The sequence below is a fragment of the Ornithodoros turicata genome, chromosome 2 (assembly GCF_037126465.1).
Source record: "Ornithodoros turicata isolate Travis chromosome 2, ASM3712646v1, whole genome shotgun sequence".
Lineage (NCBI taxonomy): Eukaryota > Metazoa > Arthropoda > Arachnida > Ixodida > Argasidae > Ornithodoros > Ornithodoros turicata.
In genome coordinates, this window is record NC_088202.1 from 32,321,685 (window position 1) to 32,465,863 (window position 144,179).

At 45.9% G+C, this 144,179-nt stretch overlaps 7 protein-coding genes, 2 long non-coding RNA genes and 3 pseudogenes across 10 annotated transcripts; 3 read left to right on the forward strand and 9 right to left on the reverse strand.

The window, feature by feature from the left end:
* Positions 1-16,549: 16,549 nt before the first annotated feature.
* Positions 16,550-17,560, reverse strand: LOC135384503 (uncharacterized). Its single transcript, XM_064613705.1, has one exon. The coding sequence runs from the start codon at positions 17,558-17,560 to the stop codon at positions 16,550-16,552; it is 1,011 nt and encodes a 336-aa protein (XP_064469775.1).
* An 18,935-nt stretch (positions 17,561-36,495) lies between these two features.
* Positions 36,496-46,041, reverse strand: LOC135383316 (uncharacterized). The gene is made up of 2 exons (XR_010419805.1): positions 46,012-46,041; positions 36,496-36,858 (listed from the first exon to the last, which is right to left on the reverse strand). It is a non-coding gene; the product is annotated as an uncharacterized LOC135383316 (long non-coding RNA).
* A 4,083-nt stretch (positions 46,042-50,124) lies between these two features.
* Positions 50,125-55,853, forward strand: LOC135383317 (neprilysin-1-like). The gene is made up of 2 exons (XM_064612830.1): positions 50,125-50,272; positions 52,869-55,853. The coding sequence occupies exons 1-2, from the start codon at positions 50,243-50,245 to the stop codon at positions 55,848-55,850; spliced, it is 3,012 nt and encodes a 1,003-aa protein (XP_064468900.1). The 5' UTR covers positions 50,125-50,242; the 3' UTR covers positions 55,851-55,853.
* Positions 55,854-59,501: 3,648 nt separating this feature from the next.
* Positions 59,502-60,810, reverse strand: LOC135384504 (zinc finger BED domain-containing protein 4-like; annotated as a pseudogene).
* Positions 60,811-62,272: 1,462 nt separating this feature from the next.
* On the reverse strand, positions 62,273-64,907 carry LOC135384505 (uncharacterized protein K02A2.6-like). Its single transcript, XM_064613706.1, has 3 exons — positions 63,891-64,907; positions 62,914-63,705; positions 62,273-62,476 (listed from the first exon to the last, which is right to left on the reverse strand). Exons 1-3 carry the CDS (start codon positions 64,905-64,907, stop codon positions 62,273-62,275), a joined length of 2,013 nt encoding a protein of 670 aa, XP_064469776.1.
* A 7,399-nt stretch (positions 64,908-72,306) lies between these two features.
* On the reverse strand, positions 72,307-78,535 carry LOC135383319 (uncharacterized). Of its 2 annotated transcripts, XR_010419807.1 has the most exons (5): positions 78,145-78,535; positions 73,386-73,439; positions 73,100-73,308; positions 72,525-72,741; positions 72,307-72,391 (listed from the first exon to the last, which is right to left on the reverse strand). It is a non-coding gene; the product is annotated as an uncharacterized LOC135383319 (long non-coding RNA). The 2 variants fall into 2 exon arrangements; XR_010419806.1 differs by having other exon boundaries at positions 73,100-73,439.
* Positions 78,536-79,399: 864 nt separating this feature from the next.
* LOC135384506 (uncharacterized protein K02A2.6-like) lies at positions 79,400-82,128 on the forward strand. Its single transcript, XM_064613707.1, has 4 exons — positions 79,400-80,362; positions 80,548-81,339; positions 81,507-81,628; positions 81,780-82,128. The coding sequence occupies exons 1-4, from the start codon at positions 79,400-79,402 to the stop codon at positions 82,126-82,128; spliced, it is 2,226 nt and encodes a 741-aa protein (XP_064469777.1).
* A 1,407-nt stretch (positions 82,129-83,535) lies between these two features.
* LOC135384507 (zinc finger BED domain-containing protein 4-like) lies at positions 83,536-84,844 on the forward strand (annotated as a pseudogene).
* An 8,415-nt stretch (positions 84,845-93,259) lies between these two features.
* On the reverse strand, positions 93,260-96,804 carry LOC135384508 (uncharacterized). Its single transcript, XM_064613708.1, has 6 exons — positions 96,480-96,804; positions 96,052-96,420; positions 95,552-95,775; positions 95,123-95,282; positions 93,976-94,072; positions 93,260-93,550 (listed from the first exon to the last, which is right to left on the reverse strand). Exons 1-6 carry the CDS (start codon positions 96,586-96,588, stop codon positions 93,514-93,516), a joined length of 996 nt encoding a protein of 331 aa, XP_064469778.1. The 5' UTR covers positions 96,589-96,804; the 3' UTR covers positions 93,260-93,513.
* A 9,780-nt stretch (positions 96,805-106,584) lies between these two features.
* LOC135384509 (neprilysin-1-like) lies at positions 106,585-107,115 on the reverse strand. The gene has a single exon (XM_064613709.1). The coding sequence runs from the start codon at positions 107,113-107,115 to the stop codon at positions 106,585-106,587; it is 531 nt and encodes a 176-aa protein (XP_064469779.1).
* Positions 107,116-114,240: 7,125 nt separating this feature from the next.
* On the reverse strand, positions 114,241-115,540 carry LOC135384510 (zinc finger BED domain-containing protein 4-like; annotated as a pseudogene).
* A 13,183-nt stretch (positions 115,541-128,723) lies between these two features.
* On the reverse strand, positions 128,724-130,375 carry LOC135384511 (uncharacterized protein K02A2.6-like). Its single transcript, XM_064613710.1, has 2 exons — positions 129,394-130,375; positions 128,724-129,166 (listed from the first exon to the last, which is right to left on the reverse strand). The coding sequence occupies exons 1-2, from the start codon at positions 130,373-130,375 to the stop codon at positions 128,724-128,726; spliced, it is 1,425 nt and encodes a 474-aa protein (XP_064469780.1).
* Positions 130,376-144,179: the final 13,804 nt, after the last annotated feature.

Sequence of the window (144,179 nt, forward strand, 5' to 3'; positions counted from 1 at the left end):
CACTGAATATTTTTGTTTAAGTTTAATTTGTAGATGCTTTCGCGTGGAGGTCCACGCTTCCTCAGGTCCTAACTGAGGAAGCGTGGACCTCCATGCGAAAGCTTGTACAAATTAAACTTAAACAATAATCTTCAGTGTCGGTTTCTGTATTTTGTTTATGTGATCTACAGGACTTGACTCCCCTCTTCGTATACACTTCAAATACATGTTATGTGTAACCTAGGAATGCTGGTATGTGGATGGAGTGGCTAGTTTGCCACAGTACCACAAATAGGAACACAAATGGCTGATAAATCTGCTACAGAATGTGGGCCAAGACGACGAGCTCTTGGAATCAACACAGTTTTTAGTACCATGCAGAGGAAGATAGAGTGGGCTACCCTCAAATTTTGTACTACTTTTTCTGAATTACTTGTAATTATGCTGCAGCTACATAGGTAGCAGTTCAAGTGCTACTCACAATTGCCAAAACTTCATGCTAGCGCTCAATTCTTTTTACAAACTTTGGTTTGTGATGTGATGAATGTTTCGGTGACTTCCATAGGCCCGGTTTCACCAACTCTGGTTAACTGGACCAATATCAAGGGTTGCCAATTCTTCAACTTAACAGTCTTTTTTACTTAACTTTTTTTCCACTGGTGATGTGGGGAATATTTCAGTAATAACTCATTTAGTGAAGCAGATAGTTTAATGAATGTTCATCTTAGTTGAGATGCTGAAAAGGTTGGTGAAACTGGGTCATTATGTAGCCTTTGTGTTCTGGTGCTGTGCAATCGTTTTTCGAGGGATTCGAACTACAAAAAAGGTTAATAATAAAAAAAATTCCTACGTACATTCATGTCTCGGACAGCACGTAAGAAACTCAACATAATATAAATGTCATCATGACATTGGTAGACAGACTGATACCGAAACAAATCGGAAGGGGAGGGCTGGGATCCACGAATGGGCACTTGTTCGCTGCCTCCACTTGAAAGAAAAGTAGGACAAAAAGTCACGTGCTCTCTCAGAGACCACCGTAGTCCCCTGAAGACCGTGCCTTTTAGACACGAACGCGTCCGCCCTAGCTTTGAGCGTAGCTCAACTGTACCAAATTGGTGGCTCTGTTGAACAGTGCGATGTCATTTGTTTTTATGATGAACAGTATGATGTCATTTGTACCGTTTCTAAGGCACTTTGTACAAGGTTTTTGTATGCCAGCAGCGTACTGTCTCCGAATGGTAGTTTTCGTGTCCACTTCAATAAGACAATTTTTTAAGAGGCTTAGAGGATGCGTAACTACTGCGTGATTTCCACTAAATATCACAAGAGAGGTGCGCACCTAAATACCTGAAACCCTCAACTCAATTAATTGTAGGATCAAAATTACATGGGAATATATTGAGGTTTGTCTTGCTCACAAAATATATCATTGAACACTCTGTAAAGTTCATCGGTAGTTGCCATGGCCTACATCAATCATAGACACTGCAAACCACTCATTGAGCATAGTCAGTCCGCGGTACGCAAAGTGAAAAGAGTCATTGCCCATTGTGAACATGGCCATGCAACACTGCTTGCGGCTTCGCATTTCTCACTAGTTTCTTTTATGAGATGACTAATGCTTTGCCAATTCAGCACGAACATACTTTGTAACAACCACTTGGAACTTTGGAACAACTTTGCAAAGCATATGTACTCGTACGCACTTCCTTTAATCGCTTCAGGAGTATTTCTCCCGTAACATATCTTAGCAGATGCAGCATGCCATGTAGGTAACACAATTTTGGCACAGTATTTGCTTGATATGTCCAACAAGCAGAGATATCAAATCTTTGTGCCAAAATGGCGTGCCACGTGTCCGTGTAAAGACTAGTCGCTTAGATGGAATAGGTACAGCATCTTGATGTTGAATGCAAGAAGTTAATGTTTGACAACATATATGTCATGGGGGGGGGGAATATGTTTATTAAGAAAAAAGAAAGGAAAGGTTAGCCAGGTATGTCATGGGTTAAATAGAGCAGTATATCATACACATCAGAAGAATGCCAACACTTCAGTGCTTTACCTTTACCTGTTATTCCAATGTTTACTCTCCCTTCTATTGGAATTATGTATTTCAGAATCATTTTTGTATTACTGAATTTTAATTTGGCAATCCTTTCACATGTCTTGTGATAGACAGGTTAGCAGTGTAAGCAGTGTTTATGTGCCTCTCACAACCTGCATCTTTATGCAAAAATACTCCAAAAGCCGGGAGACAACATAACTAGACAATGAAGTAGAGAACTCCAACTTAACATAACAAAATAACAAGGTTTACTCAGACGTTTCATTCGTCATGTGACGGACATCATCGTGCCAAACTGAATGAGCGATTGCACAACCGGTCATTATTTAAAGGTGGTGTCCGCGAAGAATCCGGAATTGTGAAGTAAATGTGGTATCAACTTAGAGATGCCTTCCTAGAAGAAAACACCTGAAAAGTTTCGCAGAATTCGTTCGTGTTTAAAAAAAAACACATCAAAAACATCGACTCCGAAACCAAATGCCGGCTTCCGGTTGAAACGGCTCTTTCCCGCTTCGCCGTCACCTGTCTTCCTGTGACGTAATTGGACTTCCCGGCGAGATTGCCAATCGCTCAGCTGACGGCGGCGGCTCCATAGCACCCAAACCGCCATGCAAACCACGAACGCAGGCATGTCTATCGAAGCTACTGCTTGGCAGGAGACTGTGAGTCGAAAACCGCATGAATATTTGTGACCGACAGCCTTCCTTTACCGAAGCGCTGCCATTTTGCAACACGGAAAGCTATGGTGTCAGATCGAGCAGCACTCTTGAGAACGGCGAGAGCAGAACGCATCGGACAGGTAGGACATCCCTCCACCTTGTTTTTCCCCCTGCAATTTGTCTCAGTTTAGACTCTAAAAATGTTCACAATTATGTAGGTAATTGGGTGCTTGCTGACAGTACTGCCGAGACGGACCAGTGGCTATGCTGCCGCTACGACGGGGCACTGTGTGACACAGAAGACGTCGAGTACGTAATGGAGCTTTTGTTCCATCGTAGTACATTCATTCTTTACAAATATATATTCTTATTTTCGTAATGATATATCTTGCGTGATTTGGAGCAGGAGCGCGTGCAACCCACACAGATACAGTACAGTACAGTGCGTGTACATACAGTATGGGGATGTTGGTTCTAGGCAACTTTTGAATTCTGAGACAATGCTTGTTGCAAAAAACGTGGTAAATGATGTCGTGTATGTCATTCACAACTATCAAAAATATGTCAGTTCACCACGTACGTTCTAGTGTTTGCTGTTGCGCGGCTGGATACAATCCCGTTGTCCGCGGTGCCGGTGGTTGCTGTTTTGAAGCAAAAAACATGCTATAGCAGATCATTCATAGAGATATATCCAAGCATAATGCGATAAAAATTTATTCTAGAACTTCATTACATTTGGCAGAATGGTCTCTGAACATGTACACAAGTAAACATACAAAGTCACTGACATTTCAGGATCCAAAACCAGGCCTCGTAACAAATATTTGCAGAAACCTTCATATAATCTATAAACATCAAAACAATGGATGCAGAAGGCTCCACATAAGCTTACAGTACTAATGCTTTTTACACGTTTTGAGGTTGAATTGTTAATCTGTAATTGCTCATAATATATAAATGGAATTTGACAGTGATTTGATACTCTTCTCAAACAGTTCCGTTCAGCTGCCAGCGGATTTTGAACTCTGTCTTCTCCAATGACTTCGATCTGCAACTCCTGCACAAACCAACATCGAAGCAGGAAGCTCTGTAATTATGATGGCCACAATGTTCAAACGAATACAACATGGGGAGCACACATGATAGGTAACTAACCTAATTTTTTTTTACCTTTGCAAGGTATCCCAGAGTCTCGGGAAAGGGCAAAGAAGCGTTCGTTCATTTCCTACTCCCTTATTGTGTCCATGTCATTGTTCACCAGCTATTGTCTCCTGTCAGTTTATCTATATTGCGCAACACATAATCATATGAATGCCGCATGCTGTTTCAAGTCAGAAGTATTAAATGGAATACTCATCTTCTGCATCAAGAACCAGCTCCAACAATCCCCCACGTAGCTTCTGGCATATATCATACATCCAGACATCCATGATTAAAACACTAACAGCATCATGATGCCTGTCATTGTTTACAAGGTGTCGTCCCTTCAGTTGACTTAAATTGGGCAATGCATAATCATATCAATGCCGCATGCTGTTTCAAGTCAGAAGTATTGAATGGAATACTCATCTTCTGCATCAAGAACCAGCTCCAACAATCCCCCACGTAGCTCCTGGCATACATCATACATGTAGACATCCATGATTAAAACACTAACAGCATCATGATGCCTGTCATTGTTTACAAGGTGTCGTCCCTTCAGTTTACCTATATTGGGAAATGCATAATCATATCAATGCGGTATGACATATCAATTTTCACATACTTCATGGAATACTAATATTTTGCATCAAGAACCGCGTCCGACAATCGCTTGTGCGGTTCATGACATACACGTAGACATCTGTAACTGAGGCAGTACCACTGTCATGATCACTCATGAAACTCCCCATACAATTTCATCAGTGCCATATCATATTTCCATTTACAAGGTGTCTTACATGTGGGCATTCGTGATTGAAGCAGTAACAGCGTCATCTCTGTCTTTGTTCGTGAGGTGGCATTCTCTTCAAGTTCACCTGTTGGACCCCATACAATTTCATCAGTGCCATATCATATTTCCATTTACAAGGTGTCTTACATGTGGGCATTCGTGATTGAAGCAGTAACAGCATCATCTCTGTCTTTGTTCGTGAGGTGGCATTCTCTCCAAGTTCACCTGTTGGGCCCCATACAATTTCATCAGTGCCATATCATATTTCCATTTACAAGGTGTCTTACATGTGGGCATTCGTGATTGAAGCAGTAACAGCATCATCTCTGTCTTTGTTCGTGAGGTGGCATTCTCTCCAAGTTCACCTGTTGGGCAGCGTATTATTTCATCAGTGCCATATCATATTTCCATTTACAAGGTGTCTTACATGTGGGCATTCGTGATTGAAGCAGTAACAGCATCATCTCTGTCGTTGTTCGTGATGTGGCATTTTCTCCAAGTTCACCTGTTTGGCAGCATATTATTTTATCAGTGGCATATCATATTTCCATTTACCTATGTCCATTTGCCTTACACGTACGTAGGTATCTATTCAGTCCTGAAAGCGTCTCCAATAATTTCGCCTTGCTTCTAGGATGTCCGGCTTCTCTCCGTAAGAACTGCACAGTGGCTGTCGTTGCACGTATGGGTTTGCTTTCTCGGCATCTTCGTATGTTGGCCATCTGTCATGGCACTTAAAAAGCTCCACAAAGAGCTTGTCTACATAGCCTGAAAAATATGAAAGTTCGTTTTTTAAGCTTTTGGTTCTAGAGAGCACAGAAGGTGGAAAACCCTGGGTGTACTTACCGTACGATGCAGTTTCTTTCAATGGGACTACCACCCACTGCTTCTTTGGTTTTGACCCTTTGAGTATATACTTGTCGGTTCCATCGTCATTCTTCAGCACAACCCTTGCACTGTTAAAATTGTAGTGCAGTGCAGCAATCTGGGTCCTGTTGGGCATGTCATTCAGTACTCTCATTCATTATTGCTTGAAACATGTAGCAACGGAAACACTGAATGGCAAACACTGCAAGTAGCATTCATGGTGAAGATAAATGGTATGATATCAAACTTCCAGCACCTTGCTTGCATTCCATCGAATGTAAAGCTGTGAGACTTCGGAGCAAAATGTATGAGAATGCTGTGGAAGGCTTCGAGTCCGTAGGTCTGCTCACGTGGGGACAGTTTCGGGATGTCGGCCAAGAGATGCTTCGACATGAGTATACTGTGGAGCTTGCTGAATGTTTAAGTGCCTGGTACATAATTTGGAGTAGCTGTGACAAAAGCGAAGAATGTGGACACACTTTAGCTGCACTACAATTACCTTCATGAAGCCACAGTCTATCCCCGAGGTCACTGTGAAAGCATACTGGGTGCAGTGCATTGGGGTGTGTATGGACGTTAACCACATCCCTCATGATCGAGATCCATTTAGCCAACAGCTCCTCAGCATTGTCTGAACTGGTCTTCGCACACCAGTATAAGTGCCTTATGATGCTTTCTCACCACATGCCTAATACTTTGTGTGCCTTGGTCTGTGCTGCAGCAGCAATTTTCTTCTTAATCCCTTAAGGTTAAGATTTGAAATTATTGTATGTACGTCACTTTTTACATCCTTGAACTTGCCTTTTGCAACGTGCCAGACATCAAATCGATGCTTGATGGCCTTTGTCTTCATTAATGCCTTTACCCCAGTATGCCTGTCGGTGATGAGCATTTCAGGTTTCAGTTGTTGTTCTTCAAGGTAGGCCAAAGCTCGCTCAAGTCCACTTTTCTCCATTTGGTTGCTAGAACTGACTTCTGGTGACTGTAATGTAGGAGGTACTGGTAAACTGGATGTTCTTGTTTCATCGATAAAGTAAAAATATGCCGCCTTGAATTACCATTAGTAGCTCAATGTGGAGAATCTTATTGACCGAAGTCTCGAGGAGTGTGTATGTCCCCATCAAAGCACAATGTCCCGGTGAATCGCATCTGGCATCACCTGCTAGGTTTAGTGGCTTCTCCTTCAGGCTGCACACAAGGGTTTCTTGTTCAGATTTCCATGCCTAAAAAGAGTGGATATCACGCGTGATGTTATTTTCATATATTTGCTCTCTGGGGTAAGTATCATTTGACAGTTGTGAAGAACATAAAGAGTTAATGACACTTTGAATGGCAGTTCTTCTGAACAACAAATGGTCTGTGATGTCCACAGTTCAATAACATGTTTTCTATAATTTATAAAATGATAATCTGTATAGACATGAATTTCCCTACCTCACGAACAGCAGGAAAGAGGTAGCAGTGTTGCATATTGAAATACTGTGTCTTCTTCACGCTTGCAAGCTTCAGAAACTGCCACATTCTCAACACTTTTGTAGGGCTGCACCCAGAGAACAGTATAGCAGCGCACATCAAGATGTTCCCTATGGGTTTTCCTCCATGTGAGCGCTGGCTGTACCACACCATAGTGTGATCGTTCTGGCACGTTACAGCTACACGTAGGCATGAGCCCTTGCAGTTGAGCTCTGCCATTGTCTTCTCTGTCAAACATTCTGGGCAAGTTTTCAGTAGCTCCAGGAGGCAGGACTCTGACACCATATACATGCTTTCTCTACCTTTGGACCTGCAATTACAGATATTCTTAACTATTGTGTAATACATGATCTTAGCCAGTTAGGGACGCAAACATACCTCTCATCTTCAGTAGACTTTTCATTCTGAACATCACCACAAGACTGAGCACTTGCATCCTGGCTGCTTTCACCCATCTGCCTGAAATTGTGAGTGTGTGAATGAATGTAGAGCTAATGCAGCAAAAGCAGGAGTGTACTTGTATACTTACTCAACCCCAACTGGCTCGTATTGTTCACTGAAAGACTTTTCAAATAATGAGGTGTCTGCAGTCCTGTAATACAGACATGAAATGCAATAAGCTTCTGAGCATTGGCAACCCTAATTGAAAAGCAGGAGCTCAACATACGCATTCAGGTCACTTCGGTTAGGCTCATATGTAGTGTCATGTAGATCTCGTATCCTGAAATGAATTATGACCATAAGCTCCTCTAACTTTGGACATAGAAATGTTGTATTTGTAAATAATATTCCTGCTAAAAAGCCTACTCTGCTGTGCTGTCTTCGTTCCATTCGTAGGATTCATTGGCTGGTATAGGCGTTGAGCTTCGGAGTACAGGGTCAGCTGGGATGTCGCATGTCTGCACTTCCTTGTGATGTGTGCATGACTTAGTCTGTATGCCTAAAGCATACACAAACAAATTACACAAAATAGTTTCATTATATATATGAATATATATAATTATATATATGAATTTTGTGTTCTGTTGGTCACAAGCGACATGCCAGGGCAAAACAATTCTGAGGAGTATTCCATGACACATAGCCAACACGTAATTTGTTTGTCTTGAGTTAATGGTGATAAGTACCAGTCAAATGCACAAAAGGAAGACATGTCAGTATCATCTCGTGCAAAGACTACACCGTGGCTCATATACCTTTGTTCCTTTTCTTGAGATACGTCTGCGTCCCTTTGTCACATGTGTATTTGTGACATGGGGCAGGCAAGGATGCAGCTGTTCGAAGAGTACACTGAACAGGACAGTGTACTGGAGGAGTCAAGAAGGCAACGTGTGACGTCTCGGCTTCTGTCATGCTCTGCTGTTGACAGATCGGTTGTGTGGGCAATGTCATCGAACTGGCTGGCAGCTCAAAGGGTTGCTGACTGTCCACTGTACATGGAGTGTCTGGCGGTTTCTGCACCTGCAAGGGTCCTACCGGGCACACAAAAGAAAAAAAGGAAAAGAAAACAAGCATTGGTGTATGTCAAGGCTATGAACTATATTATTTTTGGCAGACATAGGCAGGGTATACAGCATAATAAACATGGTATATACATTGAAATGCCACCCCACACACACACACACACAAAAGGAAAGGAAAATGTCTTGCACCTCAACACTTGTCAATAATAAACTACATACTACTAACAATAATAGTACAACAATATACACTAGGTAATAATAATTAGCACATCAACTTTACACAACAGAATAACTGGTTTACTTAGACACTTCATGCTCCATGCTGTTGTATAAAGCCGGTGTGCTATATTTTTCATAATGACAAATTCTGGCTTTTGGAACATCTTTGCAACTAGTCAAAGAACAAAATAGCAGTAGGGAAGTTAACCTGCATGTACTTCCATCAGCCTTGCAGAAAGCGAGATAAAATTTTGTCTAATTATTTATTCTTAGTGAACATAACCATTTTTGTACTGTAAACAATACTGCAGCAACCACACCAGTTGCAATGTCTGTCACTCTACTATAATGCCATATTCCTCATGTCACTGACAATATTTTCAAATTGTTAATGCTATATTGTACAGTCACACAGGAAGAACTATGCTACTCCTATCAGCATTGAAGCTTCACAAAGCGTAACCTTACCTGTTTGAACATCGTCTTCCGGCATTTCCACGTCGCCGCTAGACAAGTTATTGTCTGCGAGTGCCTCCTCGACGAGCTGCAATAACGGCAGTTGTCGTAACTCGAGAACAAAGCATAAAATATGTCGATCTTACCTCTTTGCGTCTCCGTTTTGTGAGCCTGACACCTTTGTGTTCTGGACAAAGCTCACTACTACGAACAGGAACGGCGTCATTCTTCAGTGTTCTCCGAAGTTTTCCTAGTCCGAACTCCAACTTCAAACGATCAGCTAATTCAAAGCTATCGCTTGAGAAATGCGCAGAGCATATTCTGCCCGTCTTCGCACGCTTCCAGTCGTGCGGTTTCCCTAGAGCATCTAACCATGCTTTGCGTAATTCCGCCTTTTTTGGGAAACGAAAAAATGAAAGAGTAGGATCTTTCACCGATGTCCTCTTACAGTCATCAGCAGCACAAGTCGTACCACTCATGCTTGGGATGAACGATGATTGCAGATTGCGGTATGGATAACACTCGATAGTCGCAGGATCGCACAAACGTGTCAAACCGAAACAAGACAAGCGCCGGTATGGCGCGCAATGCAGCGCGCCAGAGATACGAGGTCCAGTGACGTCAACTCGCACACTGTTGCCCGAATTCCACCGGGAGCGCGCAGCCAGCTACAGAATATGATTAAATTCGTTTTCTAATCACTCCGACTGTTTCAATACGAAATATTCCGGTTACGTGCATTTCAGGCACCAACAATTGCGATCGTACCTTCAGTTCAACTGCTGTTTTTGTCCGGACACCACCTTTAAGGAGATGGGAGTATTGTTCGGGGAGGGGCCATGGTTTTTGTTAAAAACCGTGGAGTCACTGCGTATCTGCCAAGACTCTAGAAGCTTCCTGTGTCCCCATCTTTGTTCTCTGTTGTTATGTTAAGTTGGAGTTCTCTACTTTTTTGTCTGCATTTTTATGTCTGAGGGTGTTTTGGTGACAAGAGGGCAAGGGTGCCGGCAACATGGCACATGTTCACAAAAATGCAGAACCAGAGAGACACACACACAGAAAAAAGTATAGCATAACACAGTCCCAATCATTTTGCCGTGTCCTTTTTGATGTGTCGTCTGTTCTAAAGTTGTTGTTTTTTTCGTGTGTAGTTTCTCGATTTTAAGCCCAGGAGCAGTAGCTGTAGAGGATGCTGAGAACATGTGAAGCATACATTTTCTCATTCTCCCATTATGCTGTAAGCAGTGTGAAATACAACCCAAAAGGAATTTAATGAGAGACAACTTGTCACCAAGATCAGTGTGGGAACATTGCAGAGGAAAAATAATTCTAAACCATAATGGATTCCTATCCTATTTAATGGTACAGTATCAGATGAAAGTAATTCAAATAATATTAAAGAAGTAACCGTGCAAATTATCAGTCAAACAGTGAAGCTGGCTGCAGTACACTACAATGTGTCACATGTAACAATATCAGTGTTTCCAAAACTGACACATAAACCTTAGGGAGGCCGCAATAGTCAAAGCGGGGGTTACATCACTTGGCGAAAAGAAAAAGCAGATGAAGTGAACGCAATATGCGACAAAACCAAGGAAACTATCACGCTACAACTGCAATATATTGAAGTTGTTTTTAAAAAATAGAAGTTAGTTCAGCGCACAGATATCAGCTGTCGAACACACAGCCATCCCGAAAACTATGCCCATCTTCGTTTATGCACCCACGAATCCACAGGAAGACCGCCGAGGCTTTCGCACTTTGGATTAAGTACCTGTACCTTGAACTGTGAACAGTTTGGTGTACACTCCAGAAAACGAGAACAGCTGATTGCCGATTTCATGGGCGCGGCCATGCGAGCCGACAAGGACAGTTCAACAGAGGAGCAATTTGAACGCGAATGTGGTGCTAGTGGTAGGCGCAACAATTTGCACTTCAAACGACGTAAAGTGACCAAAAAGTGAGCAGCGAGGATGCTTGCTTGCTTATTTGTCATTATTTGGGCCTGTAATCCACATCATGGTTCAGAAAGGCTGCTAAAAATGCCGATGACCGGCACAAGAAAAACGAGTTTGCAATGTTTTTTGACCCGTTGGGGTTCAAGCGAATATACCTTTTTTGTGCTTCCTTCCTCTTTTTTTCTTTCTTGTTTTTTCTTTTTCTTTCTTGTTTTTTACTGTTGTCGGTTCGTTCCGGAGCCCTAGCTTGGAAAGCTGTTCCTGTTTAGTTTCGGTATAAATCGGAATGTGGGGGCACGGGAAACAGTCACCGCTCCTCGAGTTTTCCCTCCGAGGACCTCTTTGAAAATGCCGTACTTTTCAATCTCTAACTTTATGTCCAGCAGTGCTCTCCTTCAGGTTAGGTTAGGTTGGGTTAGGTTAGCTTAGGTTAGGGCTTGCTCCCTCTTGCCGACTTCCGAGTTAGTGCGAGCTCCGTAATAGAAAATCTGAAACGGTGCACTAAAAACAAATGTCACCTCTGTGGATAATAATTTGAAGCATATAGATGAAGGTTCATCTCATATCTAAACCGATTGCCAGCAATTCTGCTTTTTCTGTTTCTCGAAAGGAAGAAAAACAGCTGCATAAAAAAAAATACATCTTAGTGAATTATGCAAATTAGAATGCCAAAATACCTTGCAGATAAGGTTTTCCTCCACTCGCGTACGCGTAAGTGCGAAACTAATGTACACGTAGTCCTAGTTGTTTTATTTAAAAAAAAATCCCGATTAAAAACGGCTACGACCACGAAGTATGCGTTTGTGGCACCCCGCTTATTTTGTGTGTGTGTGTGTGTGTGTTTCAGCTTGGACAAACTTTTATAACAAAAGTCACGAGAGCACGTCATTTTCAGAGTTGTCATGTCCAGTAATTTCTTCTCCAACCGTATCTCTTTGGCAGTGAGCCACAACGTATTCAGTCTTCAAGCTTTCTTTCACCCGGAAGAACAGCTTACAGCTCTGCAGGCATCAGAATATCTGCACACAATAGGGGGCTACAATCTAGCCCTATAGGTGCCAACGTTTTAAATGGTACTGCGAACACAGTCATAGTACCCTATATCACGGCACAAAGCAATTATGTCAAAGTTATGCTTGTGGAGGCAAAGCCACGCTTGCCAAAGCCAAAGAGGCAAAGTGATGCTTATGGAGGGTGTGATAGAAATCCACCGATTCACCACATCCGATCTGTCATGTCGTGCCAAGAATGTGACGTAACGGTTCAAGAAGAGGATACACCCATAACCAAAACCAAGATTAGACTTTACTCCAAAAAAACCCAAAGGAATCACAAAAGCACAAGCGTGCACAACGTTACAACGTTCGAAGAAAAAAATATAAATGGTCAAAATCCGGTGATGAAATCTTTCTCGTCGTCGTATCCTTTCCTTTTGTCGTCGTCGTCGTTTTTAGTGAAATTTCCGCAACATACTCCCCCCCCCCCCCCCCCGAAAGCAGCTGCGGAGCTAGCTACTTTCCAAGACTGTTTCGAGAGGGTACAACAGTTGCACTGGTCTCCTTGTCGTCTTTCCAGTTGGGAGTAGCACAGAACATGCTCTGACGTGTCCATCTCGTCCGCGGTGGTTCTCCGTTACACGAACAGTTTTCCACATAAGTCGCGGAGTCTTTTCGTCGTGCATGAGCACAATGTCACCCTCCTTAAAGGGGCCGTAAACAGGTACAAAAGGTGCACATTTCTTTGTGTTATATTATTGGAACTTAGTCAGTGAAAACTCATTGGAATTACTAACGCTTAAAAACAAAAGGCGCTTGCATACAGATGAAATATTCACTGCACTCTTTCGCATTTTAGCTCCGCCCCGCGCTCTAACTTTACGTCATTTTGACGTAGCGCTTTCCTCACCAATTACGATTGAGTGTTCCACGTATGATTTTATTTCAAATGCGAAATTGGACTAGATGAACGTGAATCCTCTTCTATTCAAAATCTAAACAGTTACAGCCTCAAACTGAGAAAGAAATGCGTTTAATTTAGGTATCATACGTGCACTACGTTTTCTGGGTAGTAGCACGCAGCATACCACCTGCGCAAATGAATATCTGGGACTACAGTTCCGGAATCTTAGGTAGGTGCGCTGTGGAACATCTTCGTCATCTTCGAATGGCTCCGATAACTGGGCTGCCGTACTTTGGTTTGATCCACGCGGCATCGCGTCACCAGCTCGCGTGGTACACTGGATAGCGTGCTAGCCATGTCACGTCGTGACTGGGAGGAACCCGAGTTCGAATCGCGCATGTGATAGCAGCCCAGCTGTTGACGTTTGCGCCAGCCGGAGATGTTGAAGATGTCATGACGTTGAATTTCGGAACAACGGAGCGCAAAACGTCGTTTCACACAAACAAACTGAGCGCTTCGACTCACAGCTGATAACGAAGTATGTTTATTGGCTGGTAATTTGAAACGTCATGAGCGCAGCTGGGCCACCCGATTGGACGGCAAAACGCTACGTAGCCATATGACGTATGCGCTGTGGAGAGAGGCTCGCTGGTTACTCATCTTTGAAAGCAGTTATACGGGTCAATGAGCTGGTACGAGCCGAACGAAATGCATATTTGGGTATTATGAGCTGCGTTCTTTTATGGGGTATCATTATTTCAGAAATGTTTGGTGGCCTGTTTACGGCCCCTTTAATTTGATTGCTTCCGACTGGAGAAGCTATGTGTGCTGACCTTAGCTGCAGCAAGTAGTCGGCCCGCCACAGCTTCCAGAAGTGGTCGGCTAACAGTTGACAGTGGATCCATGTTCTGGTAAGCGCTTCTGAAGTAGAAACTACCTTCGGGTTAGTAGGAGGCTCGGGGAAAGAAAGTAGGCGTTTTCCGATGAGCAGGTGGGCTGGCGTAAGTGCCCGTGTCTCCGACGGGTTCGCTGCCAAGTAGGTAAGCGGTCGGGAGTTTATGGCTGCTTTGGCATCTTGAAGAACGGTCTGTAGCTGTTCGAAGTTGAGGCTTTGCTTGCCGAGTACCTTCCTGAGAGAGTCTTTGACACTTCGCACGAGCCTCTCCCACCAGCCCCCCCACCATGCCGCTTTCTCTGGGATGAACTTCCACCGAATCTGTCTTGAGGATAGATACCCTTGTGTTCTGTCGTGTCGCAGGACAGACCAGAGTGCTTTGAACTCCTTTTCGGCGCGTTTAAACGTGAGCGCGTTATCGGAGTAAATAGTGGATGGGATCCCGCTACGAGCGATAAAACGGCGCATAGCTAGCAGGAAGGAGTCTACGGTGAGGTCCGAGAGTAGTTCCAAGTGCAATGCCCTTGACGTCGCACAAGTGAATAATGCGACGTACGATTTGTCGGAGTTTTTCTTGCTCGAGACGTACAGTGGCCCGGCGAAGTCGATGCCCACTGTTTCGAAGGGGTGGCCTTGATGTACTCGGTCCGGTGGCAGCGGTGCCGTCGGAGACGTCGCTGCCTGCGCTCGAAAACGTCGACACGTACCGCACCTTGCGAGTACACTTTTCGTTAGTTGTCGAGCTTGCGTAACCCACCACCTTTCGCGAACGTCGTTCATAGTGGCCTGGACACCGCCGTGCTGGGTCCGCCGATGTGCGCCGTTAACGATCAGGTAAGACAGCCTATGACGTTTGTCTAAAATTATTGGGTGCTTTACAGTCTCTGTTTCTGGTGAAAATTCCAGGCGTCCCTTTAATCTCATGATCCCATACTTGTCCAAGTAGGGTTGCAACTTGCCAATCTTGGAAGCCTTCGGAATGGCGCAGCCACGTTTCAGTTCCTGCACCTCGTGAGGGAAGCTCTCTTGTTGAGCAACCTTTATCCAGTACTCATCGGCTTCATTGATTTCCTCGGCGGTAATCCACGGTGCGGACGATTGGGCTGCCTTCTTGCATCTGTCAATAAACCGCCTAGCCCAAGCGGTAACTCGTAGTAGTTTCACGTGGCTGCTAAAATCCTAGATATCCATTAGGGGCTCTACTTTTTCGAGAGTCACGTGCATCACCTGCGAAGAGTTACTGCAGGCTTCCATGTTCGATTCTTCCGATCGGGACGGAGCATCAAATTTTGGCCACTGAGACTCTCTGTCCTTGAGCCAGTTGGGACCTTCCCACCAGTGCGAGCTCCTTAACAATGCGTGAATTGTCATGCCCCGCGTCAAACAGTCCGCGTGGTTTTGTTTTCCTGGGCAGTACCGCCATTGATCCGCTGTCGACGCTGCCTGAATCTCCGTTACGCGGTTGCACACAAAAACCTTCCATCTTGCAGCTCGTCCTTTTATCTAAGTGAGTGCAATGCTGGAGTCCGCAAAGAAATATGTCGGAACAGACGGCATACGTAGCGCGTGTTTGACAAATTTTGCGGTTCTGGCAGCAATGAGAGCTCCCATGAGCTCCAGCCTGGGAAGCGATAATTTCTTGAGAGGGGCCAGGCGAACCTTAGAGAGAATCAACGTACATTGTACGTTACCGTCGTAGTCTTCACATCTGAGGTATGCACATGTCCCATACGCTAGTGGACTCGCATCGATAAAAAGATGAAGTTGTGTTGACGTAATCGTCTCTACACCTCTCTTCAGGTTCCGTGGAACAGATACATTAAGTAGATCCGCCAGTTCTGCTTCCCAGGAGTCCCAGTCACCTTTGACGCAGTCCGGTATTGGCTGGTCCCACCCCACACCTTGCTGCCAAAGTTGTTGGAATACCATTTTGGCCTTGATAGCGAACGGTGCGGCCATCCGAGTGGATCGAAGATATTCGCGACTGTCTGAAGCACCGAGCGTTTGCTGTCGCCTACTTGACTGAGTGCTTCGAGGACGCCCTGCGCGGATGAGGTTTTTGGCATCCGCATCCGACCCGCATCCGCGCACACGTTATCCGCATCCGATCCGCATACGCACCATACACAACAGTTTACATCCGCATCCGATCCGCTGAGCAAAACGCACCATCCGCATCCGATCCGCAAAAATCCGCACGTTTCGAAAGACGCGTAAAGACCGCCGGGAGCATGTTGGTATAATTTCGGATGCCTCCATGCTGTCACGGAAGGACTCAGTCATGACGACAAGCAAAGGTAAACCTTTCAACAAACGCGATATGGAGAGACTTCTGGAACGCGTGGAACGCTACCTCGTCGGCGCTCGCGCGGTTCGAGACGCCTGAATGCCTCCTCTCCCGTCTTGGCGCCGTGCATGGTCAAAGGTGAACCAGAGCATGCGCTCGCTGTCGGCTGTCGGCGCGCAATACAAATAAATTGCGGGTGGAAAAATGACTGCACGCGGTATATCCGCATCCGATCCGCTACCGATCCGCTGCCTTCGTAGCCGCATCCTATCCGCATCCGACCTCGAGCCATCCGCATCCGATCCGCACACCGCAGAAAGTGCTAAATTTTCATCCGAATCCGCAAGTATATTGCGGATATCCGCTTCCATCCGCGGATGGTGCAGGGCTCTAGTTCGGTCCATTGAAATTCAGTGTATCCAGTCTGGTGTCCCAAGTTAGTCCGAGTACTCTAGCTGTCTCGTCACCTTCGGTATCTCGAATCAGTTCATGTTGAGAAACTCCCGACTTCGTGCTATCGACGTGATCTTGAATTTCACTACAGTTTGATGCCCATTTCTTTAACGGCATGCAAGCGTCACGCATTATGGCAGTTGCGGTCTTTATGATGCATTTTGCCTCTTCTGCTGTATCGGTGCCGGTGAGCAGGTCATCAACGTAGAACGAGTCTGCCATCATTTGCGCAACTTCTTGTTCAGGTCCGGAGACATTCCTGAGGTGATGAAGCATCGTAGCTCCTAGCAGAAAGGAACTTGCCGACGTTCCAAAGGGCACCCGTGTCATCCTCCATTCGCAAATAGGAGGTAGACAATCGCTTGAGGTGGGTGGCTGCTCAAACCAAAGGAACCTTAGAGCGTCTCTGTCTTCACCTCTAACGGCGACTTGCAGAAAGGCCTTTTCAATATCGGCAACTAAGGCCACGTTGTTCAGGCGGAAGCGCAGTAGCGTCGATAGAAGGTCACAGTTTATCTTCGGTCCGGTTTCGAGACAGTCATTTAACGAACAGCACCCTGCTGCATGGGAAGACGCATCAAAAACAACTCTCACTCTTGTTGGTGTTGATCCCTCCCGAACTACGGCACGGTGAGGCATGTAGTACAACCGGTCACCCGTTTTTTTCCCTCTTACTTGTTCAGCAATACCGTCGCTCATGTATTTCTGAATAGCACGGTCGTATTCTTCAAGTTTCCTCTCTTTGTGCAGTCGTTTTACTAAGCTCCTCAGTCGACGTTCAGCAATGTCACGGTTGTCAGGTAAGTCGGACGCAGACGTTTTCCATGGGAGCGCAACAGTATACCTGCCGTTTTGTTTCGATACCGTGCTGAAGAACTGTTGGAGCACTCTGTCGTCATCTTGAACGGTGGTTTCATCTTTTATGCCGATGCCGTCAAGTTGCCACATTTGGCGTAGCGATCTGGAGTTTTCGCAATCACAGGCAGCATCGGTTCTTTGCACGCAAGTCAAGACTCGACGTAACGCAATCCACATCTTGTGAGTTTGTGGGGCCTTGAAAAGTCCACCCTAGTGTAGTCTCGATTCCCATGAAGTTCTCGTTGTTGTAGCACCGCTCGATTCTGCCGGTGACGAAGTTCCATAGCTGGTCCGCACCCAGAAGTAAATTAATCCCTCTTAAATTCGTTGTGTTCTGAAACATGAGGTCGTCGGCTATGACGCCGCCGCTTTCCTGAATTCTGGTTACCAGATCAATATTCAAAGGTGTGGCGATGATGTCCCTGCAGATAACGGGTACGATGACTGCCTTTAGCAGACACTCTGAAGGCGAGAACTGACTGCGTAGACTGAGTTCCACGACGTTACATTGTTTTCGTTCTGAACTTGCAGGAGTGTCGCCGAAAGTATTGAGCGTGAGCGTAACAGTGTCGATCACCTTGAGTTTTAGGTGATCAGCCAATTGCTTGCTTATGAAGGTTTGTTGACTGCCTCCGTCCACGACTCCTCTAACGTAGATGCACTTTCCTCTTCCGACGGCCCAGCATGTGAAAGTCTGTAGGACCACTGTGCCGTTCCTGCAAGCTCCTCCGGGTACTAGGACATTTGTGACATCCTCAGTTATGGTCCGTTCTTTCTTATCGGGCTTCCACGAAGGATCGCACATGGATGTTACGTGACGACCGCCGCACATTTAATGTAATGTCCCGCAGGATGCAAGTTTTACAGCGATTTCATATTTCAGCACAATATTTATAAGCTCTAAAAATAGGTGCAAGGGTACCATACAATGAAGTAGCTGGTACCGTAAATTTTAGACCTCTTCTTGGCGTGGGTGCTTGGCATAAAGAGTGACCTGCTAATAAACGTACTTTGGGATTTCTGAATGTGAAGATCAAAAGAGAGAAAGGAAGGCAAACAAGTACAACAGAGGGTGCCATTCATTTCTCGCACTTCTGATTTCAGTTACTTATTGCGCTTGGTTTTCTTCAGTTCCAACATTTGATAACCAGAATTTGCACTGTATATCCACGTGAATAAAAAAGATGCAAAAATGTCTGTGAGAAAATTTCACGGTATTTAAGAAAATGGCATTCTTAGGTTCCAGGGTATTCAAAGACCAGTGAAAACAAAGTGCTTGAAGTATTACGTCTAGATACATCTTTTGCAGCTTTTTCATGGCAAATTGTTGTCTAGGAAGGTGGGCGAATCAATGTGGATGTTCCTGAAATTAGAATTTTATTTCGTTACACTTTGAGATTACCGTATGCTGGTTACAAAAAATTAGGACCTCTGCTGACTCAAGTTATTCATCCGAGAGAAAATAGTTTTTTCTTGCAAACAAACAAACAATTTCTTCACATTCATATGCAGCTTATTTGCAGAAATGCGTTTCGAGAGTCCGTCCAGTACCTGTTCCCTGCGTTTATCAGAACGTAGGCTCACAAGGAAAACCACAGGCAGGTTCCGATTTCACGATTCTACGGTTCCGAGGCTGGAACACACACAAACACATACAGACGGATAAACACAACACATCCACACGGTATCGGAATCAGGCTTTTTCGTCGATCGTCACTTTTCAACTCTACGACTTCACAACCCAGGGCAGCTGCAGGAGAATGGCGATGTTCGCGACAATGGGACCAACACCGGGAACTCATTTGGTGACACGTCACGAATTCAGAGTTCGACATACTCAAATTTGACAGGCAAGCAGCAGAACAAATCATTAACTGCAGTGTCAACAGAATCCTGATAGCCGGCGGAGAATACAGTAAACGATTCGTCCAGACTCGGTACTCTCGTTCCCAGCCCACCGCAAAAAGCCTCACCCTGCGGGGAACTATTTTGAGACGCGGGAGCCAAAAGCCTTCGCTGCTCTGAGGCTGTCGTGCCTGTCGACCAATCAGAGACGATTTATTTTGAAAGTTTGAATCTGAAGCGTTTGTATCGCAAAAGTTCATTTTTACAGCTTTATCTTTACACCGTGGATTTTTTCGTGATTTATTTCGAGTAGTTTATTCTCGAAGTTTATTTTGCGAAGTGTAAACCAGAGTGATCCCCTGATATTCACGGGGCTGGTGTCATTTTTCCCGATATCGGTTGTTTATTGGCGTAGGAATGTGATCGAGGACTTATTTTGACGGGGAAAACATCCCCTTTGCGATAGCTCTGGTCCCGTCTTAGCGCGACTTTCTGCTTTCTTGATATAGCACGGGGAGAGCCGTTACAGACAGCGTCCTTGGAGTGCGCAGCACGTCCCGCGTCCCCTGCTCATTCAAATTTCGTGTTAGACGCGTTCGGACGTATGTTTGCAGGCCTCTCGCTTGGTAATCGTCTTTCGTCGTAGTTTTGGTGCCTTGGTGCGGCGACTGTTTATTGTGCCCTCCTAGTGATATCTCTTTCTGTGTGTACCTTGGAAGATATCCCCGGAAGCCGTTGGACTTCGTGAATTCAAGGTTAGTTGTGTGCCTGTAGTGCTATGTTTAGTTCACCTTTTGCTTGGTAGTGTTCCTAGCATGTGGGTTCCTATAACTTTATCTGCGCAGTGTGGTTATTACTATATTGATTCATATTTTCTTATCCTCAATCTGTTACCTCAGTGTGCTCGTTACTCTGCTGGTTAACTTGTATCGTCACTTAGCGTCAGGGGGAAGATACCACATGTGATGCTCCAGTCACACTGTTACTAATGTGGAAACTATTAATTTCAGACGATTTTGCCGGATTAATTTCGGTGAACAACACAGATGTGCCAACACGCACGAGACGTGGGAAAATCAACAGATACGTCGTGGAGATGTTGAAAGAGATCAAGTAAGTTAAGCTGAAGTGCGTTGCAGACCTCCTTACTGACTTGTATTTGTTTCGAAACAGGTAGAGCATACACTTCACCCATGCGACTACATTATATCCATGAAACGTTGTATGACGTCCGACACTATACCTTTCGCAAAAAAAAAATTCGGACAAGACTGCAGAAGAGATTGTATGAAGTATCTATAATCTTTGCATGCTCAGTCTTTCAATTCTCATACTTCTAGCCACCAACTATTTTTCTGTACGCCATTGGCACGTACAGTGTGCGCCCCTGCTGGACAAAGAGTGGCGACTCTGGTTTAGTAGTGTAGCACAGACTGCATAGTGACCCACTGCTCCAGCACGATTTGTGCTGGTCCACTGTTTCAGCAGGATTTCTACTGGTTCATTGCTCCAGCAGGATTTCTGCTGGTCCACTGCTCCAGCAGCATTTCTGCTGGTCCAGGTCCCAAATTACGTGTCTACTTGTCCTTCGGCGTCTGGCCTGATGGAATTTTTGATAGGGTATGCATATACGTGGCACTTGCATTGTTATTCGCTCTCTTTTCTTTCACTGTTTGTTCTTCGTCAGGCTGTGAATAAAGTATGCACTCTCATTCTTGTTGCAGGTACACTTTTCCAAAGCTGTGGGCAGAGCCGGCATCCACTCTTGGCGCATGCACAAACAAGCAGAGGAATTTGCGTACCTCCCGCAGTGTCCAAGCAAATGGCAATTTTGTGCCTCCCACTTCAGGCCAGCTGCCCCTGTGGAGGCCGGCTCTGGCTGTAGCTGAACTATTGCATCCGTTGCATCTGGCAGATCTCCGAAGTTTGTAAGCATGCATTCGTGCTTGTCATTCAGCTGTGGTCACATATTTTCACACATGAACACTGCAAACACCCTTTCTGAAAGGGTGTAGAGCAAGCTCAAGGTGTAGCATTACACCTAAAAGGGAGTCAGTTAGGATACCATCTTATTACACCAATATTGGTGTAAAAATACACCAATACACAAAGGGTGTATTTTCTTCGAGGGTGTTGCTATACACCTTAAAGGGAGTCAGTTAAAATACCATGGAATTACACCCAAAAGGGAGTTTTTCAGTTTACAGTGTTGCCCCCACTACCAACCTTCCCGAACCGCGCTCTCCGAGTCTCTTCGTCAGCTGGACTCTCGCCCCTTCTCCTTATCGAAATTGCTTGGTCCCTGGCCCAATCCAGCACAACAACGATCTGCGCCCAAAGCTCTTTTGACATTTCTGGACACCATCGGACTTCGATCGTTATTGTGAAGGGGCCCGTTATTTTATTCCCCACATCCCCACCAGCAATGGGGTAGAGTATCGCCTCTGGCGATGAACCTCCCCACTCTCCAAAGTCAAAATAGAGTAGTAGTAGTCCTTCTGACGTACATTTTTTTCTTTTTTTTTTGTCATCCTCTACCACCACACATTTCATTTTCTACCGCCCCTTTTCTTTGTTGCTGTCCTGGACTTCCACCTACGGACAATGGGTTTAAAATCGAAAAACAAACAAACAAACAAAAAAGACACCAGGGCTCCGAAGTTGACAAAGCGCACCTAGAAAGGAACTGACGCTGTCTCCCTAAGTAAGAACAGATGCTATATAGTGATTGTTTTGAGAGTTTCTGCGAATCCGAGAGTCTTGCTTGCCCATAAGTCAAATAAAAGGGTAACTTGTCTAGGATTAATTCAATTACATACACAAACAACGGTGAAGTGAGGAGTACCTTAGAGTATTAATTCACCATCAACATGATATCTGTGTGTCTTACTTATTTTGGTTTGAGACACTCCCTAGGTCCATAGAAAATGAAGCATACGCAGTGCCACACAATCGCGGGTTTCCCTCTCGTACTCGCAATAAACGGTCCATCTATAGACATTGTGTATTTCTATATACTTCCTACAGACACATGTATATACACAACTTATCGAGAAGTGGCGTATATACATGTGTCTGTAGAAAGTGTATAGAATGTTCATACAACTCGTGTATAGAATGTAGAAAGCAGCACTGGTTAGAAAAGTCATAGCTTGTCAATGGGACGTCTATGCAGCTTCTTTAGATTAAGTGGATAGAAGGTAGCCGTGAATAGATACTAGATACAGTCTATAAAATGAAATTAGGAATTCTATAGACAGGAAAAGCCAACTTTTGTAAGGCGTCTAATCAAATGCTTGCACCAAGGCTGTAACCAGCACGTCCTCCACAAATGAAATTCAGATTGCGTGATATCCGTACCCCGTTGAAGATACCCTCTTCGAGACAATACTCACTACAAAATGACAAAGTAATTATCTACCTACTCTTGAAAAAAGAAATAAAGAAATGAATATCTGTACAGCATCGACTGGAACCATAGGGCGCAAAATATTAAAAAACAAAATGCCACAAAAGTTTAAAAGCTACGACAGATCACGATCACATGCAGATCAGCCCTTAAATCTATAATTGAACACAAAAATACATAAAGCACCTTCTTCTCTATGTAAACCAAATTCCTTGACAACAATACTTTTGATGCCAAACCGCCCTCTTCCATTTGTTTTATTATGATATGTCGACATCTTGACAGCCATTCTCGAGAACATTTTTCGCGGAACTGACGTTGCAGTGATTCCCCGCACCCGCCGCTGTAACGCTTTGCACCGAAATGTCCGTGCGCCGAAATGTCCGTGCACCGAAACGTCCGTGCACCGAAACGTCCGTGCACCGAAACATCCGTGCACCGAAATGTCCGCACCGAAATGTCCGCACCGAAATGTCCCGCACCGAAATGCCGAAGTGCGACTCTTTCTCATCACATGACGGAATGGCACATAACATATTCTTCTCTCATTTCTGTTTTAGTCGAAGATCGCGCGTGCGATTAAGTGCACACTTGATATTTTTTTAAAAAAGTAATCCCTGATTGAGGGCTTCGTGCGCGATGCCTATGCAAGCGCAGGGCCTAAGGAGGTCGCCTTACTCGCGTACCCCTATCGCCGGCCCTGCGGACGCGCCGCCTCCTGCGCTTGCAGCTCAGATCTGTTCACATCAAATGTCGGCATCCCCGCTCGACGGCTATTGTTCGTGGAGCTGAACGTAAAAAGGCCGAGCGCTCGGCGTTCTTGCGTCGAGAAAACGTTGTATGCGGGTCGCTCTTCAGTCCCCTGGCCTAGATGGTCTGTGACCGATGCGACTTTACTGCACCCACCTGCGAAGAACGTTCGGCGTGATGGGTAGATTCGTACTCATCTCTACAACACATTAGCCTCGTTTTGCATGAATTTAAGAGGAGGATGTCGAATTGACTTGTCGAACTCGTCTCACCTACGTAAATGCAGTCGGGTTTGATTGACCCAGCGTCGCGTCGCGTCGAGTCAAGCCAACACGAAAGCAGGGAGAACATTGATGCGAATCGCCCGGGCTATAGGCTCGACTCGCTGGGCTCCGGTGCCATCGCCTCTGGTTGAACAGAGTTCATGTAAGCAGCGTTGGGTTAGGTTCGACTCAGCCAGCTAGTCAACTCGACTTACTCCTGTCGGGTTCATATAAACGAGGCTATGGTGTAATCATTTCGGGCCTGACGAGAACAACGCCAGCTCTCCCAGCATCGCGGCATTTCCTTTGAAGATGACCTGCACCTCGTCAGAGCCGCAGATTTGATAAAGCTCCAAAACATTTTATAATGTCGTTCTCGAAGGCCAAGGTTATTCACAAAATGTTTTAAACATCCCTCAGCACGTGCACATGTTTATTTTTAAACCCACGCTCGGCAGAGGAAATACCACTGATCTCGATTGTAAAAGGCTGGATCGCGGATGGGGAGCGCGAGCGTGAAGAAACCGGCCGCCATCTTACTGTACCCACAACAGTCGCCGCAGCGATCATGGCAACTTCTTGCAATTACGGTCGTACCAACCGTACTGGCAAGGTTACAGGGCCTAAATTTATACAGGTGAGTCACTCTTCATCGAGGAATAAATAGGCGTCCATTCTGTATATTTAGTTGACCATTATGAAGTGTTTTTTTGCCCAAAACGAGCACTGGATGCAGGTTGCTTGATCGCTCTTCCGACGTTCAATCGAGCACACTTGCATTTTACCCGGCGGCAAATACAGTTTGAGTGCATAATATGCTTGAAAGAACATGTTACACTACACAGGTAGTGTTGTCATCAATATATGTGCGAACACTCGAGCGCTTTTTTGCATGCATTGCTAGCATGGTACACGGTGTTCTCTGCGGAAGCAAGTGCCACATTCATTTCTTTGAATTACCTTCGCGCACAAGTTCGGTATTACGTCATAATGAGACCACGATTGTCACCTTTTTTCATGTATTGGTATTGTTTTGTGCCTTGGTTTGATTTTTGACAAAGAAACTACGTAACGGTGGTGTGGCGCGACTTCAATAACGCCTTTGTGTCTGAGCTGTATCGTCAGCTTGTTACGATAGTAATAATTTGTAGCGTGTCGTGCTATTTGTAGCAGTTTTTAAGGCAAAAGTGGTCTCTCAATACAGGTTTCGTCATGAGGGCTACCCAGTGAATAATCTGTGCAGTGTGATACGGCTGAGTGTACAGGTAAGCATCACGTTCCTCAACCACTGGTTTCTACTTTACAGGAAGGAACAACCTCAGTGCACGCACTGTGGTTAGCCTCTCTCAGTTTTGCATATTTTCTTACATGTTCACACCAGAAACACACCTTAGACTTTAGGCTCCTTCACCCAGCAATATAATAATTAGAGATTATAATTATTTTTAGAAGAGTTCCCCATATTCTTTTTAGAATAGTTTTTCATCTTTTTAATTTTTAGAAGATACAGGGATTGTAAACCATGTTTTAAGCTGATGTTTTAACATTTGACCAATGCATTTATTAAACAACATATTCATTTTTAACTGGTTGCACCCAAACCAATGTTTTGATGTATACCGTATTTTCACGCGTATAAGCCGCACCGCAGATAAGCCGCAGGACGCGTTTTTAGGAATGTTTTGAAAATTTTCCGGCAGATAAGCCGCACTCGCAGATAAGCCGCGGGCAATACGAGACGACTCCTATGTGCGACAAAGGAGACCTTAGAGCAATGCCATAAACCCTGTGGTCCATACTCCGGGATCGGCATAGTGGACAACAAAGGAGGTCAGTTCTAGAGTTCTACCAAGATCGGATTGTGCCCTTGTTGGGCGCTTTTCATGTATTGATGGGTCAGTGGTCTTCCAGAAGGCATGAATCACTGTCACCACTTTCGTTAAAGCTGCATGGGGCAATCTACTCGAATGTGGACCCATCCCTGTTAGGCACCGTTCGTGCATCAGCAGGGCAGTGCTATTCCAGAGACACTGTCGACTCTTTCGTTAAAATCAGTGTATGGGGCAAATACCTGACAAAAAAAAGTCATCAGATAAGCCGCACAGCGCCCATGAGAAAAAAAAATCGCGCATAAGCCGCGGCTAATACGCGTGAAATTACGGTATTTCCTTTGTTGTCGATGCACCATAAAAATTGGAATAATCATCATCAATGCAGGTTACTTCACAGCTGCCTCGACATACTCAAGAAATGGGTGCAGAACCTGCGTAATGCCCACAAACTTTGACTACCACAGCACCTCCAGAAAGTAAAGGCATATGTGTCACATGGGATTTTTAAAGGCATTCACAGTATATAATACCTTGTATGAACTGTTGTAGATCTAAGCAGCCTCTACAGTACACTCTCAGAAATTAAAACTTGTCATGGAACTGTGATAATTGTTTCAGTTAATAGGCATGCACATATACGCTATAAGAAGAAAATTATTTATTGAGAATGCACTTCTCTGGCTACTCATGTTGTTTACATCTACTGTTGATCACATTCATTTATCACATACAGTGAAACCTTCCTATGTTGGACACCACGGTGCAGCAGAAGCGTGTCCTACTTATAGAGGTGTCCGAGTTACAGAATATGAGGGAAACAAAAAATGGAAAAGATCACAGCTGTGTTGCCGGAAATGTCCCCCTTCTTCAATTTATGGTCCTGAGTGGTACCTGGTGGCAGTGGTACCTACTACCCACTCTTCACTGATAATTATTACTGATTTTAGTAGATTCAATTCTGTTCAGATTCCACTCAATGGCATTACCTCTGGAGCTTTTTGAGCAGCGATGACTTGTCTCTGAAGCGTCAGCCCACTTTTCGTTGCTTTGGTGCAGTGTGCGTTCAAAGGCTCTAGACAAACCGAAGACAAATGCTCACACAAAAAATTACGATGTACGCTGACAGCACTTGTTTTTGGACTCGGAAAAACTAAAGCAACGAAGGGTTTTGTCCGACTTAGCAGGGAAAACCCTGTCCAACTTACGAGATAGGGAGGTGTCCGATATAGAGAATTTCGTCCCCGTGTAGTTTCAATGGGAGCAATGAAATCTTGTCCGACATGGGGAGTTGTCCGACTTTGGAGGTTTTACTGTATTATATTCTTATATATTATTATTATATTATCACATATAGACATATTATCACATATCACAAGAGATAATTTAAAATTTAGCATATATGAGAAAATATCAGGAGGGGAGTTGCTATTCATTGCTCATTCCAACCTAAAATTGAGAGAGCGTACCTGACCATTGTCATTCCTAAAATATATATTGCCATTGTAGCAAGGTCACAAAACAATAAATGTAGTCTTTTGCGACCTCCCTGCACGTTCGTTGTATCCTGAAACGCATAAGTGCAAGAAATAAATCTTGAACTTGAATAAACTTGATGTTGTATAAACTTGACATACAATGTTGAATAATCTAACGAATGATATAAAATATTAAATAAACTTGAACTCGTATATTCTCTTTACTCATCATCAGTGATCTTCATTACAAAAGCATATCGTGTTAGACTTTTTCGTTTGCGTTTCACAGACTGGGTACACGAGGGCCAAAATGACAAAATCACAACTGTTTCAAGCTCCAAATAGTCCTGTTGCAATTTGAAGACCATACGTGGAGCTGCATTTTTTTGAACATGCTCCACATAACAAGCATGACAAAGTCAGCACTGGATAGCAGGACCCCGTCCCCAAGCAGCTTTTCTCACGCTGCACTTGTATTCAACAAAAGCATGTGAGTGCAGGAGATGGACATTCAGTTTGGCACAACCGCGCCTGCAAATAATCAGAACAAATAAAGGAAGAAGCAAACAAACATAGAAGGACTGTACTTCAAAAAGAGATAAGTCCTGTGTCTCAAGGAGGTGTTACCACTTTCTACGTAACTTAATTGATTAAGCTTACATCACTACCTGATTAACTGTCCTAACGAGTGTGATCTAATTGCGTGAAGTAATTATTTGGGCTGCTTCTGTGTGTCCATATTTGCGAGGCAAAGCACCCCTGTCGTTTACTAAAAGACTCTTTCTAAGGCGATGCTTGATATAAATCATACTAAACGCATACACGGCTAAAACAACGGCTGGGATTCTACAGAACGATCTCTTCCTGCCATGCGAGTATATCTTTTCCCGGACCGTTCTTTATGGAACCATTTTTGTCCAGAACGCAGTACGGGATATTATATACAAGGCTGTTGTTAACCTCAAGTCGTCTCTTATTGAAATATTGGCTGGGAAACGTGCTGTAGTACAATCCCCAGCGCTGCACTGCAGTGACGGTCTAGTTTCGGAATGCAAAACATAACGTAATTAAGAATCGAACGCCAGGACACCTGTGAAACACTGTTAGGATACATCAATATACTGTAACCTTACAAAATTGTGTGATGACAAACAACGATCAATGCTAGCAGCGCAATAAATACTCACAATCTCTGTTGCCTCCCATTGTTTTCTATGGGCACACACAGCACTTTAGGGCCCACCAACATGGCGGCGCGAAGGCACGCCTCTCCCCCACGAGCCCCTCTCCCATGCGCGATCCAGCCTTTATACATAGAGATCAGTGGGAAATACGGGCACTCCTTCTTCTGCTTCTTCTACCAAGGAGATAATGGCCGTGAGCCACTAAGGGAGATTGGCCAGGACAAAAGGAACAAACTATGTCTGTCTATGTCTATGTCTCTGTAGTAGTGGTGGGGAGTAAGGCCAGGTCAGACATACGTACTGATGACATATATATGACGTATGACAACTAATGCATGAACAAGTGGGTATGCATGTATGTAGGAATATGCTCTGCACGACCTTCTTCCTTCGTGAACCATGGAGGGAGATTGACCGGGGGTGGAGATTTATTAGCAGAAAAAGAAGAAAAGGCAAAGGAAAGATAAGAGGATAAGAAGGGAAAGGTACTTGCCTAGGCTGTAACAATGTAACCTGGATGTATCCCTATGAACCAGCATATGTACGTTCCCTTCTGCATTCATCCTTCTTTTACCCTTTGTTAGTTTACCCTTAAAAATATAATCCCCCCACCCTTTCTGCATTTATCAACTTCGTCGTGGCGACCTCGTGATCGATGTCCGTTGCTAACAACACAGGTAGCTGTAGCACGTTGTATCATTCCTATGTATTACTCATGCTTCCTCTCTCACACGCATACTTTTTTTTATTCATAATGCTACATCGCCATAAGGCATTACAGTTGGAAGGAGGTCAGGTATCGTCAGGCACATTTCAAAAGAAAGTGATAACATGTACGAGACATATACAATATTATTCAGCGTCACCCGTGCGCAGTCGTTTATAAAATAAGCCAACACTAGGCTGCTCAACAACAGAGCTAGGCGAGCCGTTCCACAGTTTTATAGTCTAATGAAAAAAATAAAATTTAAAAACATCTGTCCTCGTATCATACTCACATATCTTTTGAGCATAATCAGTTCTACTGGATCTGTATGGTGATGTTTGCAAATACTTCGAATGGTTTAAAATGGTTTGGTCGTGATGAATACTGTACAACAATTTTAGACGAATGTTCCTTCTACGTGTTGACAGTAAAGGCCATTACAATATGGTTTTCATTTCGGTAACACTATCTGCAATACGATGCCGATTGCACACAAACCTGACTGCATCATTTTGTATTTTTTTCTGGTTTACTTGCACAGAATGAGTAATATGTGTCCCAAATGACACGCGCATATTCAAGTATCGGTAATTACAGCCATCACAGCAATGGTGCTATTGTTGCACACTCAGAATCGCCAATCACCTGTTTTACAGTCCAAGAGCATATTACTCCGCGGAGTTGATAAATTGGGCTCATGTAAATTAGTACTGGTATTGGGGTATTATTAGAAATCTACAAAATAACAACAACAACTTTATTGTGATATGATGAATGAGCAGTTTCACCACCAGGGGCGATACTGTACCCCATTGCTGGTGGGTATGCGGGGAAAAACCGGCCTTCAGGATATAGAAAGGTATTTACGATAACGGTCCTGAAAGTATGACAAGCCAATTGCAGCTTCTCTTCCAACAGGATTGCAAAGCTACGATTTGACAACTGCCGATGTACTAAAAGTCGAAAGGTACGCTACAGTTGAATGGCATGGTCTCATTATCCAACACAGTTTATTTGTTTCCTTTCGCGAAGAAGCTTATATATCTTCGCGAATTCGTATGCAGTTCATTTTTGAAGCACCTTACATTTCCTACGCCATTACCCTACAACTGAGTATACATCAATACACGAACGAGGCAACCGGTACACACGGCAACCATAGTTGTAAGGGGACTCTCCTTCGTTGAAACCTTTAACCCCTCGATCAGGTCACGGAAATGTTTTCTTTGCAGGCCACGGGCGACAGACGCTGCCCTGTCATTCGGAGATAGCGATGACGAACGGAGAGCGGGCTGGTCCAGACAATAAAAATAAAAAATAGCTAGGAAGCAAGCGAGCTGGTGAAGATGATGCATGATGTAAAACCCCGAGAGGAGGGAACACGAAGGGACAGACACAAACACGAAGTCTCAAACACATCTGAAAATTGTACTTGTGAGCCAAATTTATGCGTATTTTAGGAAAATCACTGTTCTTGGAGGGCAACACAGATGCAAACAATTACAAAATTGGGGTTTCCAGAGATGAATATCAGCGCTAGTTGCCAAATGAAGGAATGATCACGGAGAAGTCGTTTCATATAATCAAAGCTCGCCCGAGATGCCAGATTTTCTTGGGAACCGGAAAAAATGTTCCCGAAAAAAATGTCCCCGGAAGAAATGTCCGCGGAAAAAATGTTCCCGGAAGAAATGTCCCCTGGAAAATATGTCCCCCGGAAAAAATGTCCCCTCGAGAAACATCCACTCTTGGTACGCGTGGAATTTTTGCGAAATCCCCGGTTGCGATATTGCAGGTCTTGAAGTCCTCCGGCTCAAAATAAATGCTAAAATTCCTAACCACTTACTAATTGTTTTTACTTTGAAAGCTCGACCTACTTTCACTTACGATTTATCGTAGGGAATACACCGCAATCAATTTCACGTTCGTTGATACAACGTGACACGGTTTCGAATCCTGTCACCAGGTGTGCTCTCTGAGGTTTTCCCTGGGTTTTCCGTTGGACTTTCCTGATGAATGTCGGCTCACTTAGCCCTGAAGTCGGGCCAGGAAGCATACTAACCCCCTGTCACCCTCCCTCCTGCTGTCCTCTGTCCACGCCTGTACACCGCGTACAGCAATGGTTGCTTCGCAGCGCTAACACGGAAAAACATTTTCTCTGCTAATTAGCACAAATGTGAAGTGTCACAGAAAGTAGTACGCAGTCCAGTTTCAACAAATCAGGAGAGAAGACGTCATTTGGATTTACCAGGAGCATGTCAAGTTCTTTTTTAGAAGTGTGCAGATCGACGTGCACGGTGATGTGTAAAGAGGAAAATAAAATGCGGGGGGAAAGCAACAAAATTGACAGACAAAAATATATTTCAATATGTCTAGCGGTATCACATCTCGGGAGCCCCATGACTGTACAGGCCGCATTGTTGCAAGACACAATGAAGTAAATTCACCAAAACTGACGCACAGCGACTACCTAGGCAAAGAAATGCTATGTGTGAATAGTCATTTTAAAATGGAATTGAATACGAATAAATTAAGTGACTCGTTGAATAACCGTAATGGGTTACATATACAACATATATTGGAATACAAACATGTACGGTACGTATATGTATGCGTAAGTATAGCGCTTACTCTTTTTTTTTTTTTTCTCCATGTGCCGGGTCTCTTCAAATATATTCAGTTTAGTAAAAGCATCAATTCGATTTGGAATTCGAACATTGAATTCCATATTTGATTAGGAAATGGAACAGGATATACGATTCCTCGCTTCAGTGCTCGAAAATCCAAGCATTCACACCGTCCTATATAGTAAAAAGTCAACGTCCGAAGTCAACCAGTCCACGCGTACCAAAAGTGAATTTTCCTCAGGGGACATTTTTTCCGGGGACGTTTCTTCCAGGGAACATTTTTTCCGGGGACAATTTTTCCGGGGGCATTTCTTCTGGGGACATTTTTTCCGATGACATTTCTTCCTGTACCCGATTTTCTTCCCCGGAAAAAAATGTCCCCAGGCAGAACCGTCCCCAGGGAAAAATGCCCCCCGGAGAAATCGTCTCCGCAAGAACGAAAGCCGTTTGATCGAACGCGGGACATTTGGTCGAAAGTCATTTGATCGAACACCGTTTGATCGAAACGGCAGCGGTCGTTCGATTGATTTTTTTATTGCTTCGTTTGGAGCAGATGCATACTCTAAACAAGATTGAACTAAAGTTTTACATGGCTGTTAATGCAATATCTGTATTTTATACTATGGCGAAATTTCCTTCTTAGCATTCAGACTTCGAGTGCCTTTCGTGCACATATCACTATCCCATTTCGGATCCCAGCAATGAAAAGGGTGCCCAGAAGAAGCACAGACTATTGGCTGCTCCCAACTTGAAGACATTTTCTTCGGTATGTGTCCTACAGCTGCGGGGGATACTTCCGCATTGTTCTATTCAATTCAATTCAGTTTTATTCAATTTTATTTCCTTTCGGATGGGAGAAAGTAAAAAGCCAGAAGGCTGTGCTGTTCGTGAATGACCAATAAAACCTTTCTGCGAATGACCAGTGGTCTCCCCTCTTTAGCTGAAAAAAAAAGCAAGAAACAAACAAAAAAGGAGAGGACACTGATTGCCTCATGCTCCATATGTTCGAATCAAAAGTTACAGAAAAAGAGGTGCTAAGGACACGCTGCGAGCTTCGAACTCCCTTTGAAAAAACGTCTTTCGAACAAACGGCGTCGATCAACCGGCTTTCGATCGAACGGCTTGCGACCAAGCGGTCTTCGATCAAACGCCTTCTCCAAACAGCTTAGGATTTCGGAATAACTCTTTGAACTCAATCTTTATGTATAAATGGACAAGATAAAATGAACGGAACTTGACGCGTGACCAGGTCTCGGAGCACGATTTCCGTCTCATAACGCTCTGATTATTACCCGGAAACTTCAGTACTATATTTTTAGACAATCCTTGGTTTTCGCAGGGTACTTCACATTACACCAGACCTTTCGTTCAGCGTAGACACTAGTTCAGCGGAGAATCCCCAGTGACCCGGAGCTTTTCCTTATCTTCTTCAGAAGGCCTCCGTTTGTTCGCCGTCCAAAGACAGACGGGTACAGGTTTTGGGTCATCCAACGTTCAACTAGCAAGGATTGTCGAAAGATGGAAAATCCAGGGAACCGGTCTCGAAAAATTGGCCGTATCTCAAAATAACGTGATCGAAGTCCCCGTTGAAAAATAAACTACTGTAAATAAATGTTATCTGGCTGTTTCTGCGCGGAAAATGCCAAAGCCCACTTAGACTAACCTGAACATGAAAATGCAAACACCGAACTTACCTTATAATCAACTAACTAACGTGCTGTTCCGTCGCGTCCGTTTCATTTATCTCCTATTTCTTAATTTTATTTATTTATTTATGTATTTCCGGAATAGCAAGCCGACGTCCCGTTTGGCTGACCTTTAGCCTGTTTTTTTTTCCTTTTCGTCTAATAAATATATACCCCCTCCCCCGTCGCTGTCGTTGGTTGTCGTTGGTTTTCCTTGCTTCGCGAACGTGAATTTGGGTTCCGGAAAAGACTGTTGCTCATTGCGTGGGCGGAAATAATTGTGCGTCGGCCGCTTGATCGATTTTTCTTATTGGTTCACGTGGAGCGTTCATGAAAAAAAAAGAGAAAATAATAAAGATAAAAATAAAAATAAATCGATCAATAAGAGAAAGAAATAGAAACAACAAATAAAGCTGCAGTTCTAAGTACCGTGATCCTAAGAAACATTTATCTGTGTGTAATCCGCTTGCTGGCTGTTTCAACATTACGAACACTAAAGGGCAGTCCTGTTGAACGTTACTGGAATGTTTGTGAAGTCGGCCTTCCACTAACCGTAAATACGAGAGATGCTCGTTAGCCTTATGAGACAGTTGACTGAGTAAGCACAAACCCGAAACGGCAAAATCGAGCAAATTGACGTTTCATGTCAAGCTAATAAACTCATCTCACCGAAAAGAAGAGGTTTATTGGTCTCGGTGGTCTCTTACATGGGCCGCGACAATTCTGGCTCGTCTACCCAACGTTCAATTCAATTCAAGCAGACAAAGTGAAGCCCGTAGACCCCTACACAACCCCCTGAGCCCACCATAACCACATATAATGTGCAATAAAACCGCACCCAACCTGGTGCTATTTTGCTCCACCGTCCTTTACAAACACGGCACGGCCCGTCTGATGTGTCGCTGGTGACTCGCTTTTGTGTGCGCTTCTGCTTTGCTGGAAATATCCTAGGAAACAGGAAAATTTGCTGGAAAATACTACACAATATGCACAAAATAAATTCCTGAGGAACAGGCATAAAGCCACCTAATAGTTGACTTATCATTTTTTAAATCACATTAAATTTAAATTGCATTCAATTAAAATTACATTAAATTGTCGCGTCTTGCCCCGTGCATGTCATCGGACGCATTATTTTTTCTGTTCAACAGTGAATAACCAAGAGTGCCCATATTTTGTATATATCTAGAAGAATGAATAAAAAAAAACGGGATGTGAACTTCCATTGACAGAAAAGGCTGCGAAACGCTGCCGCACTGATTGCTACAAACGGACTACAGAAAATCGCGCCTTTTTGTCGAGTCTTTACATTCCAGTCAGAAGTAACCGATATTTTTCTCCTAAACGCATACAACAGTACGTACAATTCTCACGTGCATTAAACCGGGCATGTAGAGCCGCCCATGAGTAAAGTTTCAAGAGCATGCAGCAACGCGTCTCTGAGACAGGCGGCGTCGAGTAAAGAATGTCGCGTCTTGGCCCGTGTCTCATCTTGCCCCACCTTACCCTATATGTTACCAATCAAAGTGAGAAAAAAACGATCCGCAACACGCGTAGTCAAGTAGCGCGAACAAAAAATCATCTATACGCAAATATCGCTGCATAAATCAGCTGTTTCAAGGACGACTCATAAAGAAGAAAGATGGCAGATTCTGTACTTTCGAGACTTTCGAATCCGATGTTCGTAACTGGGATGTTACCATTACCGTTTGAATATATTGCATTATTTGCGCATTAAGATTATTAGCGGTATTTGGAGCACGCGAAGTTCATGCGGAATTGTGCAGAGGAACCATCCAGATTGGGGCTCCCAAGTGAAGCTCCCTCAACAGGCCGAACTGGAAAGTTTGAAACCTCAAGGGACAACAACAACAACAATAAATGATGACGATGAGATGGGGTGTTTCACCGCGGCGGCGCGGTACCCTACCACATTGCACGTGAAACATTATACGAGGAGGATGAATGAAAATACGAGAAATAATTAAAGCGACTGGAGCAATCCAGTGGACGACAGGAAGTCCATGAACAGGTGAAGAACCCGATGATGGAGCACAGGATCTTCACGGGGACAATGAGTGCAGATAAATTAAGTGGTGTCTTGGTGATAGGGGCAAGCTCATCACACAGAATCCGCCTTTGCGGGCAGTAGAGTGCACGTTCCATAAGAATGTGCTCAGAGTTCACAACGACACCGCAAGTTGAGCAGAGGCTTGTGTTCCAGCATCTGATCATGCACTGGAATTGTGGGGTGAAAGCCACATTGAGGAGGAGTCGACGCAGGAGAGACCCCAAAGGAACCTGACAATATTTACCCGCAAATATGCATTTAGAAGCATCACTATAAGAAAAACAACGCACTACACGCGCTCTTTGATTTTCAATACGCGCATCCCGTGGCGGTAGGTAGATGATGCATGCCTTACCAGGCGAAAGGTGTAGCGTGTCTTGTAGCGTCTTTGAAATGCCGTACAGAACGTTCAGTTGCTCAGTTTCTTGCAAAGTACATGGAGTATTTGCGCTAACTCACCAGGTAGAGGGCTTCAGCCAGCGCTTCAGTGCATCTGGTGAAGCCTACTTTACAGGTCAGAAATTTGGAACCAAAATGGAAACGAAACTTGCACCATATGTTTCGCTATAACACCGACAACGTCCCACTAGAGAACGAATGCAAAGCGGTAAGAACGGAACGTGCTGCACGCACTTTTCTATTCCTAATACATGGCTTCTATGGGAGCAGTATCAGGTGAAGCCTGCTTTACGTTTTGTCCCGAATTGCTGGGCATGAAGGATCACAACGTGAATATGCCGCTTAGAATCGTAATCAATGAGAATCAAACCTGGCAAAAAAATTGTTTCGACTTCTTTGCAAAAGGGGTTTTCTTCTATATTTGTCCCGTAGCGCGTTAACTCTGAAAAACTCTGAACAAGTGATTTTGAATTTACATGTGTTTCATGGAAAGAAATGCTTTGCTTTTTCTTTGGACATCAAGGATCTATACAATTCATTGCAAGAGAATGTGTTGTTGAATAGGGTACGCAGATTTCTTGAAGATAATTTGGTGCGTTTTCAATCGAAAGTTGGTATATCTGTCACTGAATTTTTGCGTTTACTAGAACTTTATCTGAAATCAACTGCCATAACCCTTTCAGCCCCGACTTTTCTCTGATGGTCATATATATTTTTTTATTGTCTGAATTGCGATTAGGACCTTGTAAGAACATATCAGAATCATGCAGAAATCAAGCAGGTGAGCAGTACGTGTTTTATTTTGCTGGTGTCAACTGCAACCATCAGGTGTTGGTGGATAAATTTTGGATCAAATCCAGGTTACTTCCTGTGGTACTTGACAAAACAGTTCTTAGTCTTGCTCAAGCACAGGTGCACTTTGCACTTCGAGCACTTGAACCGGGATCGTCCAACACAAGCAAATTCCTTGCGCCGTTGTTCTCGGCCACCGTCGTGTTCAGGCTAGTGCCCGACTGCGTCAAATCTGACATCATCACAGTGTGCAGCGACACGAGGATTTCGGCTTTCCAAAGGAGAAGGGACAGGTGACAATGACGGCCTCCCCCTTTTTCTTGCAAAATTCTGGTCGATGTGAGCAAGGGCATCTGCAAGTTGCAAGGTGAATGAAAGAAGGTGAAATTGCTTTGAGACTGGCACACCAAGTTTCGTTGCGTCACATCGATACTCCATCCAACTGTTTATGGCAGCCAAGTTCATGAAGTGAAACATCATGCGCAGCGTCCATTTCCTCGACCTGATGAATGAACGATACAATTCGATAAGAAAGTCTGCTTTGTCAACACCACCCGTTGACAGGTTATACTGAGCAATGACTGCTGGCCTCTGTATCCCAGTGTAGGCTTTTTCCTTTTTGTTCCGCCGACGTACTACGTCCTGTGGCTCATCTGCTAGGAAGTTCGAAACAATCGTAACAGGACGGTTACTCAGCCACCTTGTCAGTGGCGTAGCCACGGGAGTGCTAGGGGGGGCTCGACCCCCCCCCCCCTACCTGCCACAGGCCGACCCACGCAAATCGTGCAAATCCGAGGAGAAAAAAAAGTTCATCCAGTTACCGGCGTCAATCTGATTGATTGATTGATTTGTAAAAGAAAAAAATGGAGATGTTAGACCCGAGCCACTCGGGACGCGCTCCACTCCAGGACGCGTTATTGATGCAGGATGCATCCAGGATGCACTCCACTGGATGCACAGGATGCACTGCATCCAGGATGCATTCCAGGACGCGTTATTCAGAAAAGGAAGGGAAACTACACAAATCTATATACTTTGAAACGGAATGGATGAAAATATCACCACAAAACTTTGCACCAAAAGCAACAATGTAGGAGAGTCCACGTGCGAAATCTCAATGCACAAAAAACAAAAACGCGTCACAAAGTGTCAGAGTGGTCCGTCGAGACGAGGAATTGCACAAGGGCGCGCATGGCAGGTATGCGCTGATTTCCGGGCCAGCACCCGAGAACCTTTTCAGTGCAGTATGGCTAATTATCCAGGCGGGCCAGCGATGACACAAGGGTACAACGGTATGCACTGTACCTCGGGCAGTCTTGGAGTATGTGATCCACGTCCTCAACTACATCACACAGACCGCAGTTGGGAGACGAAACCTTGCCGAGCTTAAACAAAAGTCGGCCACTGTACGGCACGTTGAGGCGAAGCCTGCAGATGAGCGACGTGATGGGTCGAGGAAGCGCTGACGGCATATAAAAACTGAGATCTGGGTCTACCTTGCGCAGTAACGACATAGAAGGGAGACCTCTTCGCCAGTGTTCACTGCACAGACGTCCCATAAGGGTACCAATTGCTTGGTCGCTTCGAGTGGCTTCGGAGTGGCGAATGGCTTCGAGTCCGCTTGGGTGAAATACGTAAGGTGCGTCGGTACACCACATGAGCCCGTCTCGCAAGTAGGTCGGCAGCCTTATTCCCAGGGACGCCACAGTGACCTGGGATCCACTGCAAGGTGATGTTATGTCCCTGTGTGACAGCACACGGATACTCCCTGAGGAGGTCACACACCAGTGGAGCGAGGGAGCTCGAGCCCATGGTGCAGTGCAAAGCTTGGAGGGCGGCTTTGGAGTCACTGTATGTGGTCAACGCCTCCTCTATAAATGAATGCCTGTCAGATCGCGCGCTTACCAATGGAACGGAACGAGCCCTGGCGAAGGCTCGGTTTCCGTCGTGCGACGAGAGATGGCCGTAGTCCCCTCGACTATACTCGGGACAGGACCACCGGTCTCTGTACTTGTTTCGCTCGCTCCCGGCTCCTTTTAGTGCTCTTCCGTTTGTGTAAACTGCAGAATGATTGAAGAACGAACAGTTTTATCGTTTAATTATGTGCAAACTGTGCGTAAGTGTTTTGTTAGGCCCTGACATGAATGACTTGCATGAGAGCAGGTTTGACCCGAGCACCCGGGATGTACGCTAAAATCTCACTTCCAAATTTCTCAATACGAGAAAGGCGATGAAAGATAAAAACTGCGTCACGGTACCTGCAGGTACTGCCATCATGTCCACTTTCCTGCTGTCACACTGTCCTCGTGCCTCACTGTACCGACTGTTCACTTTCGAAGATTGAAATGTACAAAACAAAAACAATAAAAAAGAACATTGTTCACTTTCAGAGGCAGGAGTTATAGAAAAACAAACAGAACAACACTGTTCACTTTCGGAGACTTGGAGAAGAAACAAACAAAAAGAACACTGTTCACATTCGAAGACTTATTGTGCAAACGCTGCTAAGAACTGAGTGAGAGAAAGCTCTAGAGTTTCAGTACTTTGCGTGACAGTGGCTTTCTTGCGAACATTTTCGCGATAGAATTTTTGTCAGTCACAGTTAATGCGTGGTTGCTAAGGAGAGGTTTTATAAAATTCCTGCACAGAAGACTCAACAATGTCCTTCTGTGCTCGCTATCTCCATTTTCGCACAGAAGTACGGGGGCATCCATCAGCACCTCGACAGCGTGTCTTACACTGGACTCAAGTGGCTTAACCATACGCTTCCTGTGAAGGAGTACAATATCTAAGTAGCTTCTGAGGATTATAAGGACGGAAACAAGCTCTTTCGAAGGATACTTGAGACCTCCTCGATCCTGGTAGGCAATGAGTCCATCGACAGGTGTGTTTCCCTTCGGTTTTTCAACCAGGAGCAGCTTAGCTTTTCTGATATCACGCGAGCTAGGTACCCACCGATTAGAGCAATGCTGGCTACCTCTGGGTCCGGCAACCGCGGTTTTGGTGTCGTGCACAGTTCACGAAGTCTTTCTTTTGCCAGCGGTGGGGAAAACTCGGCGGCTGTGCTACCCCCGTTCTCAATGACCTGATTACTAATCGCTTGTGAACTGAGGAGTGACCCGGGGCAACTTAGGTTGCTGCGGTTTGATGATGTCACAATACCCGTCTTCAGCGTTTTTTCAATACTGCTGAGAACGCTCCTCATGTCCATGGCGTCGTTGCATCCTGCAGTTCTCCGGAGAAATCCGAAAAGCGCCTCGATTGGACGGCTTGAAAACTTTCGTGTGAGAACGAACATGAAATGTTTCTTGCTGAGGAGAAAGCGAATACACTGCACGCTTGATCTTGTTGTCAGCACCAAGGCGTGAAATGTCTCCTTGCTCAGGAAGGTGTCGGGATGGCTCTCGTTCCTCAGTTTTTGGACATAGTCGAGAAAGACTGTCTCCAGCCACTGCAGCCTGTCATCATGCACGTCATAGAAAGGTCTTGTATCCGGGTCGTTCTTGTGAATATGCTGCCGCGTGTTACTCACGTCCATAACAGTGAACCATTTGTGCATCATTGTCATGAACTCCACTGTCGGCCCAACTGATGCGAACTGCACGTCACATGTGTGACCAGCTTGGTCTTTCATGTATTACAGCGCCATTGTCACAGGAGGTGAAAAAACCTGTACAGCGTGCACTACGCTCATCTTCTCTATGTTTGAAGGATAAACGTGCTTGCGGGTGAGGAACCTTATGGGCTTTACGGTTGACCCTCGCTGCATCTTGTAGAGGTCCTTCAACCATGAAGATGAGATTTGTTTCTGGCCGCCCATATCCTTCGCAAGAAACTGGGACCTGACATTTTTGATAATGTGGCATTGGTCAAATGCCAAAAAAAGAAGTCTTGATGGGTCCACAGGGTGCGCGGCAAACGTCGTGGCTTGCCCATGGCACAATACGCCCATGGCGGCAACGTTGGTCTTGTGGTTGTCCGTAACCAACCTGACAATTTTGAACCCCAGCTGTTCTGTACTTTTTATGACGTATACGATGGCTTGCGCGAGATCCGGTGCTGTGCAGGCTTTGGTGAAGAAGTATGCAACCGGTATCTTGAAACGCTCAGCCATGCCACAGAGCAGGAAACAAAGCAATGAATTGGCCAGAGTGGTAGCATGTTCGGCTGGCGTGAGGTGGCCCAACTCCTTGCCCATGTTGACGTCCCCAATGAATGCATCTCGCTGTTTGTTATATTCTAACCTCTGCCTAATGTGCATCTCGTCGATAACGAGGCTGCAAACTTTGGACTGAGGCGCAGCTAGGCTCTGGAGCTCAATATCCAGCCTACAGCGAACGAGAGGACTAAAGCCAACCTCACCAGTCGATGTCCCGATGTATTTCTGCGAGGTGTTTCTGCACGGTAGTCGCAGCAACTCTTCACACCGAACGTACTCATAGGCCTTGGTGGAAAGATTCCTGAAGATCACACAGTACCTTACAGTGAGTTCTGACCATGTTGGCCTCTTCCTCTTGTAATTGACAACTTGGTCAAGAACAAATGTCGCTCTGATCGTGTTTTGCCGAGCATCCGTCACGACATCGAGGAAGGCATCAACACTGAAGTCGTCTTTGAGCTGGCGAAGCTCCTCCTGATGTTTCCTTAAAGACTCCTTCAGTCGCGATATTTGCTGTCGAAGAGATCGCTCCTTAGCCCTCCATTTACGTCGTTCAATAAAAGCGGTGAAATTTGCCTTTTCCGTCTGTGTCGAGAACGATCGCTTTGCGAACACTGGAGTACTCTTTAAGTGGTTCAAGTGGGAACAAGTACCTCGATCACTTCTTGCAAAACTGTCCGATGTGGGTTCTTGTTCCACAGGCTGTGCAGGGGTGAGGGCTGCCTCCTCCGTAATAAGTAATTCTTTGCCCACAGAAGAAACGTCGTCGGAAACCACAGAGTCCTCGACGGACGGCGTATCGCACACGTTCGTCCCAGTTGTCTTTCGCCTTTTGTGCGACTCTGCGCCCTTGCCGGTTGCCTCGTCAACGTAGGCAGTCATGGCGCGCTTACAGCTCTCTGGTTCTCGACGAACATGAGGAGTCTTGGGCGTCATGTACAGCGGGTAGCCTGGGAACACGCTGGGTATCGCTCCCTTCTTTAGTAAGCGCAGCCTTGTATTTTCCTTGAAGTCTGACACGACGAAGTGTTTACTGCAGACGACGGAGGAGTTGCACGTGGAACTTGGCTCCCAGTTCTTGCGGGCAATCAGCTTCAGCCACTTCTCACGTAGCTCGAGGTCTGCCGGAACCTCGTGGAAGGACACACCAGGGTCCCTCTTTCGTGTACTCGACGAGCACATGGGCACGCAGCAGCAGCGCATTGCAGATGGTAATTTTAACAAACCAATCGAGATAACAACGATGTACCCTTATTCGGGTCGAATAAGCACCATTTCTAATACCAGCACGAGTTATGGATCCAGTCGAACAATGGCTAGAAAAATATTCTGCGCGTGAGGAACCGAACGCGCCGCGCGCATACTTCCAATCAGACTTGTACGTATTTGGAGTGTTGTATTAAAATGCTGTATTTCAAATACAATTTGCGGTATTTTGGTACTCTACCCAATAATTTTTGTTATGTGTACTTGTACTCTATTTAAAATCCATGTTATGGTATTTTCTACTCAATACTCTAATTACATATTTTGGATCCGCCTCTCAAACTTTCTGTGTGTATGTGTGTGTGTGGGGGGGGGGGGGTATAGTTAAAAACCCGTGACGAAAACAGCAGGCACCCGATTTTTGCGTATCAGTGTTTTCCAACATAGTGTCCCCCTCCATTCCTTTCTACACAGCATGACAATTTCAGTCTCACACCTATCCTTCCCCAGTTTCGTTTCACAGTTATAGCTTACAGTAAATGCTTACTGTATTGACTTTCGACACTTACTGCTACAATGATTTATGAACAGGAATAAATGCTGACAGGTGCGACTGTTCACGACTTTAGCGCTTTTGACTCATGACTTTTGATATCTGATATCATCGCTGACGAAATATGTTCAACTTGCACGACACTAATTATGAGATTAAACATGCTTATAACCTCTGAAACAGCTCCAGCACGACCATAGACGTTACCAACAAACAACACTCATGTAGCGGCAGCGACTCTCTCTTCCTCACCAGGTGTGCACGAAATGGTGCACCATAGGCCATTCCCTGGATTCAGCATGTTCATTTTTTTAACTGCCAAAGTGGAGCGAAAAAGAATTCCTGTGAAGAATTCCTTAACGTGATCATCACGAGGATCGCAATTCAAACTGCGGCGAATTCGCGCGTTCTAAGGACACGGCAGTCAGCGCCAAGCGCGGCGAGCGCACGTGGAAGCGAGGGGGCAACGGGAGAGGGCCTGCAGCGGCGAAAGAAGCTCATCTGACAGGCATTCATTTATAGAGGAGGCGTTGATGTGGTCCAGTGAATCGGAGGTTGGCGGGACACAATGAAGCAAAACGTCATAAGATTGGAATGCAGCTCGGCCACAGCAGTCGACGTCGGGTGCGACAGCCTTGCGCTTCTTTCAATCGACAGCAAAGGAATTACGAATGCACTGGCAAAGCCGGTCCGTGTCGATGAGCCGTCAGTAAAGATTTTAATTCTGCCTTCATCGCGATGAAGCATGCTCAGACTGAGTTGGCGAAGAACAATTGTTGTAGCTGATTTTCTGGAAGTCAAGCCAGAGACATTGACGTGCACGGGTGGTGCCTGAAGGGCACATGGTGGGACTGCGGGTGGAGTCAGTTTTTTATGCTTGGGAATGAGGCTGCGGTGAGGTAAAACAGCTTCGCAGTAGCTGGATGCTGTTCGCCGAAGAATGTCCCGCACTAATGTGTGACGGTAATGGCGAGTGGAGAGCCTCATGTAGTAGCCCATGAGATTGTGCCGTCCGCATGAAGACCAGCGAAGGCTCCTTGGTTTCAGCCTTGACAGGGGCAGTTGGCGTTGATTTGTGGACACCAAGGCACTGTTTCATGCTCTTTGCAAGGACGAACAAGGTTCCCAACACTTGTTCGGACAAAGGTTATGCAACACTGAAAGATGATACATCAACATCTGTCGTATGAGGGACCGGTGTAGACCAAGCAATGCCCTTGTAGAAAGTCCCCAGCGGGCACCACAGAGGTATCGCAGGACATTCAGCCGAGACTCAGCTCTATCTCTCAGACAACGAACCTCCGCTCTCCAGGACAGACAGCGGTCAAGAACCACACGAAGAAACTTATGGGCGTCTATCTGAATGCTCTTGAAACTGAGTTTTTCGAGCTACTTCAAAACTCGTGAGGCAGCCTCGCTGTTCATATGTAAACGCATTACTAAACGTTCAAATATTCTGTAATTTCATCTCTCATCTCGCTGTGTGCACAAGGATGAGTGTGTGGGCGTACCCAGGATCAGCGGCGTGGGGGGGGGGGGGGTTGTATCGAGCCTCCCCCCCTACCTTGGAGGTCTGGCTACGCCACTGCACCTTGTCATGACAACACGGTCTTCCGACTGTACAACATCTATTGCTCCCCTTCCATCCTGTTTCATTTATTTTTCAATCTTCAAGGGACATCCCTGGAGATGGTTTAGGCGTATTGTTCCAGCAGCGCGGATTCCTCTGTCCAAGAGAGCTTCGAGGACAGGGACGGACGTGAAATAATTATCAAAGAAGAGTTTGTGGCCCACATGAGACTCTATTCTTTGTGCCATGTGCATAACAATCCCTCCTGTAGTGCCAAAAGCTTCGACGAGGTGTGAAGATGGTTTCCCTGGTACAGCAGGAAATCGTATGTCTTTCCACTGCTTCCGCACAGCATGAATATCTTTATGCCCCAGGGCTTTGGCTTTCCTGGCATATATTGCTTTATGGAAAGGTTCCCCTTGAAGGGTACCATTTCTTCATCGATGCACACGTCCTGGTCTACTTTCAGTTCAGAGCAACGGGTACGGAACGACTGAAGTATTGGACGAACTTTCCACAGTCTGTCTCTGTCGTCGTGCTCGCCATTGACATCAACAATGTGCAGGTTCGATCGAAGCTTCTCAAAGCGATTCCTTGACATTTGGATGTCGGATACCAGTTGGAACGACGTGGCAGGATTCCAGTAGAGCCGCAGCCTTGGAAACTGAACAACGCCCATTATAATGTGTAGTGATGCTGTCACTTTCATTATCTCCTCTGCCGTTGTGTTCAGTTCTACGCCTTCTCTGTACATGCAGTACATATTCGTCTTCTCAGCTAACTCCAAAAATATGCATGCATGTAGCGGCTGAAATAAGTGAACGGTGACTGTACTTCTGTGTTTTCGTCCGAGGATTCTTCATATGCGGGCAGATCCGGAGGTACCCACGGTGATCGGGACCACTTTGGCTTCCTCTTCTTCGAATTTTTCGAAGGAGGCGGCGTGGCGACTGCACTAGCCTCTGCGGCATCGTTATCACACTCGTCGTCGTCAGAATTTCCGCTATACTGGTAGTCATCGTCAGCTGTACTGTCACTGTCGGAAAGGTGGCGATGTCAGCAAACAGATGATCAGCTGCCTCGAGCGGCACGGGGCGTGACGCCGGTTTGCCGACCTTGTCGCACCGTAAAATCTCTTTGCATCCATTGGATGTAGTTCCGTAGCCGGGCTTATGGCTTTTTTAAACAAACGGAAGTAGACATCAAATAACGGATGATTTTACTAGAAAGATGAGAAAATTACGGATGAAATGAAACAAAAATCAACGTCGTGTAACGTACCAAACACACAAAAATTAAATTTTATCGCTCGTTTCTTGGAGGCAATCCGCCATCTTGGATGAGGACTTTCTGACCTAACCCGAGGCACAGTCTCGACGCCCGCACCGCCTAGTGCGTGCCTGGGGGGGCCCAGGCACGCCCAGACCCCCCAATCTGTAGAACCTAACTTGACCTAACCTCACTAAAGTGAGGTGATTTAGCCCCCTACCTTTCGCAAGATGACAAGTTCCGAATCCGTTAGGCTTAGCACCCCCGTGTTTCTCCAGCGCCACAAGTGCATCAGATGGGGTTGTTCAGATGCATATAAAATAACTTCTAGACCACAAATTCCTGTAATTCTTGTTTTTTTTTATATTCGCTATATGGTCTTCTCTCACTTGAGTGCATTATTTCTCTTCTGGACACTCCGGCTAATTAGAAAAAGCCATAAGCCCATCTACGGAACTACACCCCATCCACTGAATCTGCCATGAATGAAAAGAATACAGCGTTTGTATTATAAAACGAAATAAAATCATGTAGAATGCATGACAAGCGAATTCGTGCATCTTTACCACGTAGACCTCGTGGCGTCAATTGCCACCACGCACGAAATCACGTGTATGGGACACCAAATACACTATTTTGCCCTGTAATTCAGTCAAGGGGCCCTTGAAGAGTTGTCAAATGCCGAAATAATTTCCAAAACGCGAAATGTACGCGGAACTGTGCACACAGATACAACGAACATAGCTCACCATACGAATAGTCGTCCTGCTTGGCTGCCATCTTTTATCGTACTATTTTCATTCCTGAACAAGAGGTGGCGCGACCGAAAAACGGTCCCAGTGAAACAGGAGGTGTTGAAGAATGTTTCCAACTTGCTTTTACAGAGCTGAGCGTCAAAATGGCATTTCAAGAAGAAAATAGTTTGAATGGTGTCAATTGACACCGCCAGGGTCGAAAGGCAAATTTACAGAAAAAAAATTGGTATCTGTATTGGTTCGAGTATCGTGCCTGTCCTTTCTGAGATTTACCTAATTGACAGCGCTGTATTATCCTTTTTTATCCTCTCTGTCTTCAAAGGATGTCGTTGTAAGCAAGTTTGTAGATGGTCTGGTTTTCGTTTCCACCAATGAGAGTGTTATTGATCAATGTAAGAATGTAGTTGTATCCGCGGCCCCGGAGCTTGTATTCACTATTGAGTTCCCCACTGCTGGCTGCTTCAGTTTCTTGATATCGGGCTTTTGTTACAACCTGCCCTTTGTTGGTCTTACGGCAAATCTCAAGCTAAACCCATTTTGCCAACTTCAAGTTGCCATTCTAAAACTGAAAAAACGGGGTTGGTCACAGGTATGCAGTAAAAAAATCTTGTTGTCATCATATCCTTCCCTCTGCGGAAAGTCAGCTTCTCCGTTTGAATGATGCTGGTTACCCCGATCACTTGTTACTTGGTGCTTTAAATGTTTTGTTGAACACCTTTCTTCCTGGTTCGCCTGGAACCAAGCCCTGTGTCTCCAAACGTGTGGTTTTACCTTACTTCCACAAGCTGTCTCACAACTTGTTGGCCGTTGCGAAGAAATTTCAAGTCAACCTTGTTTTCAAGAATAACTTCCGTCTTGACCGCCTCATGCCTTTCGCCAAACCTGAAGTTACTTGCAAGAATCATCGGAACAAATTTGTCCCCTGTTCATCAAACGTTGTTTATCAGATCCCCCTAGCTTGTGGTTCCTGTTATATTGGCCAGACAAAACGTTGCTTAAAGGTACTATAAAGCAGTCGAGGTGGAACCTCATGTTTCGTGTGCCCTGAATTGTGTACGTCCTCAGGAGTAAAATGCCGCAAAAATTTCTCACATAGACCTTATAGCTCCCGAAAAAATCCAAATTTAAATCTACTGGCAACGCTGTGGCGAAGCAGACCGACGAAACGCCAACTCCGCCAAGTACGGCGGCGAAAATGTCTCAAGTACACAACTATGGGCCGAACAGAGCGACGTACGATGCTGAAACAAGGCCCAGGTATAGACGTTTAGCTACTGAGTGCAAGATTGGGCTTGTATTTATGTTCTTTCACACAAATTACATTTTATCAAAAGCTATTTGCAAATCCCAACAGGAAAGCCATCTGTTTATCGGTCTCCTTGTTTACAGGGTTGCTTGACAAATTGAGGACTTCTTCCCACCAGGCGTCGCCCCGACATTCTTGACTGCGTTTTTATTTACCAATTAAAAATACTTAGAGCAAACTCGTGCGCATATTACTTGTTGTGCTGAACCTTTGAATCTAGCACTCTCACGTCATGCTGATTGCATCGGTCCGACCTCGACTGCTTTATAGTACCTTTAAATGATCGCTTGAGAGAGCATTCATTAAAAGTAAAAAATAAAGCTTCAAACTCCGAAATTGCAAAGCATTTGGAAGAATGCTCAGATTGCTTCCCTCTATGGGATGAAACAAAAAGGCTTCCGAAGTGGACCCTCACAAAAGGTTTTTGAGAAAGACCCTTAGCATAACATCTTGTGGGAACTGTGTCACCAATCCATCCGTAGTCCTCGGTCCGGCCTTGAACAGACTGCTCTTTCTCCCGAACTGACCCCTTTTTTGTCCTCATCTGGTTGTTTCTCTTCCCCCTGTTTGTGTATATACGAGGATGGTTCCATAAGTTTCCAACTTTTAATAGTCATAGAGACGAAACAAGTGTATCACTTTTCGACATAGTCACCCTTAACTTCGATGCACTTTTGACACCTTTCAACCAGCATTCTTATACCCTTGAAAAAACAGTCCGAAGTTTTGTCCGCAAAATGCTGGAAAACTGCCTCTTGCACCTCACTATGGTTTTGAAATATCCGTCCTCTGAGATCCCTCTTCAAGTTTGAGAACAGAAAGTAGTCACTCGGTGCCAAGCCTGCACTGTAGGGTGGGTGGTGGATTTCTTCGAAGCCACACTCCTTCAGTGCAGCCTTGGCAACAGAAGCCGTGTGGACAGGGGCATCGTCCTGGAGCAAGCGGACACCTCGACTCAACCTGTCGCACCTCTTTTCCTTGATGGCGTCTCGCAGTCGGTGCAGTAGTGAAGCATAATAAGTCGCATTCACCGTGGTGTTCCTCTCTTTGAAGTCGATGAGGAGGATCTCCTGACAATCCCAAAATATTGTTGCCATGATCTTCTTTGTGGATTGTGTGACCTTGGCTTTTCTTGGGGGTGCTTCTCCTGGTTTGCGCCATTCCATCGACTCCTTTTTCGAAAGGGGATCATAGTAGAGCACCATAGTCTCATCCCCTGTGACAACTGACTTTTTTCTTCTTCGTTCTCTTGACAGAGCTCCAAAAACTGGCACAGACGACGCGCTGTTGCTTTTGAACTGACGAGAGAAGTCGTGGCACCCATCTCGCACTGACCTTTTTCAGGTGAAGGCCCTCGCCGATGATGCGAAAAACAGTTGTTTTGGAAAGCCCCAGCCTTTCTGAGATTTCCTTGACCTTCAGACGCCTGTCGCTCAGCATTTCCTCCTAGACAAGACACAAATTTTCTTGTGTCACCACTTCCACTGGACGACCATCGCGTGGATCATCTTCAATGGACTCTCGCCCCAGTCGAAACTGCTTAGCCCAGTCTTTTACCGTTGTGTACGGCGGAGAGGCTTCCCTGTACACGTTGTCCAGTCGCGCTTTAATTTCTTCAGGCGAAAGTCCCTCTTTTGTCAAGGATTTTATCACAGCGCGGTACTCGATTTTTTCCATTTTAACTGAAGAGTGCACCCTGGCTGTTTGCAATGCCGCTCTCCAACCGACAAAAGCATGGAGAGGGTTTAGGGTGGTTCTCCGGCCCTCCAACAGATGGCGCCACGCGTCCTTAATCGCATTTTCAAATTCGCGCGCATTTTCTACCTCGGGCCGGAAACTTATGGAACCACCCTCGTATTTCTTGTATGTGAAGCAAAATTTTCAGCTGTGTTTGAGACTTCGTGTTTGTGTCTGTCCCTTCATGTTCCCTAGTCTCGGGGTTTTACATCATGCATGGTCCAGACAGCTCAGTTTCTTCTTGTTTTGGTTTCGTCACAGATTGTCTTTTCCCAGTCTTCAGCCAAGCAAATTTTCCATACTGCCGGAAGACGCAATCTGTCATGCATGCGACAGCTCGGCGGATGGAATAGCACTGTGGATGACCTGGCGTGGTGGATTGAGTGACACGGTAGGTGTTTCAGCCCAGCAGATTATCACCTGAAAATGGATGAGGCAGCGTGATGGATGGAATAGCACGATGGATGACTTGATTCGATAGATAACACGGCGCGAAATTGGATATCTTAACACGGTGGATAAGGTGGCCACAAGCGGAATCGTCCGCTTAGGCTTCGTTTCCACACGCATACTTACTCACTCCTTTTTCAGCTCACCATTTGCTGATTCATGTCCAGCTCATTCATCACATTGAGCATGAGCGAACATGACTGAGCGTGCACATGAATGGGTTTTGCCGATATACCGTGTAGTACACATAGGTGGGGTTGTCGACGAACTTTCCCTTTTTCTTTTTTTTTTTGTAAGGATTCTTGAGATACCGGCGACGAGCTGAGCAGTTAGTGGCTCATTTGTACACGCTCGTTAATTAAATACGATTCCGAACTTCAAACTTGTACTTCAGGCGCTTTCGGATCCTCTCGTTTACGTATCAGGACATTCGGCGAAACGTATTCCAGGGAAAGCCTGCTTCCACACTAAGTGATCTTTTCGAGTAACTAATTCCCAGTAACTAATTGGTAATTGGAACAACTAAACGGATATTCAGCCGGGGAATTTGTGTGAAACACCCGGCATACCTGACGGATACCACGGGGATTTGTGCTGCGGTATCGGCATCAGCCCCTTGAAGCGCGTGTCGCGTGCTGTCTACCGACATCCGTTCCCCTCCCTATTTGTAGATCTTTTGTGGCTAGCGCTACCTCGCTGTGCAAGCGTTGTTTTACACTCCACGGTGGCAACATGGCTGTTTGTGAAATGTCTTCAGCAACGGTAAGCTTCATACAATCCTTGCCCTGTCACGCAGTCTAACACAGTAAGATAACCCCCTTCAGAAACGCCGTGGGCTTCCATCCTTATGCAGCATCGTCACGCGACGTTTTCTCGACGGAAAAACGGCGAGCGCACAGATAACTTATCGCTCGACTCGAGAAACCAAAACCCCCAGACGAGTTTCGCTAATGGTTGCGTTACGTAGGCGCCCCGGAGCGCGAGTGTTTCAGACTCCACTCACTTAACGCGACACAACTGCTACTCGCGCTCCCGGGTGTGCGAGACTCCGAGCCGCTCCCCGCGCACCCGTTTTGAAATGGGGGCTTTGAAGCAAACAAGTGCCCGGGAGCTTGAGATTTTCCGTGACGTACTTCCTGTTGAGCGCCGTCAGGACAACTTTCGAAGTGTGGGCTCAGAAGCAAAATACGGACTTTCTGTGTTACCCAACGCACAGATTTCAGAAAGTGTAGCATTTTTATAACTAATCCTTTTTGTACAAGAGAGTACTGATGTTCTGAGGCTGGAACAACATAGAAAGGACAAACACATATAAAACCTCAAATAACCGTTTCAGTGACTTTCATCTTTCATCGATCCTTTTTGTATTAGTGTACAACTTCCACACGGATATATGCGGTTACTCGCGGGCAACGCGGTGCTTTAATGCAGACGTCCTCACGCCATGCAGTCATCTTCACAGTAAACAGCTCCTATGGCGTCTGTTACAAATTCATATATTTTCCATTTCATTCGCTGCTACAAGGAAAAGTCTTCACAACCGAGGTCGTCTCTTCCAACGTTGCTGTGTGTTCAAACTAAGACAGAGTGTCCTCCCTCTGTGTACGGCATGAGCAGACAGCAGGAAGCGGCATCAGCGAGCGAGCAGTGTTGCTTTTCGCTGTTTAGTGGCCGCTCTGAGTGTCTCATGCTCCCGATTTGAGTGTGCCAAAAGAAGGACACCTAGTTAACGCAACCAATTTGTGCAGTGAGCAGAAATTTCGAGCAAAGCGGCGAACAAAGGAAGTCACGCGTCCCTCTTCACCAATCGGGTGCCTGTCGTAAAGTAGTCGCAAGCACAGCTGCGCGTCGAGAGCGAGAGGAAACAAAAATATCAGCAAGCAAGTCGTGTGCCCTGCTGTTGCGTTTTGTGTTTATTAGCTTCTTCAGACAACAATATTAATACACTAATACGTTCTATATCAACTCTTACGTATCCGTCGCGCATGTTACTGTAGTAGTGGATCGTTACAAAGAACGCCGCCAGGGTATCCGGCGACAGGCACCGCGCCGCACTATCAGAAAATTTCTGAAGGACGTGTTGGTGATCGTCGTTGGCATCTCATCAGGTTGACGCTACGATCGCTCAGCGCTCCGGTCTTCCGTCGAGAAAACTCGTACGTGGGTTCCCAGTTAGCCTTTGTGCTGTATTGTCAGATATTCCTCAACACACGCAAACGCATATGGTTGTGAAGTAGAAAGCAAAGCTGGTGCACATTACTCCCCATGTAAAAAAAAGAGAGTTGAAAACTAAAGCAAATTTTCAAGGAGCGAGATCGCTCTGCGCAGTCATCAAGTGTGTATCACGATGTATTGTATGTATCGCGAGATAGACGTTTACAGAGCATCAAATACTGATATACCGGGGGGGGGGATGTAGGGGGAAGGTGCGGTCAGCCTGCTCTGAAACCGGTGGCGAGGGGGGGGAGTGATGTAGGGGGAAGGTGCGGTCAGCCTGCTCTGAAGTGGCGGCTCGGTGCACCCAGGGGATGGAGAAGGGGGAGGGTGAAATAGGGAGGGGAGAGATGATGGTGGCACAGGAGAGGGAGGGGCGTGCTAACCCTCTTGCTCTGGGATTTAGGTAGTCCAAGAGGACTACCCACCACAGAAAACATGCGAGCATCCCTCAGAAGTCTTAATTGGGAAGCTCTCTGTACCACGGTAACCGCCTGGATTATTGGCGAAGTTACCGCATCCAAAAAAAAAAAAACGGTGGCGACTTGACAAACTGTGGAGCAGCCTTCGTCTTGTTCGCAACCGTAAGGGTGAGGACATCTAGATTCAGCATTCCAACAATACAGATATCAAGTAGCCATAAAATAACCATGTGGATTCAGATAGTATTCTACTGATGTGTGTGTTTCTTAATTAAATATTCGTTTAATTTAGCTGATACAGTCTCAAGAAAAAATAATAATGATGTGATACAGCACGTTGCGGAGGTAAAGGTATAAAAACCCATAAAAATATGAATAAACAGAAGGTGATCTATTCGATGGTACCGGATATAAACACATTGTGATGAGGTATAAATATGGTACGTTAGCCCTCCTTTATACCTCTTTCATGCCCTTGAGAAGGGTTGGACGTATAAATAGGGAATTTGTACCTCTTCTATACCCCCCAAAGGTATATATCTGAATCAGAAGGTATAAAAGAGGTATAAGAGCACATTATTATACCTTATTTATACCTTTTTTTCTAACAGTGAGGAGCTCCTTGCTGTCAATCTTCAGAAAGTATCTGAACTATAAACTTAGCACAGGCAAACGAAACTTTCGTTCTAATACATTCGAACTGTCTTCTTCATTTTCGCTAGGAGCTAAACCCACCAGATGCTACGAGGAGGTCTAGACACCTTGCGCGCGGCTACACGGCCCTGAAGCTCTGCGCAGTATTAGTATCCGGAATTTTAGTTACAGTATGGTTTTACCGCGAAGGAACACAGTCATTGCTGCATAACAACAAATCAAGTCAAGGTGATGCAGCTTCTGTGGCAAGAACCCTTGGAAGAGATGAACAAATTCTGGTACCTGGAAGGTTGCTGTCGCGTCAGAGAGACGTGGGATTGGGAACCAAAGACGAGGGTAGCGAACAAGACAATGGTGCCCGAGGAGACAAGTATTATGGTGCCAAGGGAAGCAAGTTGCGCAGTTCAGTCCAAGAGGAAGTGCTCAAAGACAGTGAGTTGCACAAAGATAAGTCTTTGAGTAAAATTCTACAGAAGGCAGAGAATCCCAGAACGCTCCACTCAAACGACATTGCTTATGACGAGGGAATCGCACCAGAAATGGATAAGGGAGGCAGAGCCAAAAGCAAAGCGTCCCATCAGGATGAGATGATGGTGATGAAGGCACGCAAGATCAGAGTCGGTGCAAGCAAAACTGGTTACAAGTTACCGGGTAGCAAACAGGGTATGAGTAAAATGATAGTACAAGGCGATGACAGCGAAGCCTACACGCATGATTATGGCAAAGTGGAAGAATCAAGTCGGCAAGGGTCAGTCAGCTTCAGCGAGAGGGAAGAAAGCAAAATAGGAAAAACGTTCGTCCTGAATGAAACCTACGGAGCCAAGGACACAAGCATAAACGAAACAGCGAAAGCGCACAACGCAATCGCATGCACCGGTGTCATGGAAAATGTCGTGGACTGCGCTAAACATCAAAGACAACAGCCGGGGACAGGTGATCGAGATAAGCAGGACAGCGGTAGTGATTCATTAGACGAGAGCCTCCCAACAGAGCACGACACAATCAGCAAAGAAATGCACAGAAATCCTGACAACTCTCAGCCTGACCTGTATGGAAGGCCACACGCGCGGAGCATGGAAGAGAGAGTCGGCCAACCTTCTGGAAGTAAAACAATATGCGACACTGATGACTGCCATTACATGCGTTGGCTAGTGAACCTTTCGGTCGACAAAGCAAAGGACCCATGCGATAACTTTTACGAATACGTTTGCAGTGGCGCCAACAAGGAGTTTGAGAAGCAATTTCAAGACGCCGAAGGAGGCATGTTAAGTGTGATGCAGTTCAATATGACTATGCAGATATTTAAGGCGCTGTTTGGTACACAACCGTCCGATCATAATCAAACCGGATTCGAAAAAGTGGTCCAGGTATTCCAGTCATGTAGGAACGTAGATTCCACGACTCCAAGTTTAGACCAATTGGAACGAAACGCGACCCTGGAGTTCTTGAGGAAGCATGGCATGCTACTAACGGAGGAATTGAATTTCGACCCACTCGATCAGCAGATTGAGTTTACGTTTTATTCTCTAACGGTCTTCTTCACGATGTTCCCGGTTCCTGTAACATTTACGAAGACTGTGAATATCCTGATGCAGCAGGAAAACGACTTCATCTCGCTTCGAACGGAGCCGATGCAGTCAGCGGGAAGTAGAAGGTTAAATTACGAAAGGGTCATGGCATTTGTGTACGACACCCGTGCGATCAACGAAACAACTATGCATTCCTACCTATCTTCCGAAGACCAGGTGTTGGCGGTTGCCAATATGAATTACAACGAGCAGTTGCGTTTGATCGGGATGTCGTACCTTGGCTTGGTATATGGCGACCAAAAACTTTCAACTAAGTGGAACGATGGTCTGAGGAAATACACGCGATCGCGCCTTCCAGGAAATTGGACTCTTCAGACCTCGGTCGCAAATATTCAGCTATTCCATAATTTATTTGGCAGTAAGGCATTGATAAGTAGAGAAACCTTGCAAAAATTCATCGCCTGGAGAACAAATCTTTTCTTGTACAATAGCTCAGGCCATGTGATCACAACGACTATGGTTAAGTGCTTCGAGGATGTCCTTAAACAATTTCCATTTGCTGCGCCCTCCGGAGCAATTTTTTCAACTATTTCGAGGGAGAGAACGGTCGCTGTCACGTCATTGGTGCAAACAATACAGGAGGAAGTAGAAACACAATTAAGCACGTCCTCGTGGCTTGACGTACAGACTCGGAAACGCGCCGTTGATAAGATATCGAAATTGACACGCATTGTGGGTTACCCATTGGGCCTATGGAACGACGAAGCGATCAATGCGTACATGAACAACATCCCGGATCTCGGAGGCCCTTACATAGCCGACATGATTGTCTCCTCAATGGCACTCTCAATGGTAATGTGGGATAAAATACTGGAAGGGAACTCGTACGATGCGGTGCTGAGTATATATCTTTCAGTTTCAATGCCAATCTACAGTGCGAATGCGGAATATACGGCAGTATTCAATAGCATTTTTATTACTCCTACTATTATGTCGCGACCCGCATTCATTTATGGAGGACCGCCAGAAGTGAACTTCGGAGCACTGGGTTTCGTTATTACTCATGAATTGATGCACGGTTTCGATGTTACGGGAAGGCTGTTCGACGGTCTGGGTGAGCTCAACGACTGGTTCACGGACATGAGTAGAAAAGCGTACGAGGAAAGGGAAATTTGTCACGCCAGGAGCATAGAGAATTCTCCCAAAGCAAGGCACTTCGTGGATTACCCTGGCGAATACCTTGCGGACACCATGGGTACCGATTCTCTCCTAAAGGCGTACAAGAAGGCATCCTTGAACTCGACAGTTACGCTAGGGGACGTCAAGGGGCTGACTAGCGATCAGCTGTTCTACGTATCCCGGTGCTTGGTCTGGTGCGGAAAAATCTTTCCTGACACCACCCATCCCCCACTTGATGAGAGGTGCAATGTTCCTCTAATGAACTCCGACCACTTTAGTGACACATTCAGGTGTCCCAAGGGAGCTCCAATGAATTCGCCAATAAAATGTCGCTTTTGGTAGATCTTTCCGGGAGCTTGTTTCAATTAACTTACAGGCGGATAAAATGTGGTGTTCGAAAAAAAAGGGGGTAGGCAAGGAAGGGGTGGAGGTAAAAATGACTCTTCGATCGGAAAGCTCTTCGCGAGCTGTGAAATTCTTCAGGGTTTGGATGCTGTGCGGTGGCCTGAGCAAGAACTTTGCGCTCGGAACTTCATTTTAACTCACATGCAGGGGTCGGGGCGGAGCTGAACCTGTATTTTTCCCCGTGCCGGAACCGAACCAAATCTTTTTCGTTCTGTCTTATTTATTTTGCGACCTTGAAAACAGAATCGCACCGCAAGACTGCTCAGGGTAGTAGTTCTTTCTTTCCTTCCTTCCTTCCTTCATTCTTCTTTTCTTCTTCCTGTCTTCCTTCTTTCTTTCTTTTGTTCCTGTTAAATAAGATAAACGAGGCGGTGGACTATTATCGATCTCATCTTTCCAACAACGCTATGAGCCCCCAATCTTTCTCTGGTCGCTTTATTTCTGTAGTGACTATCTTGTCGTGCCAAAATAGGTGAGTATCTGCACTTTTTGCAATTGAACCTCTGTATGCAATAAGGGGATAAGTCGAAAAATCCCAAAATGAGAAAAGGGGCCTGATATGATTATCCGTCCCATTGACACACATGCATTTCCCGTTTTTTTACCATGCTGTAGCGGGCCAACAAGTTGCAATAAGGTCATAAGTTTTCATTGGCAGGTGCATACTGGTATGTAGATTTCATTGCAATAAAAATAGTAAAAAGAGGATAAGTCGACTTATCCCCTTATTGCATACAGAGGTTCAATTAGGGACCAAATTTTTCCGCGCTAGTAAAGCCGTTCGTCTCCTGGTTTCACATAGAAAGATGATGCGCGCCCAGTCGATTGACAGCAGTACGGTGCCACCAAAAGTTTAATGAAAGAAACCACCCAAAAAGTAGTCTTCTTTCGTCATTAGCCAGCATTAAAAACATACGCACAAAAACGGCCTGGGAGTCTCGTCAAAGTCCTTCTGTAGCAACATGTGTGGCATCATGTTCAGTAAAGGGGGGAAGAAGAAAGAGTCTTCTGTCGGCATTATCTAAACATACGCACAAAAACGGCACGGCATGGCATCTCATCAAATTACTTTCGTAACAACACGTGTCGCATGACGCAGTGAAGACAAAAAGGGGGCATGAAACAGAGAGAAAAAAAAAACGCAGAGGGAAACAGTCCATAATGACGCATTGTCCCGCGAAACGACAAAGAAACAAAAACTGGGTATACCTCTCACCGCCCGTGTCCCGGTCCACAGCGCATCGCACACGAATCGCATGAAATGCTCAATAAAAGAGAAGGCACACACACACACGCCAAAGAACGCCCTACTATCACCCAAACACGGGCGCAACGGTTCCGCTGACGTCTTATCAAGATGACTCTAACAATGCGTGTTGCATATATTTAATAAAACAAACAAACGCAGGCATCGCTGAAACGTTTATTAAAAGCAAAAACAAGCGAATACACGAGCCGTCAAAATCCATCAATTCATTCCACGAAAACAGAAAAAGAAAAAAGAGACAGAAATGGGATCATGACTCAGTACTTATCGCCGACCATTTTCGCGGTCCCAAGGAACGGGCGTCCCTAGGTTCACAGATTGAGCAGCGCCATCTCACGGGCCAATTCAGGGCTGTGGTGGATGGAACGACCCAATGGATGTAGCATCGCCAAAAGCACGTCTCCGTCTACGTTCGAACCTCTGCCCCCAGATGGCACTCAGCCGACACCGTCCACGCGTCCTCCCATTGGCGCGCTCCAGGTGGGCGGGATAGCGCGAGGGAGAGGGAAAAGCTCAGGCCAGCTCTCTAGAGAATAGTCAAGATTTGATGATGACCTATTACGATGGACTGAACTACTGACTGTTGGGTTGACGACAGGAGAGCTCCGATTGTGGCTGGCGGAAGCTCACTATGGATTGGAAGGATCACTTGGGAGGACTGAGGGCGAACCATAGAACAAAGGCACTCGGACGCCAAATGTCCCTTTTTTTTTCATTTGTAGCACATAGCGGTGGATATATCTTGTCCTCTACGAAACGCTGGGGCCCCGCATAGGTCAGAAATCGCCTTGCATTTCGCTTCCTGTTCAGCTGTAGGCAAGGTAGAGATACGCTGGCGACAAGCAAGCAGAGAGTTCGTGTTGCCATTCGTAAGAGATGCAAGAGTATGACCAGGGGTGATAGACGAAGACATCCCAAGCAAGCAATGTCAGATGGCCGACGGTTGGCAAAAAGTCGGATGCCAACTGTCCAACGACTCTTTGGCCAACCAGCGTTGGCGCAACTTTGCGTAGTAGTAGGCAGGACGAAAGGTTGGTTGCAAGCTGGCCAAAGTGTTTGGGACAAGGTTGGTGACCAAAGAGTGATATATTGCCTACGCCTGTTTGTTCTCTCCCACCTCAGTATACCCCACTTCACCCAGAAACCGCATGCACCTGGCACAAGCGTATGCTTGGCTTGCTCGACTGCATATCTTACGCATTGTTTTTGAACACATATTGTAGTCGCCATTTGTCAGTCGTGGGCTGTAGCGCAGGTAAAACATTTATGGACCAAGTGGGAAAAAAATGTCACCTACAAAAATACCTAGTCAAAAAAAATGAATGGGTCCAGTTGGAAAATTCCCAATTGGTACCAACTGGTCGTGCTCAATTGGTTCCAGTTGTGTTTTCGGCTACCCATTGGTCTCATCCAATTGGATCCAACTGGCGCCCCCATTGCAATTGACTGGCATACCAACATTTACCAATTGAAAACATACTGGCCTCCCAGCTCGATCCAATGGGTTCTAGCCAACCGAACCATTTGGACCAGTTGCCACCAACTGGCCTCCCAGCTCGATCCAATGGGTTCTAGCCAATCGAACCGTTTGGACCAGTTGGTGCCAACTGGCCTCCTTGGTGATGCACAACTATCGATGAAAACTATCGATAGTGTGAAAACACTATCGATAGTCGGCTATCGATAGTACTATCGATAGTTTTACGATTTGTGACCATCTATAGTACAATTGATAGTTCTACTACATGCGACTATAGATAGTACTATCGATAGTTTTACGACATGTGACTATTGATAGTACTATCGATCGCTTTACTACATGCGATCGTCGATAGTACTATCGATAGTTTCACGACATTTGACTATCAGTAGTTGGCGATCAATACTTAACTATCGATAGTTTTAGGACATTTGACTATCGGTAGATACAGACAGTTTAGCGACGCTTCACTTTGTTCGGTTATAGGTTTATTTCCCGTAATACACGAAACACTTGGTTTCTGGCGCCAGGAGCGAACCACCACCGACTGCGCCGCGCGTACTTCACGCTTACGGGTGGAGGCACTTTCGCTACTCATAACCATGGTTGCTTACTTATCTTTGCGTTCAATGAAGGGCCTGCAATGACGACAGTACATCCAGCTGTCTAATCTAGATTAACGAATATCACCACAAAATAAGTGTGGACTACATTAACAGAGATTGCAGAGTTACTCATCCTCGTCAGAATCTCACAATGTGAACAGAAACTGGGTACAGCACTTTTCGTTTTAGAAATTGGAGGCTCTTCTCCTAAGGCATGTGCTAAAATAAATTGAAACTTAGTCCTGTGTAAGCCAATAATTCTGGTGGACAAATATGAGCATGTCTACTTTCTTCCCCTTCAGTCTGCTGTGCCTGTCCGAGATTAACTGCCCTGCAGCAGAGAACACACGCTCTGCTGGTACCGATGTAGGTGGAACACGCAGGTACTTAAAGGCTACCTCGCAGAGCGGCGTTGCATAACTGTAGCTGGACCTCCAGAATTCCAAAGGATTGCTGTTCCTCGGCTGTGGTTTGACCTCGAGGTACTGCCGTAGCATGAGCTCTGCATTAGTGGTTTTAGTCAACGGCGTGTGGCCTTCTTCGTCCAGGAATCCTAGAATCCGAAGTTTTTGTGTAGATTTGTGTTCCTCTAATGTTTCGAGACCAACAGCAGGACTGGTCGCAGCACTGACACTGCTTTGAGAGATTCGTGCACTGAGTTCATCAACCAGGCCTTCCCTGATACGGTCCGAATTTGCCCTGGTTATAAATGCTCGTTCCTTCATTTGTGGAGCCAGCATGGTTGCGAATGATGTTAAGTTCCTCTCTTCATAACTGTCCATTCTTCGATGCAGAGAAGAAACCAACTCTTGAAGCACAATTTTAGCCACTGTCGTTTTCAGTGCAGGCTCGATGCGCTCTTCGATCTCTGTGACGATACCACGGACGACAGGAATGACCAAAGAAATCGTTGTGTACTGATCTCCGGACATCAGTTTTGTAGCCTCTTCAAACGGTTCTAGAATCGCCACAACATCCTCGATGAGCATGACGTCTTCTGCTGACAAAGGGCTTGGTGCGTGAGGTAACTTCGACAGCATTAGAGTAAGCCTCCCCAACTTCTGGGGTCCTCTTCAGCATGTAAAAGATACTGTTCCACCGTGTTGGAGTTTCCTTTACGAGTTTTAGTTGGGGTACCTTACCAATGCGCTCTTGTTCTTCTCGGAGCTTTGCGGTAGCGACGGAACTTGACCTCATGTGAAACAGAATGTTTTTGCATTTTAACAGCACAGTGTTTAGCTCGTCACTGCATTTTAGACCATCTTGGACTGTTAGGTTCAGCGTATGAGCGAAGCATGGTAGGTGATCTATACCAAGCAATCTTGCTGCAAGAATCATCCTCTTGTCATTGTCGGTGACAAGAGCAACGATTGTATAGCAGATACCCCAGTCGTCAGCCACATCTCTGATAGCCTGAGCAACGTTCTCCGCAGTATGAGACCTGTGAAAAACGGTTGTCGACAGCATGGCAGACCGCATAACCGTCTCTTGCAGAAAATGGCAAGTGACAGTGAGGTAGCTATCAGTTGTGCATGATGTCCACATGTCTGCTGTTATGGCACAATTCCTTGCCTTCATAAGAATGACGCGGAGTTTGTCCTTGGGTTCGCCATACAGTGTAGGTACAATAGCCTCAGAAATTTGCGTTCGAGTTGGCAGCTCGTATCTGGGGTCTAACATGTGGCAGAGATCTCGAAAACCCTTGCCGGCGATAATCGAAAATGTTTGCATGTCTCTTGCTATAATCAAAGCTAACTGCTTGTCAAGCTTCTTTTTCTTTTCACTCTCATCCCCGTACTTTCTGAGTTTTTCTGCTACAAAGGAATGTAGCTTGCGTTGTTTTATCTTGATGGACCAGCCACAGTAACGCACGGGTGTGATACTTCTTCAGACTCCTGTACTCCTCTATTCTTTGTAAAAAAACAAACTAGGATGGCTTCGCTTCATATGGTCTCTTAAATTTGAAGTATTTCCGCTGGTCTTATACTCCTTGTTGCACAATGTGCACTTCGCAAATCCAGATGCCGCATCTTTGACGAAGTAATCCCAAATCTCCACTTTACATTTCGATGTCATATGACCTCTCGAAGTCTCATCTCAGTGCGTGTGTGGTGTGGAATGTGCCGCAGCAGCAAAGCAAACCAGGGTAGGCATTCGATGGCAACTGATCGCACTAGCGCTCACGGTTGATGGCTTTAATGGGCTGCGACGCGCAGTTTACAATGGCGCTGTTCCATGAGAGCTGAGTTGCTGAGTGGGTGGGACTGTTCGTTGAGGTTCTTCGTCGTCTGTCAAAATTACTCTTCATAGGCTTGTTGTAGTCGAAAGTCGCCTTGATACCTTCACGATAGTGACCTTTGATAACATACTATCGATGGTCGACTATTGATAGTTCTCTCACTATCGATAGTTTCTCACTATCAATCGTTCGATAGTACTATCGATAGTTCTGCATCACTTGCCAGCTCGATCCAATGGGTTCTAGCCAACCGAATCGTCTGGACCAGTTGGTGCCCACTGGCCTCCCAGCTCAATACAATGGGTTCTAGCCAACCGAACCATTTGGACCAGTTTGCACCAACCGGCTTCCCAGGTCGATACAATGGGTTCCAGGTAACCAAACCATTTGCACCAGCACCAGGCACCAACTGGTCTCCTAGATGTCGTGTTTCGTCTCAGATAGCCCTGAGTGGTGACGTAGAAGAGTGATGCGAAGGGATTTTATGGCTTTATTTCCATGCGGCCACGGCCGCCATCATGACGCACACACAACACACCGAAGACCCCACCTCGGGACCCCTAGCGGAGTTTTTTGCAAAAACGAAACCGAAATGAGTTAATACATCACACATTCCCCCACACTTAGCCAATAACATAGTCCTTCTGCCAGAGGGGTCGACGACGTTCTCGGACAAACCGGCTTGGATCCAAATAAGTCACTTGCGAATCGGAGTGGACACTCTGAGCGGGTGGAACCGGTCGTTCATCCTATTGCACATCTTCCTGGTCAGGGGTGGGCACTCGAGGTGAACTCCAAGTTGTATGGGGCAGCACACGTTCTAACGGATTGTACGGAGATGTCACCGAACTTGGCACGCAACGACGGATATGGTCCAAGTGTCTGCGTTGTTTCCCAGAATCCATGTCGATTAGCCATGAACGTGGTCCGAGTCGTTTCAATAAAGTTCTGGGAATCCAGTCTGGAGCCCCACTGAAGTTGCGTATGACAACATGCTCATGCGGGCTATATCTTCTGTACTTAGGAATAGCTTGGTCGTTGAAGCTCAGCATTCTTTTAGGTTTCATGAGATGGAGTGCGGAGGCAGGTTCTCGATCGAACATCAGAGACGTGGGTGTCTTACCTGTTGATGAATTTATAGTAGCCTACACTCCATGGAACCTTCTGTTCCTTTTTTGAGGCCTGTCTTCACCTCCGCAACCATCCTTTCAGCTTGCCCGTTCGTTGAGGGGTGATAGGGGGCACTAGTTACAGAAGTGACACCATTTCGGCGATAAAAGTCCTTAATTTCAGCGGATATAAAGGGGGTTCCATTATCTGAAACAACCTTTTCGTATACCGAATGTAGAAAACAACCATCGTAGCTCCTGTATGACGTTTCTCGATGTCGGAACGCGCACATTTCTTACTTCCAGCCACTTGGTATAGGCGCCCACGATGACCAGCAACATGTGCCCTTCACATGGGCCTGCACAGTCCAAGTGGATCACTTGCCATGGACGTGAAGCACGTTCAAAAGGCGATGAAGGAATCCTGGGGGGTAGGCGACGGCTCTCTTTGCAGATATTGCAGTCACGCACTCTGTTCTCAATGTCGGAGTCAATTCTCGGCCACCACATGTAACTCCTCGCACATGCTTTAGCGGCAACCATCCCTCGGTGACCAGCGTGGATCAACTCTAACGCCTTCTGCCGTGCAACAGGAGGTACTACCACCCTAGTTCCCCTGACCAGACAATGTTCATGTATAGATAGTTCCGACGCAAGTCGAGCAAACGGCTTGAACTTGTCACCTTGAATTCGGCTGAAGTCGCCTGACTGCACAGCTTTGAATACCACTGACAGGATGGCATCCTCTTGTGTACCTTGGCGTAGCTCTTCCATCGTAAGAGGGGGGTTCTGAAACCCTTCCAAGAGAAGTACGTCTGCCAGTGGATAGGGCTCATCTGTTCTACCTTGAAGCGGCAGCCGACTCATGCAGTCAGCATTCTGGTTTTCCGGTCCCTTGCGATACACCAAGTCGTAGTCATAAGCTGCCAACCGTAAACACCATCTAGTCATGCGCGGGGAGAGGACTTGAGGAATCGGCTTATGGCTTCCAAGGATACCAAGCAAGGGCTTGTGGTCCGTCAATATCGTAACATGACGACCTGCAACGTACTGGTGGAACTTGGCAACGGCGAACACCACAGCCAGCCCTTCCTTATCCAGTTAGGAGTAGTTTTTTCCGCAGTTCCGAGTGTCCGTGAGGCGAAAGCCAAAGGCGCCTCTCTCCCTTCCGAGCCTTATTGCCAAAGTACCGCACCTAACCCATAAGGAGATGCATCACAAGAGATAAATAGCGGCTTTGTTTCTTCATAGTGAGCCAAAACCGTACACGAGCTCACTAGATTCTTCAGCCTTGCATAGGCTTCTCTGTGCTTTATCTCCCACTTCCAAACTTTGTCTTTCGCGAGGAGCTCGTAAAGGTCAATGGCTACCGAAGCCATGTTCGGTAAAAACTTGTCGTAGAAAGTCAGTAACCCAAGAAACGACTGAAGCTCCGTTTTCGACGTTGGTTCTGGTGCGTCTAGGAGAACCTGAACTTCCTCCTGTGTCGTGTGGACACCTTCAACATTGATTCGATGCCGTTGGTAACAGACTTCATCAACAGCGAACCGACACTTGGATTTTTTTAGCCGCAGATTAGCCGTTTTCAGTCGTTCAAGAACTTCCTTGAGTCTCAAATCGTGTTCCACTCGGGTGTTTCTAGTAATGATCACGTCATCAAGATACACACTGGTTCCAGGAATTCCGGCAAGAACAGTCTCCATGTACCTTTGAAAAATTGCCGGCGCTGCGGACACGCCAAAAGGAAGTCGATGTACAGCATACAGTCCTTTCAACGTGTTGATAGTCAAAATCTGGGCCGTTTCCGGAGTTACGCGGAGCTGCTGATAGGCTTGTGCGAGATCCAGGGTTGAAAAAACTGTTCCTCCCTGCAAGTTAGCCAGGATTTCACTTGCAGAGGGCAAAGGAAGCGATGCCTTCTTAGACACAGCATTGACGGTCGTTTTATAGTCTCCGCACAACCTAATGCCACCGTCTTTCTTACGGACGATGACAACCGGTGTTGCCCAGTCTGAATGCTGCACTGGTGATATGAAGCCATGACTTTCCCAGTACTTGAGCTCATGCTCCACTGCTCTTCGCAATGCAAAAGGTACTGGGCGAGCATTTCGAAACTGTGGCACCGCATCGTACCGTAACGCTATTCCAACGGGGGGTCCCTTGTGCCCTTCTCCAGAGTCCGCGAAGACCGATGCATGATCACTCATTATGGTCTCCAACTTGCTTAGTGGAGGCTTCATCTGATTAATACCTTCCAGCTTGATTGGCCGCCTCCGCTGCCTTAGCCATAGCATAGGCGTTTTTGAACGTTACGTTCTGCTCACTTTGCAATCGTTGCTGCAAATGTGTGTCACTCAGACGAGCCTGTCTCGCAGCATCACATATAGTGCTAAACACGTTGACGGAACAGTTATTGCTGCGGACGAACCTGAAGCTGCTGGTGTAACCGGAGCGGCGGAGGCGTCTGACTCAGTGGATGTGGCGGTAGGCGCGACGGCCTCACGAATGACGACGGATGACGGTGGCTCACCAAAATTACGCTCTTTAGCAAATATCCTCAACGCAGACACATAGTCGTCGATAGATTCACCAGGTTGCTGATCCCTCCGGTAGAAATGCGAGCGTCCCACTAATTCTGAGGGCTTAGATTCGAAGCGTGCGTTGAGAAGTTTGACCATTTCGGTGTAGGGAACTTCCCGAATCGTTCGCGGTAAGATGATGCCACACATAATTCGGTAGACGTCCTCTTCGCAAAACGAGCAACAAGGCTCGATTCTTGTCGTCACTGTGAATCCCGTTCGCTTCGCAGTAAAATTCGAACCTGTCACGCCACGCCGACCAGTTCATGCCAACTTTATAGGGACATACCTTGACCTGCATCTCGAGAGAGACTTGACTCCGCGCTTCTACGCATGCGCCTCCGTGGGCAGCGCTGTGGCTCCACCCACCCACCAGCGCTCTCCCCCCCCTCCCCCCCGTCTACACCCGCGCGCGGTTTCGCTTCGCTTCTTGCGACTCTCCAAAAGCGCGCGAACTTCGGGTTCATGTTTCTTCTCCTTCAAAATGGGGAAGGCGACTGACTGCCCTTATTGCGATCGCCGTTGCAGCACTACCTTCAACCTCAATCGTCACGTCTTAAACGTTCACGGAGTAAAGTTTAACGACAAGGGTAACTTCGCCTGCTGTCACTGCTTCACCAACCATCGACATCTTGAAGACTTGGTGGCACAGCATGAAACTACTCACGGCTTCCCTGCAAAATATGAAATGCGGGAGTTTCCATCGATGGAAAGTAAGTATCAAGAGGCAGAAGCGGGTGCTGTAACGATGGATTATTTCAGCTACTGAGGCAATGTCCCCCACTTTAAAAATGACAAGATGATGATAAACATCTGGAGGGCTCCTTGCAATGGACAAAAGTAAAGAAGAAATCTCAGGCATTTTAGTACAACAAAAAAGAAGAAAACTCAGACATTTTTTTACAGTCAGTGTCCTGGTTACTAGATGGCATGCAGCTTGTTGTGAAAAGCTAGCATATCTCAAAGCTTATTTCAGTCAAGACACTGCCTTAAGTAGTTCAACAACTTGCTTCATACCAGGGATTTCCTTACACCCTCCTTGCATTTTTGCAACACCCCTCCTGAAATTTCACACGTGACCCCACCCAGCCACCAACACGTTCTGGTAGAGAGTCCAGCGCTGCAAATTACATCCTGTACTGTCAAACTTGGGCTGTAGGGCCACAGTCATACAAATGATCGTACCATGCATTTGTCCAATCTGTGTGCTAGGTATTCATTGAGCTTCGTGAGACAAGGTGCTAGTCTTTTTCTTTGTCAGTCGTGTGATTATGCATCTTAATGTGGAAATGCTGTTCATAATGACTCTGTATTCTAATTTACTGTGAACTAATGTAATAACATGTACATACAAAACGGGAAAGTTGTGCAGAGATGTCACCATTGTGCCACAATTCTTTCCATGTCTAAGAAAAATTACTTACGTGGGACCTTCACCAAGCATACCCCCCCTTCCCCCCTGAAAGCTCGGCACCCCACAGCAGCAAATTTCTGGGAAAATCACTGCTTTATACTCCCGGCCCAGCATAACAGTAACACTCAGAAATATTTGAACAGAGTTTAGAGAGTGGAAAGAAGAAATGGAGAAGACTACATACTCCAGATTTTCGGCGTCTACGGGCTCAAGGACAGCTGCTGATGGCATCCAGAAGTGGTACCTTAGGTGCCATCGATCAGGCACATAGATTCCAAAGGGTATGACTGACGCAAAGTGAAAGTAGTTGTATAGGCTTACTTGTAAGGTTAGCTTAAAACCATTTATCTTCCTTCTGCAGGAACCGGAGCAAGACAGCTCAAATCACAGGGTAGCGTGAAAAGCGGTGGAACATGTCTTGCACATATGAAAGTCTCAAAGGATGGCCCACTAGTGAGGTCAAATACCAGAGCTCACACCTAGGGCATGATTTTCAACTATGTCACACCACTCTCTCTACGTCCGAAAAAGCTACCATTGCAGGTATCAGCGTGCAATTGATGTCACAGCACTTCTTGATACATGCTTCCTTTTTGAGCTGTCATACACATATATAGAGAAAGCTTTCCACTTGAATATCACACACAAAATATTGGGCAACATTTAGAAAAGCAACAAATTGCGAGTTACCTGAGAATCCTTGAAGAGAGCTACCTCATCTTTTTTTAAGTTATGAAATAAACTCATTATGTGCATGCATGCATTCACAGCTAGATGATGGAAATTAGTTGTTCTGAGGCTAGAACACACTGTGGACAACATTTACGTATGGCAGAAGGGCAGAGATTGTGTCTGTGTTTCTGTACTCACCGGGTGCACGGAAATAAAGCAACTATTTACATTAAAGTATGGCCCTTTGATCTCAAAGTGCGCTGTCCGACATGTCAGCCTGGATGTATGTATTTGTTGCATTACATGCAGTCCATTGCAGAAGTTTTAGTGTTAGTCACCTAATCAATGGGGCACGATGCCTTGGTGAGTTTGAAAACAGTGCAGGCCCTCAAAGCAGTGCCTTTTTCATAAGTTAGGACTGGTTAACATATTACTGGCATACATTTGCTTGTTGTTAATTTTCTTTGAATGAATTTGATATCTTAATTGGAACCCTAACTGTAAGCAAGTAAACAGTTCTATCAGTATTTCCTACCTTTGTTGCAAATGAAATGCAATATGTTACTCAAAAATGCCCCTTTTTTACACCAAAGTAGTGTAGTGTCATGTTGCACACAAGGCTTCCCTTTGTGCATGGCATGCATCATTTGTGAGTTCAGTACAGCCTCGTGGTGAACCCACATGTAGTGTGAGGTCATCTTTCTAAAACACAGTTGAGCAGTAGTTTATGTTGCGAAGGTACTGATACTGTGAGGGGTTTTATTTGTTCAACTCATTTCACTACAAACAAGTTCTGCTGCCAGTTAATTCCGTGACACAGTGTACTGGTAGAAATCGTGGTCAGATATACAATAGCAAGACATGATTACACTTTTAAGCTATCACTTCAATGTCGTAAGGAAAACATAGAACTAGATGCTTTCAGTTTCCATTGCACACATGAAGCATACATGTCTTGTTTCTAGAAAAACTGCAAGAAGGGGTGACCCTGGATGCTGTTCTGGACAGCATACGAAGTAATTTGGACGGAAGCCTACAGAGGATACATCTGACAACACGACAGGACCTCCACAACATTATGAGAGATTTTAAAATTACGTATAATGAAAAATTACATGAAAATGACTACGTAAGTGTGGCCTTATGGGTTGCAAAAATGAAGGCGGAGCATCACAACCCGGTCCCCTTTTTCAAACAACAAAATGAGCAGGACGACCCAGCAGTCTTAAATCGCACGCAGGGTGACCTACTAGATGAGAGAGACTTTCTTCTTGTCATCATGACGCCACCACAATGTCAGCTCCTCACGGCCCTTGGCACAGACAGGATATGCATTGATGGCACCCATGGCACTACAGGTAATGACATGCTGTTATACCTTCATACAAGGTTTTTGGGCCTTTCACTTTTCCTTTCTGACTTCCTGATGTGCATATGCTTACTCCTGGTTTCATGACACTGATTACTAACTTTAAACTGAGAGCAAGGGACCTTCAAGCTCAGGGCTAGAGATCTATTCAGAAACATTGGTTAGCAACAGTTTCAGTTCCCATAGTACAAGTCAGTACTGCCAATTATTCCCACCTTAACCTTATTCCCAATTTGTAGATCCGGTTTAGTGGTGAACTGGCATTGGTGAAACCAGGACTAAGGCTTCTTGTCATGGGTTAGGCATTTTGCGACAAGGCAGGTGGCATCTTTTAGAAGGCAACACACATATATGTTTGTACTGCTGTCTATGTAGGCTCTGACTTTTCAGATTAGGATTTGCAGCAAATTGGGGGTTAAGAGCCTGAGACAAGGAGGGAAGGATGGAAACAACCCGGTTTCTTCCGTCCTTGTCTTGGGTACTTTCTGTCACCATGTACCAGGTTTCCTGCACCCTAGCTCTTCTACTGACAACGGTTAAACATTGAATCTTCAACTTGACTTCAAGCTAGCTTGAACAAAAATGTATGTTAGCTTGTACATGATCTTTTAGCCTGAAGAAATTTCTTTATTATGGCACGCACACGTCAGTTACAGTGTACTAAAAGCAGCATTTAGCGCGTTGTCCCTTATACACAACAAGGCTCACAAATCAACAGCTCAGCATACAGCATGTGCAGGTTCTTACCATATGCTTGCAGCATCCTTCCAGGTTTCGACTTCGAACTTGTAACACTGCTCTGCGTTGATGAGTTCGGCTGTGGTTTCCCCTGCGCTTTCTGTATTACCACCCGTACGGACTATGTGGCAGTACCCATGGCATGTGGCATGTTCCCTTACTGCACTTTTTGTGCAGTAAGGGAACAGACAGGAAACCTGCATGTCAAAGCATTTATGAGTGATGATGCACCAGCATTTTACAATGCATAGAAAGACACGATGGGAAGTGCAGAGCGACAACTCCTTTGTACTTGGCACATAGACAAAAACTGGAGAGAGAACATCAGGAAGCACTTAAAGGGCAAGCAGGCACAGGAATTCACATACAAGGTAAGGACCCATTATGACAACAAGTAGAACCCGAGGCAGGGAAATAAGGAACAGACAACACGTTCTCAAACACAGCAACCTATTTCATGAACAAGAAAGCCTAGGTTCCCAACAGCCCTCTGATAGGACCTTACCTTGGTCAAGAAGACGTTCAAGACCAAGAACTTGGTTTTAGCGTCATGCGATAAATCTGGGCGGTTTGCGGTGATGTCAGGCAATTCCTTTGCCGCTAAGGCCGACAAAGCTCTAACCAGGTTGTTCGAGCCATTCACAACAGATTTAAACGCCATAAAACATAGCATCCACACTTATCAACATTTTCAGCGATTTGGAAAGCCCCTACAAAAGAAATAAGAGATTGTAAATAATCTTCTGTTGCTGTAAAGTGTGCTCTAAGAGACCACAAAGTGCATAGGCCCTTCCGTGTTACTGTTAGTGAGATCGGAACGTGGCAAAAGCAAGTGTCCTGTTTTGTGAAATATGCTTTGTCTTCGATTGTCCTTCCTAGCAGTTTGTCTCTGATGAATTGATTCATCTATTAAATGGTTTCCATGGCTTTCAGTGTGAGGTGATTTCCCTTGATATTAAGGATTTATACTACTCACTTAATGTACGGTAATTGTACAACGTGTTAAGAATATTAAAGACAATGCTTGAAGATTGCGTCACGCCGATTACTGTAAGATGTACCCAATTTACGAATGATCGCCAGTTTAGATGTATTCCAGCCAAAAATGATTTTTACAAGTATTTTTTTATCTTTCGCACTGTCCAAGAGTGGAATAGCCTTCCAGAAGAAGTTGTACTATCTCCCACCTGCAATAGCTTCGTTAACAAGGTCACTAACACAACCTTACTTGGTAATACATGAAATGTATGTTGTACTTGTATTTGTATTTCAAGATGTATCCAAATTTGTATGCATGAGATGTATGTTGAAGTTGTACCTCTGTATAATGCTGCTGTTTGTAATTTCTCTATATTTTGTACACTCCTACTTGGACCTCCAACGGGTGGCCAGTAGTATTTCTAAATAATAACAATAATAAATATAATCGAAACTGAACTGATTCGGTTCCAGTCTTCCACCCTGTTTGTCCCTCACCAAATTTCTTCATGTTCTCCAACTGTACGTTGACTCCACAAACATAATTTTTAATAATGCTCTTTTTGTACAGGCTGGAGGTGTTTGCATAGGCTCGGCTGTTGCTTCCGTTCTCTCTGAAATTGAAAGAAACGTTGTGTCTTTCTGGCAATTCTAAGCTTGTCGCCCACTTAAAACTGTGCAACAACTGCCAGCCTCTTTTCGACCGCACATCCGTTCTCGAAAAGAGGTAGACCCGTCTTTTTGTGGAGTATAAAGAGATTAGCTCCAGGGGGAATTGTGTTAGTATACTAACACTCTGTTTCCCCCTCAGCACTCATCAGAAGGTTGTTGGGAACCTAGGCTTCCTTGTTCATTAAATAGGTTGCTGTGTTTGAGAACGTGTCGTATCTATCCCTTATTTCCCTGTCTCAGGTTCTACTTGTTTTCTAATACGTACCAGCTTGCCTGCGCCCTAGTCCTTCTACCTTGCGTTACGAGTGCTTGCGTTCTTGCAAGCATGTACAAAACACTTCAAGCATACAAATGAGTTCTCTTGTACTTTGTGGGGCTTTCGGGACATCCTTCATGTCGAGCTACAATGTTTAGTCCTGTTTTGTGGAAAATGAGACAGGCAAAGTGAAAGAGGAAGAGAAAGGTGCAAGGAAGAATAATGCATTAAAGCTATGCAGCATGCGATATGAAAAGAGGAAATGTAAATGACATTTAAGTATTGAGCAAATAATTCTGCAAAACATATTTGAATTGAAACTCTTGTGTTTGAAGTTGTGACAGTGATTGTGAAATTGTGTGCGCACTTTTGGTTATTTTAGAAAGGGTTCCACGTGATCCTTGCTGAATGTTTATCTTCATGAAGTTGGGCAATTTATGGTGATTTTTCTGGTCTGCACAAGGCCTACCCTGCAGTCATCAGCAATATAAACCTGAATGTGGAAACATGATGGATAACTAAGGGTGGACTTCACCAGAAGTGACATTCCTATGGTCACAGGTGGGGCAACTACAATGGCACGAGGTTGTGTCTTACATAACGTCTTACAATGTCTTACAATAACGAGGTTGTGTCTTACGCGTGCCTCATATGAGCCAAAACTGCTGACCTGGGAGCACCCCTTACAATGTACTGAAATGTCGACGCGGGCATCAACTTGTTTCGTTAAATTTAACGTGTACAGCGATTTATCCCCCTAATAATTCATTTAAAGTTCTTTTGTATAAGTGCTTATAGTCAATACCGAAGGATGAAAAAATTATCGTTTAGTGTTTTTCTGATAAAGCTGAAAATGTGGAACCGTACTTATTGCTTTTTGTCCCCTGGACAAATTGCAGGCCTCGAGGACACTAATGGATGAGCCGAACGAAGAGAAATTCAAAGAACTCTTGGAAGCCTTTATTCAAGAGTGCAGGGCAGAGGAGTGCATGAAAGCCTTCCTAAATTACTTCTTGCGATACTATGCTGGCAGAGCAAATGTTTGGGCAGCCTGTTATCGTGCAGGAGCTGGGATCAACACGAACATGAGGCTTGAGGCCCTACACAGGGTATTGAAATACTGTTACCTCCAAGGAAAGCAGAACAAAAGAGTTGACCGCCTGATATCAGCTCTTCTAAGACTGACAAAAAACAAGCTCTTCGATCGGCTAATCAAATTCTCCAAGCACGTACCTGCAGCACAAGCCCGGGAAATTGTAAAGCGGCATGAGGCTGGGTCTACGATCCTACCGGAGCACATCAGCACTGTTGACACACACCAGTGGTCCATCAAATCCCAGACTTGTGAAGGGGTGTCTTACACTGTGACACAGCTGCCAGACAGTCCTTGTACACGAGAACCCTGCAGCTTCAGGTGTCCAAACTGCACTGCCTGCATCCATCATTTCACCTGCACGTGCCCAGATCACATTGTGCGACTGAACTTTTGCAAACATATTCATGCAATTGCAGCTGCACAGAAGAAAAGTAGCAACACCGAAGCAGTTCCACTGCAGCCAAACCGACAGGTATGGTACTTTCATAATCGTATTTGCATAATCGTTCCAACTACTTTCAAAAATATATTGTAATTTAGAAATTCGTAATTTAGGGCTAGAAAGGCTCGAGTAGACATCCCACAGAAAAACACACAGACAAGAGAGTACGGTACTTTCTGCAGTTACTTTTCTATGATATCATTACGAGCCAACAAAGTCATGGAACAGAACTGGCTAGCACTTGTGTTCCTGTTACACGCTCGCCATTACCTGTGCTACATCAGGGGCTTCTGATTCCATGCTTGCAGTAACAGTTGCATTGTTTTCCTCATTGCAGGCGGACAGCACTGAAGACGTGATGGAGCCATTGGTTACCATAGATGCCATACAGGGGAAGGGTGGCAACACACGAGAGGAAAAGTGTTTCACGAGCCGCAGCGTTGCATCAGCAGCTTCTGTCCACTGTGATAGACCCAGCACTAGATGACAAGATAGCGTCCACACTAGACACCCTGATTCAGGCTGTGGCCTCGGCCAGATCTGGTTATACAGTTACCCTGCCACGAGAAGCTCCTAACAAGAAAGTAGTGCCCCAGCCACGGTTTATGAGCTGTAGGAAGAAAGGCGCGAAAGCATCAACGACACACATGACAAAGCCTACACACAAGGAGAAAGATGATATGACATCAGTTCTGTTCCACAAGGCAGAAGTTCACCACAGTGGGTTTGACCACACGTACAATAAGTAACTGGTCATCACGAGAGGAACATATGTTTTGCATGAGCCTTCACCCTTACTGCATGTTGAGGCCTGGTGTTATATACTGGTTTATTGAGCTCCGGGACAGCCACACTGGCATCGCGGGATGCGCGTGCGACAGTTCGATATTCGCTTGTACAACACGCATGGTGCGGAATAAACTCCCTACAAACAGTCTCCTCACTGCCTTGGACATTGATACTGGCGCGAGCGTTAGGAACCTTCGTGCTATTCAACCAGAAGTCGTCTGGCATCACCATGTCTGTTGGACGCGTGTCGCAGTTCGTTCCCGGAGGCAACTGGTCATCATGGGTGGAACGCCTCGAATTTTACTTCGAGGCCAACGAAATCACGGATTCCGGTAAACGCCGAGCATCTCTGCTAAGCTTATGTGGTGAAGAGGTCTACGACACGTTGAGGTCGCTCCTGGTTCCACGACGTCCTTCTGAGGTGTCCTACGCTGACATAGTCAAAGTTCTTACTGAGCACTACAACCCGAGACCTTCAGAGCTACTTGCAAGATGCATTTTCTACAAGCGCGACCAGTGGTCCACGGAATCGATTGCAGATTACGTGGCAGCGTTGCGCGCGCTGGCCAAAGACTGCAATTTTGGTACTTCTCCAGCACCAACCCCCGAGTCTGCAGCTTTGGAAGCCGGAGAGCAGACATATACGACAGGTGCAACATCAACTTCCGGTACAACGACTTCCACTGTGTTGCCACTGGACATCATGCTACGCGATAGGCTACGCGATAGGTGGCTGATTCCCATTTACAACAACGACTCTTGGCAGAGAGAGGAGGCATTACTTTTCAACAGGCACTGCAAATCGCATTAACGGCAGAAACGGCACTGCGTGAGCAGACGCAGCTTCGACGAGAATGTCTAGACACTAAGGTGCACAAGACGTCAGCGACAACGTTGTCCAAGACAGAGAAAGCAAAGAATAAGAAGATAGCTTGTTACAGATGCGGAGGTGAGCATCGCATGCCAGACTGCACTTTTCCGGACTCTATTGTGTGCAATTTTTGCCACAAAAAAGGTCATATGGAACGAGTTTGTTTCTCGAAGAAGAAACGTACAAAGAAAGGCGGACAGGCCAAGCAAGTAGCGCTACAGGACACTCATGATCTGTCAGAAGACGACAATTCCGAAACATTGTATACATTGTACAATATGCGTGGGAAATCGAGCACACCTACGTTTGCGGTTACCGCTCACCTGAATGATCAACCACTACGCATGGAAGTGGATTCGGGCGCTACGTTCTCCATCATAAGTGAGAAGACATTTAATAAGCTCTGGCCTGCAGGTCAAAGTCAGCCCATACTTGTGCAGGACGACTTGCACCTCCGAACTTGGTCAGGTCACAAACTAAGCGTTCTTGGGAAGGCTACGGTGGAGGCAAGGTTGAAGGATAAACGCGCCAAGGTCCTTGTCAGAGTAATAGAGGGTTCAGGCACAAGCCTACTGGGAAGAGATTGGTTTAGCCCTCTCGGCATACAACTGGCTGGAATCCATAACATGAAGTGTGAGTCATTGGCCCAGCTACTGGAAGAGTTTTCGTCTGTTTTTGATACAACTCTAAATGGACACATTGGACCTCCAGTGCATATTGACCTAAACTCAAATGACGTTCCTCACTTCTTGAAGACCCGTCCTGTGCCTTTTGCATTACGAGATGCGGTCATCCGTGAACTGGATCGTCTTGAAGATCAAGGCATTATTGAGCCAACACAATCTTCAGCATGGGCAACACCAATAGTCGTGGTGCGCAAGAAAGACGGTTCGTTACGCCTGTGTGGCGATTACCGTAGCACAGTAAACGTTTCAGTGGCTACGAGCGCGTATCCTTTGCCAACCGCAACGGAGATACTTAGTAGCCTAAAAGGTGGCTCCGTTTTCTCCAAGATCGACTTAGCTCAAGCATATCAACAGCTTCTGTTGGACCAAGAATCATCGCATGTTTTGTGCATTAACACAATCAAAGGACTTTACAGATTACGTCGCCTTCCGTTTGGAGTGTCCGTAGCGCCAACCTTGTTCCAGCGATTCATGGACAATCTGCTAGCTGGACTTTCAGGAGTTAATATTTATCTCGATGATATTCCCATATGCGGAAAGGATCCAAAGGAGCACCTCCAACGCTTACGAGAGGTATTGACAAGACTTCAACAGGCCGGGTTGAAGGCAAAAAAAGACAAACGTCTTTTCGCGGTGAAGGAAATTGAATTCCTTGGCTACAAAGTGTCTGCATCGGGTGTACAGCCGACCGCTGAAAAGATAACAGCTATAAAGAAGGCCACTTCTCCAACATGCAAAGCAGAATTGCAATCCTTTTTGGGAATAGTATAATTCTATGATATTTTCATCAAGGACCGTGCGACCATTGCAGAACCTTTGTACCGCTTGTTAGACAAAGGTGCCGATTGGACATGGGAACACGACCATGAGCAAGCGTTCTGTGCCTTGAAAGACCGCATAGCAAGCAGGCCAGTACTTGCACATTTCGACGAAGAACGACCACTTCATTTGTCGTGTGATGCGTCGCCCTACGGGATTGGAGCTGTGCTGGCACAACCAGACGTCAAGAGACTCGAGGCTCCAATTGCCTTTGCGTCACGCACATTGGGAGCTAGTGAGCGTAACTACTCACAGCTTGATAAAGAGGGACTGGCAATTGTATTCGGAGTAACGCACTTTCATCGTTACATCGCAGGCCGTCAAGTGGTCATTTTTACAGACCACAAGCGTCTTTTGGGTATTTTTGGTCGGTCAAAACCGATGCCACCTATTCTGTCACCCCGAATGATCCGTTGGTGCGTTACCCTCGGAGCGTATGACTACGACCTCCAGTATCGACCAGGTGTCAAACATGCCAATGCGGATGCGTTGAGCCGTCTACCTCTTCCAAGTTCATGTGATGAATTGGAACCTCCCGGTGACGTGTTAATGATTGAGGCTCATACAGCGCTACCTCTGACCGCTGCGCAGATAAGTCAGTTTACGAAGACGGACCCGGAACTGAAACTACTGCTCACAGTTTTGCAGTCCGCGGAAGATATTGACTGGTCAAGCCCGGAACTTTCACCATATCGGAGTAGGAAACAGGAGCTGTCGTTACAGGAGTATGACTGCAATGAAGAGATGTGCACGTAGTCACATGTGGTGGCCCAGCATGGATCACGAAATAGAAAGGACAGTCAGGAGCTGTACGCAGTGTCAGCTCAACTCCAGAATGCCACGGGCGGCTCCTTCACCTGTTTGGCAGCGTAGTCACGTTCCATGGGACACTGTGCATATGGATTTTGCTGGTCCTGTGGACGGGACTACATACTTGATCGTTATAGACGCTTTTTCTAAATGGTTGGAAGTACGGATAATGACATCTACAACGACAACAGCGCTTATCGAGACCTTGCGGCCCATTTTCGCTACCTTTGGAATACCACGACTACTGGTGACGGACAACGGTACAGCGTTCACTTCGCGAGAAATGGCTGTCTTCTGTCAAAAGAATGGCATTCGTCACATCACCTCAGCGCCCTTCCATCCTGCCACAAATGGACAAGCTGAACGGATGGTGGCGGAGACGACGTTGGCGCTCAGGGAGCTCACAAAGGGCAGTATCGTGTGCCCTCTCGCTCGATTCCTGTTTCGACAGCACACCACCCCGCACACCACGACGGGAAGACCGCCAGCAGAACTAATGTTCGGCCGTCAACTGAAAACAGCACTCCACGCTATTCACCAAACGAGCAACAACTCGGGTGACCATGAACAGCCCCCAAAGGACGCAAAGGTATACACCGTCAACCAGCGAGTGATAATGCGAAATTTTCAGGGCAAACCCCATTGGGTGCAAGCCGTAGTGCTCCGACGTGTAGGACCTCGCTCATACCTTCTCCGTACAAAGGATGGCAAGGTGCGCCGAAGACATATTGACCATTTACGAGACTTTGAGGATGTACCAACGCAGTGCAGCGCTGCGGAAATGACAGCTGCACACACCATCCCTCTGCCGGCTGCATCAGTCTCTCCGACCACCAACGAACCGACAGCGGAACACCACAGACAGACTGCAGACAGGATTGCCGAGCCCACTGGTAGAGTTCGCACAAATCGACAATCTAAACTTCCAACCCGTTTCAGAGACTTTGTTTTGTACTAAAGCCTGAAAGCGTGTCTTGTTTACACTAAAAGGGGGAGTGTGTCATGTTTATACTAAAAGGGGGGAGTGTTATATACTGGTTTATTGAGCTCCGTGACAGCCACACTGACATCGCGGGATGCGCGTGCGACAGTTCGATATTCGCTTGTACAACACGCATGGTGCGGAATAAACTCCATCCCTACAAACAGTCTCCTCACTGCCTTGGACATTGATACCTGGTTTCTTGTAAATATTCACCACTGTGACCTTGTTTTATTATAATCTGTATCAGACAGTCTCGCTAGAAGTTTCTGTTAAGTATCGACAATGTGTGGTCTTTGCAGTATGACATGTCCATTACATGATTATTTATCCCGATTAATTGTGATATAAAACCTACCTTCAAAATCATCATTCGTAGAGCCCTTTCGTGATGAAACGTGTTCAATATGTGATACTCAACATGTAAAAAACGCGAAAGGGCACAAGACGACAAACACGTACATCGTTCAACTAGTATCTGCATTTATCTACCACGGTAGACTGGAAAGACCACGCAAAGGCTGGGACAACACAATGCTCAGACTGGGACAAGGTTGGAGACCTACGGTTGGCTAACATTGTCAGTTGCACACTCAATAACCCGAGTATTTGTGTACGTGCTGCTGACAACGTAAGTCAAAGTTCTGTAACCTTGTCCCCGTCTGAGCTCTGCCTCCCCTTCGTGAAACGGATTTTCCCCGGTGGTGCTGTCCGAATAAACTTAGCTGCTACCTGAACGACGTCCGTGTCTGTAGCCCCGTCTCTTTTCGCGTTCTTAACATGTTGAACGGAGACACAGATCCCACAAGAAAACGAACCACACACGCGCTGCTTCATAGCTTCGTCTGCTTCTGCCGACCGGCGTAGGAAGAAAGAGCAGGTGGTGGGTGGAGCCACAGCGCTGCCCAAGGAGGCGCATGCGTAGAAGCGCGGAGCCAAGTCTCTCTCGAGATGCAGGTCAAGGTATGTCCCTATAAAGTTGGCATGAACTGGTCGGCGTGGCGTGACAGGTTCGAATTTTACTGCGAAGCCAACGAGATTCACAGTGACGACAAGAAGCGAGCCTTGTTGCTCGTTTTGCGAAGAGGACGTCTACCGAATTATGTGTGCCATCATCTTACCGCGAACGATTCGCGAAGTTCCCTACACCGAAATGGTCAAACTTCTCAACGAACGCTTCGAATCTAAGCCCTCAGAATTAGTGGGACGCTCGCATTTCTACCGGAGGGATCAGCAATCTGGTGAATCTATAGACGACTATGTGTCTGCGTTGAGGATATTTGCTAAAGAGCGTAATTTTGGTGAGCCACCGTCATCCGTCGTCATTCGTGAGGCCGTCGCGCCTACCGCCACATCGACTGAGTCAGACGCCTCCGCCGCTCCGGTTGCACCAGCAGCTTCAGGTTCGTCCGCAGCAATAACTGTTCCAGTGACCCGAGTTCCGTCAACGTGTTTAGCACTATATGTGATGCTGCGAGACAGGTTCGTCTGCGGACTGAGTGACACACATTTGCAGCAACGATTGCCAAGTGAGCAGAACGTAACGTTCAAAAACGCCTATGCTATGGCTAAGGCAGGCGAGGCGGCCAATCAAGCTGGAAGGTATTAATCAGATGGAGCCTCCACTAAGCAAGTTGGAGACCATAATGAGTGATCATGCATCGGTCTTCGCGGACTCTGGAGAAGGGCACAAGGGACCCCCCGTTGGGATAGAGTTACGGTACGATGCGGTGCCACAGTTTCGAAATGCTCGCCCAGTACCTTTTGCATTGCGAAAAGCAGTGGAGCATGAGCTCAAGGACTGGGAAACTCATGGCTTCATATCACCAGTGCAGCATTCAGACTGGGCAACACCGGTTGTCATCGTCCGTAAGAAAGACGGTGGCATTAGGTTGTGCGGAGACTATAAAACGACCGTCAATGCTGCGTCTAAGAAGGCATCGCTTCCTTTGCCCTCTGCAAGTGAAATCCTGGCTAACTTGCAGGGAGGAACAGTTTTTTCAACCCTGGATCTCGCACAAGCCTATCAGCAGCTCCGCGTAACTCCAGAAACGGCCCAGATTTTGACTATCAACACGTTGAAAGGACTGTATGCTGTACATCGACTTCCTTTTGGCGTGTCCACAGCGCCGGCAATTTTTCAAAGGTACATGGAGATTGTTCTTGCCGGAATTCCTGGAACCAGTGTGTATCTCGATGACGTGATCATTACTAGAAACACCCGAGTGGAACACGATTTGAGACTCAAGGAAGTTCTTGAACGACTGAAAACGGCTAATCTGCGGCTAAAAAAATCCAAGTGTCGGTTCGCTGTTGATGAAGTCTCTTACCAACGGCATCGGATAAATGCTGAAGGTGTCCACACGACACAGGAGAAAGTTCAGGTCCTCCTAGACGCACCAGAACCAACGTCGAAAACGGAGCTTCAGTCGTTTCTTGGGTTACTGACTTTCTACGAGAAGTTTTTACCGAACATGGCTTCGGTAGCCATTGACCTTTACGAGCTCCTCGCGAAAGACAAAGTTTGGAAGTGGGAGATAAAGCACAGAGAAGCCTATGCAAGACTGAAGAATCTAGTGAGCTCGTGTACGGTTTTGGCTCACTATGAAGGAACAAAGCCGCTATTTACCTCTTGTGATGCATCTCCTTATGGGTTAGGTGCGGTACTTTGGCAATAAGGCTCGGAAGGGAGAGATGCGCCTTTGGCTTTCGCCTCACGGCCACTCGGAACTGCGGAAAAAACTACTCCTAACTCGATAAGGAAGGGCTGGCTGTGGTGTTCGCCGTTGCCAAGTTCCACCAGTACGTTGCAGGTCGTCATGTTACGATATTGACGGACCACAAGCCCTTGCTTGGTATCCTTGGAAGCCATAAGCCGATTCCTCAAGTCCTCTCCCCGCGCATGACTAGATGGTGCTTACGGTTGGCAGCTTATGACTACGACTTGGTGTATCGTAAGGGACCGGAAAACCAGAATGCTGACTGCATGAGTCGGCTGCCGCTTCAAGGTAGAACAGATGAGCCCTATCCACCGGCAGACGTACTTCTCTTGGAAGGGTTTAAGAACCCCCCTCTTACGATGGAAGAGCTACGCCAAGGTACACAAGAGGATGCCATCCTGTCAGTGGTATTCAAAGCTGTGCAGTCAGGCGACTTCAGCCGAATTCAAGGTGACAAGTTCAAGCCGTTTGCTCGACTTGCGTCGGAGCTATCTATACATGAACGTTGTCTGGTCACGGGAACTAGGGTGGTAGTACCTCCTGTTGCACGGCAGAAGGCGTTAGAGTTTATCCACGCTGGTCACCGAGGGATGGTTGCCGCTAAAGCATGTGCGAGGAGTTACATGTGGTGGCCGAGAATTGACTCCGACATTGAGAACAGAGTGCGTGACTGCAATATCTGCAAAGAGAGCCGTCGCCTACCCCCCAGGATTCCTTCATCGCCTTTTGAACGTGCTTCACGTCCATGGCAAGTGATCCACTTGGACTGTGCAGGCCCATGTGAACGGCACATGTTGCTGGTCATCGTGGGCGCCTATACCAAGTGGCTGGAAGTAAGAAATGTGCGCGCTCCGACATCGAGAAACGTCATACAGGAGCTACGATGGTTGTTTTCTACATTCGGTATACCCGAAAAGGTTGTTTCAGATAATGGAACCCCCTTTATATCCGCTGAAATTAAGGACTTTTATCGCCGAAATGGTGTCACTTCTGTAACTAGTGCCCCCTATCACCCCTCAACGACACGGGCAAGCTGAAAGGATGGTTGCGGAGGTCAAGACAGGCCTCAAAAAAGGAACAGAAGGTTCCATGGAGTGTAGGCTACTATAAATTCATCAACAGGTAAGACACCCACGTCTCTGATGTTCGGTCGAGAACCTGCCTCCGCACTCCATCTCCTGAAACCTAAAAGAATGCTGAGCTTCAACGACCAAGCTATTCCTAAGTACAGAAGATATAGCCCGCATGAGCATGTTGTCATACGCAACTTCAGTGGGGCTCCAGACTGGATTCCCAGAACTTTATTGAAACGACTCGGACCACGTTCATGGCTAATCGACATGGATTCTGGGAAACAACGCAGACACTTGGACCATATCCGTCGTTGCGTGCCAAGTTCGGTGACATCTCCGTACAATCCGTTAGAACGTGTGCTGCCCCATACCACTTGGAGTTCACCTCGAGTGCCCACCCCTGACCAGGAAGATGTGCAACAGGGTGAACGACCGGTTCCACCCGCTCAGAGTGTCCACTCCGATTCGCAAGTGACTTATTTGGATCCAAGCCGGTTTGTCCGAGAACGTCGTCGACCCTTCTGGCAGAAGGACTATGTTATTGGCTAAGTGTGGGGGAATGTGTGATGTATTAACTCCTTTCGGTTTCGTTTTCGCAAAAAACTCCGCTAGAGGTCCCGAGGTGGGGTCTTCGGTGTGTTGTGTGTGTGTCATGATGGCGGCCGTGGCCGCATTAAAATAAAGCCATAAAATCCCTTCGCATCAGTCTTCTACGTCACCACTCAGGGCTATCTGAGACGAAACACGACATCTAGGAGACCAGTTGGTGCCTGGTGCTGGTGCAAATGGTTTGGTTACCTGGAACCCATTGTATCGACCTGGGAAGCCGGTTGGTGCAAACTGGTCCAAATGGTTCGGTTGGCTAAAACCCATTGTATTGAGCTGGGAGGCCAGTGGGTACCAACTGGTCCAGACGATTCGGTTGGCTAGAACCCATTGGATCGAGCTCGGAGGCAAGTTGGTACCAATTGGTCCAAATGGTTCGGTTGGCTAGAACCCATTGGATCGAGCTGGCAAGTGATGCAGAACTATCGATAGTACTATCGAACGATCGATAGTGAGAAACTATCGATAGTAAGAAAACTATCGATAGTGAGAGAACTATCAATAGTCGACCATCGATAGTATGTTATCAAAGGTCACTATGGTGAAGGTATCAAGGCGACTTTCGACTACAACAAGCCTATGAAGAGTAATTTTGAGAGACGACGAAGAACCTCAACGAACAGTCCCACCCACTCAGCAACTCAGCTCTCATGGAACAGCGCCATTGTAAACTGCGCGTCGCAGCCCATTAAAGCCATCAACCGTGAGCGCTAGTGCGATCAGTTGCCATCGAATGCTTACCCTGGTTTGCTTTGCTGCTGCGGCACATTCCACACCACACACGCACTGAGATGAGACTTCGAGAGGTCATGTGACATCGAAATGTAAAGTGGAGATTTGGGATTACTTCGTCAAAGATGCGGCATCTGGATTTGCGAAGTGCACATTGTGCAACAAGGAGTATAAGACCAGCGGAAATACTTCATATTTAAGAGACCATATGAAGCGAAGCCATCCTAGTTTGTTTTTTTACAAAGAATCGAGGAGTACAGGAGTCTGAAGAAGTATCACACCCGTGTGTTACTGTGGCTGGTCCATCAAGATAAAACAACGCAAGCTACATTCCTTTGTAGCAGAAAAACTCGGGTAAAAAAAAAGTACGGGGATGAGAGTGAAAAGAAAAAGAAGCTTGACAAGCAGTTAGCTTTGATTATAGCAAGAGACATGCAAACATTTTCGATTGTCGCCGACAAGGGTTTTAGAGATCTCTGCCACATGTTAGACCCCAGATACGAGCTGCCAACTCGAACGCAAATTTCTGAGGCTATTGTACCTACACTGTATGGCGAACCCAAGGACAAACTCCGCGTCATTCTTATGAAGGCAAGGAATTGTGCCATAACAGCAGACATGTGGACATCATGCACAACTGATAGCTACCTCACTGTCACTTGCCATTTTCTGCAAGAGACGGTTATGCGGTCTGCCATGCTGTCGACAACCGTTTTTCACAGGTCTCATACTGCGGAGAACGTTGCTCAGGCTATCAGAGATGCGGCTGACGACTGGGGTATCTGCTATACAATCGTTGCTCTTGTCACCGACAATGACAAGAGGATGATTCTTGCAGCAAGATTGCTTGGTATAGATCACCTACCATGCTTCGCTCACAAGCTGAACCTAACAATCCAAGATGGTCTAAAAAGCAGTGACGAGCTAAACACTGTGCTGTTAAAATGCAAAAACATTGTGCGTCACACGAGGTCAAGTTCCGTCGCTACCGCAAAGCTCCGAGAAGAACAAGAGCGCATTGGTAAGGTACCCCAACTAAAACTCGTAAAGGAAACTCCAACACGGTGGAACAGTATCTTTTACATGGTGAAGAGGACCCCAGAAGTTGGGGAGGCTTACTCTGATGCTGTCGAAGTTGCCTCACGCACCAAGCCCTTTGTCCGCAGAAGACGTCATGCTCATCGAGGATGTTGTGGCGATTCTAGAACCGTGTGAAGAGGCTACAAAACTGATGTCCGGAGATCAGTACACAACGATTTCTTTGGTCATTCCTGTCGTCCGTGGTATCGTCACAGAGATCGAAGAGCACATCGAGCCTGCACTGAAAACGACAGTGGCTAAAATTGTGCTTCAAGAGTTGGTTTCTTCTCTGCATCGAAGAATGGACAGTTATGAAGAGAGGAACTTAACATCATTCGCAACCATGCTGGCTCCACGAATGAAGGAACGAGCATTTATAACCAGGGCAAACTCGGACCGTATCAGGGAAGGCCTGGTTGATGAACTCAGTGCACGAATCTCTCAAAGCAGTGTCAGTGCTGCGACCAGTCCTGCTGCTGGTCTCGAAACATTAGAGGAACACAAATCTACACAAAAAGTTCGGATTCTAGGATTCCTGGACGAAGAAGGCCACACGCCGTTGACTCCAACCACTAATGCAGAGCTCATGCTATGGCAGTACCTCGAGGTCAAACCACAGCCGAGGAACAGCAATCCTTTGGAATTCTGGAGGTCCAGCTACAGTTATGCAACGCCGCTCTGCGAGGTAGCCTTTAAGTACCTGCGTGTTCCACCTACATCGGTACCAGCAGAGAGTGTGTTCTCTGCTGCAGGGCAGTTAATCTCGGACAGGCACAGCAGACTGAAGGGGAAGAAAGTAGACATGCTCATATTTGTCCACCAGAATTATTGGCTTACACAGGACTAAGTTTCAATCTATTTTAGCACATGCCTTAGGGGAAGAGCCTCCAATTTCTAAAACGAAAAGTGCTGTACCCAGTTTCTGTTGACATTCTGAGATTCTGACGAGGATGAGTAACTCTGCAATCTCTCTTGATGTAGTCCACACTTATTTTGTGCTGATATTCGTTAATCTAGATTAGACAGCTGGATGTACTCCCGTCATTGCAGGCCCTTCATTGAACGCAAAGCTAAGTAAGCAACCATGGTTATGAGTAGCGAAAGTGCCTCCACCCGTAAGCGTGAAGTACGCGCGGCGCAGTCGATGGTGGTTCGCTCCTGGCGCCAGAAACCAAGTGTTTCGTGTATTACGGGAAATAACCCCATAACCGAACAAAGTGAAGCGTCGCTAAACTGTCTGTATCTACCGATAGTCAAATGTCCTAAAACTATCGATAGTTAAGTATTGATCGCCAACTACTGATAGTCAAATGTCGTGAAACTATCGATAGTACTATCGACGATCGCATGTAGTAAAGCGATCGATAGTACTATCAATAGTCACATGTCGTAAAACTATCGATAGTACTATCTATAGTCGCATGTAGTAGAACTATCAATTGTGCTATAGATGGTCACAAATCGTAAAACTATCGATAGTAGTATCGATAGCCGACTATCGATAGTGTGTTCACGCTATCGATTGTTTTCATCGATAGTTGTGCATCACCAGGGAGGCCAGTTGGCACCAACTGGTCCAAACGGTTCGATTGGCTAGAACCCATTGGATCGAGCTGGAAGACCAGTTGGTGCCAACAGGTCCAAATGGTTCGGTTGGCTAGAACCCATTGGATCGAGCTGGGAGGCCAGTATGTTTTCAATTGGTAAATGTTGGTATGCCAGTCAATTGCAATGGGGGCGCCAGTTGGATCCAATTGGATGAGACCAATGGGTAGCCGAAAACACAAGTGGAACCAATTGAGCACGACCAGTTGGTACCAATTCGGAATTTTCCAACTGGACCCATTCATTTTTTTTTGACTAGGTATTTTTGTAGGTGATATTTTTTTCCCACTTGGTCCATAAATGTTTTACCTGCGCTACAGCCCACGACTGCCAAATGGCGACTACAATATGTGTTCAAAAACAATGTGTAAGATATGCAGTCGAGCAAGCCAAGTATACGCTTGTGCCAGGTGCATGCGGTTTCTGGGTGAAGGGGGGTATACTGAGGTGGGAGAGAACAAACAGGCGTAGGCAATAAATCACTCTTTGGTCACCAACCTTGTCCCAAACACTTTGGCCAGCTTGCAACCAACCTTTCGTCCTGCCTACTACTACGCAAAGTTGCGCCAACGCTGGTTGGCCAAAGAGTCGTTGGACAGTTGGCATCCGACTTTTTGCCAACCGTCGGCCATCTGACATTGCTTGCTTGGGATGTCTTCGTCTATCACCCCTGGTCATGCTCTTGCATCTCTTACGAATGGCAACACGAACTCTCTGCTTGCTTGTCGCCAGCGTATCTCTACCTTGCCTACAGCTGAACAGGAAGCGAACTACAAGGCGATTTCTGACCTATGCGGGGCCCCAGCGTTTCGTAGAGGACAAGATATATCCACCGCTATGTGCTACAAATGAAAAAAAAAGGGACATTTGGCATCCGAGTGCCTTTGTTCTATGGTTCGCCCTCAGTCCTCCCAAGTGATCCTTCCAATCCATAGGGAGCTTCCGCCAGCCACAATCGGAGCTCTCCTGTCGTCAACCCAACAGTCAGTAGTTCAGTCCATCGTAATAGGTCATCATCAAATCTTGACTATTCTCTAGAGAGCTGGCCTGAGCTTTTCCCTCTCCCTCGCGCGATCCCGCCCACCCGGAGCGCGCCAATGGGAGGACGCGTGGACGGTGTCGGCTGAGTGCCATCTGGGGGCAGAGGTTCGAACGTAGACGGGGACGTGCTTTTGGCGATGCTACATCAACTGGGTCGTTCCATCCACCACAGCCCTGTGTTGGCCCGTGAGATGGCGCTGCTCGATCTGTGAACCTAGGGACGCGCGTTCCTTGGGACCGTGAAAATGGTCGGCGATAAGTACTGTGTCATGATCCCATTTCTGTCTCTTTTTTCTTTGTTCTTTTTCTGTTTTCGTGGAATGAATTGACGGATTTTGACGGCTCGTGTATTCGCTTGTTTTTGCTTTTAATAAACGTTTCATGATCGGCGTCCTTGAGCGATGCCTGCGTTTGTTTGTTTTATTAAATATATGGAACACGTGTTGTTAGAGTCATCTTGATAAGACGTCAGCGGAACCGTTGCGCCCGCGTTTGGGTGATAGTAGGGCGTTCTTTGGCGTGTGTGTGTGTGTGTGCCTTCTCTTTTATTGAGCATTTCATGCGATTCGTGTGTGATGCACTGTGGTCCGGGACACGGGCGGTGAGAGGTATACCCCGTTTTTGTTTCTTTGTCGTTTCGCGGGACAATGCGTCATTATGGACTGTTTCCCTCTGCGTTTTTTTTTTCTCTCTGTTTCATGCCCCCTTTTTGTCTTCACTGCGTCATGCGACACGTGTTGTTACGAAAGTAATTTGATGAGATGCCATGCCCATGCCGTTTTTGTGCGTATGTTTAGATAATGCCGACAGAAGACTCTTTCTTCTTCCCCCCTTTACTGAACACGATGCCACACATGTTGCTACAGAAGGACTTTGACGAGACTCCCAGGCCGTTTTTGTGCGTATGTTTGGTAATGCTGGCTAATGATGAAAGAAGACTACTTTTTTGGTGGTTTCTTTCATTAAACTTTTGGTGGCACCGTACTGCTGTCAATCGCCTGGGCGCGCATCATCTTTCTATGTGAAACCAGGAGACGCATGCAACTGACCACAGAAGGCTGCGAAATTATGGCAGATGACATTTGTTGCAAGGAACTGCATGGACAGGCTTTTGTTGGCGATGACAACAGTGGGTGGCAATCATAAGCCGAAACTGGGCCGTATGAAACAGAGAGAAAAAAAACGCATAGGGAAACAGTCCATAATGACGCATTGTCCCACGAAATGACAAAGAAACAAAAACGGGGTATACCTCTCACCGGCCGTGTCCCGGTCCACAGCGCATCGCACACAAATCACATGACATGCTCAATAGGAGATATGCGAAATAGCGCCATCTGTCGAGTGCGCCGCTCCCGACCGCCATGGCTAAGGCAGATCTCTCACGAGCTGCAGCGCGGCTTGAGGGGATTCCGCTAAAGAGGAATGCACGGCCGCAATTTTTCAAGCACGACTTCTCGGTGGAGTACAGAACATTTTGGCGGCATGTACGGTTGACAAACTGTTCAGAACTCTAGTCTCAGCAGCAGAGATAGTCCTACAGTTTTGCGGTGGATTCCATTTTCAGCGAGATCTCACACGGCATTTATCATCGACGTTCGGCATTTGCATTTACTTTGTTTTCTGCAATACTTCACTTTTTAGTTTTAGCTGATATTGTGATGGTAAGATTAAATGAGATACTGGTCTTATAAAAGGGAATATTTCGATGCAGGAGTTTTTCATACCATTTGCCGCACTGTCCCGAGCAATCTCTTCCTTAATGTTTTGAGATTCTGGTAACCACGCCACAGTTGTAGTGCTGCTGCATTTGGTAGTTGAGATATATAATTAGACGATATAGTACTAGGTTTCAGATTTAGATGTTGGAAGGTATCTGGTTCTATCATTGCTGCTTGCTCTCCTTAAGCCACGACTTGACCCGTTTGTCGAGCATGTGCCTTCATGACCAACATTTATTTGTTATTTAATAAAAAATATTTGATCAACATAAATGCAATGATTCTGAACCCGTAATAAGAGTGGTTTTATCCTACGTAGTTCAACTACAAGAAGTGATCTTCCTTAACACACACACAAACACAAATAAGATTTAAAAGCAAATATTCATAGGTGATGTCCTATTCTCGTGTTCTGGCCTATTTAGTGGCTCGACTAATTTCTTTTCTTGCTTTCCCTTGTGCACGAGAAACTGAAACACAGTAGAGAACATATGTAGAGACCGCAAATTATTGTGCACATGCTTATTTGGAGTTAGGATGTACGTCAAGAGAGCGCACTTATTCCAATCTATCACATTTGACAATTCACCTGCCGGGTTATGATATAATTCACCATAAGTTCAGTGATTTTAGAAAAAGAGTCAAATCAGGATCACTCATATCACATTATGGGTCTGCCTCTCAGGTTCTGCACCAGTGGTGCATAAACGAGCGGCAAATGTCTGATTCTAAAATGACTGCATACTCGTATTAATTCTGAATGATCGAGAATGTTAAGCTTTACTCGTTAAGCTTTAGTCTGGTCCGATAGTAGCCTCAACTACAGGATACTATTTCAGGTTTTTTCTTCATGTCATTTTCGTCCTAGTGCTCCGTTACAGCGATTCATGAATACGCACCCTTTTGTCGTTTTATTCCTCTCTGCTAGTACAGCTTCGCGCAGCAGTGCGATGACACCTTCATCATTACTAAATAACATTGTGTTTTGTTCTTCAGAGTTTCGACATACGCAGTTCTTTTCACGACAAAAAGTTGTGGTAATCAGACGATTCCTTATTAAGCAGACCGAAAAGCTTGCCGTGTCGTTTACACTATGCTGCCGGCTGCTGCCTTCTGCACAACAAACTTTTACTAACGCAGTGGTACATGAGGCACTTACACATAGGATGACAACAGAAGCCCTTTTCAGCTGCCACTATTCAGTCAAACTTACTCAGGGGCAACGCAAACCGTGTACACGGAACAGCGGGGCCATGCTTTCCAAGCATTGCCTCGACGAAAATGGCGCGAGCGCGTTTTCGCTAACGGGCAAGAGAGGGCGCTTCATTTCGCATATCTCCTATAAAAGGGAAGGCACACACACACACGCCAAAGAACGCCCTACTATCACCCAAACACGGGCGCAACGATTCCGCAGACGTCTTATCAAGATCACTCTAACAACGCGTGTTCTATATATTTAATAAAATAAACAAACGCGTGCATTGCCCAAGGACGCCGCAAACGCACCATTCGAAGTCCGCGCCTAACAGGCACTGAATCAACCTTTGAGACTTTGTGCTGTGTCGTCTGTTTTTCGTCTTTTTCCCAGTCTCAGGTTTTCGTCATGGAGCTGAATCAAGCCATCATAAAACGTTCATTAAAAGCAAAAACAAACAAACAAACGTGGTCATCGCTCAAGGACGCCGAAAACTTGCCACGGATATGTTCAGGTAATGAATCAAGCCATCATAAAACGTTCATTAAAAGCAAAAACAAACAAACAAACGCGGGAATCGCTCAAGAACGCCTATCATAAAGCGTTCATTAAAAGCAAAAACAAACAAACAAACGCAGGCATCGCTCAAGGACGCCGATCATGAAACGTTTATCACAGATCGAGCAGCGCCATCTCACGGGCCAACTCAGGGCTGTGGTGGATGGAACGACCCAATGGATGTAGCATCGCCAAAAGCACGTCTCCGTCTACGTTCGAACCTCTGCCCCCAGATGGCACTCAGCCGACACCGTCCTCCCATTGGCGCGCTCCGGGTGGGCAGGGCGCGCGAGGGAGAGGGAAACTCTCAGGCCAGCTCTCTAGAGAATAGTTCAAACCTTCTCCCACCATGATGATGTGTAGGCCACTGTATGGGCATTGAACACCGTGTTGACCTTTTGCTGAATACCACACCTTATAGCCGCAGTCCGTAACACTACACTTCGAATTACCAAAAATTTCTGGAGCAACAGAAAAAAACTCCTGTCTCAAGACATCATACGTTATGCTTTAGGGCCCTGGGCATTCCCCATCATCGTCTTCACCAAGGTTAATAAAAACAACTTTTGTGAACTATGTGCCTTTGACTGAAGGTACAATCAGTGTTGTCCAACCTTTGCCTCATGCGGATGACATCCAAGATGTTCCCCGTCGTTTCAACGTATCATGCAGTTTGTTTTTCAAGATCTCCAGCCTCGTACTGGCAAGCACGTCATCTGTGCTTAATGGGACGATATTGGCACCTATGCTGACTCCGTTGGCACTTTCAAGACCCTTCTCGATAGGGTCCTTCATCCCTTGCAGTATAATGGTCTGAATGATTTGCTAAACAAGTGCCATTTTGGCTTTCCCAGTATCAGATTCCTTGCATGTAATGATGAAAGATGGAAGTCACTGAAAAGGTTAGCCAGCTGTAGGACTCAAACCCACACCTCCTGGATTACCAGTCCAGGGCTGTACCACTGAGCAAGGCCAACACACCTTCCCAGCGACTTACACGGGCGCATCATCGGAAAGGACGAGTCATCCACTCCCTCACACTCATCCCCCTTTTCATTCTTACATTTTTTCTCACTCATACACACATTCATACGACGGGATCTACGCAAGCTGCATCAGATGAACAAGAGAAAATTGGTGTTCTGAGGCAGTAACACATATAGGAAGGGCAATTAATGACATTTTCATATGTGTTCCAGCGTCAGAACATCAATTGTCTCGTGTTCCTAGGATTTGTTCTCTCGAGTGAAGGGAAATAGCCAGACCCTTACTGAGTGGAAACTATGCTCCGAATCTCCTGCCCATATAGCCAGAAAGACGTTCTTTCATAGGTCCAGACCGCAAATTTCTATCGTTCATTCCCAGCTTTTCCAGGGTTGCAGCTCCACTCGAAACCATGATTAAGTCGCTTAACTTTGCCTGGACAGAACAGTATGAAGAAGCCTTCCAGACTCCTCACCTTGCAGTGTCCAAAGCCCCACTCTTGGCTCATTTCAAACCTAAAGCTCCAACAACTGTCACTATAGATGCTTTGGGAGCAGCAATTAATTGGTGCTGTTCTTTCCCAACCACAAAACTGTCTGGAAGTAGTCACCAAATACGCGAGCACAAGCATCAGCCCAGATGATCGCAAGTTGCACAGCAATGTCTAGGAACGCATAGCTGTTCACTGGATCATCACAGTTATGCTCCACCTATATCACCAGTAGATCACATGGTGCACACAAGGTATATCTAACCAGGTAGTGTAACTCCCATAGGTCCCTAGGTCTCCAACATTACGCCATGATAGAGACGGTCAATGCCATCCATCTGTTACGCGGACTACTACGATTGTAAATAAATTAAGTCAGAGATTATATCAGCAGTATGAATAATAAGCAGTGAATAATTACCCATGACATGCTTACATTCAGACACTTCGTTCGTGCTGTATTTTCTTTCCCTTTCCTTGTCCTAACCATATCAGTCACCCAGGGCAACAATAGCAGAAAAGAAGAGAGAAAAATAAACCATATCAGGTTTAATGACACATCAATTCAAAATGCATACAGCTATCACAGATTTTGGCGAGGAGGAGGAGGAGTGTCGTTGGGAGGAACCCGAGAGGTCTGCCTGCCTGATTAGGCGGCATGTTTCTCGGGAAGGGAAAGGTGGTGGAGAGGAGGAGAGGAAAGGGTGAAGTGGAAGACCGAACGGAATCCGCTCGGGGGGAGGATAGCTGCGTCCATGGGCCGACTTCAGGGGAACTGTGCCGGCATACGCCTATTACACATCTGAGGGAAACCCAGGAAAAACCCCAGACGGCACAGCCGGCCCGCGGATTCGAACCGCGGACCTCCCAGTCTCCAAGCGCACGCGTTACCGCTGCGCCACTGGAGCTGGTCAGATTTTGGCAACTCCAAACAGAAGGGCATCGTGATGTCTACACAGAAATTGGGAAGGTTGACTTAAGGTCCATTTCTCACCCAGAGCTATATGTACACATAGTGGTTAGACGTTTGCATTTCTTCAATGAGTTGCCATTCAAAAGTCAATCCAAAGTCAAGAGTCAATTGCAAAAGAGTGAGTCCAGACCGCGTGTGTGTTGTGGGCAACTCGTGGTCATTCCCTACTACTGACATGTCCGACCAAAATGTTGCCGGAACATTGTTACAATGTTGCCCCCAAACGTTGTCAAAACGTGGCTAATGTCCTTTTGAAGCCACATCCTAGTAACGTTACATGCGAACATTGCTCCAACATTGCCAGAATGTTTAAATTAGCTCTGCAACGTTGCTGCAATGATACTGCCACATGATGACAACATGCTTTCAACATTGTTCCAACATTGCTGCAATGTTACTGGCATATTTTTTCTCGTGGAGCCAACGTTATTCCAACATTGCCCCAACAGTAAAACCACTATTACTGAACGTTCAGGTAACATTACAGGAATGTTGCCACCAGGATGATGGCGGCGGAAAATGCCGGCCCATGAAGCACAGTGTCTCCGCATGCAAGAACTGAACCACATGCTGAGAGTTTATGTTGGGAAAAGGGCGAGCACTGCATCAGTTCCCCCTATGTTACCATGGGGAAGAGGCATTATACTTACAACGCTAGGTCAAGAGGCAACCAGTATAGTGCTCCCACTTTTCCGAGCAGACACTCCCAGCGTGTGCTACGATTTGGATGCGAAGCCACCGTGTGCTGTGCGCCAGCATTGTCTGAAACCCTTTACGGGTCAATCCCAGCATGCCCTCAGCCCCTGTTTACGGTCCTCAGAAATATTCTGGCTCCACCGTGGGACTTGTGGGTGGCTCAGATATGCGATTATGACAGGCTAATGGCGCTCAGGTAGATTATGGTGCAAAGCTTTTTATTTTAAAAAAGCTTTATTTATGTGTACAGTTACACAGATGGTGCTTGTTCCTGAGGGCTGCTGTTCCTGAAATGGAAATGTGAAACATGTTTAACATAGTTTAAAGCAACACATGACGGTGGCCGCAAAATGCAACACCAATGTTGGGCGAAGCAAATGAAACACCCAGAGCAATGTAACCACTGAAGAAAACAAGCATAAAATGTACCAGAAGGAACCCCCTGTACTGGCATTCCAACTTCCAACCGAATAACCGAAGTGTTTGTTATATATTTGAAAACTACTTGTTTCGATTTGAACGTGATTTGACACTGGACCTATTCGATTTCATAAGACAATGCAACATTTGCACGGGTCTACCTTCCAATGTTCCATACGCTATCACTATACATGTGGCACTAAACATATACACACAGCAGGGCTTGCACTCATCCCATTGCTCCCATTGGAAATGAGGAGGGAGCATAATAATGAGTACATATCTCTCATACCGTTTCTTCACCCTTGATGGAGCATAGCGTAGCCAGTCTGCAACGTACGTCTTCAGATGTGTGTCAGTTTCTTCCGGGAAATGCTTCCGTACTGCGCCTTGTATTGTCGAGAAAACAAAAAAAGGAACGAAGTCAGCTCACAAATTATGTGTACTTTTTTCCTATTTACCCCCAAAAAGCACTCTATTAGCATAGTCATGCCATGTGTGGGTTCCACATTTGTGAATTCACACCTTCAGTTAAAGGCTTCCTGCACAGCCCAAAGCTGAACCAGTTTCCGACGTTCTGCCCCATCTGCGGAGGGCAACATTGTTGTCAAAAAAGCACCCCAAATATCTCCAGAACATTTGTCGTGACGTCGCATGCCATTTCTATCCTTTTCTCCTTTACTCTTAGTTGAGCTCACAACCAGGTAAAAATCAGGATGTTTCACTTCAGTCGTAAGAGAACACAATAGGCTGCTTGTCCAGTAGCCAATCAACCTTGCCAGGAAATCAAAGCTTGCAGAAACGGGCAATGACAACATACTCCACATAAATAATTGGAAAACGAAACCTAAGCTTGAGCGAAAAACGACTATACAGTAAACTCTGAACAACTCGATGCCCCCAGTATCCACCACTGTTTGTTTAAGTTAAACAGTAATTTGAGTTATTAAATGCATTGTACAACAAAGTAGATAGACCAGGAAAATCATGGTGGGTTTGAGTCAAGCATAAATTTCAACTTATCCGATTATGACTTAAAGGGAGCTCGCTGTATTTTAAAACTGTTCTGTTTTGAAGGTAAGCTCTACTAGCTGTGGCTGTGAACTTGGAGACAAGGAGAACGTTTTTAGTCACCTTCAAGTTTGTTTTGGTTTTGCGTTTAGTTTTGGTGTAGAAGCATTTTAAAAACTGGACCAGCAGGCTATGTATTCTTGTCATAAATGTTTTAGAACCTGCTAGCTAGGTAGTTCTACGACAGATAGAAATGCGAGTTTTGAGTCCAAGTTGAACAGCCAACCACTAAGAGAAACTAATGCTCCTTTTTACATCCCTGCAGTTCAGTAGATGTTGTACAAGAATGCTATTTTAGATCACTTGAAAGCAATGCACACAACTACACTGCCTCCAGTGGGCTATTGGCAACTGTGATGACAACCTACCAGTGACGACGTCCAACAGCTTGTGGCCCAAAAAGGCTTGTTTGCCTTTCCTTCCAGTCATGCAGAAGCCTTGAGCATACGAGTCCACCATGCACCGCCGCATGATGTGACGCACACAGTCTTGCGGTGAAGCCCCGCCAATAGTTGAGAGGTAGGACACCTATGGATGAGAATGGACTGTCACATACGAAGGGGAAGAATTATTGCTACAAAATGGGCTGCTCAGCTTGGGAAAATTGGACATAACTGGGTTATTATTATTATTTTTTTTCATTTGCACTACCATTGGCCATATTCACAGTCTGAATTACCCGTGCATTTTATTGCCCACTTGAAAGTGCGCAATCAGTAGATGCTTCCGTAAGCAAAAATACTGATGGCATAGAGCATTAGACAAAAATAATTACAGGAAATGCAAGCTGTCCTTACAAGATCAGATCTGCTTTTGGGTGCATAGAGCTGTTTCTCAAGCTCATCAAGACTGCTGCTGGATGCTAGAGGTAGCAGTTCGAGCACTTGACTGTCTGGTGGCTCAGGTGCTGGTGGTGGAATGTGTGCTGAGAGCGCCGTTTCAATTCTTTTCAGACTCCCTGCTTGTATAGCTAGTTGTGTCTTTATCCCCTTCAATACCTTGAGGGTCTTGTGCTCTAATGCTGCAAAAGACAGAGGAATGACATTTCAGAATCTATGCCACAGCTGAGACTGCGAAACAGTGCAGTGTCTGAGGGCTTTTAACTGTAGGGGTAGCTATTGACGACAACAGGATTTCTTTGCCCTCCAGTACAACTCGATCTCTACACAAAGGTACGCAGCTGATATGGTCTCATATAAACGAATTACGTACAGCTATAATGTGAACATAACGTTTAAAAGCACAGTTGAAGATAAGTGTTACAAGGTGCAAGATAATTTGTCAAGGCTGTACTTACAAGACTTCGTGGGACTTTCTCTGGCCCTCACTTCATGGTTTCTTGGCCCTTGTGACAGTGACCTTGGGGGAGAGAGTGAGCGAGGAACCGACGCAGTTTGTGAAGTGCGAGGCTGAGATCCTGGTATCTTTGGAGGTCGTGGGCGTGGAATACACTGCGCTGTGAGTTGCTGTTCAGCAGGAGGTTCTGCCATTTCGTCTGAAACGGCTCCATCCACGGCGTTCATGCTCTCTTCGTCAGAAGATAAAAAGCGTTGTGGTCGGCGACGCTTCCTCTTGAGGATGCAGATTTCGTCATTGTCGTTGTCGCTTGCTAGGTCTGACGTGATCGCTGCCTGGCGCTCTTTTTGTCTTGCCATTTCATAAGTCTCTGGGAAAAAAATAACAAGGTTATTGGCGCTTCCACAGATGATGTAAATGACAACCTACCGCACTGATAAAGCACCCGACACTTGTGTTCCGTCCAGTGTTTCACAGGCTTTTCACAATTCCGTATTGCATTTGCCAGCTTGGCAGCATTCTTGTATGGTGGCCACATTGCAGTGCCATGTGGAGTGACCCACAGTGTAGGAATTGCAGAAACCTCGTCACGTTCCTCATAGAACACGATACTGTACTGCGCAGTTCCTAGAACAGCGGAACATGGGATTGATGATGATGCTTTGTTTGAAAAACAGTAACAAAGAAAAGTTCAAAGAAATGTCAAACAACAGTGCATGACACTGTGCACAGAACGCCCTCTAGTTGATTTTTCATAGCACGTCGCGAAGCTTAGGCAGTGCTTTTGCTGGTAAAGTCAACCGCTGATCCGCATCAGATCACGGCAACACAAAAATTACTGCCCGTGCCTCAGGACAGTTTAACAAAAAAAAAGAAAAGAGGATGTAAGGGGCCCTCCAGTGGTGCATGACGTATTACTTGCATGTGTGCAAGAGAGGAAATATAGCGTAGCGGCCTGGTCCAGCTGGCAGGCACACACATTTGTGCTGAATGTCGTCTACACTCCAGACAGCATAATCTGTTGAAGGGCCCGTAACTGCAAATATGCCCAACTCAGAGGATGTCAGCGGCTGATGATATAGGTTCTCCAGCTTTGGAAAATACCGTCCGCAGATGCTCACGCCACTTGCAGTGCTTATAATGTTTACAATCCATACAATGTGGCCATCCTTCAGCTTTGCACAGCAGTCTGTTCTTGAAAGCTTGAAAACAGTGTCTCCAATTTGAAGCATGGAGTACTGAGTGCAGGTGATCCCTGCAGGGGTTGGCCCGTTGGAATGCTGTCGTGAGGGCTCACATGACAACGCTGGTGGACGCCCTAACCTGCACATCAATTGCTTTTCGCTGAGGCGGTGGACAGCCTGCTGCAGAGCCCTGGCGTGAGAGTTCAGTAACGATTTGATTTCGTGTAGAAAATTCTCGAACGGGAATGCTGAATACGCGTCAAGTGGGCCGAACCTTCGCACGTCATTCACGACGTGAAGCAAGGAATGGACGTTATACACGTAAATTCCACTTCCGTAGAGCTCACCAGCCTCAGCTACGAACTCCTGAAGAAGACGCTCTGCAGTATCAATGTGTGTCACGGAGAACTTCCTGCAGACCAGAATCGTCATGGAGACATTGAACTTCATGAAATGTTTGAAATGAGCACGCCCCAGGGTGCCTTGTAAAGCTACAGCTCCGTAATAAAGCAGGAAGTTGCGAAATTCAACTGCTTTCCAGAGCTCCACGACATGGAGTGCTCTTGGCCTTCGTTTCATGTCGCTGGGGACGTGGGCATTTAAACGATTAAGATATTCCGAGACTTGTTTCTTTGACAGGTTACTCATCTTTGCTGGGTGCGGCTTGCTGGACGTCCAGTACTGAGTCAGCAATTTCTTCATTACTCCCAGGCACACTAAATGCATGTAATCTAACGGGAAACGACTCACAAGTCCCACATTTAAGGAGAGCAAAGGAGAATACCCATGGTGGTGATCTGGTTGTTGTTGCACTTTAAAGCTCTCATCAGTACGTAGTAGACTTCCGCACTCAGGGTAGATGACCTTGTTGTCGCAACTTGAATATATGCCTTTCTGAACACACTTCTCGCAACCATAATAAGCAGTGTGTCCTTTGATGCACTTCAAAAATGCTCTAGCTGGTGCATCACATATGAATGCGTGCAGCACAACGTCGAACAGGTGATCATTGTGAGTAATGCCTTCCTTTAAAAGCTCATTCATTTCTTGCACAAAATCGCTCAAGTATGCGCTCAAATCTTGTGGCTTGCAATCACCTTCGTACAGTGCAGCAATGAATGGTGTACTGTCTGAACTTTCATTGACTCTTATAAGTATGGGCCAAAATTGCCTCCTTGAACTCCTTGATATGGGAAGCCCATCTATGTTGATGACCAAGGAAAGTGTGGAGCAGCTGCTGGGTATGTTGTCCTCAATAATGTGGCGAAGCAATGTGGCACGTATACCAAAGTAATGGTACACACCGTCCCCCAAAGATTTGACCTCAATTGACCTCGGCGTTTGCAAGAGCGTCCTTGCATCTTCGGGAAGATCGGGGTGGAAAGACTTCAGGGCTTTTAGCAGACTTGTCAGGTGGGAGGCAGGTACTTTTGTCTTGAGCGCCCACTGCTGCAACTTAACCTTTACACTGCCTGTGTCCGCTGCAGAATGGACAGTATGAGTAGTCGAGCGTCCAGAATTCACGTCTGTATCTGAGTGAACATCGAAGGCTTCATGCGACACACTGCCCAATGCATCTTCCGAATAGCCAGCGTAGGCGACAGAGACGACGCTCTCGTAATCTGAGCTGTCACTCTCTTGACTGCTCCCTGCGGCATCAACAGACAAATTGAGTATTGTCAGCGTGGCAGGCACCTGACCCTCTGGCACACCTTCCAAAGCGTCGTCACTTGGACTGTCAAACACTGTGTTATCCAGGAAGTTTTGTAGATCCATTGAAACATCATGCGAGATCCGCCTCCGTAACTGGCGAGAGCTCACATTATGCAACGAGCTTTTCAGCCTACACCGTTTCATAATCACAACAAAATCGTTCTGCGTCAGCGGCAGAGCGACTAGAGCGAAGAATGCGAAACGCGGCGTTCACTTTTGAAACTTGGCGCGCTGAGCGTCCCGCGTTCCCCATGTGTGATAGAGACGCAAGGACTATGCAAGAACATGCCAAGCTCTGCTATCGTCAAAACAACGTTAACAAAGAGGGTATACTCACCGAAATCCTTCAAAGCTGAAGAGGCCATGGAAGTGACTTCAAACTGTAACCTACGGTGGTTGCTCTAGAACGCCCGACAGCAAAACGCACACCGGCATAACAACGACAAGCGCCATTAATCACGTGACCGCATCACAGCCGGGCTAGTGCGGCCGATGTTTCGTACAATAGTTGCGTAAATATGTGCGCCCCTCAAACCATGTACAGCGGTTATAAAATCGTTCGAAGGGGCAAAAGGCTCTCTGACGTCTTGGACGTTTGGTACAGTGGACAATCTCCTTCAAATGAAAATTTATATTGCAGGTACGCGATCCGGCTATGTTTGGACAATGTTGGGCAGCAATATTCGGTAAACGTTTTAGTGTGATGTTGTGGCGACGTTGCCGTGCGTAGAAAAATGTTGACCAACATCTAGCAATGTTGCCACAATATTGTTGAATATTGCGAAACATTGCTCCACTATTTACAGCATTCGTAACGTTGCAGCAACGTTGTGGCAACAATATGTGTTACTAGGGGTTAGCAGAGGCTCGAACACGAAGCCCCAAAACAGACAATTATTCCTCCTCGATGGAGTACAACGTAAGCCACCCTCTCGATTACGCCTTATTTTTCTATTTTCAGCTGCAGCTAAACCGAACCCTTAGGACACAGTATATTACTCTAGCGGATATCGTCTCACTGCGACATTCCCGGAAATTAATGCGCAGACAGAGCTGCAAACAAGGAAGCCCTTAGCAACAGTAGGATATCTGCAAGACAGATATGCCAATTGAGCCTTCTCCATAAAAGTATAGGAAGAAGAGCGCGCACAATATGGAAACAAACAATGGGACCAAACGACTACCTTGCATTCATCGACACTGAAGCAGACAGCATAATTCCAGCTGGAGTTGAACGATCAGTCAAAATAGCCACACATCACCCACGACTTGGAGCGCTGTACACAAGAACTACAAGGCACCAGCTAAGACTCTCCGACTCAAACCTTTGCAAACGATACAAAGTCGCAGAGGATATGCACCCCATAATCATGCATCACGCAAAATATGGCTAAGCCAGACTTGAGCTCCAACAGGTTCTAGCGGCACTGGACAACAGGCCTTTCTCCTTTTGCAAGATTGCCGGAAGATGGCCTACAAAGCAACAACAATCCAAACCACTGAAAGCGCTCTGCACTTTCCTAAAACATAGCGGTGTAAAAGACCACTTCTAAATTCCATCCCTCCCAATTAACGCGTACGAACGGGAGCTGCAGGCGCTCAGGGCAGCCTTCTATAGCTCCAATACACCATAACCCAGTTAAACTTATATATCTTATCTCTATGCTCTTCGTGTACGTGGGCGTCTCTTGCTTTGTATCACAAACTTTTTTTAGGAAGGATCTTTAGAGTTCGGTTCGGTACCGCTGTATCGCGACTTTTTACCCACGAACATGGGGTCCATAAGGGGCTGTTTTAAGTGTGACGCTTCTTATTGTAAAGATACATTTTTTGGTTGTTGTTATTCCCCCAATGGTAAATTTTTCGTTGTATGTTCATGACATTCAAGTATCATGTAGTTCGTCAAATCTATTTATCTCTGCGAGAAAGAAATCGAGCTCACCATCGATAAACTCCCCCAAAACACAATGATATCCTCAGGTCATCCCTGGGATGTTCCATTAGGACAGGAATAACATCCCTCGGACATCCCCGTATGGCCCTCAGTTTGTCAGAAAAGCGTTAAAATGCAAAGCCTCGAGCCATCCCCAGAAGCTCCTCAGGAATTGTCCCAAAACCACCATCAGTAGTGTCTTAGGAGCAAAACAACATATCTTATAGTGATAATTTATTTATTTATTTTGAGAAAGGTGGCCCATTTTGAGTACAAGCCCATTTTTCACTTTCCGGCACTTGTTGAACCTTAGTCACCAGCTTTTCGTTTGCTCCTTTTTATTTGATTAGCGTATTTCTCATAACGCACAAAGAGCGCTGTGGTTTAAAAAGCAAGCAGAAAGAAATATCACAGATTCAGAAAAAAAATATTTCCAGGAGCACTGTGTCCGAGAAACTCACTTCGAAAGGTGTACTGGACTTTCCCTCCGAACAGAAACGGATACTATTTATTTCTTGTTACGCGTCCTCCCGTAAATTCGGGAGCAAGTCGCTTCGAAATTAAAAACGAAGGGTGAGCTGCTAAGTTTAATTCGATTACGCAAACAAATAATACAACAAACGAGGAATTGCTTAGAGTGTTAACTCCCCATCGATACAAATCCTGTGTTTCTTATTCCATTTGGTTTGAGACATTCGGTTGAACCTTCGGAGGTAAAAAACAATGCAGCATAATCGCGCATTTCTGTCTTTTTCGTGGTAAATGCTCCATGTGTCATAGACAGTCACATTTTTTCGGGAAGAGGAATTTTACACAGGACCGCTCTTTGTTTGTGACAAATGCCATTGAGCCCCAGAGATCGACCCAAACACAAAACAAATGCATCACTCGGTATTTGGGGAATCTTAGCAGGCAAACGGTACAAAATCATATTTCTCATCCAGTCAGTTACCCACAGGGACGCGCACAGGACGGACTTGAATGACTCTTCACTCTTCATATTTCCTGACCCTACGCTTAAATTGGGCAATCACACCTTGGCTGTACGTCTCGAACACAAGTTCCTTGGTGTATAATCTTTCGAAACTGACATTTTTACCCCCTATCAGAAGCCTGGAACTAAAGACAATAAAGTCCTTAAACATATGGAAGGTGTTATCGCATGGATCTTGGGGTGCGGATAAGGAAACACTGAGAATAATTCATGTCTCTGTAGTTTCTTTGAGGCTAGACTATTGTTGCATCGTATATAATCTTCCCTTAGAATTCTTGATCCTCTGCATCATCAAGGACCGGGACACACTCTCGGAGCGTATCGCACAGGAATACACAGAGAATGTGAAGGAAAGTGCCACGGCGATATGATGAGGAATCGGACGGTCGCACGTTCCAGTCGGCGGAAGACACGTCTCGACAGCGCTATTACGACGTAGTCGACAATGATCGGTAGTTGATAGATACGCACCAGCTATGTTGCAGCATATGGCACACACTGAGAGCTTCGTCACATGAAGAAGCGACAGCACCTACACCTGTAACTTTTACAGTGTTGATTTTGATGCGGGACGTCTTGAGTTGCACCGGGACATTGCGATCGATATTGGTAGACAGCGTTGAGGCTTCTCGGGCGATGACGGCAGCCATATAAGGGACCCTTTTACCGAAAATGACAGTGATCATTCCACTGACGTCGTGCATATCAGAAAGATCGTTCGCATGCCTCCGTCGCATCAAACATATTTGAGATCAACAATGTCGGTAGCCCGACAGAACCATGTGGCGCTTCTGCACGGCCACAAAGAGCTCGCCCGCAAATTAAATCTTTATTTCCATTGGAGACGAGTCCATTGCACGTTCCTCAGTGCGAAGGAACACGTTTTTCACCACGGCGCAGGAATCGTTCCCAATCTAATTTCGTTGCACACGTAATTTCAGTATAGAAACCGAATAAAAATTGCGAGACGTACCTACAACAGCCTCTAGCCTTTCTAGGGACAGTTGCTACAACCTACCTACAACAACCTACCTACAGACCCCTAACCAAGGAACGCCATCATGACATTGGTAGACAGACAAACCGAAACAAATCGGAATCGGAGGGCTGGGTTCCACGAATGCGTACCTGTTCGCTGCCTCCTATTGAAAGAAAAGTAGGACCGAAGGTCGCGTCCCTTTCAGGGACCATCGTACACCCCTCAAGACCGTGGCTTTTGCGCGCGACCTTGTTCGCCCCTACCTTCGAGCTTACTTCAAGTCTACCAAATTGGTGGCGCTGTCGAACAGTATTGTCGAACAGTCATTTGTTTACAGACGGGGAGAGGTCTATTCTTTCTAGCGAGGTCTATTCTACGCACGCATAACATGGAGGAGCTCATCGGAGGAATCGTGCTCCCGTCATCCCTCCCCCCACATACATACACGCTTTGCGTTCCCTCTTGGACTGAAGCTCGTCGTCCCCCCGACTACCAGCAAAATGAAAACTCGGGGCCTGGGTGTTAGTGTGGAAAAGAAACTAATGAAGCAGAGGGGTATAATGAACCATCCCCGCCATGCTCAGCAGAGTTGACCCAGCGCTCGCTTTCCGCATGCCAGCACATATCTCTCGTCAAGACGCCGCATTAGTTCATCGAATGCGCCTCGATGTAGCCTTCACAGCACAGTAGCGGTACCGCCTGCGCAAAGTTAACTCCCCCCACTGCAGTCACTGCGGTGCTGTTGAAGATCTCAAGCACACTCTTCTCCGTTGTCCACACTAGAGCTCTGCACGGGTCCGGGCTTACCCGAAAGCCCGAGCCCGACCCTGCCGGGCACGGGTTTTAGCCACCGGGCCCGGGCAGGGTACGGGCTTGACAACGCCGACCATGGTCGGGCATGTACGCGAACATATTTGGCGAGGCTGGACAGCTGAATTTTAATGTCACTTTTGTTTTCATTGAGTATGGTGTATCATGGTATTCTCATCCGAGAACTATCCTTTTTCTATATGTGATCATGCTTATTTCGTGTAATGGGCACGGATTTCACACGTGCACTCACACACATTTGGGGACATTTGGTGTGGCGGGCGCGCTGAGCAAGTCCGGCACGAGGGTCAGTTAGGTTAGGTGTTGGGACATGTTTCGTTCCCGTGAGAGTCCTGTGCGAGGGCCAGTTAGGTTAGGTGTTCTGACATATTTCACTCGCGTGAGGGTCGGCGCGCGGGTCAGTTAGATCAGGTGTTCTGACATATTTCATTCGCGTGAGAGTTCGAGACGCGGAAATAACACCGATGAGTGCTCAATAGAGCGGAAATGAGTCTCTCTTGATCCGCAAGGTACATACATATCGTCCACGCTTCACTGCGCGCTGCCTTCCCAGGCAAGCAAGCACCAAGCACACAGCGGCTTGCCGGCAGAGAAACACAGCCTGTAAAACACAGAGCGTACCTCCTCACACTCCACCAATTAGCTGTGCTCTTTCAATACGTGGATTGAAGGGAGACCAGAGCATAGCGCACGTCAAGAGAACCCCAGGTGGTCCAAATTATCCGCATTCCTACCCTGCGGCATGTGCAACATGTCACCACACTGCGCAGACAAACCTTACGGGTAAATTCACAGTACCATTTGTGCTCTTTAATAAATCTAAATACGCCTCCGTGTCTCGAGAACACATAGCAGAGGCGGGCTTGGACCGGGCCTGAGCATGGAAACAGTCGGGTCCGGGCTGGTCCGGGCTGGTGGAGTCGGGCTCGGGCCCGGGCTGGAAATCTATAGAAGACGTCGGGCCCGGACCGGGTGTGGGCCGTAGCAGCCGGGCATGGGCCGGGCACGGGCCTGAAAATTAGGCCCGTGCAGTGCTCTTTCCCACACTACCACCCTTCCCGCTTCGTACTCTCCGGCTGCCTCAACGACCTCGACTCTCGTCCCCTCTCCCTCACCACATTGCTTGGCCCCTGGCCGCATCCAGCTCACCAACGCTCTGTCTTCAAGGCTCTCTTCGCCTTTTTGGACGCCACAGGACTTGATCCTCATTGTAGCGAGACCCATTGCTTCGTTCCCTGCTTCACCTCCAGCAATGGGGTAAAGTATCGCCTCCGGCGATGAAACTCCCCACCCATTATCCTGAAATAAATTTGTTGTTTTTCCTGTTAGACGAGTTTGCATTGATATTTGCTGTATCTCACATTCTTGCAACAAATCTCCCACTGTATTACTCACTGTCGCTTGCTAGTTTACTAGCATATTTCAACTTTCGGTGCTTCTTCATGCAGTAGCTTATCTTGAATCAATTGCTTCAACGTGATTACACGTAGCTTTCGGTCCTGGGACATAGACTTCGGCAGAAGGCAACATTGGCTCCTGTGAAAGCCACCCCGAAACATCGAGACATGAAATTTCAGCTGAAAACAGGTCCCTAGCCTTCTTCCAGCCTGCATTCATCGTGTAACTGGTTCTGAGGCATGCCATTTCGGGCTGGAACCATCGTGTTTCCCTGAAGGGTCCAGCGTGTTCTCTTTTTATTTCTTTACTAGGGGTTCCAACGAGTACTCTGGTGCACCTTAGAGAGTGGTTAACATTCCCTTGAGTCTGAGGAAAACTTACTGTTGCTGAAAAAGTACTCCTTAAAGGGACACATCATACTTACAAAAATTGACACGGATTTCGTAAATAGTAATATATAGGTGGTATAAACACCTTTCATGCTAAATTAATAGGTGAAAACAGTTAATCCAAATCCACCAAAGAACACGAAAAATCGTTCACAGGCATCCGCAGAAGTCTGCAGACCGAGAGAATAGTGTGGTGTATCACATTCCATTACCTTGCACTCGAGAGAACCGGGACGCTGCAGTAGCAAACGTTTGCAGGACCAGAGGAAAGAACGGCTTTACTAGCGCGGAGAAATTTGGTCCCTAATTGAACCTCTGTATGCAATAAGGGGATAAGTTGACTTATCCTCTTTTTACTATTTTTATTGCAATGACATCTACATACCAGCATGCACCTGCCAATGAAAACTTATGACCTTATTGCAATTTGTTGGCTCGCTACAGCATGGTAAAAAAACGGGAAATGCATGTGTGTCAATGGGACGGATAATAATCATATCAGGCCCCTTTTCTCATTTTGGGATTTTTCGACTTATCCCCTTATTGCATACAGAAGTTCAATTGCAAAAAGTGCAGATACTCACCTATTTTGGCACGACAAGACAGTCACTACAGAAATAAAGCGACTAGAGAAACATTGGGGGCTCATAGCATTGTTGGAAATATGAGATCGATAACCACCGCCTCGTTTATCTTATTTAACAGGAACAAAAGAAAGAAACAAGGAAGACAGGAAGAAGAAAAGAAGAATGAAGGAAGGAAGGAAGGAAAGAAAGAACTACTACCCTGAGCAGTCTTGCGGTGCGATTCTGTTTTCAAGGTCGCAAAATAAATAAGACAGAACGAAAAAGATTTGGTTCGGTTCCGGCACGGGGAAAAATACAGGTTCAGCTCCTCCCCGACCCCTGCATGTGAGTTAAAATGAAGTTGCGAGCGCCAAGTTCTTGCTCAGGCCACCGCACAGCATCCAAACCCTGAAGAATTTCACAGCTCGCGAAGAGCTTCCGATCGAAGAGTCATTTTTACCTCCAACCCTTCCTTGCCTACCCCCTTTTTTTCGAACACCACATTTTATCCGCCTGTAAGTTAATTGAAACAAGCTCCCGGAGAGATCTACCAAAAGCGACATTTTATTGGCGAATTCATTGGAGCTCCGGTGGGACACCTGAATGTGTCACTAAAGTGGTCGGAGTTCATTAGAGGAACATTGCACCTCTCATCAAGTGGGGGATGGGTGGTGTCAGGAAAGATTTTTCCGCACCAGACCAAGCACCGGGATACGTAGAACAGCTGATCGCTAGTCAGCCCCTTGACGTCACATAGCGTAACTGTCGAGTTTAAGGATGCCTTCTTGTACGCCTTTAGGAGAGAATCGGTACCCATGGTGTCCGCAAGGTATTCGCCAGGGTAATCCACGAAGTGCCTTGCTTTGGGAGAATTCTCTATGCTCCTGGCGTGACAAATTTCCCTTTCCTCGTACGCGTTTCTACTCATGTCCGTGAACCAGTCGTTGAGCTCACCCAGACCGTCGAACAGCCTTCCGGTAACATCGAAACCGTGCATCAATTTGTGAGTAATAATGAAACCCAGTGCTCCGAAGTTCACTTCTGGCGGTCCTCCATAAATGAATGCGGGTCGCGACATAATACTAGGAGTAATAAAAATGCTATTGAATACTGCCGTATATTCCGCATTCGCACTGTAGATTGGCATTAAAATGAAAGATATATACTCAGCACCGCATCGTACGAGTTCTCTTCCAGAATTTTGTTCCATATTACCATTGAGAGTGTCATTGAGGAGACAATCATGTCGGCTATGTAAGGGCCTCCGAGATCCGAGATGTTGTTCATGTACGCATTGATCGCTTCGTCGTTCCATAGGCCCAATGGGTAACCCACAAAGCGTGTCAATTTCGATATCTTATCAACGGCGCGTTTCCGAGTCTGTACGTCAAGCCACGAGGACGTGCTTAATTGTGTTTCTAATTCCTCCTGTATTGTTTGCACCAATGACGCGACAGCGTCCGTTCTCTCCCTCGAAATAGTTGAAAAAATTGCTCCGGAGGGCACAGCAAATGGAAATTGTTTAAGGACATCCTCGAAGCACTTAGCCTTAGTCGTTGTGATCACATGGCCTGAGGTATTGTACAAGAAAAGATTTGTTCTCCAGGCGATGAATTTTTGCAAGGTTTCTCTACTTATCAATGCCTTACTGCCAAATAAATCACGGGCCTAATTTTCAGGCCCGTGCCCGGCCCATGCCCGGCTGGTACGGCCCGCACCCGGTCCTGGCCCGACGTCTTCTATAGATTTCCAGCCCGGGCCCGAGCCTGACTCCACCAGCCCGGACCAGCCCGTACCCGACTGTTTCCATGCTCAGGCCCGGTCCCGGCCCGCCTCTGCTATGTGTTCTCGAGACACGGAGGCGTATTTAGATTTATTAAAGAGCACAAATGGTACTGTGACTTTACCCGTAAGGTTTGTCTGCGCAGTGTGATGACATGTTGCACATGCTGCAGGGTAGGAATGCGGATAATTTGGACCACCTGGGGTTCTCTTGACGTGCGCTATGCTCTGGTCTCTGCTCTGGTCTCCCTTCAAATCCACGTATTGAAAGAGCACAGCGCAGCGAGGAAAAGGACGTAGCTAATTGGTGGAGTGTGAGGACGTACGCTCTGTGTTTTACAGGCTGTGTTTCTCTGCCGGCAAGCCGCTGTGTGCTTGGTGCTTGCTTGCTTGGGAAGGCAGCGCGCAGTGACGCGTGGGCGATATGTATGTACCTTGCGGATCTAGAGAGACTCATTTCCGTTCTATTGAGCACTCATCGGTGTTATTTCCGCGTCTCGAACTCTCACGCGAATGAAATATGTCAGAACACCTAACCTAACTGACCCTCGCACAGGACTCTCACGGGAACGAAACATGTCCCAACACCTAACCTAACTGACCCTCGTGCCGGACTTGTTTAGCGCGCCCGCCACACCAAATGTCCCCAAATGTGTGTGAGTGCACGTGTGAAATCCGTGCCCATTACACGAAATAAGCATGATCACATATAGAAAAAGGATAGTTCTCGGATGAGAATACCATGATACACCATACTCAATGAAAACAAAAGTGACATTAAAATTCAGCTGTCCACCAAGGAACTTGTGTTCGAGACGTACAGCCAAGGTGTGATTGCCCAATTGAAGCGTAGGGTCAGGAAATATACCCCGTTTTCTGACAAGAGGACTATACAAATTGTTTTCTCTGGAGAAAACTTAAAGCCATTTTCAATAGATGATCTTGCTACCCAAAGAACACACACGGTCCTGAGGATGTCCTCAAAGTGTCATCGTGTCCTCCCTTCGATATGAATCCGCAGAACGTCCTGAGGACGATACTCGCCGACTGTCCGTGAATAGTCATTCAAGTCCGTCCAGTGCGCGTCCCTGTGGGTAACTGACTGGATGAGAAATATGATTTTGTACAGTTTGCCTGCTAAGATTCCCCAAATACCGAGTGATGCATTTGTTTTGTTTTTGGGTCGATCTCTGGGGCTGAATGGCATTTGTCATAAACAAAGTGTGGTCCTGTGTAAAATTCCTCTTCCCGAAAAAATGTGACTGTCTATGACACAGGGAGCATTTACCACGAAAAAGACAGAAATGCGCGATTATGTTGCATTGTTTTTTACCTCCGAAGGTTCAACCGAATGTCTCAAACCAAATGGAATAAGAAACACAGGATTTGTATCGATGGGGAGTTAACACTCTAAGCAATTCCTCGTTTGTTGTATTATTTGTTTGCGTAATCGAATTAAACTTAGCAGCTCACCCTTCGTTTTTAATTTCGAAGCGACTTGCTCCCGAATTTACGGGAGGACGCGTAACAAGAAATAAATAGTATCCGTTTCTGTTCGGAGGGAAAGTCCAGTACACCTTTCGAAGTGAGTTTCTCGGACACAGTGCTCCTGGAAATATTTTTTTTTCTGAATCTGTGATATTTCTTTCTGCTTGCTTTTTAAACCACAGCGCTCTTTGTGCGTTATGAGAAATACGCTAATCAAATAAAAAGGAGCAAACGAAAAGCTGGTGACTAAGGTTCAACAAGTGCCGGAAAGTGAAAAACGGGCTTGTACTCAAAATGGGCCACCTTTCTCAAAATAAATAAATAAATTATCACTATAAGATATGTTGTTTTGCTCCTAAGACACTACTGATGGTGGTTTTGGGACAATTCCTGAGTAGCTTCTGGGGATGGCCCGAGGCTTTACATTTTAACGCTTTTCTGACAAACTGAGGGCCATACGGGGATGTCCGAGGGATGTTATTCCTGTCCTAATGGAACATCCCAGGGATGACCTGGGGATATCATTGTGTTTTGGGGGTAGTTTATCGATGGTGAGCTCGATTTGTTTCTCGCAGAGATAAATAGATTTGATGAACTACATGATGATACTTGAATGTCATGAACATACAACGAAAAATTTACCATTGGGGGAATAACAACAACAAAAAAATGTATCTTTACAATAAGAAGCGTCACACTTAAAACAGCCCCTTATGGACCCCATGTTCGTGGGTAAAAAGTCGCGATACAGCGGTACCGAACCGAACTCTAAAGATCCTTCCTCAAAAAAAGTTTGTGATACAAAGCAAGAGACGCCCACGTACACGAAGAGCATAGAGATAAGATATATAAGTTTAACTGGGTTATGGTGTATTGGAGCTATAGAAGGCTGCCCTGAGCGCCTGCAGCTCCCGTTCGTACGCGTTCATTAGGAGGGATGGAATTTAGAAGTGGTCTTTTACACCGCTATGTTTTAGGAAAGTGCAGAGCGCTTTCAGTGGTTTGGATTGTTGTTGCTTTGTAGGCCATCTTCCGGCAATCTTGCAAAAGGAGAAAGGCCTGTTGTCCAGTGCCGCTAGAACCTGTTGGAGCTCAAGTCTGGCTTAGCCATATTTTGCGTGATGCATGATTATGAGGTGCATATCCTCTGCGACTTTGTATCGTTTGCAAAGGTTTGAGTCGGAGAGTCTTAGCTGGTGCCTTGTAGTTCCTGTGTGCAAACGTCTAACCACTATGTGTACATATAGCTCTGGGTGAGAAATGGACCTTAAGTCAACCTTCCCAATTTCTGTGTAGACATCACGATGCCCTTCTGTTTGGAGTTGCCAAAATCTGTGATAGCTGTATGCATTTTGAATTGATGTGTCATTAAACCTGATATGGTTTATTTTTCTCTCTTCTTTTCTGCTATTGTTGCCCTGGGTGACTGATATGGTTAGGACAAGGAAAGGGAAAGAAAATACAGCACGAACGAAGTGTCTGAATGTAAGCATGTCATGGGTAATTATTCACTGCTTATTATTCATACTGCTGATATAATCTCTGACTTAATTTATTTACAATCGTAGTAGTCCGCGTAACAGATGGATGGCATCGACCGTCTCTATCGTGGCGTAATTTTGGAGACACAGGGACCTATGGGAGTTACACTACCTGGTTAGATATACCTTGTGTGCACCATGTGATCTACTGGTGATATAGGTGGAGCATAACTGTGATGATCCAGTGAACAGCTATGCGTTCCTATACATTGCTGTGCAACTTGCGATCATCTGGGCTGATGCTTGTGCTCGCGTATTTGATGACTACTTCCAGGCAGTTTTGTGGTTGGGAAAGAACAGCACCAATTAATTGCTGCTCCCAAAGCATCTATAGTGACAGTTGTTGGAGCTTTAGGTTTGAAATGAGCCAAGAGTGGGGCTTTGGACACTGCAAGGTGAGGAGTCTGGAAGGCTTCTTCATACTGTTCTCTCCAGGCAAAGTTAATCGACTTAATCATGGTTTCGAGTGGAGCTGCAACCCTGGAAAAGCTGGGAATAAACGATAGAAGTTTGCGGTCTGGACCTATGAAATAACTTCTTTCTGGGTATATGGGCAGGAGATTCGGATCATAGTTTCCACTCAGTAAGGGCCTGGCTATTTCCCTTCACTCGAGAGAACAAATCCTAGGAACAAGAGACAATTGATGTTCTGACGCTAGAACACATATGAAAAGGACAATTAATTGCCCTTCCTATATGTGTTCCTGCCTCAGAACACCAATTTTCTCTTGTTCAACTGATGCAGCTTGCGTCGATCCCGTCGTATGAATGTGTGTATGAGTGAGAAAAAATGTAAGAATGAAAGGGGGATGAGTGTGAGGGAGTGGATGACTTGTCCTTTCCGATGATGCGCCCTTGTAAGTCGCTGGGAAGGTGTGTTAGCCTAGCTCAGTGGCACAGCCCTGGACCGGTAATTCAGGAGGTGTGGGTTTGAGTCCTGCAGCTGGCTAACCTTTTCAGTGACTTCCATTGTTCATCATTACATGCAAGGAATCTGATGCTGGGAAAGCGAAAATGGCACTTGTTTAGCAAAACATTCAGACCATTATACTGCAAGGGATGAAGGATCCTATCGAGAAGGGTCTTGAAAGTGCCAACGGAGTTAGCATAGGTGCCAATATCGTCCCAATAAGCACAGATGACGTGCTTGCCAGTATGAGGCTGGAGGTCTTGAAAAACAAACTGCATGATACATTGAAAAGACTGGGAACGTCTTGGATGTCATCCGCATGAGGCAAAGGTTGGACAACACTGATTGTACCTTCAGTCAAAGGCACATAGTTCACAAAAGTTGTTTTTATTAACCTTGGTGAAGACGATGATGAGGAATGCCCAGGGGCCTAAAGCATAACGTATGATGTCTTGAGACAGGAGTTTTTTTCTGTTCCTCCAGAAATTTTCGGTAATTCGAAGTGTAGTGGTACGGACTGCGGCTATAAGGCGTGGTATTCAGCAAAAGGTCAACATGGTGTTCAATGCCCATGCAGTGGCCTACACATCGTCATGGCGGGAGAAGATTTGATGATGACCTATCACGATGGACTGAACTACTGACTGTTGGGTTGATGACAGGAGAGCTCCGATTGTGGCTGGTGGAAACTCACTATGGATTGGAAGGATCACTTGGGAGGACTGAGGGCGGGCCATAGAACAAAAGCACTCGGATGCCAAATGTCCCTTTTTTTTTTCATTTGTAGCACATACTGGTAGATATATCTTGTCCTCTACGAAACACTGGGGCCGCGCATAGGTCAGAAATTGCCTTGTATTTCGCTTCCTGTTCAGCAGTAGGCAAGGTAGAGATACGCAGGCGACAAGCAAGCAGAGAGTTCGTGTTGCCATTCATAAGAGATGCAAGTGTGTGACCAGGGTGATAGACGAAGACATCCCAAGAAAGCAACGTCAGATGGCTGACAGTTGGCAAAAACTCGGATGCCAACTGTCCAACGACTCTTTGGCCAACCAACGTTGGCGCAACATAGCGTAGGCATAGTAGTAGGCAGGACGAAAGGTTGGTTAAAACCTGGCCAAAGTGTTTGGGACAAGGTTGCCCAAAGAGTGATTTATTGCCTACGCCTGTTTGTTCTCCCCCACCTCAATATACCCCACTTCACCCAGAAACCGGCATGCACCTGGCACCAGCGTATACTTGGCTTGCTCGACTGCATATCTTACGCGTTGTTTTTGAACACATATTGTAGTCGCCATTTGGCACTCGTGGGCTCTAGTGCAGGTAAAACATTTATGGACCAAGTGGAAAAAAAATGTCACCTACAAAAATACCTAGTCAAAAAAAAATGAATGGGTCCAGGTGGAAAATTCCGAATTGGTACCAACTGGTCGTGCTCAATTGGTTCCAGTTGTGTTTTCGGCAACCCATTGGTCTCATCCAATTGGATCCAACTGGCGCCCCCATTGCAATTGACTAGCATACCAACATTTACCAATTGAAAACATACTGGCCTCCCAGCTCGATCCAATGGGTTCTAGCCAACTGAACCGTTTGGACTAGCTGGTGCCAACTGGCCTCCCAGCTCGATCCAATGGGTTCTAGCCAACCGAACCATTTGGACCAGTTGGTACCAACTGGCCTCCCAGCTCGATCCAATGGGTTTTAGCCAATCGAACCGTTTGGTCCAGTTGGTGCCAACTGGCCTCCATAGTGATGCAAAACTATCGATGAAAACTATGAAAACACTATCGATAGTCGGCTATCGATAGTACTCTCGATAGTTTTACGATTTGTGACCATCTATAGTACAATTGATAGTTCTACTACATGCGACTATAGATAGTACTATCGATAGTTTTACGACATGTGACCATCGATAGTACTACCGATAGTTTTACTACATGCAACTATTGATAGTACTATTGATCGCTTTACTACATGCGATCGTCGATAGTACTATCGATAGTTTCACGACATTTGACTATCAATAGTTGGTGATCGATACTTAACTATCGACAATTTTAGGACATTTGACTATCGATAGATACAGGCAGTTTAGCGACGCTTCACTTTGTTCGGTTATAGGTTTATTTCCCGTAATACACGAAACACTTGGTTTCTGGCGCCAGGAGCGAACCACCACCGACTGCGCCGCGCATACTTCACACTTACGGGTGGAGGAACTTTCGCTACTCATAACCATGGTTGCTTACTTAGCTTTGCGTTCAATGAAGGGCCTGCAATGACGGGAGTACATCCAGCTGTCTAATCTAGATTAACGAATATCAGCACAAAATAAGTGTGTATTACATCAACAGAGATTTCAGAGTTACTCATCCTCGTCAGAATCTCAGAATGTGAACAGAAACTGGGTACAGCACTTTTCGTTTTAGAAATTGGAGGCTCTTGTCCTAAGGCATGTGCTAAAATAGATTGAAACTTAGTCCTGTGTAAGCCAGTAATTCTGGTGGACAAATATGAGCATGTCTACTTTCTTTCCCTTCAGTCTGCTGTGCCTGTCCGAGATTATCTGCCCTGCAGCAGAGAACACATGCTCTGCTGGTACCGATGTAGGTGGAACACACAGGTACTTAAAGGCTACCTCGCAGACCGGCGTTGCAGAACTGTAGCTGGACCTCCAGAATTCCAAAGGATTGCTGTTCCTCGGCTGTAGTTTGACCTCGAGGTACTGTCGTAGCATGAGCTCTGCATTAGAGGTTGGAGTCAATGGCGTGTGGCCTTCCTCGTCCAGGAATCCTAGAATCCGAACTTTTTGCGTAGATTTGTGTTCCTCTGAAGTTTCGAGACCTACAGCAGGACTGGCCACAGCACTGACACTGCTTTGAGAGATTCGTGCACTGAGTTCATCAACCAGGCCTTCCCTGATACGGTCCGAGTTTGCCCTGTTTAGAAATGCTCGTTCCTTCATTCGTGGAGCCAGCATGGCTGCGAATGATGTTAAGTTCCTCTCTTCATAACTGTCCATTCTTCGATGCAGAGAAGAAACCAACTCTTGAAGCACAATTTTAGCCATTGTCGTTTTCAGTGCAGGCTCAATGCGCTCTTCGATCTCTGTGACGATAGCGAATGACCAAAGAAATCGTTGTGTACTGATCTCCGGACATCAGTTTTGTAGCCTCTTCAAACGGTTCTAGAATCGCCACAACATCCTCGATGAGCATGACGTCTTCTGCTGACAAAGGGCTTGGTGCGCGAGGTAACTTCGACGGCATCAGAGTAAGGGCCTCCCCAACTTCTGGGGTCCTCTTCAGCATGTAAAAGATACTGTTCCACCGTGTTGGAGTTTCCTTTACGAGTTTTAGTTGGGGTACCTTACCAATGCGCTCTTGTTCTTCTCGGAGCTTGGCGGTAGAAACTGAACTTGACCTCATGTGACGCACAATGTTTTTGCATTTTAACAGCACAGTGTTTAGCTCGTCACTGCTTTTTAGACCATCTTGGACTGTTAGGTTCAGTGTATGAGCGAAGCATGGTAGGTGATCTATACCAAGCAATCTCGCTGCAAGAATCATCCTCTTGTCATTGTCGGTGACAAGAGCAACGATTGTATAGCAGATACCCCAGTCGTCAGCCACATCTCCGATAGCCTGAGCAACGTTCTCTGCAGTATGAGACCCGTGAAAAACGGTTGTCGACAGCATGCCAGACCGCATAACCGTCTCTTGCAGAAAATGGCAAGTGACAGTGATGTAGCTATCAGTTGTGCATGATGTCCACATGTCTGCTGTTATGGCACAATTCCTTGCCTTCATAAGAATGACGCGGAGTTTGTCCTTGGCTTCGCCATACAGTGTGGGTACAATAGCCTCAGAAATTTGCGTTCGAGTTGGCAGCTCGTATCTGGGGTCTAACATGTGGCAGAGATCTCAAAAACCCTTGCCGGCGACAATCGAAAATGGTTGCATGTCTCTTGCTATAATCAAAGCTAACTGCTTGTCAAGCTTCTTTTTCTTTTCACTCTGATTGATTGATTTTAAAAGAAAAAAATGTCTTTTCACTCTCATCCCCGTACTTTCTGAGTTTTTCTGCTACAAAGGAATGTAGCTTGTGTTGTTTTTGTCTTGATGGACCAGCCACAGTAGCACACGGGTGTGATACTTCTTCAGGCTCCTGTACTCCTCGATTCTTTGTAAAACAACAAACTAGAATGGCTTTGCTTCATATGGTCTCTTAAATTGGAAGTATTTCCGCTGGTCTTATGCTCCTTGTTGCACAATGTGCACTTCGCAAATCCAGATGCCGCATCTTTGACGAAGTAATCCCAAATCTCCACTTTACATTTCGATGTCACATGACCTCTCGAAGTCTCATCTCGGTGCGTGTGTGGTGTGGAATGTGCCGCAGCAGCAAAGCAAACCAGGGTAGGCATTCGATGGCAACTGATCGCACTAGCGCTCACGGTTGATGGCTTTAATGGACTGCGACGCGCAGTTTACAATGGCGCTGTTCCATGAGAGCTGAGTTGCTGAGTGGGTGGGACTGTTCGTTGAGGTTCTTCGTCGTCTGTCAAAATTACTCTTCATAGGCTTGTTGTAGTCGAAAGTCGCCTTGATACCTTCACGATAGTGACCTTTGATAAGATACTATCGATGGTCGACTATTGATAGTTCTCTCACTATCGATAGTTTTCTTACTATCGATAGTTTCTCACTATCGATCGTTCGATAGTACTATCGATAGTTCTGCATCACTTGCCAGCTCGATCCAATGGGTTCTAGCCAACCGAATCGGCTGGACCAGTTGGTGCCGACTGGCCTCCCAGCTCAATACAATGGGTTCTAGCCAACCGAACCATTTGGACCAGTTTGCACCAACTGGCTTCCCAGGTCGATGCAATGGGTTCCAGGTAACCAAACCATTTGCACCAATTGGCACCAACTGGTCTCCTAGATGTTGTGTTTCATCTCAGATAGCCCTGAGTGGTGACGTAGAAGAGTGATGCGAAGGGATTTTATGGCTTTATTTCCATGCGGCCACGGCCGCCATCATGACACACACACAACACACCGAAGACCCCACCTCGGGACCCCTAGCGGCGTTTTTTGCAAAAACGAAACTGAAACGAGTTAATACATCACACATTCCCCCACACTTAGCCAATAACATAGTCCTTCTGCCAGAGGGGTCGACGACGTTCTCGGACAAACCGGCTTGGATCCAAATAAGTCACTTGTGAATCGGAGTGGACACTCTGAGCGGGTGGAACCGGTCGTTCACCCTGTTGCACATCTTCCTGGTCAGGGGTGAGCACTCGAGGTGAACTCCAAGTGGTATGGGGCAGCACACGTTCTAACAGATTGTACGGAGAAGTCACCAAACTTGCCACGCAACGACGGATATGGTCCAAGTGTCTGCGTTGTTTCCCAGAATCCATGTCGATTAGCCATGAACGCTGTCCGAGTCGTTTCAATAAAGTTCTGGGAATCCAGTCTGGAGCCCCACTGAAGTTGCGTATGACGACATGCTCATGCGGGCTATATCTTCTGTACTTAGGAATACCTTGGTGATTGAAGCTCTGCATTCTTTTAGGTTTCAGGAGATGGAGTGCGGAGGCAAGTTCTCGGCCGAACATCAGAGACGCGGGTGTCTTACGTGTTGATGAATTTATAGTAGTGTGCTGCTTAAGAGGCCATACCAGTCGGGGAGCAACTCCGATTCACGATTTTCCTGATTCTAGATGGCGCCACGCTCGCCGTCCTTAACACGCCGTTCGCCTCCGACTCCCGAAATAATCCCCATTGTGCATGGTTGACCTCGCGAGTATAAGGCAGCCCGCGCAATCTGCACTGTTTGTCTAGAGGTAAAGTGTCGGACTTTGCCACGAAAAGTCTGCAGTTCGATTCCAGACATTCACGTCTTCTTGCTAGTCTCCTATTGCTATATGAGTACTTTATTTTTATTTTGTTGTTATATATTTATGCTACAATTATTGTTTTCACAAGTTACTGGCGCCGGTACTGACTCATTATGGAATTTGTAGTTGCTCTTCGTATTGTTTTACTAGTGCATACTAACTGTATGCTGACGTACAAGTGTGATCGGATAGTATGGATGCCGATATCTCGGAGGCTCTCAACTGGATCTACCAGCGGCTGTAAATTAGGCAATAAACATTGCCTGCACACAGCGCTACAATGCCAGTCTGGAAAATCTAGTGCTCGAAACGGTCTTCTTTTTTTTTTCTGCACTCGCTTACATGCAGTTTACCTTGATAATAACTCTATTATTCATGCAAAAATGACATTTTGATATGTATATTTCTGGTGAGTAAGCATTATCAAATATCTGAATTAGTTTACAAGGTGTCCTCTTTTTTTTTCTGGACGCCAAGAGGAACGATTCGACAGAAAATAGAAGGACACAGAGTAGAAAAATAACAATAGTCACCTGACAACATAACAGGTTCTTGTTTGAGTGTTGCAAAAAAGTGCAGTTCGGCATCCTTATTATGTGGGACAGGATAATATATGTTTTCTTTTCTGTTTTTAGAAGAACTTCTGAAGCGTAAATTTTTACTCCAGATTTCGTTGTGCTGGATGCTGAGGTCTGAGTTAATTCAATCCAAGCTTGAAAACGTGAAATTCGGTCGTGGAAAAGCTGATGAACTGGACACCATGTGAGCCAAATTTATGCGTATTTTAGGAAAATCACTATTCTTCAAGGGCAACACAGATGCAATTACAAAGTTGGGGTTTCCAGAGATGAATATGAGCGCTAGTTGCCAAATGAAGGAATGATCACGGAGAAGTCGTTTCATATAATCAAAGCTCGCCCGAGATGCCGGGTTTTTGCTCCCCGGAAAAAAATGTCCCCATGAGAAATCGTCTCCGCAAGAACGAAAGCCGTTTGATCGAACGCGGGACATTTGGTCGAAAGCCATTTCATCGAACACCGTTTGATCGAAACGGCAACGGTCATTTGATTGATTTTTTATTGCTTCGTTTGGAGCAGATGCATACTCTATACGAGATTGAACTAATGTTTTATATGGCTGTTAATACAATATCTGTATTTTATACTATGGCGAAATTTCCTTCTTAGGATTCAATCTTCGAGTGCCTTTCGTGCACATATCGCTATCCCATTTCGGATCCCAGCAATGAAAAAGGGTGCCCAGAGGAAGCACAGACTATTGGCTGCTCCCAACTTGAAGACATTTTCTTCGGTGTGTGTTCTACTGCTACACGGGATACTTCCGCATTGTTCTATTCAATTCAATTCAATTTTATTCGATTTTATTTCCTTTCGGATGGAGAGAGTAAAAAGCCAGAAGGCTGTGCTGTTCGTGAATGACAAAGGTCTGCAAATAACCAGTGGGTCTGCCCCCTTTAGCTGAAAAAAAAGAGCAAGAAACAAACAAACAAAAGGAGAGGACACTGATTACCTCATGCTCTATATGTTCGAGTCAAAACTTACAGAAAAACAGATGCTAAGAACATGCTGCGAGCTTCCAACTCCCTTCGAAAAAACGTCTTTCGAACAAACGGCGTCGATCAACCGGCTTTCGATCGAACGGCTTGCGACCAGCGGTCTTCGATCAAACGCCTTCTACAAACAGCTTAGGATTTCGGAATAACTCCTTGAACTCCATCTTTATGTATAAATGAACAAGATAAATCAAAGGAAGTTGACGTGCTACGAGGTCTCGGAGCACGATTTCCGTCTCATAATTCCGGTGATTATTACCCGGAAACTTCAGTACTATATTTTTAGACACTCCTTGGTTTTCACAGGCTACTTCACATTACACCAGACCTTTCATTCAGCATAGACACTAGTTCAGCTGAGAATCCCCAGTGACCCGGAGCTTTTCATTATCTTCCTCAGAAGGCCTCTCTTTGTTCGCCGTGCAAAGACAGATCGGTACAGGTTTGGATCACCAACGTGCAACTAGCAAGGATTGTCGAAAGCTGGAAAATCCAGGGAACCGGTATCGAAAAATTGACCGTATCTCAAAATAACGTGATCGAAGTCCCCGTCGAAAAATAAACTACTGTAAATAAATGTTATCTGGCTATTTCTGCGCGGAAACTACCAAAGCCCCCTTAGACTAAACTGAACATGAAAATGCAAACACCGAACCAGACTTGTACACGTTACCAAAAAAAAGGAACTAAATACCGTTACTCGTTACCACGAAAAAAAGGAACTAAATACGTTACCCGTTACCAAAGTAACAAAAGGAACGCGTTCCCGTTACTCGATAGTAACGAGTTACTTTTACGTTACCACGCTATAAGAGCCACAACCATGTCAAAATTGACACGTGCTTCATTTGGTCCGACAATTTCGGAATTCGCTTTGAAGAATGGTTGGTACACGAAATGGGCATGGGTTTTTTTTTTTTTGTGCGTTTGCTCGAGAGAGCCTCTGCGGCAAGAGTGAATAATTGCTGTGGAAAGGCATGGTTGCACCAAATACAGCCACCTTTCCCAAGCAGCAAAATGTACTGAAAGTCGAGTGCAATAGGGGTGGACGCGTAGGTGGAAGGCCTTGAACAAACTCATGAAACTAAAGAACATTGATAAGACACATACCGTCTACCCCTGTTGCACCCGACTTTCAGTACATTGTGCTGCTTGGGTTGTTTGATACCACAATCACATGTGTTGGATGCGCCTGATCTTGCGAGGCTGAATTTCCTTTTTTTTTTTGTTGTTGTTGTTGTTCTTTGAATTCAAGGACAACAGCTGCTTTTATTCCCTTATTTTGGCACCACTGTTAGGAGGCTACACGACGTCAGCGCGATATTGTGCGTTTATGCAAACTGATAAATGCTACACCAACGTCTACAAGCCGTTGTATAAGCTGGCTCTTTGCATGGCTAACCTTTCCTTTCTTTTAGTAAACATAACCCCCCCCCCCCCGTTGTAACCACCAAAACAGCCAGGGTTCTCAGGTTCTCGGGCTACCCACTCACAACACGGCATTGGCTCCACGAGGTATTCGATTGATGCGTGGAAAACAGTGCCTTTAACGTATAATCCTCGATACGGTAACTGCTACAGCGGTTAGATATTGAAGACGCTTACAATGAGCACACTTCTCCAAATTCGAATGCGACGAGTGGGATGCACTCGGTCATTTTAGATTGGGAAGGTAAAGAAAACACCAAAATACTACATTCCCGTCACCATTTTCCGCCTTCACCCTGAACATCTCGTCCAACCCAGGCCACACTCACGTGATTATCGTCTGTGCCATCTTATAATCCAACGAGTGATCCTCACTGGAGCCACAAGTGTGGCGGTGGGAGCGAAAATACAGGGACTAAGGTTAATTCCCGGGATACGCTGCTAGGCAAATGACACGCGCGAGCTGCATATAATACACTCGGGATTTCGTTGTCAACGACGGGTGGACCCACTTTACAGCAACACGGCGAATCAGCAGAGGATGACAATGCCATCTCAGGATCCGAGTTTCGGCGAGCTTAGTTACTCTAATATATCCATTGGCAGCTGCTGGGAGATAACACCGCCACCCACAAACAAATCCAGAGTATTTTTCCAAGAATGCTTTCATGGTCAATGACACGACCGGGAAGTGTTGTGGCATTCGTCATGCCGGTCACCTTAGGATTGAACAAAAGAATGACTGTTGAGTGTTGACCAGAGGCTCCCAGGAGCTGAACATCCAGGTCAGGTCACCTCGTGTTTAGAAGCGTACGAGATTTCGGCAGTTTCCATAGTAATTGACCATGTCGTTCCATGTTGAAGCCGAGCGTAAACGAAGGAAAGGAACGAGTAACGTGAGTAACGCGTTACCGATTTTTGTAACTGAATACGTTATTAGTTACAATTTTTAGAAAAGTAACTAGGTCGCTACTTCGTTACCGAAAAAAGTAACTGGTTACTGGGTAACGAGTTACTTGTAACGAGTTGCGTATAACTCTGCACCGAACTTTTACTAACCTAATAATCAACTAACTAACGTGCTGTCCCGTCGCGTCCGTTTCATTTATCTCTTATTCCTTCATTTTATTTATTCATTGATTTATGTATTTCCGGAATAGCAAGCCGACGTCCCGTTTGGCTGATTTTAGCCCGTTTTTCTTTTTTTTTCCTTTTCGTCTAATAAATATATCTCCCTCCCCCGTCGCTGTCGTTGGTTGTCGTTGGTTTTCCTTGCTACGCGAACGTGAATTTGGGTTCCGGAAAATACTGTTGCTCATTGCGTGGGCGGAAATAATTGTGCAGCGGCCGCTTGATCGATTTTTCTTATTGGTTCACGTAGAGCGTTCATGAAAAAAAAATGAAATAAAATAATAAAGCTGCAGTTCAAAGTGCCGTATCCTAAGACACATTTATCTGTGTGTAATCCGCTTGCTTGCTGTTTCAACATTACGAACTTACGAACATTGCAAGGAAGTCCTGTTGAACGTTACTGAAATGTTTGTGAAGTTGGCCATCCACTAACCGTAAATACGAGAGATTCCCGTTCGCCTCATGAGACAGTTGACTGAGTAAGCACAAACCCGAAACGGCTGTGCAGTTCGTGAATGACAAAGGTCTGCAAATAACCGGTGGTCTCCTCTCTTTAGCTGAAAAAAAAAAGCAAGAAAAAACAAACAAACAAAAAAGGAGAGGACACTGATTGCCTCATGCTCCATATGCTCGGGTCAAAAGTTACAGAAAAAGAGGTGCTAAGGACACGATGCGACCTTCTTCGAAAAAACGTCTTTCGAACATACGGCGTCGATCAACCGGCTTTCGATCGAACGGCTTTCGACCAAGCGGTCTTTGATCAAACGCCTTCTCCAAACAGTTTAGGATTTCGGTATATCCAGTTATAATGTGATGAGGACGATGCGATGGTCTGTGGACTGTGAACTGTCAAAAACAAGCCTAAACTAACATAACCCTGAAAACTAACCTACGACCCGGCTCTAACCCAGGTTCCCATCGGGGACGATTTTTCCGTATCCCGGAAATTACACGAGCGCCGTTGTGAACAGCTGATGAAACGGATCATAGCCGATCAAGCGCAATCACATTATTTGTTTAAATTGGGAGACGGGACTTTTTAAATTAACATGCATGCTAATGCACGGTAAAACCATTGAACAAGGAACATAAATGCGGTCACACCCACTGTGCCGCTTGCCATTGTGCCGATCACATCTGTTCTTTCTGTTCCTCTCTCGCAAAGTTTGCTGACTGCAGACAACGCGGTAAGATTAGGAAGCGATTCTCCAACAACAAATAAATCTTGGCTATGCCACGAGGTGATTCATCACTGGTGATTTTCCAGGGTCCTGCTATCTTCTACTTATTTATGGCAGATATGTTAACCGCGTTCTTTTATAGAGGGGAGTACTACAGAATACTGAGCGCAATGACGCATTACCTTCTGTATTCGTATCAATGAAATGAAACGCAAATGCCCACTATCCTGGGGCTCTGACTTCGCGCGCACCAGCTCCGGTGGCGCAGAGGTAACGCGTGCGCTTGGAGACTGGGAGGTCCGCGGTTCGAATCCGCGGGCCGGCTGTGCCGTCTGGGGTTTTTCCTGGGTTTCCCTCAGATGTGTAATAGGCGTATGCCGGCACAGTTCCCCTGAAGTCGGCCCATGGACGCAGCTATCCTCCCCCCGAGCGGATTCCGCTCGGTCTTCCACTTCACCCTTTCCTCTCCTCCTCTCCACCACCTTTCCCTTCCCGAGAAACATGCCGCCAAATCAGGCAGGCAGACCTCTCGGGTTCCTCCCAACGACACTCCTCCTCCTCCTCCTGACTTCGCGCTCGTTGAACGTGGATATCGTCGGACGTAGTTCCCAACTCAACCGGAATACTAGTATTTTCATATATAGTTCTGTTTTGTTGTTGGTGGCGGTCAGACAATGATGTTGTAGTTGTTGTCTAATACTTTCTACGTTTGTCTGTCTGTCTATTGTATATATGTATGTCTGCCCCCTGGGCCTTTGGGATTAATAAATGAAATGAAATGAAATGTTGATGAACCGTATTTTCAACGCAATGAAACCGCAATGAAACACCTGAATAAGTGGGTGTAGAGCTTTTAAAACCCGTAAGGACAACAGTAACACCTGTGTCTGACCGACAGTAGAGAAATACTAGCATCCAGCGAACGATATCGCTAGCGAACTAATGCAGCGAACTACAGGTTGTTCAAAATTAAGCTTTCACGAGCGCTACGCAAACACAGCGATGACAGGAAACCGATGATAACTTTACGCGAAACAATTGCACCAGTTTTCTTTTGTTCGCCTATATATAAACTGCTAGTGAAAGCTTAATTTTGAACACCCTGTATATCTATTTTATGTTGCTTGTTGAATGGAATGTAGACTTAACTACAATTATTAACACATAAAAAAATAAATAAAGAGCGCTATGTCTCCCAATTTCAACAAATCCGGAAAGCGAACGATAACACTCGGTCGCCTGTGATGTGCTTCATCGACTGTCTAGATTTCAGTTCTTACTTGCATATATATTTCAGGGGCTTTTAATGCCCAATTATCCTCACTTTACCCACCACACACTTTCTTTTCGTAGTACACATGTTGTAGATTATTGTTTTTCATCTTCGCTGGCTAGTCTATTTGCGAGCACCAAATGCTATGCATTCCAGTTATTTGATTTCGAATACAATAGCCCCAAAACTTTTTCACAATCTACACCATCCCATTCAGTGGTCATTCACTGGAGTGCTCACCCTGTGTCTCTTTGGCCTTTCCATTTTCAGCCTTCTGACAATTCGGCGTTATGATTCTCTTTGTCTTTTGATAGGCTCAATCAGTCTAAAAACAGCTATTAAAAAAATTGAAAAAGAAAAAAGGAGAAGGAGGAAGCTCCTAAAACTCCTTGAACTCCATTTTTATGTATAAATGAACAAGATAAAATGGAAGGAACTTGACGCGCACGAGGTCTCGGAGCACGATTTCCGTCTCATAATTGCGCTGATTATTACCCGGAAACTTCAGTACCATATTTTTAGACACTCCTTGGTTTTCACAGGGTACGTCACATTACACCAGACCTTTCGTTTAGCGTAGGCACTAGTTCAGCGGAGAATCCCCAGTGACCCTCCCGGAGCTTTTCCTTATCTTCCTCAGAAGGCCTCCCTTTGTTCGCCGTCCAAAGACAGACGGGTACAGGTTTTGGGTCATCCAACGTGCAACTAGCAAGGATTGTCGAAAGATGGAAAAGGGTGGCAATCATAAGGCCGAAACTCACAAGGCCGAATTATCAAAAGACCGAGACTCAAAAGGCCGAAAAATCAAAACATTGAGCAATCATAAGGCCGAAAACCAGTAGGCCGAAAAGTCACAAAACCGAATTATCGAAACGCCGACAAATGAGGAACCCAGGATACGAGAACTGGTATTCCAACTGTGATAAAAAAATTAGCTCTACAGACTAAATAGAATAAACTTGTTGGGAATTAATACAGCAAATAACTTGTTTCATAGAACATCGCATTAATAAAGTACTTTCAATAACTTAGGGGAAAACAAAAAGGAAAAGTAGAGATATGAACCACTGTGTTATTGTGTGTTTATTGTACACGGTGGCAATCAGGCTCGGGTTACCAAATGTAGAGAAACACCATCTCCTCTACAATTCATTCAGTGGGTGATACAAGTCATTCACTGGCATTCACCTACCACACACTTTCTCATTGTAGCAAGCATGTTATAGATTATTGCTAGATTAGTTTGGCAATACGAGGTTATAGTTTATTGCTTTTTTTTTAAATGAAAAGAGCAATTCCCTTTCAGTGGTCATTCAGAGGGATGCTTACACTAGGTCTTCTGCTTCTTTGGACGTTTTATTTCGGTGTTCGGTTCGGTGTTCTGATTTTCGGTTTCGTATTGTGTGTGACGGTGTCTGATTTTCGGATTTTCGGTTCGGTTTCTGATTGACTTTTCTTGTGATTTGACTTTCGGCCTTCTCATTGCTCGGCCTTGTTATTTTTCGGCCTTCTGACAATTCGGCGTTCTGATTTTTCGGCCTTTTGGCTTTCGGCCTCATGATAGTTCGGCGTTCTGATCTTTCGGCGTTTTGACTTTCGGCCTTATGATAAGCTTCCGATGGAAAATCCAGAGAACCGGTATCGAAAAATTTGCCGTATCTCAAAATAACGTGATCGAAGTCCCCATTGAAAAATAAACTACACTAAATAAATGTTATCTGGCTATTTCTTATGAGTATGCGTGTGCTCGTAATTATGTGGAAATTGGTGAGTCTGTACGGCCTATTATAACCTGCGAACCCTCATTGCCGGAGTAGCAAAGTGCGACTATTTGCGGCACACTGCATTCTCCCTCTCATGCAACATTGAATACCAAACCACTATACTAACACAACGTTATGTAATCTAACCCCCGCAGCCACCGAGAAAGTGCAGCAACACATATACAGTACAACTTATGGTCTATCGCAGGAAACAGACAAGTATACATGTGCATAGCAACTGTCGTCCATAAGGGCCATCTGTATATTTTCCAAGTGCGGGGAGTAGGATGCAAATCGCCTGGAACTGTGAACTGATCGGCTGGGCGCTGAGAACTATGGGCGTCCACAGGTTCACGCTAGCTAAACGAGCTTCCTCAAGATCTGCTTCTCTCATTTCTTCCCAAGCGGTTTTGTAGATTGCCTTCGCAACGCTCTTCTGATACGCACTGTACGTGCCACTAGCCATACAGGGTATATCGACAGCACCAACAAACTCAGAAAGACTAGAGAAACCAGAACCTATGGACACAATTCCGTTTACAGCTCTCGAATTCACGGCTAGGCGCTGTTGGACAAGCTATCCAGGTGATTTCTCCGTCGAGACAACACCTTCCCTGAAAGATGAAAGATGTATTTGTATTTGTATGTATTTGTCCCTTCTATGTTGTTCCAGCCTCAGAACATTAGTTCTCTCATGTTCAACAGTTGCCGCCTGCGTCGATCCCGTCGTATGAATGTGTGTATGAGTGAGCAAAAATGTAAGAGTGCAAGGAGGATGAGTGAGAGAGAGTGGCTGGTTTGTCCCTTCATATGACGCACCCTGGAAGTCGCTGAGAAGGCGTGTTAGCTTAGCTCAATTGGTAGAGACCTGGACCGGCAATCCAGAAGACGTGGGTTCAACTCCTACAGCTGGCTAACCTTGTCAGTGACTTTCATCTTTCATCGTTAATTTCTTAGGCAAATTGAGGCTTTGTATGTATTTGTCCCTTATCTGTTGTTCCAGCCTCATTACATCAGTACTCTCATCTTCCCTGAGACACATATTACACTTCAACCAGAAAAAACTACAGAGACCTCGCCGTTGTTCCGATATGACGTACATATCACCCAGGTCACAACCAAATGGACTATGTAGAGACAAAGCTTGCAAAGATGAAAAGAAATGCTCAATCTCAACAATATACGTCGCCCGTCAAGCACGAAGTTACTAGTTTGAGTTTTATCGCCAACATCAACAGGAGGGGCCGGATCAGAAACAACAGCCAGAAGCGCTATACCATCAGCATCAATGGATGGAGTCTGACTAGATACGAGATCCGAACTCGTCGAAGCGGAACACGCGCTAGTATCAGGAGGATTATCACTCAAACATGCAACATTACATAATTCATTTGAACCTTCAACAGATGAATTTCCAGACCGTCGAACACGAATACCTGTGCAACCCAAATCCGCCGTGAACCTCTTCTTCTGCTTATGCATCCCGTACACAAATCCTCGAGCCATCGCAGCGAGACCAACCGCACAACCCAACTCGCAAGTAGGTTGCAAAATGAGCATCCACACTCCCACACCATTCGTAACAGCCACCACTACGGTGCGCGAGCGCGCCGCATGGTGGGCGGACAGGATACGGTCAAAATGTTCCGCGCGGTTTTTCCTGTGCTACGGCTAGAGGGCGACACAGAATGACGCGGTTTACGGGGCTTTGAGACGGTATTTATCCGTACTCACGTTTCATGCTTTTTTATAAAAACGGAAAGCGGTAGACATATAAATTTGATGTCTATCGATTCCTGAAATATTTACAGAGAAAGTAAATGCAAAGTTTTTTTTTCGAAATGTCTATAGAAGTTTAATAAAACTTGTTCAAAGAGGGAGGAGAGAAATTGTGTTTTTTTTTTTAGCATTCGTGACGTCGCCATAAAATACGTACGACATGTATGAGAAATCTAGTAGCGTAAATACCTTCATCTCGTCTTCCTCTTTATGATGAAACCACCCGCGTCAAAATATGCGCGGTGGTTACCGAGAAAAAGCATAAAAACTGTTCCATAGGAAATACATTGGGACGGAGAGCTGGTATGCCCTCTTAAATAGAAAGCGAGCGAGCCTACACTCCATGGAACCTTCTGTTCCTTTTTTGAGGCCTGTCTTCACCTCCGCAACCATCCTTTCAGCTTGCCCGTTCGTTGAGGGGTGATAGGGGGCACTAGTTACAGAAGTGACACCATTTCGGCGATAAAAGTTTATTTCAGTTAATTAATTAAAAGTTAATTTCAGCGGATATAAAGGGGGTTCCATTATCTGAAACAACCTTTTCGGGTATACTGAATGTAGAACACAACCATCGTAGCTCCTGTATGACGTTTCTCGATGTCGGAGCGCGCACATTTCTTACTTCCAGCCACTTGGTATAGGCGCCCACGATGACCAGTAACATGTGCCCTTCACATGGGCCTGCAAAGTCCAAGTGGATCACTTGCCATGGACGTGAAGCACGTTCAAAAGGCGATGAAGGAATCCTGGGGGGTAGGCGACGGCTCTCTTGGCAGATATTGCACTCACGCACTCTGTTCTCAATGTCGGAGTCAATTCTCGGCCACCACATGTAACTCCTCGCACATGCTTTAGAGGCAACCATCCCTCGGTGACCAGCGTGGATCAACTCTAACGCCTTCTGCCGTGCAACAGAGGTACTACCACCCTAGTTCCCCTGACCAGACAATGTTCATGTATAGATAGTTCCGACGCAAGTCGAGCAAACGGCTTGAACTTGTCACCTTGAATTCGGCTGAAGTCGCCTGACTGCACAGCTTTGAATACCACTGACAGGATGGCATCCTCTTGTGTAGTACCTTGGCGTAGCTCTTCCACCGTAAGAGGGGGTTCTTAAACCCTTCCAAGAGAAGTACGTCTGCCGGTGGATAGGGCTCATCTGTTCTACCTTGAAGCGGCAGCCGACTCATGCGGTCAGCATTCTGGTTTTCCGGTCCCTTACGATACACCAAGTCGTAGTCATAAGATGCCAACCGTAAGCACCATTTAGTCATGCGCGGGGAGAGGACTTGAGGAATCGGCTTATGGCTTCCAAGGATACCAAGCAAGAGCTTGTGGTCCGTCAATATCGTAACATGACGACCTGCAACGTACTGGTGGAACTTGGCAACGGCAAACACCACAGGCAGCCCTTCCTTATCCAGTTAGGAGTCGTTTTTTCCGCAGTTCCGAGTGTCCGTGAGGCGAAAGTCAAAGGCGTCTCTCTCCCTTCCGAGCCTTTTTGCCAAAGTACCGCACCTAACCCATAAGGTGATGCATCACAAGAGATAAATAGCGGCTTTGTTTCTTCATAGTGAGCCAAAACCGTACACGAGCTCACTAGATTATTCAGTCTTGCATAGGCTTCTCTGTGCTTTATCTCCCACTTCCAAACTTTGTCTTTCACGAGGAGCTCGTAAAGGTCAATGGCTACCGAAGCCATGTTCGGTAAAAACTTGTCGTAGAAAGTCAGTAACCCAAGAAACGACTGAAGCTCCGTTTTCGACGTTGGTTCTGGTGCGTCTAGGAGAACCTGAACTTTCTCCTGTGTCGTGTGGACACCTTCAGCATTGATCCGATGCCGTAGGTAACAGACTTCATCAACAGCGAACCGACACTTGGATTTTTTTAGCCGCAGATTAGCCGTTTTCAGTCGTTCAAGAACTTCCTTGAGTCGCAAAGCGTGTTCCACTTGGGTGTTTCTAGTAATGATCACGTCATCGAGATACACACTGGTTCCAGGAATTCCGGCAAGAACAGTCTCCATGTACCTTTGAAAAATTGCCGGCGCTGCGGACACGCCAAAAGGAAGTCGATGTACAGCATACAGTCCTTTCAACATGTTGATAGTCAAAATCTGGGCCGTTTCCGGAGTTACGCGGAGCTGCTGATAGGCTTGTGCGAGATCCAAGGTTGAAAAAACTTCCTCCAAGGTTCCTCCCTGCAAGTTAGCCACGATTTCACTTGCAGAGGGCAAAGGAAACGATGCCTTCTTAGACACAGCATTGACGGTCGTTTTATAGTCTCCGCACAACCTAATGCCACTGTCTTTCTTACGGACGATGACAACCGGTGTTGCCCAGTCTGAATGCTGCACTGGTGATATGAAGCCACGACTTTCCCAGTCCTTGAGCTCATGCTCCACAGCTCTTCGCAATCCAAAAGGTACTGGGCGAGCATTTCGAAACTGTGGCGCCGCATCGGACCGTAACTCTATTCCAACGGGGGGTCCCTTGTGCCCTTCTCCAGAGTCCGCGAAGACCGATGCATGATCACTCAACATGGTCTCCAACTTGCTTAGTGGAGGCTCCATCTGATTAATACCTTCCAGCTTGATTGGCCGCCTCCGCTGCCTTAGCCATAGCATAGGCGTTTTTGAACGTTACGTTCCGCTCACTTGGCAATCGTTGCTGCAAATGTGTGTCACTCAGTCCGCAGACGAACCTGTCTCGCAACATCACATATAGTGCTAAACATGTTGACGGAACAGTTATTGCTGCGGACGAACCTGAAGCTGCTGGTGTAACCGGAGCGGCGGAGGCGTCTGACTCAGTGGATGTGGCGGTAGGCGCCACGGCCTCACGAATGACGACGGATGACGGTGGCTCACCAAAATTACGCTCTTTAGCAAATATCCTCAACACAGACACATAGTCGTCGATAGATTCACCAGGTTGCTGATCCCTCTGGTTGAAATGCGAGCATCCCACTAATTCTGAGGGCTTAGATTCGAAGCGTTCGTTGAGAAGTTTGACCATTTCGGTGTAGGGAACTTCCGGAATCGTTCGCGGTAAGATGATGCCACACATAATTCGGTAGACGTGCTCTTCGCAAAACGAGCAACAAGGCTCGCTTCTTGTCGTCACTGTGAATCTCGTTGGCTTCGCAGTAAAATTCGAACCTGTCACGCCACGCCGACCAGTTCATGCCAAGTTTATAGGGACATACCTTGCCGTGGGCCATATACAGGGTTCTTGTAGAGTCACCTCGTCGCCAGTGTTGTGTTTCGTCTCAGATAGCCCTGAGTAGTGACGTAGAAGAGTAATGCGAAGGGATTTTACGGCTTTATTTCCATGCGGCCACGGCCGCCATCATGACACACACTCAACACACCAAAGACCTCACCTCGGGACCCCTAGCGGAGTTTTTTGCAAAAACAAAACCGAAACGAGTTAATACATCACACTAGATCAATCCAGTGGGTTTTAAGCAGCCTTTTGGATGCAACGATTTGAAAGCTATTTGTGTCCTAATGAGAAATAACTGGCAACTCGTGATTTACCGACTGGTGCCTTACTGGTCATCAAAATAAACCCAAATGGTAAGCTTATTGCGTAAACTCAACTCGAAACAAGTATTTATCGAATTCGAGCCGACTGACAAAAAGTGCACTATGCAACTGACTGCTGTCCACACTTCGTTGTCTCCTCGACGAAGGAATAGTACAATGCACAAGCAGGGTGTCGGAGCGAACCGAAAACCGGAACCGCAAACCGAAAGAAACCGCTATGTTGGTGCGAACCGGAACGGAATCGAAACCGTATACGTTTTTTTCGCGCAGGAGGGAAACCGAAAAACATATTTAACGGTTTTCGGTCCAAGAAAAAACTTCGCCGGTTTGGACTACGGATAGGCGAATGAAACAGACGTCGTGTGCCCTGAAGTAATGTCATGGATACTATTCGCGGCGAGACCCTCACTAGGAACGCCACTGTGCCGCCTCTTGGTGGGGATCTTCGTTTCGGTTTCGTTTTTGTTACTTACAGTAAAAACTGTCATATTGGAATGAAAATGCGATTTACTTGGAACACATATGTCGTTTTCGTCATGAATCACCAGGAAATATCAATGCTGGACAGCCTCTTACACGTGCAATGCCTTGATACGCAATGCAATGTGCGAATACTGCCCGGGAATATCCCACGACACGGTTCGTTCAGTGAACACCAGGGGGCGACTCCGAAACTTCTCGGCGCGAATACGAGGGTTACGGATGTCGGTATACTAAGACCCTTCGGATCCCTTTGTAATGGTTTATCGTTCGCGCACGCACACAGACTTAGAGGTACATGTGACTCTCTAGCAATGTGCCGTAGTGTTCGTTTTAATTTGACCCTCCAAACCCTCCTCAACTAAACAGCGACCCAAGGGGTCTGCATTACGGCTTCTCTATCGGTAATGTCGCGCAACGCGTCCCTTGTGTGAGAGCAGCTAAGTTGAATACATTTACGTATACGCGAGGGCAAGCCCGTGCGAAGTGGCAACTCTTTTGTGGACAGGACACGAAGAAACTAAAACGGAGCCGTCGAGCGCGTTTGTGAGTGAAGGTATGTTCCTCGATTTGCGTCGTACTCGTGCGATGGTGCTTGCTGGCTAGACAGTAGCAACAGATATTCGGATGGGACGCGATCGCTCCAACCCAGCAAGAAAGTACTTTAGTATGACATCACGACAAACAAGTCAGTTTGTAGTATGCGCTTCAAGAAAGGAAAAAGCCTATTTGAACAGACAGTAACCTACAGGAACCAGGAGCTACCAATTTCAGAGCTGCCTATTAATATTAAATACCATGTATGCGGAATAAACGGGTTTACATATTGTAACACTGATTTTTTTTTCTAGGGATGAATATTCCCAGCAGAAGCGGAACCGGTTAAAACCGGTATGAACCGTTATTTTCTTGCTCCAGAGCAGAACCGGTACCGGATCGTTTATGACGTAACCGGAACGAAAAACGTTTCGGTTCGACACCCTGTGCACAAGTACACCGCTAGGAGATGGTGGAAAATAGATAAAATAGATGTGAATTTATTATACTGCCTTTTTTGACTAGAGTTAATGACTGTATAGTAGCATATTGATGGATAGCTGAACTGTGCCACCGGACATATCAATAGAGTGCTTAAGTGTCCCTTGAAGGCCTGAAAACATATTTGGCAATTACCTTGGGTACAAGCTTGGTTGTCGAGCTGCCAACAAAGCATACTCTGCTGCTGTTACCCTCATATTCGATAGTATTTACCTTTTTGTAGACTATCACCTATTCCACCGGAGTGCTTCAGTGTCCCTCGAAGCCCTGAAAGTATATACAAGCATGAACAGAACTAGCATATGTTCACTGTACATCTGTACACATAGCTGTAGTGCGTGTGCTACCTTCATGTTCAGTAGTATCTACCTCCTGTAGCAAACGTTTTAGGCACTGTGTGCAAAGACCCTATATGAAATCTAAATAGATTTGAAAGGAAAGTAAAGTGATTTCCACATTGTAAAATCATCAGTGTGGCCCGACGGTTATCTGTGGAACATCTAAAATCCCAAGCGCTGGGCAAAAGACAGAAATAAGGACACGACGACTAATAAAATGCACGCACAAGCACTCTGTCTGAATATGTGCCGTACCGGAACCCCGAAGCGTACACGCGAATGTATGTTCTGTTCGACTTTAGCGGAATAGTCAAATGTCACGTGCGGTGTGTCATTTCCATTTATGACACGCGACACAAACTGAAATCACACTCGGATGTCGGGGCGCTTCGACTGGGTCGGATTTAGAAGTTATATCAACGAAATAACTGAAGCGAACATACCTCTATGAGTCCGGATCGCTGGGCGGTGGTATCCGCAGCTGACGTCCGGGTCTGTCCTCTCAGCATAACCGTATAACGTCGACGGCGGCATGGATACTAAAGTTTACGAGCACACGGTTAGTATTCAGGGGTAGTCATTTTTCACAAACACACTGAATTACGGGGCTAAGATGTCACCGCATCTCTCATGGCCGTTGGTCGCTCGCGGATTCAAAAATGCCAGCAGCAGCCCTGAACCCAGCCCCTTTACACCACAGTTTCGTAAATGGCAGCGATCATGGCATATGAACAAGATCAAAATAAATTGTTTTTCCTGATATACGTCTAATTAATTATTGCGGTATTTCCAAGTACATTGTGTCTGCACTAGGTCAAGAATTGGTATCACGAAATGAACAAAAAAGGATGGCTGCAATATATTGGCTGGATACACTGAGGACAAGTAAGGAGAACGAACTCTGCTGGAGAATGACGTCCAAATTCCTCGAGTCCTTTTCGGCCGCGGCGCTCGCGTTCCCTCCGGTACTAACTCCGCGAAAGCTGCCGCCGGTCAATGAGTTGTTGTGTGCTGGAATGCTCTATGAAGAAGCGCTCAAAAGGAGTGTTTGATAAATAAACATGTACACGGTGTCTTAAATAACGGTATACACTTTTTTTCTGGTCGGCTACACTCATTTTTGTATATTTTGTGCTGCCTCCTTTTTGGTGTCATAAGGAGAAGCTAGCCCATCGGACTCAAATGTTGTGCTGTAAAGCCACTTTTCGGGGTATGGAGCAGTATGGAGGGAAGCTTTGTATCCGAAAGTCGCCGGACGCGCGCTTTGTTGGTGTTGCAGAAACTGTCATAAAAAAAAAGGTTCTCCTTGTTCCGTGGCAAGCAAGATACGTTTGTTTCGTATGTGTGTACAAGGAAGGGGCAGGACGCATTGCTGCAGGAATTGCTGCAGGAATGTGGTGCGGTTCCGGATCGATGGCTGATCGAGGAAGCTATCCATGAAGCATTAAAAGGAAAAGGCCAGAGTTACGCTGACGTTCGTGTGGTGCACACTCGTCTACTTGTACCTGCATAGCTGCGGAGTCTGTAAAAGACAGATAGTATAAAATAAAACGCTTTCTGGTTTGTCCACTTCAGTGCGTCAAAGTGTTATGTGTTATCACGGCTACCACGAACTTATGTATAAATAAACGCAAATTATTTTGTAAAACAGAAGGTTATTTGTATCTTGGTTTGTTAGCTCTCCTAAAGAGAGGCCGTATGGGCGGTCGCCAGATTTGTTCTTGCTGAGCGCTAATTATCAACAGTGAAAAAAGAGACACCAGATGATATTCTCGACCTGAAAGCAACAGAATCGCAAAGTCCATAAAGCGCTTCCTGTTGGATGCACGGCCATCATCCCGTAATAAAGTTGTTGTTGTTTCCTATTGGACGGGGAGGGGGGAGGGGGGGACTCATTTAGGCTGGGAATCCACTGACGCCGCTGGGTCCGAGAAGGGAGATTTCGCAGTTTACTTTCAGTTCGCATGTTCCGGCTCTCTTGTTGACGCGCTGTGTATATACGCTTTCAAAAACACGCTGGCTGAGGTATGACCAGCCATTGCTTCATAAGTGGCTGTAGGACGGGGTACCCCAGTACCAAGAAGCAAAACAAGGAGAAAGGGGTGAAAAACCCGCACCTTTTCGGGGCGCCAAAGGTAAGGGACATTCTCATTCCCGCTGCACCATACGGATGTGATATCGCGAAATTTCAGGAAATGCTAATGCTATTGGTTCATAAAAATATTCTGTATCCTTAGGAAAAATGTACACCACACTGAAAGTGTTAAAAAATAAGTTTATTTTCCACTTGTCAAATAGAGTATGCCTCACTTTAGCAGCTTCATGTACCATGCATGTGCCATGCACCTCAGCACTTTCCAATACTAAGGTCTACCCTTTCAAGATTCCAGGCAGCACAGCAATTTTTTGGGGATGGTAAAAGTAGTAAGTACTGACCACGGCTATCCGGAAACGCTACAAGGCTACTGGACACGTTTAATTAGCAATTAGAGCTAAATGGGACCTCCCACATTAATCAGCATCATCCAATGAGTCATCACACTAATTGGGGAGCGTCTAACTAGTGTCCAGACCACCCTGTGCGTTTCCGGATAGACGTGGTCATAAAAAAGAAAAAATAGATAGAGATAGAGAGGAGAGAAGGAGTTTAGTTAAAGATCAACGACGCCATCTTGAAGAAAGCGGTCCGGAACGGCCGCTGACCGTCGCTGGGCGACGGAGCACAGAGGCAGGTTGCAAAGCATCGCGGCTATGACCACCAGTTCCGGACATCCTGTGACGTCAGCTGTGACGTCATCATGGCATGTCTGGGCAAGTTAGGACAGCTCTGGACATGCAAGGAGAAAAACACTCGTAATACAGAGGCTGGGAAAGCAAGAGTATGAACCATCAATAGCTAACAAGAAAATAGAATTAGTTACACAACAAATGATCCCACCACAACAGGAGCGCAGAACGATGCGACTGCTCTATCCGACAGCCAGGCTGAGAACTGACTCATAATGGTTTTTTTCTCCTGTATAAAGCCCCGCAGCTACACCCTCTAGTGGTTACTTTGTCAACTAATCTCACAACTAAATTATTAGGAATCACACCAGCGCTACTCGCGTTCCCAAGGCAGAAGATAAAAATTGGCGGGGATGCCCGGACAACAGCAACCAGCACCCGACGTGCACTGGCACAAAAATTGCAAACAAAGCGGGAAGAAAGTTGGCGAAAGCATTAGTTACACAACAAATCAGCTCACCACAGCAGGAGCGCAGACCGATGCGATTGCTCTCTGCGACAGCCAGCAAGAAAGTGACTGGGACGCCGCTACGCATGCGCGCTCCTAGCTCCCTCTGGGGCGACCACCTCCGAGAGGCTAAGAGAGAAGAGCATTCCTACGCCCCCTGCTGGCCGTTCTCATTGGTCGTGACGTCATCCTATTGTCTCAGGGCTACACTGTTTTTTTTTTCACTAATGCTCCTCTAGACAAGGTCAATCTACAATGAAGCCACGGTATGACGTCATCATGCACCTGCGTGGCTCAACGACGCGTGCGCTCTAGACAGGGGACCTATTATTTATTGAATCACTATCCCAAGATTATTTCCTTTATACTTCTATAACGATTGAATAGGAAACTATTGCAGATGAGCACCATGCATGAAAGTTGATCGTAGGAATTCCAAAGTCTTACTAAATGAGACTTGCAAAAGAACAAAATATCCTAACACGTAACTCCATCGACGGCTAATAAGAGGACTAGGCACTCAGCAAATCAACACAGAGTACGGGTAACAAGGAGCGCAGAACTCAGGGCAGCACTATCGTCAAGACAACAATGTTCCTTGTCAAAAAAGAAAAAATACAAAGCGTCAACAAAGGAAAGCATGCATATCGGGGCATGTCAGAACACGTCAGGACAAATTGCACGACTGCTGGGCAACAGAGGAAAAGACACTCACCATCATTTTTCACGTTCACAGCATTCCCCCATTGGAAATCCGCTCGTCACAAAATCCACCTGCATCGTCGAACATCATTCACCAGTGACGAACCACACATCCACACCCCATCAGAGGCAGACAGAACCCCAGCGAAACTAAGCTCTTCCACTGACGGCCAACGCAATTGCTAGGAGCAGAATTGACGTGTCCAGACCCGCCAGTGTCCAAGAGAGAAGTGAATCCTTGCGCGCCCTGCAGGCCATTCTCATTGTTCGTGACGTCACCCTATTATCTCACGGCTACACTGTTTTTTTTTCACTAATGCTCCTCTAGACATGGTCAACCTGAAACAATAGTGTTGTGGTATGACGTCATCATGCAGGTGCGTGGCTCAAGGACGCTTACGCTGTAGACAGGGGACCTGTTATTTATTGCATCACTATCCCTAGATTATTTCCTTTATTCTACTATAATGATTGCATAGGGAACTATTTCCTTCCCAAAGTCTTACTCTACAGGAAAAAAAATGGTTCAGCAAGACATGTCCATCCCAGCCAAGAGCCATGCACCTAACTGAATAATGACGCTTTGTTCCTCCTGAATAAAGTCACACACCTGTCCCTCTCGCGCTTACTCTCTGAACTAAATGAATCGCAAAATTATTAAGAATAGCTCTACTTCCATTCAAGGCAGCACTATCGTCATCGTCAAGAATATTCCTTGTACAAAAAGAACAGACTACATGTAGAAGGAAAGCATGTCAGAACAGGCCCAGGCATGTCAGCGCATGTTTGTCAGACAACAAGGGGGGAAAAAAGCGAAAAGAAACAAAGAAGAAAACCAAAACCAGTATCAAACTATTTCTAAGCACACGCGCTCCTCTTATTCAAAAACAGTGGCTCATCATAAATCCGTCCAGGGCAATACACACCATTTTTCTATTGCTACACTTTTTTCCAGTAACGGTCAATGCATTGCTACAGACTGCGTGACGTCATCACATCCTGTCTGAAGAAGAAGACAGCGGCAAAGAGTCCTATTATTTATTGAATCGCAAGATTATTTCCTTTGTCCTACTCTTAATGGCATTCATTCTCTCATTAAAATTCAACAAAAAAGCAACGTGCATATTAACGATTTTCACCCCAAAGGCTCAACATGGTCATTAGAATTACAGTAAACTACCACTGCTCGTTTAAAATAATAAGTGAAACCACTCAACATCACCTCCAGGCTTATGTAATACATGACCCTTTCTATGCTCACACATTCGTTGTCTGAGGCTACACCTGCGTGCAAAAAGGCGCGAAAGCCGGGAGCAAAGTTCCATTCGCGCACGCCAAAGCACAAAACACAGAACGCCTTTACGGGAACATGATGGCATTCCCACCATATTAACGATTTTCTACCTTGCATTGCAGTTTAGAAAAACTACTACAAAACTATAATTTTAGGAGCCCATTAAAATTCTACTTTCTATGGAAACTATAATTGCCCTATTACTTGGATTGCTATTAATGAAGCGCTCCAATTTTTTCTCTCTTCCCATTTCAGCCTTGTCATGCAGTGAAGCAGACTCACATCCAAAATAATTTATTTACACTGAGGGTGCCGTGCTTCAGGAATTCCTATCCTGCGCTCAGATGCAAGCATTTCTTCACGGATACCTTTAACAGCTGGATGCCCTGAACCAGGGATCCCACTTGACAAGTAAGTCCTTTGTGTGTGCCTTTTCATGTGACACGAGTGATACATTTATGTACTATTGCGTGGAATAGTGGTTTTAAAAATAAGGGTAGCAGCGCTTGCATTGCTATCTGTAGGATAGAGCGAGAGCGTTTTTAATGGAATTACCTCGCTAACCTGGTGAAGTCTTCGTTTTGGGCAGGCTATTTTATGAGAGTCGGTCCTGTTGCGATGCATTTGATACGCTTTCCTGAAGCAGCGTGCTTTGTTCTTGTAGTGTGGCTTACGCCTTTATCAATAGAAATGAATAGAAGTGTGCGTGCGTGCGTGCGTGCGTGACTGACGGACGGACGGACGGACTGACTGACTGACTGTAGCGCTGTTCAAGCTTTATTTGTTTTGCAAAAATTCAGACTTTATGGTATTAAGCTGTTCGAGTAGAAGTGACTTTCCCTGGTCGCTTAAGATAAATTGTGTATCCCTGTCCTGTGCTTTCTTCACGCAGGGACAATGCAAATGAGTATTTAGCATTATGCAATAATTATCTGATAGCAGAAATGGGTGTCTTTGTCACAGTTTATTAGCGTGTGCGTCGATATTTTTTTTCTCTCTTATAGCTATGCGAGCAAAAGTGCGTGTAATTTTTCGCTGCTCTGTTCTTATTTTCTCTACTTTTATGTAGAAGAAAGCCTCCTGCGTAAAAGCTGAATAGTGTTCTATCAGTGGAAGTGGGGTTGTTTGTTTGATTTTGTTGGGTGTTCGATATCTTGACGAAGTAAGCGGTGCTTAATTTTACAGGTTTTTGAGCAGAAATGCTGGTATCTGAGCACGGAGTAGAGATTTCTATATTTCTCTGCTCCCTAAGAAAATTTGTACGTCGTTTTCCAAGCAGACCGCGTTTAGTTTAGGGCATTACATGAAGGTACATAGTTGGCATACGGAAAAAATGAAGTGATGCACAGCAAACATCAGGAGAACATAAATGTACATAGATGATTTCGAAATGTGTCTGTATTATCGATGACGGCCAAGGCTTTGGGAAGGTCATTCCAATCTTTGCTGCTGCGGGAGAAGAAAGATTCCAGAAAGTATGACGTGTGGGCGACATACAGCTGCACTTTCATAGGGTGATCGCGACGCCGAGAGATGTGTGAAGCAGGTAAGATGTATGTGCTGCTCAATGGTGGAGAATGTATGAACTTATGAAAAAGACAAAGACGGAAGAATTTACGACGCGATGCTAGTGGTGCCAGGTCGAGGGAACGTTTGAGTGATGTGACGCTAGAGTGAAAAGAGTAATCGCTAAGAATAGACCGTGCGGCTCTGTTCTGAACTGCTTCTAACATGTCACAAAGGTATGCTTGGTGTGGATCCCAGATTGAGGCAGCATATTCCAGCTTCGGTCGCACGAGGGTGGTGTAAGCTTGCAGTCGGACAGAAGGAGGAGATAACCTAAGGTTGCGCCTAATGAAGCCAAGGGTTGAATTAGCGGAGCATGTGATATTTTTAATGTGTTCATTCCAAGATAGGTCAGAAGAAAGAGTCACCCCTAGGTACTTGTATGACGAAGCCATAATAATGGGGGTGCCGGAGAGGAGGTACACATTTGATCGAACGGGGGTGCTACGAGAGAAGGGCACGTAACAGCATTTATCTACGTTAAGCTGAAGTTTCCATTCAGTGCATCAGGGTGAAATGACACTAAGGTCCTCCTGTAGAATGGCAGTGTCTAACGAGGAGTGAAGATGGCGATACAGAACACAATCGTCAGCGAATAGTCGTAAGCGGGAAGATACGTTATGCGGAAGATCATTAATGAAAATGAGGAAAAGAAGAGGACCGAGCACCGAGCTTTGCAGTACGCCCGAAGTAACAGAGCTCGGAACAGACTCTTGCGAGTTTACAAAGCACGATTGCTGTCGATCCTTAAGAAAATGCGCAATCCACGCCAGCAAGTTGGAAGGCAGGCCAAGACGGGATAATTTATGTAAAAGCCGGGAGTGCGAGACAGTGTCAAAGCCCTAGTGAAAATGTATCTGAGAGGCCTCTCAGGATGTTTTAAGAGGTCTGAGAGGACCTTTTAAGAAATTCTGAGAGGTCTGAGAGGACCTCTCAAGCAGTCCTAAGAGGTCTGAGAGGACCTTCTACGAAATTCTGAGGGGTCTGAGAGGACCTCTCAAGCAGTCGTAAGAGGTCTGAGAGGTCGTTTCAAGAAATCTTGAAAGGTCTGGTAGGACCTTTCAGGCAGCACAGAGGGGTCTGAGAGGACCTTTTGTAGAAAATCTGGAAGACGTTGTATAATCATTCATGTAGCCCTGAGAGATTTAGGGGGACCTCTCAGACAGCTTTGCGACAGTGTGTCGTGCAACACCTCCCAGAGCAAGTTGCTACGTGTTTTCCGCGCCGCGGAACATGCTACCTCGTCCGGTTTGGAAAATAGATCGCAAGATTTCACGTGTTTGTGCATTATTCTTCCAAGGAACACGTGCCGTGATAACCTTGTATTGCCTTCCCCCCCAATCCGTGCTTTATTGCACTGCACGTAAGTGGAAGCGTTTCGGCCAGTCGCCAGCGGTTGAATCAGTCTGTTTTGAAACGTTGAAGTGTGAGGACGTCGGCCGCGGATCTCAAGTAATTTGCGTTCTGTCTTCGGGATTGTAACTGTTTTTGAGGTATGTAGACGATGTCTCAAATATGCTTTTGTGATTGACAGCCATTCCTCTTCACTTTAGGCTTTTACTACTGTTCGCAGACACGCATTATGAGCGCCGATAGGAAGATTACCAACCACGTAACGTTACCAACGGCGCTGGCTGCCAAACGGTGTGTTATATATCTCGATGCCTACACACTGACTTACACTGACATTTTGAAGTTGTATTTCTTACAGATGAATCTCGTACGAAGTGACAGGTGGTGAAAACACAAGGTGGTGAGAACCCAATCTCTTCAGTTAGTTGTTGGCTTACGCAAGCAAGGGAAACTAGACGGTGCATCGCAAGTCCCGAAGTATACGTAAAACAGATGAACTTGATCACCGAGAAGCAGAGTTCCTCAAGAATATTTTTCATAGCCGCTGTACGGACATTGTGAATATGTGTCCCATGAGTTCACGCTTTGTGGAATACGACAGTATGTGTTGATGATGACTCGTACGCTTTCGTAGACATGTAAGTGCTAAGTCTAGTTTCTGTTGGTGCAATTTACCGTTTTGTGTAGTTTCTTGCGAGCGATCCTTCAACAAATATTAGATATTCACAATTCTGTAAGACATTTGAAATAACTGTAACATAATCAGATAGCAGTGTGCATGCCTTGAGTGTATCTGTACAATCGAAGGAACTCAATATATCTGGAGTTTTGTGACATGTACTTGTCTGTATCTATGTCTGGTGTATCATAGCACTGTATGATTATACCACTCCGACGACATGTGCAGCGTAGACGGCGAAATTAAACATTGATGTTCCGATGTCAGATCTGGGCATTAGCTTCTGAGAGGTCCTGTCAATCTGAGAGGTCCTCTCAACCTGAGAGGTCAGCCTGAGAGGTACACCAGCCTGAGAGGACCTCTCAGCCTGAGAGGTCCTCTCAACCTGAGAGGTCAGCATGAGAGGTCCTCTCAGTCCCATAACATATTAGACCTGAGAGGCCTCTCAGATACATTTTCACTGGGCAGGCCTTGGAAAAATCTAAGAATATGGCATCGGTTGGTATGCTGTTATCCATGTTACACTTAATGTCATGTATGAAGCAAGCCAACTGTGTCTCGCATGAGTAACCCTTACGAAATCCGTGTTGGAGTGGAAAGAAGTATGAGTTAGATTCGAGAAAAGCAGAAATGTTTGAGTAAATGATGTGCTCCATAATCCTACAGGGCGCAGAGGTGAGGGAAATGGGACGGTAATTGAGGGGGTCTTGCTGACTACCCCTTTTATAGACAGGAATGACCCTCGCCAAGCGCCAGTCCTTAGGTACTGTACCGGTAGACGGAGATTGTGAAAAAATGGCAGACAAAAATGCACTACTAATGAGCTTCGTGCTTTTAAGCACTTTAGGGTTGATCAAATCGGGCCCTGGCGCAGCAGCTGATTTGGGACCCTCAATGATATTCACAATGCCGGGTACAGAGATCACAAGGTCTGGCATGGATGATGATACATATTGTTGAAATGTAAGGAGAGCAACGTTGTCCTCTTTGGTGAACACTGAACAGAACGCGTTGTTTAAGGTGTTTGCACATTCGTCATTTGAGATGGTGTTACCTTCTGTATCGTGTAGCACAATTTGGGTGTTAGTGGTAGGTCTTAGTGAACTCCAGAACTTTCTGGGGTTAGTGGACAGCAATTTCGGCATTACATCATAGAAGAATCGAGGTTTTGCCTCGGATAAGGCACGTTTGTACTCTTGGCAACATATTTTATATTTAGATTCAATATCAATGGAGGATGACGAAGTACTGGCTTTGTACAAGCGTCTTTTTTTGCGGGCGAGGCGCTTTAGATGGCAGTTGTACCATGGGGCACTGGAGGACACAGGTATCTTTGCAGTAGGACCATGTAGATCAACTAGAGTATTAAGCTTGTTCTTAAAGAGGGACCAGTTCTCGTCCACATCACGCGACTCAAAGTCAGAGATAAAGCTATCGTAGAAGGACGTGAGTTCTTCATTGATAAGGTCGAAATTGCCTCTGTCATACAGCATAATGGTTTTCACAGAGCGCTTTCGTGGAGGGCAATATAAATTCAGTGGAGCATAGATGACAGGATGGTCACTCAAAGCACCCACACATGAGAATTCACCAAACAGCTCAGGATCAGTGGTCAATATCAGATTCAAAAGGGATGCCGAGAAGGTAGTGACACGCGTGGGAAACGTGACAATCTGCTTCAAGTTAAAGTCTAGGCACATGTTGAGGAATGCTTGGTGCTGCAAGTCCCCCGCAGAGGTCGTTGACCATTTTATGTTAGGGTAATTGAAATCGCCGAGAATAATTACTTTGGACCTGGGAAACTTTGTAGTCACGTAACTGAGGGCATTGTAAAATTCGGGGACAAAAGAACGAGAGTTGGGTGGGCGATAGCAAACACAAAACAACAAGTGAAAAAAGGATGTTTTCACAGATACGCAAGTCATCTCAAGATTACAGCAAGGTATAAGCACAACGGAAGGTTCAAGGCTATTCCTGACACCAAGTAGAACTCCGCCTCCCCTTCTATCTGCTCTATCACATTGGAACAATGATAAGTCAGTAACATTAGGAAAAACTTCAATATCGTGAACAGCACTTGACAACCACGTCTCAGTAATAGCAACGACATCACAGGAGCACATGTCAATAATATCACACAA

Coding starts and splice junctions, on each gene's coding strand:
- LOC135384503 (XM_064613705.1), bottom strand. CDS start 17,560: ATGTGGCAACTTGACGGCATCGGCATAAAAGATGAAACCACCGTTCAA.
- LOC135383317 (XM_064612830.1), top strand. CDS start 50,243: ATGGCTGTTTGTGAAATGTCTTCAGCAACG. Junction 50,273..52,868: donor GTGAAATGTCTTCAGCAACG/GTAAGCTTCATA, acceptor CATTTTCGCTAG/GAGCTAAACCCACCAGATGC.
- LOC135384511 (XM_064613710.1), bottom strand. CDS start 130,375: ATGGAGCCTCCACTAAGCAAGTTGGAGACCATGTTGAGTGATCATGCA. Junction 129,167..129,393: donor GAATAATCTAGTGAGCTCGT/GTACGGTTTTGG, acceptor AGTACGTTGCAG/GTCGTCATGTTACGATATTG.
- LOC135384509 (XM_064613709.1), bottom strand. CDS start 107,115: ATGTCGCGACCCGCATTCATTTATGGAGGACCGCCAGAAGTGAACTTC.
- LOC135384505 (XM_064613706.1), bottom strand. CDS start 64,907: ATGCTATGGCTAAGGCAGCGGAGGCGGCCAATCAAGCTGGAAGGTATT. Junction 63,706..63,890: donor ATGCAAGGCTGAAGAATCTA/GTGAGCTCGTGT, acceptor TAACTGGATAAG/GAAGGGCTGGCTGTGGTGTT. Junction 62,477..62,913: donor CCTATACCAAGTGGCTGGAA/GTAAGAAATGTG, acceptor ACGCAACTTCAG/TGGGGCTCCAGACTGGATTC.
- LOC135384506 (XM_064613707.1), top strand. CDS start 79,400: ATGGAGCCTCCACTAAGCAAGTTGGAGACCATAATGAGTGATCATGCA. Junction 81,340..81,506: donor CCTATACCAAGTGGCTGGAA/GTAAGAAATGTG, acceptor TTCTGTAACTAG/TGCCCCCTATCACCCCTCAA. Junction 81,629..81,779: donor TACTATAAATTCATCAACAG/GTAAGACACCCA, acceptor ACGCAACTTCAG/TGGGGCTCCAGACTGGATTC.
- LOC135384508 (XM_064613708.1), bottom strand. CDS start 96,588: ATGTGGCCACCATACAAGAATGCTGCCAAGCTGGCAAATGCAATACGG. Junction 95,776..96,051: donor AGAAAGTCCCACGAAGTCTT/GTAAGTACAGCC, acceptor TGTCTTTTGCAG/CATTAGAGCACAAGACCCTC. Junction 95,283..95,551: donor CCAAAAGCAGATCTGATCTT/GTAAGGACAGCT, acceptor TCTCATCCATAG/GTGTCCTACCTCTCAACTAT.